Source organism: Lampris incognitus, chromosome 17, assembly GCF_029633865.1.
Source record: "Lampris incognitus isolate fLamInc1 chromosome 17, fLamInc1.hap2, whole genome shotgun sequence".
NCBI lineage: Eukaryota > Metazoa > Chordata > Actinopteri > Lampriformes > Lampridae > Lampris > Lampris incognitus.
This window is the reverse complement of record NC_079227.1, coordinates 6,909,204-7,031,703: the sequence shown is the minus strand read 5'-3', so window position 1 is coordinate 7,031,703 and position 122,500 is coordinate 6,909,204. Positions and strand designations below refer to the sequence as shown.

The window sequence follows — 122,500 nt, the reverse complement described above, 5'->3', positions numbered from 1 at the left end:
ACACAGTTGTGCAGCTCCTTCTAAGTCTACTACACACACACACACACACACAGTAGTGCAGCTCCTTCTACGTGTACTACACACACACACACACAGTAGTGCAGCTCCTTCTACGTGTACTACACACATACACACACACACAGTAGTGCAGGTCCTATGTGTACCACACAGACACACATACACACACACAGTAATGCAGCTCCTTCTACATGTACTACACACACACATGCGCGCACACATGCACACAGTAGTGCAGCTCCTATGTGTACTACACACACACACACACACACAGTAGTGCAGCTCCTTCTACGTGTACTACACAAACACACACACACACAGTAGTGCAGCTCCTTCTACATGTACACGCTCAAACACACACACTCACACACACACACAGCATTGTTGAATTTGTATGCATCACCCCCCATCACTGTCTCTTGATGTCAATCCCTCACCGCCACTCCCCCCTGTGTGTGTGTTACTATGAGAAGGAGATTAAGAGTGTGCGTGTGTGTGTGTGTGTGTGTGTAAATGTCAAAGGAGCCTTACCATCCTTGTGCGAGTGTGTTACCATGAGAAGGGGATTAATTGTGTGTGTGTGTGTGTATGTGTGTAAACGTCGAAGAAGGAGCCTTACCATCTATTTTTCAGTGCCGCCGAGTCTCCTGCTTGTCACGGGAGGCCGCCCGTCGCAGACTTCCTGCTGTCAGTCAGTACTGAACAGCCTGAGCCCAGAAAGCTGCGAGTCCCGTCAGAACCGAGCCCCGGGACGCTGCCAGGCACGTACAGCACACAGCGAGGAGGACACAAAGTCACAGTTCACACGAAACTAGATCAATAGATACTGCTGCGTGTCACGGGGAAAAGTCCTTGGACCAGCAGGAGTCAGGGGAGAACGGGGGGGGGGGAGGGGAAGAGAGGGGGGAGAAGGAGGGGGGGGAGAGAGAAATGGATGAAAAACCGCGTGGTTAGCTACCGTGTGGTCCTCCTCTGAAAAGCGGAGGCCTTGTCTTCACATCGGAGGCAGCCATCTTGACACCTCCGGAACCTCCTCTTTACTTGGCAGCTTAGGGGCAATGTTTGAAGTCGTGGGGGGGGGGGCGGGCTTCCGGGTGGCGTAGCGGCCTATTCCGTTGCCCTAACCAACGCGAGGATCGCCGGTTCGAATCCCCGCGTTACCTCCGGTTTGGTCGGGCGTCCTGTGGGTGGGAGGCCGGATGTGCGCATGCGTCCTGGTCCGGCGCCGTGTAGAGAGTCCGGCCGGCCTTAGAGCTCTGCGACACGCGCCGTGATTGGCCGAGAACCTGTCACGTGCTCGACGGGCGCCACTGGCTCTGCGACACGCGCCGTGATTGGCCGAGAACCTGTCACGTGCTCGACGGGCGCCAAGTGCTCTCCGACACGCGCCGTGATTGGCTTAGAACCTGTCGTGTGTTTGACGTGCGCCACGTTGCCTACCAACGTCCGGCTCCGTCGTCGTGACGCTCAGCGGGGGTTTTTCCCGCGTCTTCCGCCCGTTTCTCGCCGAGTTGTAGCCGCGGAGGGTGAAATGGCGCGTTGCTCGGCCGGGACAAGGCCGTGTGATGCGCTGACTTCCACAGGATGCGCGAAGGAGGATCGGCAGGCCGGGCCGGTTCCCCCACAGCTTATCCCTGAGCCGTGCTCGGTGAGGTCATTTCAGTGTTCACCATTCTTCGATGAACTAATGTAAACTACTAATAGCTAGGGGCTAACGGGTCAGACACGTTAGCTAGGTTAGCTAGGGGCTAACGTGTCTGACCCGTTGGTCTGACCCTTTAGCCGAGCGGTTAGTGACGTCGCCTTGTGGTGCAGTACACTTAGTATCGAATCCCGCACCGGGCAAGAAAATAACCGGTTACACTAACTTCGCTGGAGCAACCCGGGGGTCTGTACAGTACTGGTGTGTGGAAATCAGTTGTGTAGCACATCCGAGCCGTGTGTAACAGTGTCAGACTGTCATATGGGATGGACTGAGCGACAGGCCTGAACCTGAGCCTGGCAGTGTGTGGGTAGTGCTGAGATAAACTAGACAAGAGCCCCGATACAGACCTGAGGCTGCGCTGGTTAAACCTCCAAACGGCTAGGCCTAAAAGTAAAGGACAGTTAAAAACCAAAACGCAAATGAGGGGGGGGGGGGGTTGTCGCTCTGTCCCCACTGCTTCTCCAGTAATGGCTCACGTCGCCGAGCCGAATTCCTTATTTTATCCCGTCTCTTTATTTTCCCTGAAATGTTTTTTTTTTTAATTGTTGTGAACGTCCCACACATTGGTTCCTACCTGTGAACAGTTTCCACCCGAGCGGTTTAGAATGCGTACCTTTCGTTCCCCGGGGGCGCTGTTCCGGCGTGACACCTCCGAGCCGCGCTTCGGCGAGCGCGTGCGCTCGAGCGCGCTCTGCGTTCTCTTTCCTATTTTCTTCATTTTTGTTTTCCCCGTTTAAAGTTGTATTGTGCTGATACACGCCGTAACGTGAGGCGCTGAGCAACTTATTGGTCTCTCCTCCCTTGTATAAATGATTTGTCATTTTTATTTATTACTCGTGTTTGGCTAATTTGATTAGCCTCGTGCTAGCTTGCGCGGGGCTGGGTTGTAATGGCGTCTCGTTGGTGACGCGATGTTCTGTAGTGTGTCACGTGAGTTTTGTATTATTATTATTATTATGATTATTGTAAACTACTAATAAGACACGTTAGCCCTTAGCTAACGGGTCTGACCCTTTAGCCGAGCGGTTAGTGACGTCGCCTTGTGGTGCAGTACACCCCGTATCGAATCCCTCACTGGGCAAGAAAATAACCGGTTACTTTATTATTATTATTATTATTAATATGTTGGAGTATGGAGAGGTGCAGAGGACAAGATGTGTGGCTGATGCCTGTGTTTGTTTTCCCTTTTCCTGTGAGGGTCTGCTGGCATGAAGTATTTATTTTAGCCCGTGCTTCGTATATTTTTGCACTATAGAAGAAAATGGGTTATGTGGGTAAAATAAATTAATGATTTGTACTCTGATACATGTGTTTTATACTGTGCATTCATTATATTTTATACTGTGTGTGTGTTTATTATACATGTTTATGTTTTTATACTTGGATTTTTGATTTGATATTGATATACTCCGTTTATCCCCGTAGAGAAACAAGACTCTGCATCTACCCCATCCTAGCTGTGTAGCTAGCAGCGGTGGGCAGCCACCGTGCAGCGCCCGGGAACCAACTCCAGTTCGTCTTGCCCTGCCTCAAGTTAGGGGCACAGACCCGTATTAACCCTAGCATGCACGTCTTTCTGATGGTGTGGGGGAAACTGGAGCACCCGGAGAAAACCCACTGCAGACACGGGGAGAACATGCAAACTCCACAGAGAGATGAGCCCAAAGGTTGGACAACCCCGGGGTTCGAACCCAGGACCTTCTTGCTGGGGGGGCAACAGCACTAACCCCTGTGCCACCGTGCCGCCCACTTTGAGTGAGCACGTATGCTCGGAGCTGTGTGGAGACGTGCAGAGGACAAGACGTGAGTGATGCCTGTGGTTTTTTTTTCTTTTTCCTTTGAAGCAAAATAAACCCGACAGATCTCCAACTCCGCTGTGTGTGTGTGTGTGTGTGTGTGTGTGTGTGTGTGTGTGTGTGTGTGTGTGTGTGTGTCTCACTCAACTACACAAGGCAGAGACAGAAAGCAGTTATTAGTCAGTCACACTCACACACACACGTTGATGGATGCCTTACCAGATCTCTTTGCTGAGGCCCTTTTATGGCTGTCATACATAGTTCATTAACCCGGCTGTAGAGCGGAGGCATCTTGTGTGTTTGACACAGGGATACCCTTGTTGACAAATCACATTCCAGATCGCCCACATCAAATTTTCATTATTCACCACGGTAGGAAGATCTCACCTGCTCATCATAAGCAAGGCAAACACAAACACTGACGCTGGCTTTTCCTTTTGCACTGTGACGGGATCTGCTGGGTGGCCTGGCACCAGGGAGGTCACTTTTTTTTTTCTAATTAGTTTTTCTCCATGTCTGAAAATGTTCACTGAGGAGAAACTACCTCCTGTCTTGCCTTCATTTCCCCCGCTCTCTCCTGATAGGGGTGATTACATCAGGAGAGAAGCCGAGATGCATTTCCCTCTGGGCCAAGGTCTGGTGAATTAGGAGATCCATATCCACTGCTGCTCCTCTTAATGGACCAGCAGGTCACAGCCCCTGCAGTGCTGTTTAGGAAGCCCCTGGGAGTGACATCACCAGACAGCCAGGCTCCCAGCATCACCCCGGGCACTCGGCCGACAGAGACGGGGGAGAGACGGCAGAAAAGTCGAAGGCCGTCCCTGAGAAACAAGAATGGCTGTGATAGGAAAGTAATCATTAAGTAATGAACTCTTCTTTACCACCGCCCCCCCGATTATCAAGGGGAGTAGGGAGAAGGTGGTTGGAGGAGTTTTCAAGGTGCCTGAAAAATACTGTGCTCTTAGTCTCATTTTCCTTCTCCCTTTCCATCTCTCCCTTTCCTCTCTCTCTCTCTCTCTCTCTCTCTCTCTCTCTCTCTCTCTCTCTCTCTCTCTATCCGTCTCTGTCTCTGTGTGTGTGTCTCTCTCTCTCTGTCTCTCTCTCTGTGACTCTGTCTCTCTGTCTCTCTCTTTCTCACTCTCTCTCCCTCCCTCTCTCTCTGTGTCTCTGTCTGTGTGTGTGTCTCTCTCTGTCTCTGTGTGTGTCTGTCTCTCGCTCTCTTTCCCTCTCTCTGCCTGTGTGTGTGTCTCTCTCTGTCCCTGTCTCTTTCCTCCCTCTGTCTCTTGCTCTCTTTCCCTCCCCGTCTCTCTCTCTGTCTCTCTCATGATAGGTGATCTGACAGAACATGCCAAGTTGTTAATCCACCTCCAATACTCGTCTTATCACATCAATAACACTCAACAATGGGTCCGTACTGTATGTGAGACCACTGGATCTTGGCCAGAGATTAGGATAACAATATTACCATGTTATTCTGAGGGGTATTCCAGAGGCACAGGGTGTCTCTGGTTTCAGCAGGACGGCTAATGTCGTGCCTACTGACTGACGTTTGCTGCTATCAGGTGGACTAACGTTCTCTCAGACTGTCCTTCACCCCCGTTTGACAGGGACTCGCCGCGCCACCCTCCCCACGGCCGTGGCTGATGCACGTCACCGAAGCTGACAAATGGACTCTAACTCCCAATGGACTGACCCCAGCCAGCACTTAAAGCACCAGGAAACAGATTACTAAAAGGGAAATATTTCTGCCCTCGTGGGGTTATTTATGTATGAGGGACCATTGTGCTCTGGCGTAAAGCCCCTCAAGAAAAACTCAGGTATCTTTTTTAACCTAGGCCTTATTTTCTTATTGATCGGAGTCAAGCTGAGCGATGGGTTGCAGAATCTTTTAATTCGATCCAGTCTTGAGAAAGCTTGGTGTCAGACGACTGCTTCGCATCATGCTGCATTGTAAACCTTCACCAAAATAACACCCATTAACACGGGGGGGAGGGGTTTGGTACGAATGAGAGGACTCTAAAGAGTCTTAACCACTTTATCGATCATGAGGTTATTTAGAGATCAATCCATGTCTTTCTTTCTTTTTTGACCCTTCCCCTGTTTTCTACCAATTGTATCCGGCCAATTACCCCACTCTTCCAAATCGCTGCTCCACCCCCTCTACCGATCCGGGGAGGGCTGCAGACTACCACATGCCTCCTCCGATACACGTGGAATCGCCAGCCGCTTCTTTTCACCTGACAGTGAGGAGTTTCACCAGGCGGACGTAGCACGTGGCAGGATCACGCTACCCCCCCCCCCCCCAAAAAAAAAAAACAGGCTCCCCAACCGATCAAAGGAGGCGCTACTGCAGTGACCAGGACACATACCCACATCCGGCTCCCATCCGCAGACACGGCCAGTTGCCTTTGTGGGGACGCCCGACCAAGCCGGAGGTTAACACGGGGATTTGAACGGCGGTCCCTGTGTTAGTAGTCAATGGACTAGACCGTTACACTATCTGGCTGCCGATCAATCCATTTCTAACCTGCAGCAGAAGTCTCATTCTGTGATCTTGCGAGGAGTGAGTTGTGGCAGGACGACAACAGTGGAAACGTGAGAGAACCGGAGAGAAGCACAAAAAATGTATAAAATAGGTCTAGTGTAGCAGGGATCGCCAGTTCAAATCCCCGTGTTACCTCCTGCTTGGTCGGGTGTCCTACAGACACAATTGGCCATGTCTGTGAGTGGGAAGCCGGATGTGGGTATGTGTCCTGGTCGCTGCACTAGCGCCTCCTCTGGTCGGTCGGGGTGCCTGTTCGGGGGGGGGGGACTGGGGGAATAGCGTGATCCTCCCACGTGCTACGTCCCCCTGGTGAAACTCCTCACTGTCAGGTGAAAAGAAAAAGCTGGCGACTCCACATGAATCGGAGGAGGCATGTGGTAGTCTGCAGCCCTCCCCGGATCAGCAGAGAGGGTGGAGCAGCGACCGGGACGGCTCGGAAGAGTGGGGTAATTGGCCAAGTACAATGGGGGGGGGGGTTAGGTCTATCACTGTGCTGTCAGACTGAACTGGCATTGTTTTTTATTTTTGTTTTTTAATAAAAGGTGTTTTCAGACTCTTCTCAAAACGTTCTGATCCTGTTGGTTCCAAAAAGCGCTCTTTCCTTGGATGTTATTTTGCAAAGGATCACATTGCAACTCGGTGCACAGCAGTCGGTTGACTCCTGCTGGCACAATATTGAATCAATCCAAAAGATTCTGCTGCTCATTGCTCGGTGTGACTTCTAACGATGGGAAAGCTGTTTAAAAACATTACCAATTTTCATTTATGGAATCTCATGAGCAATGGCTTATGGGAGTGAGAGAAACTCGAGCTCAATAGTAAACCAAGGCGAAAGCCCCTGTTAATTATTCTTAATGTACAGGGGGGAACTCGCAGCTCTGGAGTTCTCGTCGGTATGGAACTGCAGCACAGAAGCTGTCTGATAACATCAGAAGCATCTGAGAACCGTTGATGAGTCCTTTATCTTGCAGTGATACTATATATACTTCAGCAGCGTGAGCTGAATATGTGCCCTGATAAAGGATGATTCAAATTATAGCACAACTCAAATACTGCATGTGCTTTCATCTTCGCTGAGATGGTCGGATCACTCCAGGGGACTCGGGCGATATCGTGGCCCAAGTCAGTACCACTTAGTTTAACCACCAATAATAAAAGAGAGAGAATTCCATTAAAGAACATTTTAATGAAAAAGAACCTAATTTTACTGTTCATTATATGGGTGAATACCTCATGGATGGTTTTAATGGTAAAACAGTTTTACAGTATTTGAGAAGGTCTAGATTAGAGTTTGTCAGAGTAGATGCTTATATTGCTGTTCCACGTGACCTCCTGAGTGGCCGGTTTGTGTGGGAGAGAGAGGTGCATCAAGGTGCATGCATCACTGGGTAAATCCCATTTGTAAATCCCATAATTCGGAATTCGCCAAAACACATCCTTGTTTTTATTCCCCAAGTGTAGAGACCAGGCTGTCCATTCAGCCAACGTAAAACTCCTAATGGGCCACTGATCGATGAATTATTCATTTGCACTAGATTGCCCTGGCCTGGTTTTCTTGTGCTGGCATCCACGCGTCTTCCTGCCCACCTTGGCTCCTTCAATAGAGCCAGGCAGAGCCGTCTGAGAACAATAATGACAATAAGTGTGCAGGCTGTGGCTTCCTTCCAGTCCATGTACATAATGGGTTACAACCGTAGGTCCTGTGGCTTTCTTCCAGCCCTATACCACAGTGCTAATGGTGGAAGACTCCTCTGACTTTCCCTGTCTACTGGGCAGGGATTTGAGATACTCCAGATGCCTGCGGGCATCCTCCTGGTTGGCCCTGACATAGTATACTAGGTAGGATATGACCATGGTGAACCAGCCAAACATGGTGACCAGCATGGCCACATCAGTAGTCTTTTGCATCACCACGCACAGATCAATGTTTGGGGCCAACAGGAAAGCCAGCCCTTTGATGCCAATGTCCGGTGGAGTTGACGTCTGGCACACGATACCGGTCAGCGAGGCAGGCTCCAGGTCAACCCGGGGTAAGGCCATCTGCAAGTTACAGTCACAGTGCCACGGATTGTTGGTCAGGTTGGCACGCGACCTCAGGCCCTCAAAGGCCTCGGCGTGGAAGTAGACCAATTTATTGGAGGAGAGGTCCAGGAACTTCAGCGAAGAGCCCAACCCCCTGAAGGCTCCCGGTTCAAGCTGGCTTAACTCATTGTGTGACAAGTCCAACTCGACCAAGAGGGGCAGACTGGCGAAGGCGTTCGCCGGGACAGCAGTCAGGAGGTTGAAATCCAGATAGATGCGTCGGGTGTCATTGGGGATGTCTTGGGGTATCTCGGTCAGCTGCAGATTGCTGCAGCGAACAGTTTTGCCTCCTCTATCGCTCTCGGAGCAGTAGCAGGTCTTGGAGCAGCTGGTGGCAGCATGGTGGAAGCAGAGGGTCATCAGGACCAGACTGTGGAGCAGCAAACACATGACCATTGAGTGGCGCAGAAGCCAGCCCGCCAGCAAGGGCATCATGGGACATGGGCATGCTCCGGGAAATGGGAACACCGGATGGAGGGAGGAGAGGGAAAGGTAAAACCCACGTCAGCCTCCCCGGTAGCTGTGACACCTAAAAAAAAAAAAGAAGAATATTAATGATAAAAAGCACAAAAAGTAAAATTGGTGGAGGGTGGAGGAGAGTTTATCAAAAGAAGGAGAAACACAAAGGTTTCTCCCCAATGTCATATGCAAGTGATGGACCAAACTTGTTGGGCAACCAGTTTAGTTGTAGCTCATGTTGCCAGATTTCAAATCTGTCAAAACTGAACACCATGCATGTGCAAACAGATGTGCATGTACAGGGGTTGTGTTTAGGGCTCAGATGTTCAACCTTGGCACTTCCACATGAAAGCTGCATGAAGTCAACCAGCATAGGGCCTATTTAGATCAGATTAGAATAGATCAGATTAGATTATTAGCCACATGACCAAGGCTTGTGGAATTTGTTTTTGGTACACATTAAAACTCTACAGCACAACGCATAGATGGACAATAGCAGACTCTCCACATATTATCACGAACAACACAACACAAGAGCAGAAACAAACACATTGCGCACAACAATTAGTGGAATGACAGTATGCATGCCAATATTCTGCAGGATCCACTCATGTCATCTCCTTTTGGTAGCCAGCTGCTGTAGCGTGGGTCTTTTAGCCGTTCATATTTGAAATAAAAGAATTGGTGGATTCCCTTAGGCTTGACAACTATTCCCCTTAGGTTTGACAACTATTAAATCAAAATGATTACATTGCCTTTGTGTGCATTAAAAATTACTCTGTATATCTTACACACTTATCTGCCTAACAGACTGGCCTAAATCATAAGGTTGTTAATTTTGACTGCAAAATATTAGTCTACTTTCTTCCCTGTCTTTGAAAACTGCATAAATTAGTGAAATATCTTATTACGCCGGCCTCATATTGCCCTTTAGAAAAGGGCAATATATAGTCTCGTGATTCATCATGATGAATTAAGCTCCAGCTGATATTATCCAGACCCCCCCCCCCCCCACTACCTTTTTCTCCCCAGTTGTACCCGGCCAATTACCCCACTCTTCTGAGCCGTCCTGGTCGCTGCCCCACCCCCTCTGCCGATCCGGGGAGGGCTGCAGACTACCACATGCCTCCTCCCATATATGTGGAGTCACCAGCCCCTTCTTTTCACCTGACAGTGAGGAGTTTCGCCAGGGGGACGTAGTGCGTGGGAGGATCACGCTATTCCCCCCAGTTCCCCCCGAACAGCCGCCCCGACCGACCAGAGGAGGCGCTAGTGCAACAAACCAGGACGCATAACCACATCCGGCCTCCCACCTGCAGACACAGCCAATTGTGTCTGCAGGGACGTCCGACCAAGCCGGAGGCAACACGGGGATTCGAACTGGCACCGCTACCTGGACGTCCCAATATTATCCAAATTCTATTAATTGAAATGGCAAAACCATAAATTCCCCAGTTTTCCTGTTGTTAACTTGCGCTGTATTCAAAACATTACGTGAATGTAAAGACTTTCAAAAGGATGTCTGATGATGAGATGAGCCAGCCAATCAAAAACTCTCTCATGTCCGATACTCGGTGGGGATTGGCGGATGGTCATATCTACTATCATGTTTGGTTGGTAAAAGGAAAAAAGCAGACAGGATTTCAGTTTTAGAGGAAATATATTAGAACTGTTATGTCAATGTAAACAGTGGTCAGGCTACAGTAGACATTCAAATTGTCCAGCCAACCCCACGAACCAAACCCCTATAAACAACTGGAAAACTAGACGTTCTGGCCCAACCCAGATAGCATCCGGGTGTGGGCCACTTCAGGCAATGATGTGGCACTGATGGTCTTCTTGTGGCCCTGACAAAATGGATGTGAGCCTGAAGTGGCCCGCATGTATAATAGCAAATATGGCCCAAATATGCCAAATCACACGTGGGCCTTTTTTGGCAAAGATGCGGTGCTCTGGACAACATGTAATCTGGATGTGACCCTGAAGTGGCCCGTGTGGTAAATGGTGAATATGGCCCAAATATCACAAAACAAATATGGGCCACCTTTGGCAAACATGTGGCTCGTGCGGCGTTTGCTATGGCTCGGTTCTGGCCCAGATCTGGCAAACAGGAGCGGACCGCCCAAGTGGCATCACTCCACTCGGTATGTGGGCCGGATGAAAGTGTCGGGTGTGGGACGGGTCCGGGCCACCGCAAATTTACTATCTGGGGAAACCGGACATTTGGCAACCCTGCTTAAAGCGAGAAACCTGAAAGCTGGTTTCCCTCCTGTTTCACCCTCGACCGGAGGATTAGAAAACAGCAGGGTTGCTGTTCCAGGCAAGTCTAATGGCCAGAGAAGTCCCATCACGCTGGAGAAAGGAAGAACAGCTCAATTGCTTTGGTTTCCTTGCACATCCCTGGGCTGCAGAGCTTGCCTGTTTTAGCACACAGCGGAAGGCATTAGCATAATCTCACAACAGCGAAATGACAAAGAATGCTGTGAGCCGCAGGACCTGGATGTGTTTTATTTAATATCCCAGTTATATTATTATTCACACAACAGCGTGTCAGTGCCCTCCTTTATTTATGTAATTGGTTATTTTCTTGCCCGGTGCGGGATTCGATACGGGGTGTACTGTGCCACAAGGCGACCTCACTGACCGCTCGACCAAAGGGTCGGATCCGTTAGCTAGGGGCTAACGTGTCCTATTAGTAGTTTACATTTATTTATTTGTGTATTTTTTTGCATTTGTGGCCAACTGCCTGACTTCCTGCACAGAGACGTGCAGTTTTATGTAAAATCGGACATTTTCCGTTTTAAATCGCTGCCTTTTCACGAGACTGCTTTTAACGGCTCAGCAGCGCTGACACTACATCACAATACGTACGTGTCAGAGGACACGTTTTTGCGAGACCGAAATACGTGTATATGGACACGTATTAGTTGCCACTGGGGCCGCAATCCCGTCTTCTGGCCGCTGGGGGACGCAAGAAAAAGGGCGGACAGCGTCATGGTGGCAGCGGTCCTGCAACCAACCCAGTAGATGAATGCGGGAGGTGCGGCAAGACGCAGCACACCGATGAGCGGAAGTGTCCTGCAATGAACAGGAAGTGCAACAAGTGTCATAAAAAGGGACATTGGGAGCGTGTACGTCACTCTAAAGCGGTGACAGACGTCACTGAAGAGGTTAAACAGCTGTGCTTTCTGGGAGAAGTTGGCAAAGACAGCAGTCAGGAACATTCGCTCCGCCATCTTTGTTCAATATTTTTGACATTCTATTGCGTCATGACCATGGTCATGACAGACCTAGTAGGCTACAGGGCGCCCCTAGCGGCATCTGTGAGACACGCGTCAGTGAACGCGTATAAGTGACTTGCAGAAGCGTGTCCATACACACGTAAAGAGGAGGCGACCGGTCTGTCATGACAGACCTAGTAGGCTAAAGGGGGCACCTAGCGGCGTCTGTGAGATACGCGTCAGTGAACGCGTATAAGTGACTTGCAAAAGCGTGTCCACACACACGTAAAGAGGAGGCGACCGGTCTGTCATGACAGACCTAGTAGGCTACAGGGCACCCCTAGCGGCATCTGTGAGATACGTGTCAATGAACGCGTATAAGTGACTTGCAGAAGCGTGTCCACACACACGTAAAGAGGAGGCGACCGGTCTGTCATGACAGACCTAGTAGGCTACAGGGCGCCCCTAGCGGCATCTGTGAGATACGCGTCAGTGAACGCGTATAAGTGACTTGCAGAAGCGTGTCCACAGACACGTAAAGAGGGGGCGACCGGTCTGTGCAAATAAGCGAGCGACGCTCGTGGGGACGGCCCGCCGGTGTGTTGTGTCGTTTGCACTTCTTTTAATTTCCCGCGTAAGCCCTCTGGGAATAGCATGCCGGCCTCCCCGCCCCAGCATGCTTCACTGGCAGCCGGTCAGGGCCGCCTCCGATCGCGTTACTAATCCTATTAGGGGAGAAACTCCTCAAGTCAGTGTAGCATCACTGTTAGCCACCCAATCCCTTTGTAGGGGTAAACTACAGGCGATGCTGTGAGCAGCAGGAAGGCCAACACGACACGACAGGATAATGAGCTGTCTCCTCTCTGACAGGAAAGAAGAGAGAAGAGGGGCCCGAACCGACTTCTGCGCTTCTTCAAAATGGCTGAAGTCTGGGCAAGATCCACTTACCGAGATTAAAAAATGAAATCGATCTCTAAGTACCTCTTAGTATCACATGACGGGGGGGGGTTGAAGGGCTGGGGGGGGCTGCATCTGTCGGTAAGGGGGGAGGGGAGGGGGGAGGGCATCTAACGGGACGGGGGAGGGCATCTAACGGGACTTGTTGTACAACGGCATCTCGAGAAACGCCGGCCAGGCCGCCCTATAATGAGCCGGCTCAAGGGCAGCAACGCGAGAAGGGAGACAAGTCGAGATAAGCGATAATAATTAAAATATTTAATAATACTGTAAACTGCTAATTAGACACGTTAGCCCCTAGCTAACGGGTCTGATCCTTTAGCCGAGCGGTTAGTGACGTCGCCTTGTGGTGCAGTACACCCCGTGTCGAATCCCGCACCGGGCAAGAAAATAACCGCTTACATTGGTGGCAGCGGTGGGATCCGGAAGTGTGCAGATCCTCAGAAGTCTCTTCGGAGCGCGGGAAGAAAAAAGCGCGAGGGCGCGCTTCCGGGGAGGGTGACGACTGTAAACTACTAATTAGACACGTTAGCCCCTAGCTCACGGGTCTGACCCTTTAGCCGAGCGGTTAGTGATGTCGCCTTGTGGTGCAGTACACCCCGTATCGAATCCCGCACCGGGCAAGAAAATAACCGGTTACAATACAAAAGAAATTACGAAAAAGGTAAAAAAAAACACAATGTTCTGGTCGGAGCGAGTAAGCGGCGGGATCCGGAAGTCTCAGGAAGCGCGCAGATCCCCCCCGGAAGTGTCCCTCGGGGCGCGGGAACAACACAGCGCGAAACCCGCCAACGTGAAACCGAATCAGAGAAAGCCAGCAGGCAGGAAGAGGAGGCCGTGACTCTTCATAAAGATCCAGCCCACCGACTGTAATTCGGCCAGACAAGTTTTACTGTGAATATCAATGTTAGAAGCGGCATTTTTTCATCTTGAGAAGTAGTTTAGTTTTAGTGCCCCCGTCTCGGAGCACAGCCACTCGTCACGAGGTTGAGGGGGCGTGGCCTCTGATGTCGTAAGACTCTTTACGGATAGCTAGCTAGCTTGCTAACTGCCATGATTTTATTTCTTTTTTGGATTTTTTTTCCCCTTTTACTCCCCAATTGTACATTGTACTTGCCCAATTACCCTACTCTTACCCACGTCCGACTTCCCACCCGCAGACACGGCCGGCTGTGTCTGTAGGGACGCCCGACCAAGCCGGAGATAACGCGGGGATTCGAACCGGCGATCCCCGTGTCGGTAGGCAGCGGAATAGACCGCTACGCTATCCGGACGCCCACAACTGGCACGATGTCGCAAAGCAACTATTCGAAAATGGACCAGCTGACAGGCTGATGACGCAATTAATTGACCATCCAATCAAATCAGCGTATTGGATGACGTCATTTATCACCGGAAGCTAATTGGTTTTCTGAATCTGTTTAACAACCAGGAAAGGGGTTTCTCGGGGGGGGGGGGTTCGGTCATATTTTCACAATAACAGCAGATCTAATATTTTGGGTAACTTCACATTAACAAACCCTCGGTAAAGAAAACAAAAGTACCGTAGCGAATTCGGGGGACAACGCAACCACAGGAACTGCCGCGGCCGGGAGGCGAACCCGTATCGCCCGCACCGCAGGAGACATCGCTAACCGCTCGACTAAAGGGTCAGGGCCGCGAGCCAGCGGCCAGCGTGTCTTCTTATCCATGCACGTTACAATACAATGCACCTGGAAAACTGATGTTCATTGAACCGGATCTTTAAAGCCCTGCCTGTTGCTCTGCAGCTCCCCATCAACCAAAACAAACAAACCAAAAGAAAGAAAGAAAGAAGCATTTCAGCCTCGGCTTACTGTCATGTGACAACTGAAAATGGCGCTGCAGACACCCGGGGGAAATAAAACAACAACAACAACAACATGGGGCTCGCTAAATTCAACGGCTAATGCTGCGTCTCCGTTAAGGCAGTGCCTTTCCCATCACCCAGCACAACGGGCTGACATTTTGCAGGGGATGCAGTGGGGGGGGGGATGGAGGCGAGGTGGGGGGATGAGGGACAGGGGGGGAAATTGGACACAGGAACACAGAGCCGCGATAGAATGGGGGATATCAGCAGGATCTGAGGGGGGGGAGAGAGAGAGAGAGAGAGAGAGAGAGAGAGAGAGAGAGAGAGAGAGAGAGAGAGAGAGAGAGAGAGAGAGAGAGAGAGAGGTACCATTACAACGCCAGATACAGTGAGAGGGAGCATAAAGGGGCACTAATGAGGCATCGAGGAAAGGGGGGAAACGTCAGTCAGTGGTGAGGTAATTAGGGCAGCCTTGAATGAACGTGGGGGGGGGGTTGGAGGAGCAGGTGAGGTACGCGCCGACAGGGAGACAAGGTTTTGAACGCGAACTAGGGCTGGACAGCCGAGGTCAGCACGGACGAGCCTATCGAGGGACGTGATGTTGTTGTGAGTCTTTAAGCTTATGTTGAGGATGCTGACGGAGACGCCACCCGGCTGGCAGGTGATGCTGCTCGTTTCAAGAGCGTGCACTTGTTTCATGCAGGTCAGACTCTCTATGAGGAATTTTCACCTAATAGGGGGAGAAATCATCTTAAAAGATTTTGAACTCAAATTGCAGAAAATATCGTGAAACAAGTCTGCTTTCCTGAAGCATGCGGTATTTCCTACCAGCCAGGTCAGAACATTTTAACAGTGAAATAAGTGTAACCAGTTATGTTCTTGCCCGGTGCGGGATTCGATACGGGGTATACTGAGCCACAAGGCGACATCACTAACCGCTCGGCTAAAGGGTCAGACCCGTTATCTAGCGACTAACGTGTCTTATTAGTAGTTTACAGTCGTCACCCTCCCCGGAAGCGCGCCCTCGCGCTTTGTTCTTCCCGCGCTCCGAAGAGACTTCTGAGGATCTGCACACTTCCGGATCCCACCGCTGCCACCAATGTAACCGGTTATTTTCTTGCCCGGTGCGGGATTCGATACGGGTTGTACCGCACCACAAGGCGACGTCACTAACCGTTCGGTTAAATGGTCAGACCCGTTAGCTAGGGACTAACGTGTCTTATTAGTAGTTTACATAAGCATCATGAGCCTTAAAACAAGATAAAACCCTGAGACAAACTTTTTTTGTGCAGTGCAACAAGTCGTCTCAGTCTAACTGGAGAGAAGCAGCATCTCCCCTACATAATAACCCCACTCCCAAGATATTTTCTCACACTTTTGCAACCAAAGAACGCCTTGCAAAAAAGCAAAAAACTACACAAGCGGAACAGAAAAAACCAAACATCTAGGGCAGTGTTTCTCAACCCAGTCCTCAAGGAGCCCCACTATCCTGCAGATTTTCATTGTAACCCTGCATAGGTAGCCCTGCTTGTACTTACTCGACCAATCATCTCGCAGCACTTAATTATGCAAGGTGTGCAACATCTGACAAAATTAATTGCTGACTGGTTGAATAACTACAAACAGGTCAGGGTTGCAAAGAAAATATGCAGGATAGGGGGGGGGTCCTTGAGGACTGGGTTGAGAAACACTGCTCTAGGCTGTAAATGAGTTGGCACCGGAATCAGGTGCGGCGGCCTACCCTGTCAGAGTTCGTGAAGCCATTTGCCCCCTGCTGTTATGAGCAACCCATCACCTGTACCTGTTGTAAATGAAAGCAGGTGATGGGTTGCAGGAGGGCTGCAGACTACCACACGCCTCCCTCTGATACGCGTGGAGTCACCAGCCGCTTCTGTTCACCTGACAGTGAGGAGTTTCACCGGGAGGACGTAGCGCATGGGAGAATCAGGCTACCCCCCCCCCCCGAACAGGCGCCCCTACGGACCAGAGGAGGCGAACCAGGACACATCCGGCTGCCCACACGCAGACACGGCCAACTGTGTCCGTAGGGGCGCCCGACCAAGCCGGAGGCAACACAGGGATTCGAACCCGCGATCCCCGTGTTGGTAGGCGACGGAATCGCATCCAGATGTGGGCCACTTCAGGCACTGATGGCCTTCTTCTGGCCCTGACAAAATGGATGTGACCCTGAAGTGGCCCCGTGTGGTAAACGGTGAATATGGCCCACATAGCGCAAAACAAATATGGGCCACCTTTGGCAAATATGTGGCACATTGCTGTGGCTTGGTTCTGGCCCAGATCTGACAAACCGGAGCGGACCGCCCAAGTGCCGTCACTCCACGCGGGACTTTTATCACAACCTGGCAGTCCAAGCCTCCGTCTACGACGGCGTGAAGGCCCTGTGACAGCTGCACGTGTCCTCTGAGATATCTCGTGCCGTCAGACCAGCTCGCTTTTGTTTTCTCCTGCAGAAATCCGGACTTGGCGGTGCCGCGTGTGAGGCGGTGCGGCAGGAACAGGCGCCCGGATCCGGCATGACGGGCTTTATAAGCACAAGAGCAGTTTATGGATTATGTTAATGTTGTACGCCACATTTCCCTCCGGCTCCTTGGCTGACATTAAAATAATCACTGCGTGTGTGGAGTCAACACTAGCTACGGGTGTGTGTATTGTCTGGAGCGTGCGAGTGCGCGCGCGCACGCACTGAAATGAGACTGAATGGCTCCCGGCTTGTTCCGCTGCATGTGGACTGGGAGCTTTGTTTTCACGCCGTGTTCACCTAGAAACGCGTTTCGCGGCTCGCCCCTCACGCCGGGGAGGATAACGCGGAGGCAGCGCTAGAAAACACCGTCGCAACAACAACTTCGGGGAATCTCACACAATAACCACGTATAATCAGGAAATCCGCTTGCATGTGCAAAAAAAAACACCACGTTTCACCATCCGACCGAGGTTCCGTCACGTGGAGCTGTTCGTTAACGCGAAGAAAAATAGTAAAACTAAAACTAGTTTGCAAATAATACTCCCTCGCCTCATTTCCACAGCTGTCACAATCATTAATTAGTCGACACGGGGTTTTTTTTTCTATCGCGAGATCCCAATATCCGAGTTATCATCCCGATACAATGCAACCGCAAATGGTGACGGGAAGCTCGGAGAGGAGTGGACCGAACCGAACCGGACGCGGACCTCCACACCTCGGCTCTTAACGCGTCCCTATAAGCTCATTTGGGGGCTTTTAAGAGCAGCTCCTCTCTGCAGGCTGCAGGAGCTTCGTGCATCAGAGCCTTTCGCAGGCTGACGTTGTCCCCCCCCCCCCGAAGACCGTTTCTGCGTCTTGCTGAAGTGGTCCGGGAGTTCGGGACAGTAAAGAAAGACTCGTTTAAGGATCGCACAATATCTGAGTTATCATCCCGATACAATGCAACCGAAAGACAACAAATGGTGACGGGAAGCTCGGAGAGGAGTGGACCGGACCGGACCGGACGCGGACCTCCACACCTCGGCTCTTAACGCGTCCCTATAAGCTCATTTGGGGGCTTTTAAGAGCAGCTCCTCTCTGCGGGCTGCAGGAGCTTCGTGCATCAGAGCCTTTCGCAGGCTGACGTTGTCCCCCCCGAAGTGGTCCGGGAGTTCGGGACAGTAAAGAAAGACTCGTTTAAGGATCGCACACACCGCCGCCGCCGCCGAGCCTATCACAACAGTTATTGATTATCGATCAGCCGCGCGACCTCTTCGGTCAATCACTCGTCTGACTTGATCAATAACTCGTCGCGGAAATTTCTCATCGATGCAACGATCCAATCAACTTTTTGAACTTAATGTTGGCTTGTGAGCGATCGGAAAGAGAGGAAAGAGAGGAGAAAGGATGGACCTTGTCGTCGTCGCATGGTGAGAAATGAAAGAGCCGCCGCTGTTCTTATGTCTGAACGCGCGTCGCCGGGAGAAATTCCGCTCGCGTGACAACTAACTGACAGGCGACGAAGATGACGATGAAGATGACGAAGGTGAAGGTGAAGACGGGGACCGATATATACTACCTTGTTGAGTTCGCCTTTCGACCGGTGCTGCTCCCTGCAGGATTGTGGTCTAACGCAGCCCCTCTCTCGGTGGCGTCGAGCGACCGCGTTTCCATCCCAACAGAAGTGGTGGGAAGAAGAGCGGAAGTTGCTGCGCGGACGCGTCGTCTCCTTCTCCCCCAAAACGCGTCAAAACACGTGTCGTGTCGGAGGAAACGCGTGCGCCTCGGTCTCGCACTTACATCTTGCTCCCTCTCCCTCGCGTGACGCGCCGAGGCGGGCCGCTGGCTCTGAAGGGGGTGTAGTTTTGGGGGGGAAGCTGGATCAGGGGCTCGTCCGGAAGACGGCTCGGCAGCGAACGTTCCGCTCCGCCTCCATCAGGTCCGGCGGCTGCCCGCTCCCGAATCCGGCCGAGCGCTCCTCCGACGCGGCTTGTCGCTTTCCACGCAACCGGGGAAGCGGGCGACCTCCATGGAGTCACGGCGAGCGACGGAAACCGGCGAGTCCGCGGAGCTCCCAGACCATCGTCCCGTTCGTGCGACACACACCCCCCACCCCTCCCAAGACGCCGAGTTTCAACCGCACACGGTCGGTCGGTCGGGCGCGCCGGGGGATTTATACGCGCGGGCAGACTGGATCAGCTGATGCTGCCCTGGGGAGTTGCGAGGGCTGACGGAAGGGCGTCAACGCGCATTTGGGAATGGGATCAATCCGAAACGGTAACGCACCAACCACGCAGGCAGCAGGCAGGCAGCAGGCACCGGCTGCCAGTGGAGTCAACCAAGGAGTGGCCCCGCAGGCGCCCGTGACGCGCGCGCGCACGCGCGCACCGTCCGTCTCCCTATTCTCGTAGGGGATTTTATTTCAAATTCAAAATCCTAATCCGAACCCTGAGTTGAACCAAAAAAAAATAGAGGTAGCCCAAATTCAACCCCTAATTTGAACCCCGAGCCTAAACATAGTGCCTAGTTTGAACCCTTCCGCTGTCTGGCGGGTCAGAAAGGCCCGTGACAGCAGAGAGAAGGCTCTAGATCAGTGGTTCTCAAACCTTTTTGGGGTCCTGGACCCCCCCCCCTGCGTATTTTTGATCTACCCTGAGGACCCCCTCCACCTGATCTTGGGGGAGGGGGGTTGCAATTTGATAGAAACAGTAGAAACTGCATTTTAAATTGCATTATAGCATTTATTCCCTCTTTGGGGCAAAAATAAGAGCTTTCAGTTGTAACTTAGATATAGTTAACAAAACAGAATTCTTATGCAGTAACTTTCAGATATATGTAACAAAACAGAATATGTATTCAGTAACTTTCAGATATATGTAACAACACAGAATATGTATGCAGTAACTTTCAGATATATGTAACAACACAGAATATGTATTCAGTAACTTTCAGATATATGTAACAAAACAGAATATGTATTCAGTAACTTTCAGATATATGTAACAACAGAATTCTTATGCAGTAACTTTTAACAATGCAAACGGGAGCGAGATCTCTTATTAAAATACAATAAATTACACTTGTGAAACAGATGTAATTAGGGAAAAAAGTCCCGTTACCCTTTATAGTTTAGGTAGATAAAGGTCTCAGTCACATTTGAGTAAAATAATCCTATTTCTATAAATGTCAGAGGATCTTTTCTTTAAAAGATATTTTATTTTCACGGACCCCTTGCAATTACACCGCGGACCACTAGGGGTCCGCGGACCCCCGGTTGAGAAACACTGCTCTAGATGATGTTTTTTTTTCCTCCAACCTGAAATGTGACGACCTTCCCTAGAGCGACCCCAACATTAGAGAAAGTGACACGTGGTCTTTGCTCAATATGAAAGCCGTTCACCACTGGGGTCATTTTGGCCCTCAGACATGTGTGGGTCATGTGTGACCCCATGGAAACGAGCGGTGTCCGCTGATTAAATGCCGCCTTCCTGCACGGTGAAGAGGGAAGAGCCACACAGTTTGCGATGAACGACAGGTTGTCTCTTCGTGCAAAATAGATTTGGGGTTTAAAATTATATCACGTTGCTTTGATTTAGAGGTCCAATGAAGGCGGGTCATGAATGGCCCTTAAGACGAGGGCGGCATACACAATACGAGGCCTAAGCCAAACCATAACCCCCAATATAACTGCAGCAGTTCACCCCTGGCCCAGAAATAACCCCTTTCCTCATGGGGACGGAGGAGATGTGCCCACAGCTTGTTTTAGACTGTACCGCCCTTGCGGTGGTCCCCACAAGGGCGGTCAAACGAAAACACGCGCGCGCACACCAATCAAAACACCGACACGCCGTGTGGTCGAGCGCAGCAGCCGTGTTTGTTTTTCAAGCGGTTATTTTGGCAGGGTGTCGGCTGCCAGTTTAGAGGATCTTTTGCCTTTTTCTGCCCCCCTTTCCTGCCTGCTGCCAGCTGATAAGGAAGCCCGGTCCGATCCCGAATAACCGACGCGGGCAGCGGCCGGAGAGAGCTGGCCGAGCCGGCCGCGAGACATTAATGCAGTTAAAACCAATACGGCAGTGTACTCCACCCAAACTTCCTCCCTGGCGGTGCTCGGGGAACATCACCCCTAATAACGTGGACAGCGCGTGGCGCCATGCAGCCGCCTCTTTGTCTGTTTTCTTTTTCTATAACGTCTTACTGTTTCTTTTCCTGAAAATGTGACCCCGTGTGGGGGGGGGGGCGGTATGGTCGTCTCGCATCAACCCCATAATGACACGGGGGAGGCCCCACATTTCGATGCTCTCCACGTCGGGTAAGAAGGAGGTCAGACGGGAGGGGAGCGCATGATGAACAAATGGCGGAAAAGGGGATTACTTTGCTCGGTGCGCCGCCGTGGGCGGCCGGACGGATGCGCTACGCACCATAAGCCGGGCTTCTGTCTGCGTAAGTATACCATCCATCCGTTAGCCAAACCGCTTATCCTGCTCTCGGGGTCGCAGGGGATGCCGGAGCCTATCCCAGCAGTCGTCGGGCAGCAGGTGGGGGGGGACGTCCTGGACAGGCCGCCAGGCCATCACGGGGCCAACCTGTGATGATAGGTGACATTCGCGTATAGCTAAAAGTAGATCCCAGTTTTGCTCGGGCTGTTCGTTTGCTAATTTCCCTTTGTCGAGTTTCTTGGCCTCCACCGATGTGGGTGGGGTAGAGAGGCCTCTACCTGCAACCTTGAGCGTGGCTTTGCCCGAGATGAAGGCCCGGAGTGCCGAGGTTGTTCCTTTTTCTTGGGGGCTTTTTTTAAACATGTCTCTGGACTGTAGGAGGACACCGGAGCACCCGGAGGAAACCCCACGCAGACACGGGGAGAACATGCAAACGCCACACAGAGCACAACCGGGGACGAGCCCCGAGGTTGGACTACCCCGGGGCTCGTACCCGAGACCTTCTTGCTGTCAAATCAGGATGGATTCCAACCAGGGCGACATTCCGAATCCCTGAGAGCAGGAGAAGTGGCTTGGATAATGGGTGGAATGGGTGGATAAATCACCGTTTGCACACCGCCTGCCCTGATGAACAGACATTGATTGAATCAAAACGTCAGGTCGGGGGCTCCCGGGCGATGCCCTCTACCCTCCATCCCTCCTGGTGTCCTGCAGCGGCAGCAGCCGGCACCGTGTGGGCACCGTGTGGGCCTTTCTATGGAGAACTCATGTGAAACTGCACACATACGCATGCCGAGGCACTCGACACTCAGCGTGAGTCAGTCAGTGCGATGAGATGCTCTGAGGCACACGTCAGGGATGTGGCCAAACACATACAGTATCAGTATGTTAACACTAGAACCTTCTTAAACTGAAGGCTGTAGGTTTTAGACTCTATATTCTGTCAAGATAAATACCCAACTGAGATAACGCATTGCATGTGTTGCATATATGCAACAGTGGTCAGCGCGGTCGCTTCGCGGCAGTGGGAGTCCTGGGTTCGAGCCCCGGGGTAGTCCAACCTTGGGGGTCATCCCGGGTCGTCCTCTGTGTGGAGTTTGCATGTTCTCCCCGTGTCTGCGTGGGTTTCCTCCGGGTGCTCCGGTTTCCTCCCACAGTCCAAAGACATGGAGGTCAGGTGAATCAGCCGTACTAAATTGCCCCTAAGTGTGAATGTGTGTGTGTGTGTGTGTGTGTGTGTGTGTGTGTGTGTGGGCCCTGTGATGGACTGGCGGCCTGTCCAGGGTGTCTCCCCGCCTGCCGCCCAACGATTGCTGCGATAGGCTCCAGCATCCCGGCGACCCTGAGAGCAGGATAAGCAGCTTGGATGATGAATGGGTGGATGGGCTATAGGCCAGATAATGTGTTATCATGAATGGCGCCATGTTGCTTGCAGCCCTGTCAAAAAATACTACTGCATGCTACAATTAGAAAGTGACAGTGATTTATTGCTCGCTAATGTGATCTAAATACCACCGGCCTCGTGATGCCGTGAGAACCACCAACCAAGTGACGCCATGGATTGTTTATCTGGAACGTTAAAGTCGTCCCGGCGGCCTTGTAACACATGACAGAGAAGCCTGACCCTGTCCCCACTTGCCCTTTCACAGTAATTAATGATTGTTAATAAGTCATTGTTTCACTCCGGGCACATTTAACAAAAGATGAACAGGGAGGGGTGCACACTGCAAAGGTCACGCTCCCGCATCCCGACCTCTGTGCTGGAACACTGCTGGTCAGTACGTCAAAACATGAGCTGGGAATTGTGTCCTTCGATGGCCTTTACGTCCACACACACACACACACACACTTGCTTGCTTGCTTGCTGGTTGTCCACCGTGCCTGATGATGACCATCTTCTCCTATTTGTGGGTCCTTTGGTGGCTGAATAGTCCGATCCTGGATGCACAGTTGCGGTTGCAGACCGGGCATGTAAAAGTGGTGCTGGAGGGGGCAGGGGGTAGCTTTGTGAGCATGCCTCTTCGCACGCTTTGCTACACGGTCTTGTGTGCGCCGGTTTTCCGTGTACTTCGCTCCCTCTGAGATGTGAGAGCGCCAGGCTGTGCGGCAGAAAGCACGTTCCTCCAAAGAAGAGGGGTTGATCTGACATCTTCTCAGTGTGGTCTTCGAACCGCTTCTTCTGCCCACCAGCACTGCGTTGACCAAGGCGTAGTTGGCCAAAAGACAGATTACCTCTGTCTTTTGGGTGTTGATGATCAGTCCCATTCTCCTGTATGCAGTTACAACTGCCGACAGAGTGTTTTGGAGGGCTTCTGGTGTGTGAACTACCAGGGCTCAATCGTCGGCATACTGTTGCTCAATAATGGTCTCAGAGGTCAACTTGGTGGTTGCCTGAAACCTCCTGATGTTGATTAGGTTTCCATCGAGCCTGAAGTCAACGGTAACTCCAGCCTGCTTCTCCAGCCTCCTTCGTAACAGTGTTGTAACAGAGACTAAGAAGATATTGAACAGGACTGGGGCTAGCTAGCACACAGCCTTGTCTGACTCCAGTCTGCACACCAAAGGGCTCAGAACTGCGGTTCCCCACTACCACTCGGGCCATCATTCCTGAGTGAAACTGTCCAAGAATGGTAAGACACTTGGGTGGACATGCAAATTTCTTCAGGACTTGCCACAGCAGGGCCCGGTTAACTGTATCAAATGCCTTTGAGAGGTCTATGAATGCTATGTATAGATCCTTGTGCTGTTCTCTACATTTCTCCTGGAGCTGGCGTGTCACAAAGATCATGTCAACGGTCCCTCTATCCTTTCGGAAGCCGCATTGTGACTCTGGTATGACCCGTTCGGCTATTGCGAACACACACACACACACACACACGCACACACACACACACACACACACACACACACACGACATACTAGATGTCAGGTAGTGGGTAGGTTTAGGGACACCTTAAGAACTTGAAATTGACTGAGTTGATTTCTTTTGGGGCAGCACGGTGGCGCAGTGGTTAGCAGAACTGCCGGTCTGCATGGGCTAGCAGTTAGCTTAGCCTGCCCCGCTTCCGCATCCTGTCAGACCGCCCTCGGTGTTTCCTCTTTTGGGCGCAGCTCCAGGCAGGGCCGTGGTCCCTGGGCCCACAGGACGCAGCAGACCAAGCTCGCCCAGCCGATCCAGCGCCAGCTCGCCCAGCCGTCAAACGAAGACACAAACTTAGACGCAGACGTGGACAAAGACACTGCATGGACAGGACGGTACTGGGTGAGGCCACCGCAAACGTAAGTTCGCGCCGCCATCTCCAGCATCTCACTGATGCTGTTCTTATCCAGCTACACACTGGACAGCCACACGTGTAGTTCCCAATTGAGAGCAACGGTTATGTGACGATTAATGCACCAATTACAAAAGCATAGTCCTCTCTGTTGTGTGTGCATGCACGTGTGTATGTTTGTGCATGTGTGTGTGTGTGGGCAGATACTTGTGCATGCGAGCACGCTAAGTGTCTGTTTGCGTTTGTTCATTAACCCATGAGCATGCATGGACAAGGTGTGAGCGAGTGTATGCACATGTGGACGTGCACAGTGTGTGCCTTGGGTTCGGCTGCTACCAGCTTATCATCTGACTGGGTTGTAAAACACACACACACACACACACACACACACACAAGTTGCTAAGCCCTTTTGTTATCGTGCAAAACTTGCGGTAAGGTCAGATGAGTGGGCACCCTAGCAAGGGGAAAAATACTAGATAAGCATGGCCGAATGGTGGAGCATGTTACTGCATGTGGCTCCTGCTGAACCAGACTTCATGCTGGCGCTTTGCAGAGGATCTTTTGCAGCTTCAACGTTACATTCTGTACTGTATCATCAAATGACAGGCTACGTGCACTTAACATGACTGCAACAGATAAATGAGCACTCTGCATCCTTCGGCGTAACAGCGAAATGCTATCAGCTGAAGGCCGCCGCAGCACCGTGACCACCCGCTCGTGGGTGGTCACGGTGAATGTTCCTCTTTACCACTAAATAGCTTTTAACCAGTGATGGAGAAAGAGGAGAGAGATAGTGGCGCAAGAGAAACGAAGGGAACGACAGAGATAGGAACCAAATGAAATGGTAGTGCAACACACACACACACACACACACACACACACACACTGATAAGAGAAGCTGGGGGAGGGAGTTAATGTAAAATATTGATCTTTCTTCTTAATGCTTTGGCAAAATTGCTCTTTACTTTCATGGAGATGAAGTACATTAGAATAAAATTGAATTGAGAAGACAGAGAGGGGGAGAAAGTAACAGAGAGCGAAATGTAAAGGAGAGAGAGAGAGAAAGAGAGAGCTCCCCAGAACCTCAGGAAGAAAACAAACACAGCACATTTGTTAAGCAGCCCGCCCAGAACTCAGTCATGACCCAATCAATATAAGATTAAATTGTTGCTCTTTATTGACCAGATGATTATCTCTGCCAAATTTGTCTCAGAGTCCCAGTTTGACGGAACAGCCTCTTTAAGACATGTGGACTTCCTTACTTGTCATTAAGCTATTCTAATTTTAGTGAAATGAAAGATATATAACTTTGTTAAAAGAAACACTCCTTGTCAAGAAAGTGGCGGGCGGTCTCCTTCGAGACTGCTGGCCGGAGAGATGCAGTTGGCGAACGCATACAGTGCGAGGGTGGGTGTTTGAATTAAAATAGGGATCGATTGGCCACTAAATTGGGAGAAAAAAGGGAAAAATCAGAAATAAATTAAAAAAAAAAAAAGAAACACTCAACAGTGGGGAAAGTGCTCAACAAATAAGGAGCAAAATAATCCAGTCTGTCAAGTAAATTCTCTACGAGACAGTACAAGCCTGTTTCATGCCATAAGCAATCATCAGCTGTCAATAAAGCTACTCGGGTGATATATATATATATATATGTGTGTGTGTGTAACCGGTTATTTTCTTGCCCGGTGCGGGATTCGATACGGGGTGTACTGCACCACAAGGCGACATCACTAACCGCTCGGCTAAAGGGTCAGACCCGTTAGCTAGGGGCTAACGTGTCTTATTAGTAGTTTACATCACTAACCGCTCGGCTAAAGGGTCAGACCCGTTAGCTAGGGGCTAACGTGTCTTATTAGTAGTTTACATCACTAACCGCTCGGCTAAAGGGTCAGACCCGTTAGCTAGGGGCTAACGTGTCTTATTAGTAGTTTACATCACTAACCGCTCGGCTAAAGGGTCAGGCCCGTTAGCTAGGGGCTAACGTGTCTTATTAGTAGTTTACATCACTAACCGCTCGACTAAAGGGTCCGACCCGTTAGCTAGGGGCTAACGTGTCTTATTAGTAGTTTACATCACTAACCGCTCGGCTAAAGGGCCAGACCCGTTAGCTAGGGGCTAACGTGTCTTATTAGTAGTTTACATCACTAACCGCTCGACTAAAGGGTCAGACCCGTTAGCTAGGGGCTAACGTGTCTTATTATTAGTTTACATCACTAACCGCTCGGCTAAAGGGTCAGACCCGTTAGCTAGGGGCTAACGTGTCTTAGTAGTTTATATCACTAACCGCTCGGCTAAAGGGTCAGACCCGTTAGCTAGGGGCTAACGTGTCTTAGTAGTTTATATCACTAACCGCTCGGCTAAAGGGTCAGACCCGTTAGCTAGGGGCTAACGTGTCTTAGTAGTAGTTTACATCACTAACCGCTCGGCTAAAGGGTAACGGGTCTCAGTAGTAGTTTACAGTATGTTTAATTTATTTGAAAATTATGAATCACTTAACGCTAGCATTCGTGAAAAAAATGACCGCTGCCTTTGTTAAAGACTGCCGCCATTTCCCCCACACGGTTCCGGTGTGGGAAGATGGCGGCGCCAATTCACATTTGGGCGGGCTCTCTCAGTCCCGTCCGCTGCAGTGTCTTTGTTCACGTCTGCGTCTAAGCTCGTCTTCGTTTGATGGCTGGGAGAGCGGGGCGGGCTAAGCTAACTGCTAGCCCATGCAGACCACGCCGAGGGCGGTCTTGCGGCGGCCTCACCTGGCTTTGACTGTGGTGTTTCTGGTGTCGTCGTGAGGAGTGCGGGGAGGTGTGTCGATGGTGTCTGGCTGGGAGAGCTTGGGCTGCCTCGTCCGGTGGGTCCGGGGACCACGGCCCCCTGCCTGGAGCTGCGCCCGAGGAGGAAACGCCGAGGGTAGTGTGACAGGAAGCGGAAGCGGAAGCGGGCTAAGCTAACTGCTAGCCCATGCAGACTGGCGGTTCCGACAGTCATCCTGGCTGGCGTTCGTTCTCCTGGGACAGTGAGTTTCTTGTTTAGTTCGGACATATGTGTTAGTTTGATGTGTGTTCTGGTAGTTTTTGGATTTTTGCCTTTTTTCTCCCAATTTAGTGACCAATCGATCCCTATTCAAACACCCACCCTCGTACTGCGCATGCGTTCGCCAACTGCATCTCTCCGACCGGCAGTGCACTTCCGTGACAAGGCGACTCCGGGCCGAACCGCTACTTTTTCCGACACACCCAGAGACGCATTCATGTGACGAACACAAGGCGACTCCGCCCCCCTACCGAAGACAGCGTTGCCAATATCGCTGCTTCATCGAGTCCGGCCGTAGTCGGATCTGACGAGACCGGGGCGCGAACCTTCGCTCCCCAGTGGGGGGCTGCATCCACTCAAAGCCGACGCTTAGACCGCTACACCACCGCGGACTCATTTGGATGTGTTTTTGTCTTTGTGGTGTTGTACTGCTGTGGGCTGGGGGGGAAACGGCATTTTGTTTCATTTCCTGTACGCAAGGGCATGAAGTGAGATGACAAAAGTTCCTGATTCCTGATTCATGCGAAATGAGTTTGAATTCTCGGAGACAATTCTGTTGTATTTCTGCAAGGTGACAAGCGAGACACAATGACACCGGACTGCTCTACCACCGCAATCAAATGACTCCTCTTCACCCCAACTCCGAACCACACTAAACATTAATTAATATAAATAAGTAATAAGAATACTGATAATACTACTACTACTAATAATAATAACACAGTACAGATACTGGTTAGGACAGTGTTTCTCAACCCAGTCCTCAAGGACCCCCTATCCTGCATGTTTTCTTTGCAACCCTGAATAGGTACCTGTTTGTAGTTATTCAACCAATCAGCAATGAATTTTATCAGACGTTGCACACCTTGCATAATTAAGTGCTGCGAGATGATTGGTCGAGTAAGTACAAGCAGGGCTACCTATGCAGGGTTACAATGAGAATCTGCAGGATAGGGGGGTTCCTTGAGGACTGGGTTGAGAAACACTGGGTTAGGAGGTCTGGTGGTGGGATGTTTAGTTAAAGCAGGGCTTAGGAGACACCAATTAGGGTTACGTCATCGGTGCCATGACCCAGATTTGCGGATTCCAGGTCTGAGCAGAGGAGAAAGGGGAACAGAACCCAACTGTCAATACCACCATATCCTTTGTTTTGGTTGTTTGTTTCTTTATGGGAAGTGCTTGTGTGGCCTGGTGTACTTTTCATTGTGTTGTGCAGGAAAGACAGGTCAACTTCTCTCATGCATGGGATCTGTATTCTGTCGCATATAAACAAAACAGGATAGGTTTCAGGAAACTTCAGATCAGCTCCTGCTGTGGCCTACGCAGGAATTGGGACCCACATTAGACATGAGACACATTAGGAATGGATAAAATACATTACAGGGGCAGACAACAATGAACACATACCTCTTTCTACATGTCCAAAGCGGGGAAGAGACAGAGGTCAGGGGGAACATACGTTTTGGGCTACTAGCAGGAAATGGGGTCACAACAGGGAGGGGCTACTATAAGCGTTTCCTGATGATATAATAAAATAAAATAACAATGTTAGCAATGAAAATAATAATACTAATAATAATCATGTGGTGATACTTTGCGTAATTATACAACAAATTTTGGTTATGATATTTTTAACCATGCTACACTTGTTACCGATTATTGATTGACTGTATGTGAGATATTGGGATTTGGCAGATTCACTGCACTGAGTGATATTTTTGTTTTTATTGATATTCCTCTAATTATTATTTTGTACTACAGAAATACTTTTAAGTGCTGGTTTGCACATTCCTATTGACTTTTTGTTTCTCTTTATAGAAAGTGGTAAAAGAGAGTAGAGTGCATGAGAGACAAAACTGAGATGATGGGAGGGAGATATAGAGGAGTGAGGCATGTAAAGAGGCCCAGAGACAGACAGTTAGCAGCAAGCTAAAGCTTCTACAGTATAAATGGCTGATGCGTACACATATAACTCCTGTGAAATTGCACAAGTTTAATGACAACATTCCTGATACCTGTATTAAGTGTAGTAAGGCAAGGGGGACGCTGTTTCACTGTATATGGGAATGTGTGGAAGTGAAAACCTTCTGGCAAGATGTTGTTGATATGATTGATCAAATTTTGTCAAAGAAATGACCGTTGAGTCCAAAGCTTTTTATACTTGGTTTATATCCTACCACCCCACATTTACATAGCAATGAGTTCAGATTTACAGATATGTGTATATTACAAGCAAAACGTGTAATTGCCCTTAATTGGAGAAGTGTTGATGGACCAAGAATTGGTATGTGGGTGAAAGAAATGGCTTCAAACATGTCAATGGAAAAGATAATGTATATTGTTAGACGTAAACAGAGTGTTTTTGATCAAATCTGGGGACTGTTTCTGTACTTCTTAAGACGTAATACTAATGCTTCAGCCAGAACGAGCTCTGGGGGAGCAGAACAACTCTACCTGGTTGTTTATATGCGTAAAAGCAACTGGAAAAAAACCCCACACCCTCTAATCAGCCTGTGAAAGAAATTATTGCTATTATTATTTTATTTTATGAATTTAATTTGTATCTTTATTATCTTTAACCCTGCTTTGAATTGTATTACCTGTTATAGGGACGGGGTTATGGGGGGTAGGGTAGGGTGAAAATGTTTGCTGTACTGTGCTATTACTTAATAAGACACGTTAGCCCCTAGCTAACGGGTCTGATCCTTTAGCCGAGCGGTTAGTGATGTAAACTACTACTAAGACACGTTAGCCCCTAGCTAACGGGTCTGATCCTTTAGCCGAGCGGTTAGTGATGTAAACTACTACTAAGACACGTTAGCCCCTAGCTAACGGGTCTGATCCTTTAGCCGAGCGGTTAGTGATGTAAACTACTACTAAGACACGTTAGCCCCTAGCTAACTGACGGCGTAGTACACATCAGCCTCAAGGTCCTGGGCAAAGAGTATGCCAATGTACCGGCCTTTGTTGTTCCTGAACCAGAGTACAGGTCCATGGCTCGGCAGTCTGTGGGGACTACCGTCATACGAGCCTCCGGGGAACACCTTCCAAGGCACTTATGGTCAACGATCTCACCAAAGGATCAAAGACAGCCATCCAGAATGGTACGCAGCGCTGCTGGAGGTGGGCAAGACTGGACCTGGTGGTCCTGAAGGCAGAGTGGGCCCTGTTCAGTATGTTGGCAGCAAAGTCTGGGCCCCTGCTGGTAAAGAGATGGAGAGATGGATGAGAGAGGACATGCGGGTGGCTAGTGTGACAGAAGAAGATGCGGAGGACAGGAGGAAATGGAAATGGATGATCTGCTGTGGCGACCCGTAACGGGAGCAGCCAAAAGTAGTAGTACTAGTAGTAGTACTAGTAGTAGTAGTACTAGTAGTACTAGTAGTAGTAGTATATACACATGGCTCCCCAGCACATGCCTACTGCATGGGTTGCAATTATGCCTGAAATAAACAGAGATCAAAAACAGAGAACAAACAGGCCAAGCAGTTGAATAGAGAAGGGTACAACACCTGGTGGGAATGATGTCTTAGTAAAGGTTTTGTTTGACCAAAAACATGATTTTACACACTTAGTCATCGTCAAGGGTTTGATTTTGACGTTGGTAGGGACATAAAAGGGTTCCACAGGGGCCCTTGGAAGTTGAGGCTTTTTGCATTTATGGTAGACTTTTATTTATATATACACACACACACACACACGGTGGTAGAAGGTCCTGGGTTCGAGCCCTGGGGGTAGTCCAACCTTGGTGGGTCGTCCCGGGTCGTCCTCTGTGTGGAGTTTGCGTGTTCTCTCCGTGTCTGGGTGAGTTTCCTCCGGCCGCTCCGGTTTCCTCCCACAATCCAAGGACATGTAAGTCACGTGAATTGGCCCTAGGTATGAATGTGTGTGTGTGTGTGTCGGCCCGTCCAGGGTGTCTCCCCACCTGCCGCCAAATGACTGCTGGAATAGGCGCCAGCATCCCCCGTGACCCTGAGAGCAGGCTAAGTGGTCAAGATAATGGATGGATGGATGGATGGTTACCTATCCTGACATTTTGTGGTCTGTGAGTGAGAAAGTCCATAATCCGTGAACAGAGTTAGGCGGTTATTCCCAGGTTGCTGAGTTTGTGTACCGGTTTACGGGGGATTATCGTATTGAAAGTGGAGCTGAAGTCAGTAAAAAGCATCCTGACATATGTGTTTGGACGCTCCAGGTGGGACAGGGCTGCATGAAGTGTAATTGAGACTGCATCCTCCGTAGAGCTGTTCCCCTGATAGGCAAATTGGTGGCTGTCCAGATCATTGGGGATGATGTCCTTGATGTGAGAGAGCATAATCCTCTCAAAGCACTTCATAATAACTGGGGTCAGGGCAGCCGGGCGATAGTCATTGAGGCAGTTGACTGCTGTCTTTCTTGGGTACAGGTATAATGGTGGTGGATCTAAGGCAGGTGGCGACTACAGCCTGTTGTAAGGGGAGGTTGAAGATGTCGGTGAACACCCCTGTTAGTTGTCCAAAGGAGCTGAATCAAGTGCAACTGGACTTGGTATATATCCGTGAGGACGTTTCGCCTCTCATCCAAGAGGCTTCCTCAGTTCGTGCCTTTCTGACTAGACCAAGCTAGTCTGACTGGCTGGTGATGAGACTCAGTATTAATACTGAGTATTAATGTATTAATACTCAGTATTAATGTAATACAGTCCAGCTGCACTTGATTCAGCTCCTTTGGATAACCATGACCTGGATGAATGAGAACATTCACAGACCCTGTTAGTTGGTCAGTGCATGTCTGACCTGCCACGTGGGAGATATCGATTCTCCTCAGAGCGGATTTCACCTGATGGTGCTGTAGGACGAGTGCATGCTCCTCCTTGGGCAGGGTCACTTGGACCCTCACTCCGCTGTTCTGCGTTTTAAAGTGTGCAAAGCACTGGTTAAGCGTGTGGGGGAGTGCGCTGTCAAAGGTGACGTGTGGGGTTCTGCACTTGTCATCTGTTATGTTTTTAATACCTCTCCACATGCTCCGGGGGCTGCTGTTGTGTGAAGTGCCCCTCAATGTGCTGCTTGTACCTGCGTCAGCAGAGCTGACGTCCCCAGCGACACAGGGAGCAGGGAGGGGGAGAAAACAGGCCCGAATTCGCTACAATACTGACCAAAATCTCTACTCCTGTACTGTCACCATGTGTGTCTGGTGTGTGGTGTGTGTCTGTGTGAGAGTCTATAAACGGCCAAACTTAAAGCACTTGGAGGCCTTGATTCTTTTTGGAGGTTATTGGGGATGATCAGGGGCACCTATAAAAAATAGCAGAAAATTAAAAATATGCATAATTAATTATGCATAAATATGCAAAATATGCATTTTTCTAAAAATGGCTAAAAAAAACACCTTTCTCGGCATTTTCAGATGATTCTGAGCATCTTTGATTTTTTCACCTATATAAAAAGAATTTTCTGGGACTTAGAGATGTTTTGGCATTATGCAAAATAAATGCATTTTTGCAAAAATGCACTTATGAGCCTCATTTTTTTTGGAGGTGGTAGGTATTGTTCCAGAGAGGACCAGAAAAATAGCAGAAAATTAAAATAATCATGCATAATTATGCAAAATATGCATTTTCTAAAAATGGCTAAAACCCACTTTTCTCGGCATTTCACATGATTCTGAGCATCTTTAATTTTTTCACCTATAACTTTTTTTTCCTCGGACTTAGAAATGTTTTGGCATTATGCAAAATAAATGCATTTTTGCAAAAATGCACTTATGAGCCTCATTTTTTTTTGGAGGTGGTAGGTATTGTTCCAGAGAGGACCAGAAAAATAGCAGAAAATTAAAATAATTATGCATAATTATGCAAAATATGCATTTTCTAAAAATGGCTAAAAACCACTTTTCTCAGCATTTCAGATGATTCCGAGCATTTGGGGGGAGGGAGTTGCAGTGGGGGGGGTGGTTAGGGGCAGGGGGAAGGCGGTTAGCTGGCAGGATGAAGAGGAGGGAGATTTAGACGGGTGGATCACCAAACCGCTACATTGTAGCGGGGTTCTTCTAGTCTTTCCATAAAGTCCCAGTCAAAACAGGTGTGTGGTCGTTTCACTAACAAGTGACAGTGCAATGAACGTCAATGCCATTTTTCTTTTTTTGCAGTTGGATGGCATCGATGGAGAAGTTCGAAACAGACATCTCGAGGTTTGTTTGTGATCAACCTTAAAGACAAGGTCCAAACTTTTCCTCAGTATTCAGTAATGAATGACGTCACCGGTTATTTTCTTGCCCGGTGCGGGATTCGACAGGGGGTGTACTGCACCACAAGGCGACGTCACTGACCGCTCGGCTAAAGGGTCAGACCCGTTAGCTAGGGGGCTAACGTGTCTTATCACTAGTTTACACTAACATATGGAACAGTGGCAATGTCTTTCTGAAAGAGGGATCTGATCCTTCTCTTCCGGGTTGAAGGGCTGGATAACGCTCATATTTTCCCTACAACAGTCTCCTTCATGGCGTCATTTAAAGATAACCGACAAGGGGAAAGAAGCGGGTGAGCGTCACCCTTAAACAACACAATCAATAATGGCATCCATTAAAACAAGCGAATTATATGATAACAGACGGAAATTCAGAATAACTCATTAGAAGACCCCCTTTTGAATTAAATAGCTGTTTCACGAATAAAATCTGACCAATTTATTTCCCCCAAAAACGACGGGGTAAGAAAAGGGTGGCGTTTGAACAAATATCGAATGCTGATTGGACCACACATAACACGGGGGCGGGAGTAAGAGCGGATATACGTCGCGGTTGGTTCCGTTCGAAGGGGGGAACTCAACGTCTGATTGGCTGATTCCGTTAGCGGGAGGGAGGGACTTAAATTTGAGTTTTCAAACCGGGAGAAGTCGGAGTGGCGATACGGTAGCGGAGAGTGGAAGGCTTGCTGGAATTAACTAGTTCCTCGTAAACCGCCAAAAGTGACATTTTAACGTCCCCAAATTTTCATTTTTTTGTGTTATCGGGGTTTTGTAAAAAAAAACAACGGAAGAATGGCTTTACCGCTGAAGGTACCGTCTCTTGATTTATCAACGTTATCCCAACTGGCGCCGGGAAGCTATGTGGTTAGCTAGCTAGCTAGCATATTAACGGCGTAGTGTGAACGCGTGTAGCGCGCAACAAAAGAAAGCCGCACGTTAATGGCGGCGTTGTAACTTTAGACGACCATTTCAGTCTCCTCCGTTGAGCGAATACTCTCATCTAACCCCGCTACCTATCTACCGTCGTGCAGCCTGTTAATGGACGGGCCACATTGCCGACGACTCACACACACACACAGCGTAGCTTTTCCCTCGTACCGCAACCACGGCCACCGCATTTTGGTTGAAAGCAGACTTTTTGCTTCCGTTGGACCCCCCCCCCCCAACCAGCCTCCTCTCCCCATTTTTCTTCTTAAAAGAATACCATAGACCAGTGTTTCTCAACCGGGGGTCCGCGGACCCCTAGTGGTGCGTGGTGTAATTGCAAGGGGTCCGTGAAAATAAAATCTCTTTAAAAAAAAAAGATCCTATGACATTTATAGAAATAGGATTATTTTACTCAAATGTGACTGAGACCTTTATCTACCTAAACTATAAAGGGTAACGGGACTTTTTTCTCTAATTACAAGAGATCTCGCTCCCGTTTGCATTGTTAAAAGTTACTGCATAAAAATTCTGTTGTTACATATATCTTTAAGTTACTGAATACATATTCTGTTTTGTTACATATATCTGAAAGTTACTGAATACATATTCTGTTTTGTTACATATATTTGAAAGTTACTGCATAAGAATTCTGTTTTGTTAACTATATCTAAGTTACAACTGAAAGCTCTTATTTTTGCCCCAAAGAGTGAATAAATGCTATAATGCAATTTAAAATGCAGTTTCTACTGTTTCTATCAAATTGCAACCCCCCTCCCCCAAGATCAGGTGGAGGGGTCCTCAGGGTAGATCAAAAATACGCAGGGGGCCCAGGACCCCAAAAAGGTTGAGAACCACTGTTATAGTATATACCGTATGTTATAGTATATACCATATATATGTTATAGTATACACCAAGTCCAGGTGAACCTGGATGAATGAGAACATTCACAGACATTTCTGTTATAGATTTTTGGCCTTTTGCCAGCGTTTAATCACTTTGTCTCTTACTTCAGTATTATTGATCCTTTGTCTTCAGTTTCTGATGGAGTTCACACCGGGCTAGTGGCCTTTACACGGGGCTTTTTATGCCCATTAATGAGACCGTTACTTTAGTATGTTACGGGTGCACACTAATGATGTCAAATTGTGTTAACCTGAGTTTGTTTTGGGAATAATTTGTCATTTGTGTCAACTTTGAGCTTTCAGAGCACAAGGGGTTGAATACTTTTGCAAGGCACTGTAAATCCCTCAAAGACGCTATTAAGAGTTTTGAATTGACACATTTTGAACCCAGGACTCAAAGCTGATAACAAATTACAGCTTGGCAGTGTCTGGGGAAGTAGCTCTGCAGCTCCTGGCAGGCGTAGCACAAACGGACTGGCTGCTGAAGTCTTACTGCAGTTTACAAGAATGTGTGCTGACTAGAACCTGTGTCCAACGTTTGTATTTCAAAAGAGCTTGCCAGATAACAAACTGGTGGAGAAAATGAGTAAGGATCCAAATAGGCTATCGATAGAAAGGATCTACCAGAAGAAAACCCAGCTGGAGCACATTCTGCTCAGACCGGATTCCTACGTTGGATCAGTGGAGCCAGTCACACAGGTAAGGCCTTGGACCACCAAGTCTGTATGTCTGAATATGAACAGAATAGCTATGTAAAATTAAATTTTGTGTACGTAAAATCTCTAGTTGCTGATATTTATTTTTGTCTTGGCTATCTTTGTAGTTTTGGTTATTTTCAGCTGTTAACTTAAAATTGCTTGCCGATTATACATACCTTGTTTTTAATCCATTTTCTAAATCTCCATTACTGTGACGACTCGGTTTCCTTACAGAAATTTAACCTAATCAAACTGTAACAAAAGACAAGGTTAGGCTGGGTCACCTAAACCTTTTGCAGAATAATTCATTTCTTATTTCAGTTTTGAGTGACCGATGTCCCTTGGAAGAAAATGAAATGAACCGTTTGCTTTCAACATTTATGGGTTGACATTTTATAACCACTCGGCTATCTCCTCTCTACAGCAAATGTGGGTGTACGATGAAGAAGTGGGACTGAACTGCAGGGATGTGACATTCGTACCAGGCCTTTACAAGATCTTTGATGAGATCCTTGGTAAGTTAAAAGCAAAAGGTGCACTCTCACTCAAGAAACCCACAGAGACTCCTTAAAAATGCCCTTTATTGAGCAGTAATGGTTTATGTCCGAGCCTTGACTCGTGCCGCATCGCAATGGCTTTTTGCTGTGCCAAGCAAAGTGCGAGTGAATTGTGATGAATTCCGCTAGAAATTTTGAAAACGCCGCTTATTTTGCTCTGTCCTCCACGACGTCCCCGAACACCTAATCAGATGTGCACTGAATCCAGCAGCGACCACAGCTCTCATTGGGCTGTGTCTGAAAGGGCCATAATAAAAGGAATCTAAAAGAGGTGTCAAGACGGGAACATTTTAACCTTGTGTCTTTGGTGCCTTAACTCAGATTTTTACACTCTCCTTGTTCACGAAGAACAATTGTAATTGTTATGGCTGAGCTATGAGCCTCACCAGATTCTCAACATGTGGTTTTCTCACTACAGTGAACGCTGCTGACAACAAGCAGAGGGATAAGAGCATGTCCTGCATTAAGGTCAACATTGATGCGTGAGTATGACATCACTGTGCAACCTTTGTTTCAGGGTCGAGAGTTTTGTTTGTAGTGAATTGGAGGGTAGAGGCAGGAGAAGACAGGAAAACAAAGACGCCTGGCTTGAGTGGATCTGGGACATTGTGCCACAAGAACACCCCACCATGCACCTGTTTGAACCCCGTTTCCACATCCATGCCACCTCGATTCACACCTGCATTATGAACACTTGCAGTAAATAATGATCATGCATATTTTTTGTTTTGTTGTGTTGTCATTTTACAGTGAAAACAACGTTATCAGTGTGTGGAACAATGGGAAAGGTATCCCCGTGGTGGAGCACAAGGTGGAGAAGGTGTATGTGCCTGCCCTCATCTTTGGACAGCTCCTCACCTCCAGTAACTACGATGATGATCAGAAGAAAGTTACTGGTAAGAGTGATGCAGGAACCTCTGTCAAATCTGGGCATGGCTGTTTCTTGGTCAGAGCTTGCTGAGCTTAAGTACTTAGAGAAATCGGTGTTTAAATACACTTTAGAGGATTTGTTGAGAACCTGCTGTAGTCTTGATGCATGCTCATTAATCCAGGTAAGGAAATCACAAAGTCGAATCGGTTCATCTGGACACAACGTTTATTGGTGACTTCCTCACTGTCAACTGACTGCAGGTATCCCCACCCTTATAAACGGCACAGTTGCATTATGACCGAACCAATGATCAGTTTCATATGCGAATTGCCGTGACCATTGACTAGAATTACAATGGCCATGTGTACTATTCAAAGGATTGAGGAATAATTGGAATCACAGCATTGTAAAATGGCGACAGATGTACCCCCCCCCCCCCAGTCCAGGGATGGTCGTTCCCTCTTCACATAGATGGCCTCCTTGACTCCCCGTTCAAACTGACATTTGTCCTTATCGAGGATGTACATATTGTCATCCTTGAAAGAGTGGCCACTGGCCTGTAGATGGTATAGACTGTGGAGTTCTGGCCTGACGTGTTAGCTCTTGTGTGTTGTGCCATCCTCTTGGCCAGCGTTTGTTTGGCTTCCCCGATGTACAAGTCACGGCAATCCTGCTGGCATTTAACAGCGTACACTGTATTGCTGTGTTTGTGGCAGGGGAGCTGGTGTCCTGTCTTGGATCGGCTGGCGCGCTCTTTGGATGTCTTGTTGGCTTTGACAGATGCCCAGTTAGAATAACCACACTTAACCAGGGCCTGTTTAATGTGGGATTTTTCCACTTTCCTGGCCGCTTTGTTGCTGGGGACGTTTTCAGTTCGGTGGTACAGCATCCCGATGGCTCCTAGTTTGTGCTCCAGTGGATGATGAGTCAAACCTTAAAGTGATACTGACATCAAAATCTGAAAATTCCTATTGATAGGCTATATTCCGAGTTAGAATGTGACCACGGAGAAATTCAGTGGTCAAAACAGCGCCTCTGCAGCCACTCAAGAGAGATCTGTGATTGACTGTCGATGGTGTCCAATGACAAATAGTGCCGATGGATACGTAGACACCAGTCAATTTGCATATAGGGTTACACAGCCCTCTATACTACGTATGAGAGCTGTGGATAACTGGATCCATGTCAAAACTTCATATCCATGTACCTGTGTGTTATTGTTTGTAACGGATTTTGAGTTATAAAGTCAAAATACTCATCGAATTGTGATATTAATTGACGTTTATCGGTCCGTTATCATGTCGGTGGACATGAGCGGTAGCACAGTGACATTTGACATGGAGTAGCCAATAGCTTTGAATTCATAAAAACACACCTATTTTCGGTTATAATTCAAACTCCCAATGTTAAAAAATGTGTTCAGAAAGGGCATGTCAGTCTCTCTTTAAGTACTGATCAGTATGTGTTGGTTTACGGAAAACATCAACAATCAAATGTCCCCCATCACCAATTGCAATTTCACAGTCTAAGAAGGCTAACCTGTAATTTTTCACATCCTCCTGGTGAACTTGATGTGGTTGTCCAGAGTTAATGTGGTTGGTGAAATGTGGTACGCCCTAAGATGATTTTTTAGGGGCCCCTCCCCAATTGTACCTGACCAATCGCCCTGCTCTCAGAGCCGTCCTGGTCACTGCTCCACTATCAGGGGAGGGCTGCAGACTACCACGTGTCTCCTCCGATCCATGTGGAGTCGCCAGCAACTTCTTTTCACCTGACAGTGAGGGGTTTTGCCAGGGGGATGTAGCGCGTGGGAGGCAGTGTTGTAGTCGAGTCACTAAACCTCGAGGTCGAGTCTCGAGTCCCCAGTGTTCGAGTCCAAGTCCGAGTCACCAAAGAAAAGTCGAGGTCGAGTCCCCATTACCTGAGTCCGAGTCGAGTCCCTATTACCCTAGTCCGAGTCATCAAGGTTGAGTCTGAGTCGAGTTCCAAGATGGCTCCAGTGATCCACTCGGGCACAGTCAAAGATCTGACATACAAATAAAAAAGGTCTACATTAAACAAAACCAGTGGTGGCATCCACATTAGCTTTCTTCAATTAGTCCATTTAGCGAGTAATAGCCTACAATTTTTATTTGCATTGTAAAGTTGTGCACATTTTATCAACATTATTTGTGGATGCATATAGGCTAGACTTCTTCCTTCTCCGCACTTGGAGAATATTCATGGCGGAGATCTGCAATGTGCGGATTTGTTATTGCTAGTTAAGATTAATGCTAACACGGTAGTTCAGAGTGGTGTTTTTTCCGTTAAGTGTATGCTACTTGGTAATTAGCTAAATGATAAATAAGAAAAATCAGTTTTAATCTCCCTATAACACGAAGACGCTGCGTGTTACTTACCAATTCATTAGTGAGATCGATGGCACGCTCGTACGGAAAGCGAACCGTACTGTGACTTTTCTGTGCAATGCTGCATTAGCATTCTAACAGTAACGTTACTTAACTTACCTATACAATCTCACTTGGTTCTAGTGATATGATATACCCGCCACACCACCTAACCGAACATCTTGGACCAGTGGTTGAGTTACTTCAGAGGCTATTGTTACCGTAGCTAGATAGCTAGCTAGCTAACGTTAACTGATCACCAACCATATCATCAACTGACTGCATATCACTTACTTTTCTGGGTGCATCCTTGACAGATGTCTGTTGAAGTTTGAGGTTGTCCCGGTCTTCTCCTCAATAGTTCGTTTACATATCGAACATCTAGCGGTGATCTTGCTGGAATTTGTTGTAAAATCTGTGTAAGCAAAGCGCACAATTCGGGGGGTCTCTTTAGGCATCTTCGCGCTACTGAACATGACGGTATGCACGCCACGTGAATCCGCATGTAGGTGGAACACACGTGCCTGCCCTTACGCGAAATTGAATAATGTTACAGTATTAATATAGCTATCAATATATTTTAATAGGGCCTATTATTTAAAAAAAATCTAACAAAAACAGTCTTTATCAATTAAAAAGTCAGAGTCCGGGTCTCCAACTTCCGAGTCCGAATGCAGTAAATTCACGAGTCCAAGTCCGAGTCATCAGTGCTCAAGTCCAAGTCGAGTCACGAGTCATGAAAATCAGGACTCGAATCGGACTCGAGTCCGAGTCCTGGACTCGAGTACTACAGCACTGGTGGGAGGATCATGCTATTCCCCCGAATTCCCCCCCCCCTCCGAACCGGCGCCTGACCAACCAGAGGAGGCGCTAGTGTAGTGATCAGGACAAATACCCACATTCAGCTTCCCACCCGCAGACACGGCTGATTGTGTCTGTAGGGATGCCTGACCAAGCTGGAGGTAACACGGGGATTGAACTGGCGATCCCCATGCTGGTAGGCAATGGAATAGACCGCTATGCTACATGGACGCCCCTGAGATTTAATTTTAACCCAGGTGTCATCCACAAATCTGAACCAATGGCTAGGTGGTGTCCCTGGATAGGACATCACAGCCCTCTATTTCACCTCCTCCATATCCAAGTTGGCCATTATAGGTGAAACTGGGGAACCCCTAGCACACCCATGCTTCTGCTCCCTCGTACTGCCCCTTGTATGTGAATTACATAGACTGACAGCTTCGGGAGCAGACACACTTGGTCACTGTTGAGGGTGGTCCTATTGCTAAGGGTGGGGTCGTTCTGTAATTTCATAGAGACTACCTCCACTGCTTCATCAACAGGAACGCACGTGAAGAGAGACTTAACATCATAAGAGACCGTTGTTTCCTCCTTCTCCATGATGACGCCCCTCATCTTATCCACAAAGTCCATAGTGTTCTGAATGTGATGTTCATTACCGCCTACCAACGGGTTAAGAATAGATGCCAGAGACTTAGAGATGGTATCGGTCACTGAGTTAATCATACAAACAATAGGCCCTAATGGCACATCCTGTTTATGTATCTTAGGTAAACCATACAGACTAGGTGTAGCTTCCCCTGGGTATAATCTATGGTATAAAATTCTGTCAATAGCATTGTCCTGTTCTATCAGCTTCAGATAATCTCTCACCTCACCTTTTTCTTGTAACCACTGCCTGGATCTGGTTTCAGGGGCTCATAAGTATTTATGTCACTAACTAACGTCATAGCTTTCATAATGTGCACATCCTTGATAGGGAGGAACGCTGGTTTGAACAGGGAGTCAATGAGGGCATCTATGTGAAGAAGGAAGGACCATCCCTGAACCGAGGGGGTCTAAGAGTATATCTGTCACCGTCTTACAATTCTTTGATTGCCACTATTCCCAAATCCTCTGTGAATAGTACACACGGCCATTGTAATGCTGGTTAATGGTCACGCCAATTTGCATATGAAACTGATTGCTTTTTTTGGTCATTATGCCACTGTATTGTTTATAAAGGTGGGGATACCTGCAGTCAGTTGAGACTGAAGAAGTCGCTTAAATGAGTGATGAAACGTTTCTTCCAGTTAATGTGTCCAGATGAACTGATTCAACTTTGTACGAACCTGCTGTAGTGTTGGGGCTGAGAGGTACTTTTCTTGGGAAAATTAACAGCATTTTTGTCTTACTGCATGAATCTTCAGGTGGCCGTAATGGATATGGTGCCAAACTCTGCAACATTTTCAGTACCAAGTTTACTGTTCAGACTGCCTGCAAGGAGTCCAAGAAGTCATTCAGTCAGGTGGGTGGTGGAGTCTAAAGCCCAGTTGTTTCTGTGCAGTTACCTTCCTCTGTAAGGTTTCACTGTGTCTAATGCCATTCTCCTCTTCCTCACAGACGTGGTACAATAACATGGGCAGGGCGGGAGAGTCGAAGATCAAGCCCTTTGATGGAGAAGAGTTCACCTGCATCACCTTCCAGCCTGACCTGGCCAAATTCAAGATGAGTGCTCTGGACCAGGACACTCTGGCCCTCATGACCCGACGGGCTTATGACATCGCCGGCTCCACCAAGGGGGTCCGGGTGTTCCTCAATGGCAAGAGGCTGCCTGTAAGTTCTCTCTTTTGCTCTTTCTAACTCTAGCTATGTTTTTTATGAAGCAAATTTATGAGTAAGGGAATAAAAGTAATTTGTGTTGGTTTTTGTTTATCTCTCTCAACCTCTTTTCTCCAAGTACGAAGAATAATGTTGGTTATTTCTAGCTTTCAGAAACTGGTATTTGTATTAAAATGTATGAAAAAGATAAATATATTGATGGTCTTTTCTAGACACACAACCACACACCTTTTGGAGACATAGACCTACCAAGTTCTAACTGAAGAATAAACTTCAGTTATGGAGTGGTATGGCACAGTTGACCAACATTACCATAGTTGGCTAACCTCACAGCGAACGAAATTTTTATTAAATAGTCCAATAAATTATGACACTTGGAAGCTAAAATTGGACAAGAGCCCTGTCTCACTGTCCACCATGCGTACTGCTTGATTTGAGTGACTGACACTACCACTACTACTACTACTGCTACTGCTACTACTTTTGGCTGCTCCCCTTAGGGATCACCACAGCAAATCATCCATTTCCATCTCTTCCTGTCAGCTGTGTCTTCCTCTGTCACGCAAGGCACCTGTATGTCCTCCCTCACCACATCCATAAACCTCCTCTCTGGCCTTCCTCCTTTTCTCTTCCTTGGTACCTCCATATTCAGCGTCCTACACAGCATCTCTCCTCCACACATGTCCAAAACATCTCAATCTTGCCTCTTGCTTTGTCTCCAAACCGTCCAGCCTCAGCTGTCTTTATACATGCTCAATAATCCAGGTAAGAAAATCAAAGAAAGTTGTATCAGTTCATCGGGACACGACGTTTATTGACAGATACATTTCATCACTCATCTAAGTGACCTCTTCAGTCTAAACTGACCGCAGGTACCCCCACCCTTAGAAACAATACAGTTGCATAACGACCGAAACCAACGATCGGGTTTCATATGTGGCTAGGCACAGATTACAATGCTGTGGTTGCAAACATTTCCAAATCCTCTGTGATTAGTACACATGGCCATTGAGACTCTCGTTAATCATCACACCTAATTGCATATGAAACTGATCGTTTGTTTCGGTTGTTATGCAACTGTATTGTTTATAAGGGTGAGGATACCTGCAGGGTGGTGCGTACCTCCGCCTCTCCAGGCTCTCGTTACCCGGCTCCCTACTCTCACTACAGATCACAATGTCATCCACGAACATCATAATCCAGAGATTCCTGCCGGATCTCGTCTGTCAACCTGTCCATCACCAATGCAAACAAGGGTTCAGAGCCGATCCTTGATGTAATCCCACCTCCACCTTGAACCCATCAGTCATTCCAACCACAAACCTCACCACTGTCACACTGCGCTCATAGATATCCTGCACCACTCTTGCATACTTCTCTGCCATTCTTGATTTCCTCATACGATACCATACCCTCTTTTGGCACCCTGTCATATGCTTTCTCTAAATCCACAAAGACACAATGTAACTCCTTCTGACCTTCTCTATACTTCCCCATCAACAATCTCAAAGCAAACATCACATCTGTAGTGCTCTTTCGTGGCATGAAACCATACTGCTGCTCACTAATCATCACCTCTCCTCTTAATCTAGCTTCTACTACTCTTTCCCATATCTTCATGCTGTGGATGATCAACTTTATACCTCTGTAGTTACTACAGTTCTGCATGTCACCCTTATTGTTGAAAATCGGTACCAGTATGCTTCTTCTCCACTCATCAGACATCCTCTCACTTGCCAAGATTGTGTTAAACAATCTAGTTAAAAACTCCACTGCCATCTCTCCTAAACACCTCCATAGGTATTGGGGAGGGACTGATAAACCCTATATAAAAGATGATGTTGTTTCTGGGCTTCATTTGGTAAATACTAGGTTCTAGCTTCCAACACTCACTGCGTCGGCATGGAGAGGGTTGACATTATTATCAAATATAACCAAGACAGCCCGTCCCGTCTGTGTTCTCCAGGTTACAGGTTTCCGCAGCTACGTTGACATGTATGTGAAAGACAAGGTAGACGAGCTGGGCGGGCCCCTCACCGTGGTCCATGAGGTGGTCAATGACCGCTGGGAGGTCTGCCTCACCATGAGCGAGAAGGGCTTCCAGCAAGTCAGCTTTGTCAATGGCATCGCCACCACCAAGGTGAAAAACGTCATAACCCCTCCTTTTGTGTGTGTGTGTGTGTGTGTGTGTGTGTGTGTGTGTGTGTGTGTGTGTGTGTGTGTGTGTGTGTGTGTGTGTATTTGGTGTTCCCTTCTGGATGCAAAGATGCCTTATAAATAAACCCATTACATGCTTGCAGTGATGCGCTGAACCCAGAAAAACAATGCTCAGGTACTTTTATCAATAATAATGTAAAAATGGGCCAGTAATGTTGCTGATGAAATTGGCCAATAGATTTAAGATGGTTCACACAAAGTTGAATCAGTTCATCACGGTTGCATGTGGTGTCCTCTATGCTGACAGCCGATAGGATGTCAGGACACGGGATCATTTATAAAATAGTTGTCCCTAATAAGTTTCTGTACGAGTTCTCACACTGGACTATGGCACATAATTATTACGTAAAATCCAGTGTATAGCTTCTGAAGTAAACAAATTAATATAAATGGGGTGTCGAGGTGGTGTGGCGGTCTGTTCCGTTGCCTACCGAGTCCCCGTGTTGCCTCCAGCTTGGTTGGGTGTACCTGCAGACACACTTGGCCGTGTCTACGGGTGGGAAGCTGGATGTGGATATGTGTCCTGGTCGCTGCACTAGTGCCGCCTCTGGTCGGTTGGGGCGCCTGGGAGGGGCAATAGCGTGATCCTCCCACGCGCAACGCCCCCCTGGCGAAACTCCTCACTGTCTGGTGAAAAGAAGCAGCTGGCGACTCCACGTGTATTGGAGGAGGCATGTGGTAGTCTGCAGCCCTCCCCAGATTGACGGGGTGGAGCAAGCGACCGGGACGGCTCGGGAGAGTGAGGTAATTGGCCAAGTACAATTGGGGAGAAAAGGGGTGGGGGGGATCAAATTTTTTTAGAAATATAAATGATGTTTGTAATGACTTGATGAAGGCAAGATGTATTTACGGTCTCTGTAACAGACACAGGCAGGACTTTTGCGACCAAGTTGCAAAAGAACTTAAAGGCTCTGTAACTGGACCTACAGAAGGCAAGCCTACTCACTGAGGATGCAGTTTCATTTTAGTATGTTTGAATATGAATTTCATATCTCTGAGCAGCCATAATGAATCCTGGGAATGATTGAATTAGCTGGCCCTGTTCGTTTGGCCAGCTGAGTACGAGTCTGGTAGGTGTCCCAAGGCCTGTTTTGTTGTTTCTTGTGTTGGAGATTTATGTGAACTGTGGACCTGCAGGGAGGGAGGCACACCGACTTCGTAGCAGACCAGGTGGTGTCCAAGCTCATCGAGGTAGTGAAGAAGAAGAACAAGGCAGGAGTGGTTGTCAAACCATTTCAGGTACAAACACTACTTAAAGTATTTAAGTATTTTACTTTAATTTATGGTGTGGTTGTTGTAAAGTTTTGCTAGCTCTGGAAGGGTGTTGGTGTTGGTGGGGGGCGGGGGGTAAGAATAGTTTTCAGAGAGGACCTGGCAGGGTTGGTGTCAGTAGGGACAATGAGGTTTCACACAAACGGCATGAAACTACTGAACAACAGGTTACAGCAGATGGTGCAACAGTCTTGTGCTGATAAGTCCAATAAAATTGGAAAACTTTGGAGAAAATATTGGGTCACTCCGGATAGAATTTAAATAGCAGTAGACCCACTGTAAAATTTTTATATTTTTTGTGAAGAGTAATTTGAGTGGTACAGCTTGTTTGGGTTGTATTGGTTAAACACAATTGGCATGATTCATACTGAAGATCAACCAAAATCGTCAAATGAGGACAATATGTCAAGGTCTGGGGGTGACGGGGGTATATAGTAAACGATGCCCCTCAGTCAGCAGGCTGCATAAATAAACCAGGCTTCTCGTCCCTTTCCATCCAGGTGAAGAACCACATGTGGCTGTTTGTCAACTGCCTGATTGAAAATCCCACATTTGACTCCCAGACCAAAGAGAACATGACCCTGCAGCAGAAGAGCTTCGGTTCCACCTGTCCCCTCAGTGACAAGTTCATCAAGCAGGTGCGAACTAAACACAAACCCATGTGAATGTCCATCAGCACTGCATCCAGATACTCGTATCGCCCCAAGATGAGAGTTTGATTGTGTTTCAACTGTAAGATGGAGCAACCTCTTTTTCATAGCATGTGCATGTTACCCAGAACACAGCAGATGGGAAGTTAACACACCAAACCTAACCAGCCCACATTTTCAAAATGAGAACAGAAATAGCATAAAAATACACCCATCTGGTAGAAGCAGTTATCTTAGAGACACCCACATAATTGAATCGATTACATCAAAAACACTCTCTTCCTCCTTGTGCTTCTCCCTCAGGCCATTTCCTGTGGCATTGTGGAGAGCATCATGAACTGGGTGAAGTTCAAGGCCCAGTCACAGCTTAACAAGAAGTGCTCAGCTGTCAAACACACAAAGATCAAAGGGGTGCCCAAGTTGGATGATGCCAACGATGCAGGTAACTGTTGTTGTTGTGGTGGTTTGGTTCTGCTCTATGCACTCGGACCTCACCTCACCAGCCAATCACATTGACCTTTCTCAGGAGAAATTGTCTAGCCTCCCTCTAAGGATTTCAAAAAGGCAAACTTTATCCAAAAAGTAGCTGCTGGTTGTTAACGGCTCTGGTCATTCACATCTTGACTATATAGCCCCCTTCTGATTGGTCTCCCATGTTATGATTGGATTGAAACCTTTTTTTTTTTTAAATTGATCTCAGAGAAAGGCCAGAACCTTTGTCCTGAGAAAAATGACTGTGGTCGGTTCACAGGATTGGGTTTGACCCTTGTTAGAGGTCAAATGAATTGGCACACATGTGACCTGATGTCCCTTGATGACTGTGTCCTCCGGCAGGTGGCAAGAATTCTGCAAGCTGTACGCTGATTCTGACGGAGGGAGACTCAGCCAAGACGCTAGCCGTGTCTGGGCTGGGTGTTGTGGGCCGAGACCGCTACGGGGTCTTCCCTCTCAGGGGAAAAATGCTCAATGTCCGGGAAGCCTCCCATAAACAGGTCAGCTGACCACGCTCTTAGGTGGAAGCTTCCTTGTTTGGTATAAGTGTATTCTGAGATTTTTGTCCCCTGTCACAACAATTGCTGGCAGTTTGACATGGTTTCCTCCTCTTAACTCGCAGATAATGGAGAACGCGGAGATCAATAACCTCATCAAGATCCTCGGTCTTCAATACAGGAAGAACTACGGTGACCCAGAGTCCCTCAAGACCCTCCGCTACGGCAAGCTGATGATCATGACAGATCAGGTCTGCTCCACAGCCTTAATCCACAAACTAGTGATTTTAACCTAAACTGAGTTATTTCTTCAAATAGTTGTTTCATCCAAAACCATTTTATTTATTCTTAAACCTAGTTATTGTACATCCTAATTAAAATTATTCACCATAAACGGAATTATTTATTCCTTTACGAAGTTTTCCTCTTGCTGTGGTTACATAGATACATGGATATCAGTTTGCTTTGAGGATGACTGACTGACATTAATAAAACTAAAAACAGCTTGTTCATAACCTTTCGTTTATAACCGTTAAAGGACCAGGATGGCTCCCACATCAAAGGGCTGCTGATCAACTTCATCCATCACAACTGGCCTTCTCTGCTCCACCACAACTTCCTGGAAGAGTTCATCACCCCCATCATTAAGGTACTTAGTCGCCTTAAACTCAAAATGCATTTCTCAGGTTGGGAAGTTGTCCCCGCGCATGTGTCAGAACATAATTTTGGCTGGTAAATCTGTCTATTGTACCGGCCATAAAGGAAACAACTGTCTTGATTCTAGTGTTTCATGTTTTAGCTGCACAGTTGATGGTATTTACTTATGAATTTGGGGGTTTGTTTAACACTGCGTGAACAAAACTTCACGCAGTGTTAAACATGTTTGAGATTTCCAGCAAGGCAGAAAACTCAACAGCTACAGTGGTCTGTTGTTTGAATATGCGCAAAGGCTGCCATCTGGTGACAGGCCTCTGGAACACTCGAACCTGAACACCTTTTGACAAGGCTACAAACCATACTGTTCATTTGTAATGGATGTGAGGTTTTCAGGTATTCAAATCCTTATCGTCTCCAAAAGAATTTGGGTGTGTAGCAGTTTTACTACACACAGAGCACACACTAAGACCTAGCAGCCACTTCAGGCTTAACATCATGACGGTCAAAGTATGATGCCATTTAAGATTGCACAATACAGAGGAAACACCGGAAAGACAAAGGCTTAAGAAAGATTCTATAATGAAGCAAATATTTGAAATCGGTAATGACAATTCCTTCTTCTTGAAATATATATTCACCACAGCCATTTCCATCCTTTTAGCAAAATCCACCACCATCTGTCCTTCCACATTCTTCTCCTTGACACCACACTTACCCATCACCTCCTCATCACCTCTGTTCCCTTCACCAGCCTGCCTATTGAAGTCCGCTCCAATCACCACTCCTCTGCTTCTTGGGTACACTCTCCACCACTTCATCTAACTCACTCCAGAATTCTTCTTTCTCTTCCATTTCACACCCAACATGCGTGGCATATGCGCAGATAACGTTCATCAACACACCTTCAATTTGGGCAGCACGGTGGCACAGTAGTTAGTGCTGTCGCCTCACAGCAAGAAGGTCTTGGGTTCGAACCCCGGATTGTCCAACCTTAGGGGTCATCCCAGGTTGTCCTCTGTGTGGAGTTTGCATGTTCTCCCCGTGTCTGCGCTGGGTTTTCTCCGGGTGCTCCGGTTTCCCCCACCATTAAAAAGACATGCACGTTAGGGTTTGTACTCCTGTCTGCCCCTGACCAAGGCATGGCAAGATGAACTGGAGTTGGTTCCCGGGTGCTGCACAGCAGCTGCCCACTGCTCCTAGCTACACAGCTAGGATGGGTTAAATGCAGAGCATAATTTCCCAACAGGCATCAATAGAGTATATCAAAATCAAAAATCAATACAGATAGAGCACAAAGGCCATTCAGCATTATTTACGGGGCATGGGTATGCTTTGCTAATGTTTATATTCAGCTTGCCAAAGGCCACTTGAAATAAGGAAACGTCACATCTCTTCGTTTTTCTGTTTTTGGTGTGACAGATGGGTTGTGGTGAGGTCGTGGTGAGGTCAAACGCTTTCTCCTTTTCCACGAGGTCTGACATTTAGTCAGATCTTGTCTGGAGCAGAGAACAGTTTGTTGCATGGCAACTGCCTCCATGAGACATAGGCAACCATCTACCACACAGTGTCAAGCATGCAGGTTTTCTTCCCAACAAATCGCAACACCAGGTGGCTCATTATTAGCACACTGTAAATCAAAGATGATGGAGTGGATGTTGGAAGTGAGCTGATGTAGTGATTGAAAGGAAAGCTACATATTCATTGCACTCCATAGCAAATGGTTGCTTATGTCGAGTCCTCAGGAGCTAGACGTATGCCTGCTGGCCTAAAATTGAATTGCACCAAAAGTTTCTACACACAAAACTCAAAACAGGATCAGTGTCTCTCCAAATTTCCAGTCCTTTACTAACGTCGCCGTGAAGTGGTGAAAAAAATAAATAAAAGTAAGGGTGAGTGGAACACTCACTTTTAGAAAACAAAAATATCCTTGTTTTCATTTCTTCTCTCTCCCTGCAGGCAACTCACAAGAAAACCCAGGTGTCTTTCTACAGCATCCCCGAGTTCACAGAGTGGAAAGAAAACCAGCCCAACTTCAAATCTTGGAAAATCAAATACTACAAAGGTTTGTCTCAAACCCCTGTGTGGTAGTAACACAGAACAAGTAAGCCTCTAGTTCATACCTGCCCTATCATAGCCCTGCTGTGCTGCGGGAGTGTTTTTTTAAAGGAGTAGTTCTGTCTAAACTGGTTTTTGTCCATTCAGGTCTGGGTACCAGCACATCGCAGGAAGCCAAGGAGTATTTTTCAGACATGCAGAGACATCGTATTCCATTTAAGTACTCTGGACCTGAGGACGATGAGGCAATCACCCTGGTGAGACATCTTTTCGCCCACCTTATCCCAACCTGTCTCTGCCTCATGTGTTTTGTTTTTTTTCCTTAAGTCCGTGAATGACAACTTGATTCTTGTTTAGTGTTATTTAATTATTTTTATTTTTATGACCAGGCCTTTAGCAAGAAGAAGGTGGATGAGCGTAAAGAGTGGCTGACCAACTTCATGATAAACAGGCGCCAACGCAGGGAATTCAACCTACCAGAGGTAGGTCTTCAAGAACCCTAAACAACCTCCAAGCCTTCTTGAAGGTAAAAAAAGGGCTTTGATTTTTGAGTCCTTGTTTCTCACCTTGTCGGTCTCCCTGTGCAGGAGTATCTGTATGGTCAGTCCATCAAGGCTCTTTCCTACAACGATTTTGTCAATAAGGAGCTGGTGCTCTTCTCCAACTCGGACAACGAGAGATCGATCCCCTGTCTGGTGGACGGTGAGTGATTCCTTTCAGAAACACCATAGGGAGAAGTCCCACCACTTGATAGGATAACATAGAAGGTGGTTTTATATTAACACTAGTTCTATGTTGTACAGGCTCTGCCCTCTAACGGTCTTCGTTATTGGTTTGCCCCATTGACAAAGATCTTTGTACTCACCACCCAATCAGGTGGTAGAACCCACATAGCGCCCACCCCCTATAAAGCCCTTGCGTCTCCGCTGCTTGTCTCCCTTTTTCACTCCTGAGCCACCTAAACAACAGATCTTGTATGCGAGTTTCTTGTCACCCTCCGGTGTCGAGGCATTATTATGATGACTTTTTTTTTGTAACATTTATTTGGGAAGGGACCATGTCCATTAATCAACATTAGAACAAATGTAAATGTATCTGAGTTAGCTAAGAGGCTAGTTTCCATCGGCAGTCCCTTTGCCTGATGTTGTTAGGCCTCCTAGGATAATAAAATGGTACAAATAATAAAAACATGTTCAGTAAGTAGAGAGCATTCGACAGTGTGACATATTAAAAAAAAAACAACATAGTTAATATACAAGAAAAACAAGAAAATATATACAGAATATACAAATGTAGAAAAAGATAATATAGAAAATAATATATATATCAAAAAGCAGACATAAAACAGCTAATGTGCAATACAGTTAACATGTTAATGGTGTGTGCGAATAGCTTGTTGGTTCCTAATAAGCCGTTTCTTGACATTACACTTAAATGAATAATAGGATGGGGACTCTAATTGATTGTGGTCCTGAGTTCCATTGATGTGATGCTCTAAAGGAGAAGACGGCCTGGCTAAATGTAGTTCTCCTGAGTGGGATTGTGCAGTTCCCTCTAGCTGCACCGCTAGTAGCTGTTTGTGCTAGATTTGAAGTTGATGAAGCTGGACAGAAGAGGAGGAGCTAAACCATGCATGATCTTATAAACTAGGCAGACATTTTTGTATTTGATGAGATTCTCCCAACGAAGTAGATTATACTTTTCTTTTCTTTTTTTTTTAGAATATGGCAATGATTGAAAACTTAATGGCTTCCTGTCTACAGTTTTGAGTGCTTGTTTGTATAATGATTCCAGTAGTTTTAATGCTGTAGAGTGTGTGTTAGACCAGCTTATCAGACAATAGGTGATGTAGGAAACAACCACTGAGTGGTATATCTTTGCTGCCTCAGTTGGTAGGAAGTCTCTGGTAAACCTGAAATTTGCCAAACTAAACTTCACTTTATTGCTGACCCTTTTTATGTGGGTTTTGAAGCCAAGGTTTGAATCTACACTACCGTTCAAAAGTTTGGGATCACCCAAACAATTTCGTGTTTTCCATGAAAAGTCACACTTATTCACCACCATATGTTGTGAAATGAATAGAAAATAGAGTCAAGACATTGACAAGGTTAGAAATAATGATTTGTATTTGAAATAAGATTTTTTTTACATCAAACTTTGCTTTCGTCAAAGAATCCTCCATTTGCAGCAATTACAGCATTGCAGACCTTTGGCATTCTAGCTGTTAATTTGTTGAGGTAATCTGGAGAAATTGCACCCCACGCTTCCAGAAGCAGCTCCCACAAGTTGGATTGGTTGGATGGGCACTTCTTTGAGCAGATTGAGTTTCTGGAGCATCACATTTGTGGGGTCAATTAAACGCTCAAAATGGCCAGAAAAAGAGAACTTTCATCTGAAACTCGACAGTCTATTCTTGTTCTTAGAAATGAAGGCTATTCCATGCGAGAAATTGCTAAGAAATTGAAGATTTCCTACACCGGTGTGTACTACTCCCTTCAGAGGACAGCACAAACAGGCTCTAACAGGTACTATTTAATGAAGATGCCAGTTGGGGACCTGTGAGGCGTCTGTTTCTCAAACTAGAGACTCTAATGTACTTATCTTCTTGCTCAGTTGTGCAACGCGGCCTCCCACTTCTTTTTCTACTCTGGTTAGAGCCTTAGAATTTCTCGCATGGAATAGCCTTCATTTCTAAGAACAAGAATAGACTGTCGAGTTTCAGATGAAAGTTCTCTTTTTCTGGCCATTTTGAGCGTTTAATTGACCCCACAAATGTGATGCTCCAGAAACTCAATCTGCTCAAAGAAGTGCCCATCCAACCAATCCAACTTGTGGGAGCTGCTTCTGGAAGCGTGGGGTGCAATTTCTCCAGATTACCTCAACAAATTAACAGCTAGAATGCCAAAGGTCTGCAATGCTGTAATTGCTGCAAATGGAGGATTCTTTGACGAAAGCAAAGTTTGATGTAAAAAAAAATCTTATTTCAAATACAAATCATTATTTCTAACCTTGTCAATGTCTTGACTCTATTTTCTATTCATTTCACAACATATGGTGGTGAATAAGTGTGACTTTTCATGGAAAACACAAAATTGTTTGGGTGATCCCAAACTTTTGAACGGTAGTGTATGTGTACTCCTAAGTATTTGTATTCTGTGACAACTTGTAGTCTCTCTCCCTGGATGAGAATATCTTGCTCTACATTTATGCTGTTGCGTTTTGAGAAAAACATACAAACTGTTTACAGCACATTCAATTACAGGCAGCATTGGTTAAACAGGATGTGACCCTTTAACATAACATCTGTTAATTTGATCGCTATCGCTTCTGTAGTTTTCCCATGAGAAGAAAATAACCATTATCAGCATACAATAAGATGTTACATTTTCCACACACAGAAGGTAGATCAAGTACATGTTGAATAGGATTGGACTCAGTATAGAGCCCTGTGGGACACCAGTTCGTAGATCTAGAGAATTAGATGTATTATTATCGATTTTGACAAGCTGGGAGCGAGATGAGAGGTAGGATCTGATAAGGTTGGAAAAGTCTGTGAAAAGATTGAAATTGAGTAGTATAAATAGGATGTTATGATTAACGGTATCAAATGCTTCCCGTAGATAAGGAACACTGCCCCTACAGCCTCACTTTTGTCCATTGACGCCGTTGCTTTTTCTATGAAATGGCATGTAGCCGTTTTTGTCGAGTGATTAGCCCCGAATCCAAATTGCATTGGGTACAGTGGGAAGGAGCTATTGTTGAGATGGTCAGTAATTTGTTCAGCAACTAGTTTTTCGAATACCTTTGATACTATGGGTGAAATACTGATGGGCCTGTAGTTAGTGGTCAGACGAGGGTCACTACCTTTCAGTATAGGGGTTATAACAGCAGACTTCCATGAGTTGGGAAACCTTGCTTGACCCAATGAGATATTAATGATATGCATTAGTGGGTTAGCTATTGAGGAGTTGATGTCTTCAGCATGAGTGTTCATACCATAGATTTCCTCAGCCCCTGAAGATTTGAGAGATGTGATTACTTTTGCAACCTTCGTCTCAGACATCCAAAGGAGTTGAATCAAGTGCAACTGGACTTGGTATATATCCGTGAAGACGTTTCGCCTCTCATCCAAGAGGCTTCCTCAGTTCTTGCCTTTCTGACTAGACCAAGCTAGTCTGACTGGCTGGTGATGAGACTCAGAATTTAATTTAAATTCTGAGTCTCATCACCAGCCAGTCAGACTAGCTTGGCTGGTGATGAGACTTGGTATATATCCATCTTCACGGATATATACCAAGTCCAGTTGCACTTGATTCAACTCCTTTGGATAACCATGACCTGGATGAATGAGAACATTCACAGACATGTTCGTCTCAGACACTGGTCTTAACGCTAGTGCTGGCTCACAAGTACCGATAATCCATGCATTGCTTTGTTGAACTGTGAAACTTTGGGCTATGGTAGTCACTGACTCAACAAAGTATTAATTTAGGGCCTGTGCCACATTAACTGGGCTCTGTAGGATTGTCTCACTGACCTTCAGGTCAACTCAAAGGCGGTTGAATCAGTTCATCTGGATACGTTTATTGACAAGATAAGTTTGTAAAAAGAACTGAATGGTATTTAAAATTTTCTCAAATTCGTTCAACATTTTGGATGAAAAGATGGCTAATTTCTGTGTGTGTGTGCCAGGTTTGAAGCCAGGCCAGAGGAAAGTGCTGTTCTGTTGCTTCAAGAGGAATGACAAGCGGGAGGTGAAGGTGGCCCAGCTGGCAGGTTCTGTGGCTGAGATGTCAGCCTACCACCATGGAGAGGTGAGTTTCCTATTGAGAAACTGAAAAGATTTGGACCTTGTCTATACTGGTTTTACACAGTTGCTGCCCTTTATGGTGTTCATATAGAAATTCTTTCCTTTTTACTGCCTTAGGTTGTATTCTGTTCTTTACCTTGGTCTTCATGATGTTCATGATGATACTTTAAAGCATTTTAAAAAAAAATTATGCTGTTTGTTTGGCTAGGACTTTATAAGAGAAGTCTTATATTTCTATGGGTCTATCCATATCTTCCTCTGTTCCCATGCCACACGCTCTGTTGTTCACCAGTCGTTTCACCAAAATCTGTGACTTGTGCATTTCAGGTCTCTCTGATGATGACCATCATAGCCTTGGCCCAGAACTTTGTCGGAAGCAACAACGTGAACCTGCTGCAGCCTCTGGGTCAGTTTGGAACAAGGCTTCATGGCGGCAAAGACTCAGCCAGCCCTCGATACATCTTCACCATGCTCAGGTTCTTTAATGTTACATTTGATTTAACAACAAATAATGGTCATCATATGAGGAGCTGCGGTTGGTTAAATTCAGGTTCCTATACCCAACCACCCTCACCTCCTATTCCACAGTCCCCTGGCTCGGCTCCTCTTCCCTGCCGTCGACGACAACCTGCTGAAGTACAACTATGATGACAACCAGCGCGTGGAGCCTGAGTGGTACATCCCCATCATCCCCACTCTGCTGGTGAACGGGGCTGAGGGCATCGGCACCGGCTGGGCCAGCAAGATCCCAAACTACGACGTCAGAGAGATTGTCAACAACCTCCACCGCCTGCTCAATGGGGAGGAGCCACTGCCCATGGTAAGGAGAGGGGAGGGCTGCAAGTTAACCATTCGGGACATTTTCTTTTATTTAATATTGTTTGTTGACACAGTAGAGAGCACTGAAGATATATAGCTAGGTTGTTGGGTGTGGGAATGTGTAGGAAGAACTAATTTTATTCTTATTAGCTTTACCTGTGACAAGAGAGAGGTGAATGTCTTCACTTTGTGTTTTCCTATGTCAACCATCAAAGCTGTGAGGCTTTTGCTTGGACATGAAACTCACCTGAGAAACCTGCTTCAACGATGCATTGAGGGCTTTTGACTGAATTTGGTTTGGAAGATGACAAACGGTGACTAGAGAACTAATACGAGGGGCTTACTATAGATAATCTTTGTTTTGCTCCTCCCGCTAGCTTCCCAGCTACAAAGGCTTCAAGGGGACCATTGAGCAGGTGATGGCAAACCAGTTCATGAACAGCGGAGAGGTGGCCATCATCAATTCCACCACCATCGAGATCTCTGAGCTGCCAGTCAAGAGCTGGACGCAGGTTGATCAGCAGCTTTTTCCCAACTTATTTTGTCTTTATTTGTTTCATTTGCGCATTTTGAAGTTGCAAATAAGAAAAGCTGAATGAAACTGCCATTGCTTGTTTGAGGTGAAAAAGTTGAATTATTTTTAACTGATTTAAAAAAAAAAAGGTACATAAAGCAGCATACAAATAACAAATTGCTCAGTTCTGTTTTTTTTTTGTTTTTTTTTTCTCCACCCAGGATGAATGAAAATGCAAATTGGTTTATAATAATATAAACAAAATAAAATCCCACAGGGCTTGAGCAAAATATTTCAGTACCATTGCTAAAACCCAACTTGGCTGGGTTATGTCTGCAACACATCCATATTGATCTTATGTTGGTTTGAGTGTAAATTGGACCAAACAGTGTTCCCATGGCAAAACTGTTAAAAAATTATTTTATTCCACCCTTCTTTTTCTGTTTTCCATCCTACCTTCCACGCAGACCTACAAGGAGAATGTGTTGGAGGCCATGCTGAACGGTACAGAGAAGGTGCCCTCCCTGATCACAGACTATAAGGAATACCACACCGACACCACGGTGCGGTTTGTGGTCAAGATGACGGAGGAGAAGTTGAGGGAGGCGGAGGCTGCCGGCCTGCACAAAGTCTTCAAGCTTCAGAACCCGCTCACCTGCAACTCGATGGTAATGACTGTGGATCATGGCTATAAATTTACTATTCGTGTTTGTGTTGTAGCTCAGCTCCTCTTTTATGCAGCTGAATCTTCCAGTCTATTGTGAGGGGAAAGTGTAAAAATGTTTTTGTGGACTTTGAGATAGCCAGTTTGAAACACAAGCCCTTCTCCTTAAGCAAGTCCTCTGTTTATATCCTGCCCTAACATTGTCCATTGACACACACACACACACACACACACACACACCACTTTACCCCAACACAACATGGGTTCATACTCAGCCTCTACACACAGTCTGACTTCTTGTAAAGCTCAAATGAGCTTTATGAAGTTTGATTAAAATGGGCACCTTAAATGTAAAAAAAAAGAAAAGAAAAAAGTTTGTTCCTTTATTTGTTTTGCTTCTAGTTTTCTCAGCAGGTATGTTTCTTTTGTTGTTTGATTTCCTAAGCGACGCTCAACCTCCGACTCCATTTGCCATCGTTCTAGGTTCTGTTTGACCATGTGGGCAGCCTGAAGAAGTACGAGTCTGTGCAGGACATCCTGAAGGACTTCTTCGAGCTGAGAATGAAGTACTACGTGCTGAGGAAGGAGTGGCTGACTGGCATGCTGGGCGCAGAGAGCTCCAAGCTCACCAATCAGGCCCGCTTCATCCTGGAGAAGATCCAGGGGACTCTGGTCATCGGTGGGTGGCCCACTCCGGTTAAACCCTGACGACCTAGTCAAAGGCGTCTGTGGTAGAATTGAAGAGAAATGTGAACTAGTTGGAGCTTTGGTTTTTGTTTTGTTTTTTAGCCCCTTTTTGGTTTGTTTGCACAAAAGCGTCACGTCTGCAAGGTTAATTGCCTGTAATCCTGATTTAAGTTTCCATTACTGCACAATTTTATTCTGTGACAGAAGTCAGTAAAGTGGTTGGTGTGAATACCGCACAGTAGACACCTGCTATTTCAGATATTTTTGTGAAGCTTGGGTTTTTGAGCTCTTTAGGAAGATGCCCATCATTCTTTGATTTCATAACTCGCCAGTCGACGTGATTGTTACCTACACGATTAGATTAGGGATGCATGATGATATCGACATGACATCGATATCAGCCGATTTAAAAACTCAGGAAGTGAATTATCTGAAGGTATGAACATTTCTGCCAGTGTACCTGGTCGATAAGGTGACGCATTAACTATGCGCATGCAATGACACTAAATGTTTGTTGTTGTTTTTTTAAAGTAAATTTATTTCTAGTTTTTCCCGTTATCCCACCCAATTAACCCAATGGCATATGGCTGGAACTCTTGTCGAATAACTCCCCTGGCTCACGTTTCCACAGGAAGCAGATAGTCGTAACACCAGCTTCCTTCATACTCGTGTCGGCTACTCTCGCTATTTTACACGCTGAAGCCTCGCATGGATTGCATTACCTTCAGGCTGCGAAGGAGACGTAGAGAGAATGCTTTCGATTGCTTGGCTGCAGGCGCCCGGATGGGCCAGAGGGGTCGCTGGAGAACGACGAGTCCCCGAACACTACACCCACTATCCCTCGGGTAAGGGTGGCCTAATGAATGCCTTGCCCCGTGGACGCTCTGGCCGTGACCGGTTACGGCGAGTCTGGGATACGAACCTCCCAGCCACATGACGAGTGGATTGCAAGAACGGCGGTTTATTCCGCTCGGCCGTCAGAGCAACCCGACACTAAATGTTTATCATGACCACCAGGCAGCAAGGAGCTCCGAGATGTCAGCTGTATGGAAGTATTTCACAGTATCTGAACAGATAACAAAATTGCTATTTGCAATGCTTGTTAAAGCACCAGTGATGCGAGGAGGGGTAAAACCACACTCCTTTAACGCTACCAAATGAGGTGTCCGGGTAGCGTAGCGGTCTATTCTGTTGCCTACCAACACGGGGATCACTGATTTGAATCCCTGTGTTACCGTCTGGCTTGGTCGGGTGTCCCTACAGACGCAATTGGCCGTGTCTGTGGATGGGAAGCTGGATGTGGGTATGTGTCCTGGTTGCTGCACTAGCGGCTCCTCTGGTCGGTTGTGGCACCTGTTAAGGGGGGAGGGAGAACTGGGGTGAATAGCGTGATCCTCCCATGCACTGCGTCCCCCTGGCAAAACTCCTCTCTGTCAGGTGAAAAGAAGCGGCTGATGACTCCACATGTATCGGAGGAAGCATGTGGTAGTCTGCAGCCCTCCCCGGATCGGCAGAGGGGGTGGAACAGCGGCCAGGAGAGTGGGGTAATTGTTCGGATACAACTGGGGGGGGGGGGGACCACTAACATAATTATGCATCTTAAGAGCCATCATCCTGAACACCACAAAAAGTTTCTGAAAAGTAGGCAAGAAAAAACAGCGCCAGCAAAAACCTGTTGGAGGAAATTCATTGAGTAAACCTACTTTAATTACAATAGAAAATTAATATTAGTGCAGATGCCAGAGTGAGGCACAGTAAAAGGCTTTTTTTTCCTCTTTTTTTTTAAAATAATAACTTTCAGTAAGAACGATAATTTGGTTCACTGCATGAATCCATAAATGCAGCCTCAGAATACAAGTTGATGCTTTTTGACTGGTGTATTCCTCCAGAGAACAAACCAAAGAAGGAGCTGATCCGCATGCTGCAGCAGATGGGCTACGACTCGGACCCGGTTAAAGCCTGGAAGCAGGCCCAGGAGAAGGTAGGGGAGCCGTGCACAATCGATGGGAACATACTAGAGAATGGTCTGTTCCCAGCTGAACGAATAACACGCACCATTTGCCCCCCCCCCCCCCCCCCCCCCCACTGTCAGAATGAGGAGGAGATGGGAGATGATGGAGAGGAGGAGGGGGAGAAGGAGGAAGACACCAGCGGACCGGACTACAACTACCTGCTGAATATGCCCATGTGGTTCCTGACCAAAGAGAAGAAGGAGGAGTTGTGCAAACAGCGGGATGCCAAGGTCTGATCCTCATCCATTTTTAAAGGCTTTATATGTGAGACTACATGAAACTTAAAATGCCAGCAGATTTTTGATTTGTTGTTCATATCGCTGAATAGTGTCATGATACCAACATTTTTATTTCGATACTGATACCGTTATGAAGTCATGAACCTCGATACTTTCCGATGGTCGTTTTGGGTAGGAGTGAAATCCTGGTCGCTCTAGTGTTAGAGACAAATTCCTATCAGCCAGATCAAATAGCTGTTCTCATGATAAAACTCCAGTACTGCGGCACGTTTTCAGTACCGGTTCACCGTGCAACACTATCACTGGATGGTGAAGGTCAGGGCTGGAGTAGAATTACACGTATGATGCTAAAGTAAAACTGACCGGCAACGCTGGAATGTTACCGATCCTCTGATGGCCTGTTCTCCCACTGCCGAGATGAACCAAGTCAGCTGAGTCCCCTCAACATGTTGACTCATTTTTCTGCTTGTCTTTTAAGTTAATTTTCACACTGACTCATGTCACTTTGCTGAACGAGAACTCTGTTTTTGATTACATTTTTTGACCCAACTGCTTCTCTGTAGATGACAGAGCTAAACACCTTGAAGAGGAAGACCCCGGGAGACCTGTGGAAGGAAGACCTCAGCATGTTCACTGAGGAGCTTGAGGTAAAGTCATCACGTTATACCGGCTACCTCGGGAGTTACTGAAAAGTGGATGTGTTTTTGGTAATCGGACCGTTTCTACACTTTGAGAAGTTGGGGGTTTGTTCAAAATGCCAGGGAAAAGTGTGAAAGAAATCTTTCTCCTGATTCAAACACGTCCTCATGTAGTAGAAGAATGGCCGTCAGTTGGCAAACTTGTCATTTTTGTTGTCAAGAATGATATTTAGCTGGGGGCACCCCGGTGGCTCACATGGTAGAGCGTGTACTGCATAAGGCTTAGTCCTTACCACAGCGGCCTGGGTTCGAACCTGGCCTGAGCCCTTTGCTGCATGTCATCCCCCTCTCTGTTTCCTGTCTCTCTCGATTATCGCTGTCAAATTATGGTGGAAAATGCCAAAAAAAGTAATCTTTAAGAAGAGAATAATATCTAGCTTTAGAGGGATGTGGTCTGGATGACTCATCATGCTTTTCAGTCAGCATGGATCATTTTGATCGCCAGACAGTATCATCAAATCATGTCAGATTTGTCTTGTCTGGCAGTATTGAATGTAAAACTGCGCGGTAACAATGGTTACACTCAAGGTTACCATCAGGGCCATTGCACCCCTACCCCACTTTCAAACTTGCCTGTCTATCTCTGACCGTCTCCTCTACAGCGTGTTGAGGAGCGAGAGAGGGAGAGCGCCGCCATGCCTGCAGTAAAGGGCGGTAAAGGCGGCAAGGGCAAGGCGGTGAAGCTGAAGCAGGAGTACCTGCCCACACCGCAGGGCCGCCGCGTCATCCCCCGGGTCACCAGTGCCATGAAGGCTGAGGCCAACCGCAAGGCCGACCTCAAGAAAGGAGATGGCAAGAGGGGCAAGAAAGTCAAGGTCAGTCCTCGCCTGGTGTCCACATGCACAAGACCACAAAATTGTAGCTCGGGTACCGTTTCAGATTGTTTTGGTTGGTGCTGAGATTTTTATTGTTCATAATGATTCATTTTATTTGAGACTCACAGCATCTTGTGGGTTGTTTTTAACCACCAGTGGATCTTATGAGTAAATTGAATTATCTATAGTATTGACAGCATATCAGCTCTGTAGATCTTTTTTAATGTTGAAAATAAAATCGTGCTGAATATTACTTTATTCAGGATTAGTGCCTTGCTGTTGCAGCGAGAATATGAAATGCTGACAGTTTGTTTATCTTGTGGCCTAAAACTGGCTGACTTTTCCTTTTGAGCCTGAATCTTTCCGCCTGATGTTTAGGGTGAGGAAATAGCGAGGAAAATAGAGTTTGATGAAAATGGAGAGAATGTGGAGCAGGCGGAGGAAATGAGCTTGGCTGTCCGACTAAGCAAGAAGACCAAGGTCCCGGCCAAGGAGAAAGGTGAGGATGACTATTCTCTAACAGATGAAGATATGCAGTCTTAATCCAGGTCAGCATTGTTGGGTTTAGTCAGTTTAGCTCTTTAGAATTCCAAAACCCAAAAGTAGTTTGAGACATGGGTGCCAACAACTCTTTTCCATGGGGAAAAATAAACGTGTTTGATTCCCTCATTATAAGGTATTTATAGGTATGTATTCAACAGAAGCTTGCAAGATTTGGATGTTTTGTTCTGTGAAACAAAGATAAGTAAACCTTATTGTGTGAATTTAGGGAGGATGCTAACAAATGGCTGACACCGACTTGTTTTCCTACATCTGTATTGATATATATATATATATACACACACACACACACACACACACACACACACACACACACACACACACACATACACTACCGTTCAAAAGTTTGGGATCACCCAAACAATTTCGTGTTTTCCATGAAAAGTCACACTTATTCACCATCATATGTTGTGAAATGAATAGAAAATAGAGTCAAGACATTGACAAGGTTAGAAATAATGATTTTTATTTGAAATAAGATTTTTTTTACATCAAACTTTGCTTTCGTTAAAGAATCCTCCATTTGCAGCAATTACAGCATTGCAGACCTTTGGCATTCTAGCTGTTAATTTGTTGAGGTAATCTGGAGAAATTGCACCCCACGCTTCCAGAAGCAGCTCCCACAAGTTGGATTGGTTGGATGGGCACTTCTTTGAGCAGATTGAGTTTCTGGAGCATCACATTTGTGGGGTCAATTAAACGCTCAAAATGGCCAGAAAAAGAGAACTTTCATCTGAAACTCGACAGTCTATTCTTGTTCTTAGAAATGAAGGCTATTCCATGCGAGAAATTGCTAAGAAATTGAAGATTTCCTACACCGGTGTGTACTACTCCCTTCAGAGGACAGCACAAACAGGCTCTAACAGGTACTATTTAATGAAGATGCCAGTTGGGGACCTGTGAGGCGTCTGTTTCTCAAACTAGAGACTCTAATGTACTTATCTTCTTGCTCAGTTGTGCAACGCGGCCTCCCACTTCTTTTTCTACTCTGGTTAGAGCCTGTTTGTGCTGTCCTCTGAAGGGAGTAGTACACACCGGTGTAGGAAATCTTCAATTTCTTAGCAATTTCTCGCATGGAATAGCCTTCATTTCTAAGAACAAGAATAGACTGTCGAGTTTCAGATGAAAGTTCTCTTTTTCTGGCCATTTTGAGCGTTTAATTGACCCCACAAATGTGATGCTCCAGAAACTCAATCTGCTCAAAGAAGTGCCCATCCAACCAATCCAACTTGTGGGAGCTGCTTCTGGAAGCGTGGGGTGCAATTTCTCCAGATTACCTCAACAAATTAACAGCTAGAATGCCAAAGGTCTGCAATGCTGTAATTGCTGCAAATGGAGGATTCTTTGACGAAAGCAAAGTTTGATGTAAAAAAAATCTTATTTCAAATACAAATCATTATTTCTAACCTTGTCAATGTCTTGACTCTATTTTCTATTCATTTCACAACATATGGTGGTGAATAAGTGTGACTTTTCATGGAAAACACAAAATTGTTTGGGTGATCCCAAACTTTTGAACGGTAGTGTACATACTTGACCTGCTCCAATAAAGACGTTGTTCCCCCCCACCGCCACAATTAACTGCAACAATGGCATTGTACTGCAGGTTCAAAGTCGGGCAAACAGGCCACCCTCCAGTTCAAACCACTGGGCAAGAAGCCCAAGAAGAACCAATGGTCTGATGAGGAGTCTGGGACCGACAGTGACCAGGAAGACATCACGGAGGTAGAGGAGGCGGTACCCCCCAGAGAGAAAGTCGAACGCAAAACAAAACGTGAGACTGCCATCCATGTTTCCATCCAGATGTCAGAAGGCACATTTGAGCAAACAATTTAAAAAGTTGCAATAATTCCGTAATTTGTTTTAAAGTAAATGAACGATGGTGCTGCGAGCTGGGCTCAACAAGGCTGCGTTCAAGGTGAAACCATGGGGTTCACAAGGAAATTCAAAAGTTCAGTTTTTGTGTTTGTGCTGTTAATGGTACCGGCATCTTTTCCACCTCTAACAAAGTTCAGACTTGCCTATGACATTCAGTTGTGTTGTTTTTGGTTGTTAATTCATAATTGTGTGTTTTCCCTTGTTTAAAATGTATATTGAGATGGCTTTATGGAAATGTAGCTCATCTGTGTCAGGTTGTTAAATTCCCACAAGCCACTGAAGCTTCATGTTAACGTAGGTCTTTGAATGCGAAGCATTTTTAAAAGTCACTTAAAATAGGTAAAAGTAAACCACGTTAACCCCAACAAGGACACACCAAGCCAAAAACAATAAAAGCTGCAAATAATATGGAGTTAGTCATTTTCATCCCTCTAATAAACTAGTTGTAAAGTAGAGTTAATGTATAAAACATTATGTACAAGGTACTAAGAATAACATGAGCATTATAACTGACGGGGTAGAAATAAATGGTATTTGTGTTGAGCGTGATATAAATCCACCTCACTTTGTGCTTTACTGTCTTTAAGCTCCACAGTGACAGTCTAAATGAATAGGACGAACGTGTCCGTGCACGTGAGTCTTGCTGGGGTAAAAAAAAAAAAACATCCCATAGCAATTGCCCACACTAAACATGGCTGTTGTCAACTGCCAGTTTTGGACAGGGACACTGGGAACTGATGCGGAGGAAACGCTGGCGTGACAGCGTGCTAACATGCAGCCGGTGGCGCTTCTGTTCTGCTTTTTAAGTTGCTGTGAAGTACATGTCCAGCAGCGAGGATGACCTGGAAGACTGCTGGAAGAGAAGTGCTCCGACAAAGAAGACGCTCATCAGCGACGACGACGATGACACCAGCTTCGCTCCTGGGCTCAGCGACGTGGACTCCCCGCCCGCAAAAGCTCCCAAGCCCAAGTGAGTCTGAGTGCTGGCTGCGCTTTCAGAAAGTTGTTCTTGTGGTTGTAGTGTCTAGTGCAGCGTCACGTTTTCTTTTTTCTTCCTTTTTCCTGGGAAGACCTTTTTCCTTCACCTGTTAATTTGTAGTGGTTTCTTTGCAGTCAACCTTCAGTCAGACTTTCTTGTCAATCTTCTCATTTCAGGAAGAAAGTGGCGCCGAAAGAAACGACAAAAACCTCAGGAGCCAAAAGCAAGTCCAGCTGTAAGTAGCCTAATTTTTCTGGGATGCCCTCATGTGTTGAACCTCTGGAAACAAGTCTTGATCAGAAGATTCTCTCTCTCTCTCTCTCTCTCTCTCTCTCTCTCTCTCTCTCTCTCTCTCTCTCTCTCTCTTTCTCTCTCTCTCTCTCTCTCTGTGTGTGTGTGTGTGTGTGTGTGTGTGTGTGTGTTACAGCCCAGTCAGAAGATGGGCTCGTATCAGCCAAGGCCAAAGACCCTCCGGCTAAGAAGCCTGCCGCTGCCAGGAAGCCATCTGCACCCAAGAAGAAGGCTGCAGGTACCGGAAAGTGGTCATAACTGTCACCTCTTATCTTACGGACGTATGGCTGTGTGTCAATTATTTACGTCACAGAACATTTGTCAGTAAGCCCCATCGCTCTGATGACCACCGGCTAAGGGAGCGAGTGGTTCAGTGGGGAAGAAGCTCTGGAGAGCAACCATGATCGAAATCTCGAGGGCAGTCGAGGTCATGAATGAATTTATTCAGATAAATGGAAAAGATTTGAGAGGAAGTCTTGAGTGGATTTACTTGAACCACGGACACGTTCCCGGCCTTAGACAGATCAGATCTAATCTGTAACTCGTTAACTGCAGCAAAGTACATGTTCATAGTTTTCAGAAGAAATATCTGGGAGGAATCACGTAAGCCCAGAGGTTTAACTACAGTAGGATAAGTCCTTTTAAAGACCTGTACCTTTTAAACCCTTCAACAACCAGAACGTGACCAAATTTGTCTGGTATAAAATCTTATGCCCTATTGCCCTGTATACACCGTGACAGAAGTGGCAGTAGGGCATTAATAAATGATAAAGTTAGTAAATTTGCCTTTATTGAATTGAAAAAAAATCGATCTTATTTTGTCAAGAGTAATAGATATAGAAATGTTCACGGGCACACATGGTTTCCTGGTTATTCAGCTGCGTGTAGAATTATGTTTGTTTTTCTGCTAATTGATTCTAATTAGACTAATCTGATTCAACATTAACAAATTAAACAGTTAAGACTGAGATAAGTCGGTGTGCTGTATATGACACTTGAGGTTGTGGGCGGCACGGTGGCGCAGTGGTTATCATGGTCGTCTCACAGCAAGAAGGTCCTGGGTTCGAGCCCCAGGGCAGTCCAACCTTAGGGGTCGTCCTCTGTGTGGAGTTTGCATATTCTCCCCGTGTCTGTATGGGTTTCCTGCGGGTGCTCCGGTTTCCTCCCACAGTCCAAAGACATGTAGGTCAGGTGAATCGGCCGTGCTAAATTGTCCCTAGGTGTGTATGTTGGCCCTGTGATGGTGTGGCGGCCTGTCCAGGGTGTCTCCCCGCCTGCTGCCCAGTGACTGCTGGGATAGGCTCCAGCATCCCCGTGACGCTGAGTTAAGGATAAGCGGTCTGGATAATGGATGGATGGGTTGTGGGAAACATGTTTGTGACACAAACCAACTATAACACATAAATTACTAAAGCCAGTGTAACCTTTATCAGCATGTTTTCTTAAAAATGCAGTAGCATGGTAAAACAGTGTACATATATATATATATATATATAAAAATATTAAATATGAAGGTTGGCATGTGAAGGCAAAGTCGTACTGTGAGTATATATTCATTTTGGCGTTTCTCATCTTTCTCTGTTGCTCTCATAGACACAAAACAGCCGTCCATCCTGGACGCCCTTTCCAAATCCAAACCTGCCTCCAAAACCGCCGCAAAGACTGCGATGTCATTGGAGTCAAGCGAATCAGAGGGCGGAGCCAAAGCTTCCACCACCAAGGTCCCAGCGAGCAGGGTGAAGCCCCTCCTCAAACGGAAGCCAGTGGAGGACAGCGGAGACTCAGACAGCAGCTCTGGAGACCTCAGATCCCGCATCATGAGAAAAACCGACGCCAAGGTCAGCTGTCCGTCTGCAGTAAAACTTCTGAAAGATTTCACCCTGATGAGCACCGTACAGCACTTCTACTTTTATCTACCCCACATCATTTTTCAAGTTTCTGTTCTATATATCTGCTTGTTTAATCTCTTATAAGTCGATGGCTTCTAACTAAACCAGTATGGGCTTCACTTTCCTGTCGGCAGGCTCTCTGGTCTGAGAGCGCCTCACTTTGTTTCGTATGGCATCAGTGTAACTGTTAAAATTCAATTCTTTTGGTGGGATGTCACATATATTAGTTGGCAGGTGGTGTTCTGGTCACACATCAGTTTCCCGCCAGGAAACGCAGTATAATTGTATCATAACCACAACGGTCATTGAAGTCACACTAATAGCCCTTTTTTCCCCCCTTCTTTCTTTCTTTCTTTCTTCCCGCCCTGTCCTGGTAGAAGACCAAGAAATGGGACAAGGATGACAGCTTCCAGGTTTCAGACCAGGAAGATGCGGCGCCTGTTGCTGTGGCACCCAGACAAAAACCCTCCCGGGCCAAGAAACCGGTCGTATACGCCCTGGACTCTGACTCCGACTCCGACTTCTAATTTAAAGTGACCGACCTCAGCTGCCCATGTTTGTAAATGGCAAGACCCTGTGCGAGTTTTCCTGTGCTCAGTGTGTCACAGTCGAGCCCAGCTTTGCAGATGTAAGTTGTATCGCTACTGCACGTACACTCACTAAACCACCGTGTTATGGTTTAGTGTGTGCTCATTTAAAAAGTGATAATGCAATTAAAATTAATTGCAAGACGTTGTTGTGTTATTTTAGCTTCTAAAAAGTGATTGGAACCTAGAATTTTAAATTGGATAATTTGTCTGGGCAGTTTATTTTTCAGCTTCTTTTTTAAAACAACTGGTGTTTTATACTCAAGTTTTGCCCTGTAAATATTTTTGTGTTCTTTTACTTGTTGTATTGTAAAATAAATGTTTTTGTACCGTTTGTGCCGTGTGTGCAAATGTTTTCTTAACGTTTTGCTTCCTGAAAAAAAATCAGAGATTAAGATAGGCAATATCAAGCTGAACACAAAAATAACTTCAGAGCTGGTGCATCACGTAGTCATTTGGAGAAAGATTAAAACAAGTATCTCGGGGTCTCGTTCACGAGTGAGGGTAGGATGGAGCGGGAGATTGACAGGTGGATTGGTGCAGCATCAGCAGTAATGTGGATGTTGTACCGGACCGTTGTGGTGAAGAGGGAGCTGAGCCAGAAGGCAAAACTCTCAATTTACCAGTCAATCTTCGTTCCAACCCTCACCTATGGTCATGAGCTTTGGGTAGTGACCGAAAGGGTGAGATCGTGGATACAAGCGGCTGAAATGAGTTTCCTCCGTAGGGAGTCTGGGCTCAGCCTTAGGGATAGGGCGAGGAGCTCGGACATCCGGAGGGAGCTCGGAGTAGAGCCACTGCTTCGCGTCGAAAAGAGCCAGTTGAGGTGGTTCGGGCATCTGATTAGGATGCCTCCTGGGCGCCTTCCTGTTAAACTACACTGCTCAAAAAAATAAAGGGAACACATAAGCAATGCAATGTAGCTCCAAGTCAATCACACTTTTGAGATATCAACCTGTCCAGTTAGGAAGCAACACTGATTTGTGAATCAATTTCACCTGTTGGTAAATTGTCTAATTTCCACCAGGTGGAAATTAGACAATTTGCAAGACAACCCCTATAAAAGGAATGGATTTGCAGGTGGTGGCCACAGACCATTTGCCTGTCCTCATCTTTTCTGGCCGATCTTTGGTTAGTTTTTCATTTTGCTAGGGCCCTCACCACTAGAGGTGGCATGAGGCGGTATCTGCAACCTACAGAAGTTGCTCAGGTAGTGCAGCTCATCCAGGATGGCACATCAATGCGTGCTGTGGCAAGAAGATTTGATGTGTCTCCCAGCACAGTGTCCAGAGCATGGACGAGGTACCAGGAGACAGGCCAGTACACCAGGAGACGTGGAGGGGGCCGCAGGAGGACCGCTATCTGGTCCTTTGTGCAAGGAGGAACAGGAGGAGCACTGCCGGAGCCCTACAAAACGACCTTCAACAGGCCACTAATGTGCAGGTTTCTGCTCAAACAGTGAGAAACAGAATGCATGAGGATGGTATGAGGGCCCGACGTCCACAATTGGGGCCTGTGCTCACAGCCCAACACCGTGCACCCCGATTGACCTTTGCCAGAGAACATCTTGGTTGGCAGATTGGCCATTGGCGCCCTGTGCTCTTCACAGATGAGAGCAGGTTCACACTGAACACATGTGACAGACGTGAGAGAGTCTGGAGATGCTGTGGAGAACGTTCTGCTGCCTGCAACATCCTCCAGCATGACCGGTTTGGCGGTGGGTCAGTGATGGTCTGGGGAGGCATATCCTTGGAGGGCCGCACAGACCTCTACGTGCTAGCCAGAGGTACCATGACTGCCATTAGGTACCGGGATGAGATCCTCAGACCCATTGTCAGACCATATGCTGGTGCAGTGGGCCCTGGGTTCCTGCTCATGCATGACAATGCTCGTCCTCATGTGGCCAGAGTGTGTCAGCAGTTCCTGTATGTCGAGGGCATTGATGCTATGGACTGGCCTGCACGTTCCCCAGACCTGAATCCAGTCGAGCACCTCTGGGACATCATGTCTCGTACCATCCGCCAACGCGATGTCGCACCACAGACTGTCCAGGAGTTGACTGATGCCCTGATCCAGGTCTGGGAGGAGATCCCTCAGGAGACCATCCGTCGTCTCATCAGGAGCATGCCCAGACGTTGTAGGGAGTGCATACAGGCACGTGGAGGCCACACACACTACTGAGCCTCATTTTGAATCGTCTTGAAGAATTTCCACAGAAGTTGGATCAGCCTATGTTCTCATTTTCCACTTTGATTTTGAATATGATTCTGAATCCAGACCTTAATGGGCTAATGATTTTGATTTCCATTGATCATTCTTAGGTTATTTTGCTCTAAACACATTCCTCTGTCTAATAAATAAAGATTTTCAGCTGAAATATTTCATTCATCGAGGTCTATATTGTGTTTTTAGGTGTTCCCTTTATTTTTTTGAGCAGTGTAGAATAAACACGACGTTTATTATCTTTTGAGAAACTTTATTTCTCTCTACGCACCGGCCATCACACCAGCCAGCTGCACTCACAACCAGTAAAAAACATTTCCCTCCAAGACCGTCCGGTCCGCCACGCATGCGTCCCCAGTATCCACAAAAGCCATGCTGTGAACATTTACCGTACTGAACATAATATAGTGAGAATACATGTTAACACTTCCTTTGGAGGTTTTCCAGGCACGTCCAACTTGGGGGAGACCCTGGGGTAGACCCAGAACTGGCTGGAGGTACTGACTACATGTCCAATCTGGCCTGGGAACACCTTGGGATCCCCCAGGAGGAGCTGGAGGGCGTTGCTGGGAAGAGGGATGTCTGGAGTGCCCTACTTAGCTTGCTGCCACCGCGACCCGACCCCGGAGAAGCGGCCGATGATGAATGAATGAATTAAAACAACTTTTATTGAATTCAACATGTTTCATCGCGTAACGATGCTGACACATGTCAGTTCAACTGAGCTTGAAACGTTTTGCAGCTGGTTTTCGTTTGTACTCGGCATCTGGTGCTTCTTGTGTCGGTGTCCGCCAGCATTGACGGATTCCAGTTGTCCTGATACCTCTTTTCCATGGTCGCAATGTCCTGGTGAAACCTTTCACCATGTTCATCACTGACTGCACCAGTGTCAGCAGGGATGTCCGAGTGTGAATGCAGAAAGTGAATTTTCAATGACATGTTGCCCTTCATGGTTTCGTGTGCTTTGTCGTCAAGCAGCTCAGTATAGTTTGGTGCTCTGTAGTCGCCAAGAAAATTCTCAACAACATCCTTAAACGCCTTCCATGCTGTTTTCTCTGGCCCCGCTAGCAGATCCTCTAACTTCTTGTCATTGATGACCTGTCTGATCTGTGGGCCAACAAAAACGCCTTCCTTCATCTTGGCCTCGGCTATCCTTGGAAACATCTGTCTCAAACAGTGAAATCCATCACCTTCTTTGTTCACTGCTTTCACAACTTTTCATCAATCCGAGTTTTATATGAAGAGGAGGCAGACATATCTTTGTTGGGTGGGGACTGGACAAGTGGTTTATGCGCCACCCTTTCCTGCTCTGGAGCAAAATGCTTACGAAGCGGCCAGTTCTTTTTAATGTGATGCGAGTCTTTAGCACGGTTATCCCGTTCACACAGGACACAACAGTACTTTGTGTATCCGAGCTGCATTCCTAGTAGCAGTTCCAGTACTTCTAGATCACCGTAGAGGTTCCAGTCGTAACTGTTGCACTGCATGTGTTTCAACAACAGGTCCATGTTACCGCAGGTTTCTTTCATGTGTGCTGCATAGCCAATGGGTACCGAAGGGTGGATGTTGCCATTGTGTAACAGGACAGCTTTCAGATTTAACTTGGACGGATCTATAAAAAGACACCCTTGTTGTGGGTCAAGGACACAACCCAAAGCAATGAACAATCCACCGATGTCAGTGCAGAAACCGGTTGTCAACCTGCGCAAAGAAGTTTGTCAAATGTTCTTGACGGTTCTGAAGGACAGACATTTTTGTACCTGGTGACAGCAAACCCCATCCTTGAAATCTTGAACCAAGTAGTTCTGCTTTAGCTTTTGGCACATCTAAGTCCCTGACTAGGTCATTTAATTCTGGCTGTGTCATCAGATGAGGAAACCAGGCATCTGGTTCATGCGTTGTGGCATCTTCGTCTGCCTCATCTAGGCTCCGTGTCTCTGGTGGCTTCGCTACTGGCGAACTGTCATCATGCGGCACTGGTCTCATGGCTGAAGGCAGACTGGGGTATTCAGTAGAGTTCTTGTTTTTAGCAGAGGAGCCAGACAGAAGTAACAGTCCGTCACGTGATCCTTCTGTTCTCGCCATATCATTGAGACTTGAAATGGCACTGACTTCCGAGTACCCCTGAGCCAACCTCTCAGGTTGACTGCACATGTTGCACTACACATATGAGGAGCCCGGTGTTTTTCTTGGTCACCAATTTTACATTCGAAGTAGAGCTCATAGGCTTTCTTATAAAAAAAATAACCCCCCCCCCTTTTCTCCCAAATTGTATTTGGCCAATCACCCTACTCTTCCGAGCAATCCCGGTCTCTGCCCCACCCCCTCTGCCGATCCGGGGAGGGCTGCAGACTACCGCATGCCTCCTCCCATACATGTGGGGTCACCAGCCGCTTCTTTTCACCTGACAGTGAGGAGTTTCGCCAGAGGGACGTAGCACGTGGGAGGATCACGCTGTTCCCCCCCTCCCGCCCGACCAGAGGAGGCGCTAGTGCAGGGACCAGGACACATATCCACACCCGACTTCCCACCCGCAGACACATGGACACACTCATCCCCCCCCCCCATTTTCTCCCCAGTTGTATCTGGCCAATTACCCCGCTCTTTTTGAGTCGCCCCGGGCGCTGTTCCACCCCCTCTCTGCCGATCTGGGGGAGGGGGGGGCGCACTGACCGACCAGAGGAGGCGCTAGTGCAGCGACCAGGACAAATACTTCCCACCCGCAGACACGGCCAATTGTGTTTGTAGGGACCAAGCCGGAGGCAACACAGGGATTCGACCCGGCGATCCCGTGTTGGTAGGCAACGGAATAGACCGCCACGCACACATGGACACGTTCTTCCACGTTCTGACTCGGCCAACTCGATCATTTCCGGGCAGCGCCGGAAGTGACACGGACAACCGGCAACAACGGCGAAGCGGTGGCGTCTTTCCACGCGGCCTCTTCAAGATCGACCCAAACTCACGTTCAGCGACGTTGGTGGCGTTACCCAAGAATCATGCCGTACGTCAGTTACCAAAAAGGAGAAGGGCTTCAAACTTTACATTTCAAGCTACAGCCACAGTTACCAAGGTAAGACCCGGACGTGTAATGTTAGCACCTAGCATGTTTTTGTAATAGCTAGCGTAGCGGCAAGTTACTGCTAACATCGAGTTTCTGCGTGTCAGTCCCTGTTGCAGCTTTCTAACGTCGTTGTCGATCTCAGCTTCCAACAAGGGTTCAGCAGGAGAACTGGGTTCTGCAGATCCACGAGGAAAACCCGGAAGCCTCACAGTTTGAGCGCGAGGCAAAGTCAGCCTGCAGGTTCTGCGCAGACTGGTTCACGGGACAGGGTCTTGTTGGTCAGACCAGTAACGTTTCTGTGAATGCTGCCACGTTAGGTATACTATATCTCGTGTGATACCTCATGCGTAACCCTGCTGTGTACAAATGGGTAAGAGTGATGGGATGCGTTTTGTCCCGAGTTCTGCCACTTCTTTTACACACGTTCTGTGCCCCGTTGTCTTAAACGAGTGAAGTGAGATTAGCAATGAGTTGGATACAATTGTAACCGGTTGTTTTCTTGCCCGGTGCGGGATTCGATACGGGGTGTACCGCACTACAAGGCGACGTCACTAACCGCTCGGCTAAAGGGTCAGACCCGTTAGCTAGCTAGGGGCTAACGTGTCTTATTAGTAGTTTACACAAGTTGTCATTTACACACTACTGCATATCAGCTGTGTTTTTTTAGTTAATTTTTTCCCTTTCATATAATCAGGTCATACATCACATTTTTCTCACTGTACTCATGTATTCTCATTTATAACAAAAGATCACTAATTTATTGTTTAGTATAAAAAGAATATTGTAGTGTTTTTTTCCACTTTAGTTTTCATTATTTTACAACAAACAAACCCTAAAATGAAACACAGAAAAGTAAAAATTAAAGATAATTTTGTTTGTGAGTTACAGTCTTAGTAGTCCCTCCATTCTTAGTTTCCATATCGGGCTCGGTTGTCCTTCCTGTGGTCTCCCTCGCCATTGTGGTTTCTGAGTAATTTCCAAAAGAATGTTTAATGTTTCACCACACTTTTAAGAGTACAACATTATTTTAGCTTCTGAAAAATGACTGGATGGCAACTAACCCACATTCTTAAGTTGTCCGGGCACTTCATTTTTGAGCACCTGTTGTCTTAAAACACGTTTGGTGTTTTATGTCCACAAGTTCTGCCCTGTAAATATTTCTGTGCTTATCTTTTGTATTCCTTTGCGTGACACATTTTTTTGTGCGCGTTCAGAATTCATGATTCGTGGAACGTGCACCTTGTCGGAGGGCGAATGACTTCTGATGTCGCTCTAGAGACACCCATGTCTGGACTTGCAGAGGCCGCTCAACAGGAACGGGAAAGATCTCTCTCCCTGTGAGGGGTTTTGAAGGAGTCAGCGCAGATTATTTGGAAAGCAGTGCTGAGACTGGAACTGGTATGTTCTGCTTGATCAGACACGGTAAGCTAAACTTTACATCGATCACCTGTCAGCATTTCTGTGTAATGTTTATTTGGAAAAAATTTTTTTTCATTTTGAAAATTTTTGCTGCAAAAAAAAAATGGATGCAGTGAAAATGGTTCAAGTCCTGCTGGTTGTGTTTTTTCTTATATGCAATTATGGTTTGCAGTACTGATGTATTTACGTCACGTTGGTTATCGAGTATATGTAAACGGGCTTAGTGGAATATGAATATGGTTTGAGGCAGGACACCGTTGACTCCCTGCACTTTTTTCATCCCTGAAGTCTTTATCAGTTGTTATCAGTGGCTTGAAGGACATTAAACTTTACACTTTCAAAGTAAGTTAACCAAATCAAAACCTCCCAGTAACACGGATCCTTTTTAAAATGCAGTCTGTTTCAGAAGGATGTGCAACGTGCAGAATAGGAGGCGTTGCCTTTCAACAGACGTCTTTTATTAGGTTGATACTGCAAAAATGTCACCTCAACCCTGACATGACATTTTTACATTCGGTAACACTTTAGTATGGGGAAGGTAGTCACTATTAATTAGGTGCTTATTAGCATGCAAATTAGCAACATATTGGCTCTTAATTGGTCATTATTACGTACTCATTAATGCCTTATTCTGCATGGCCTTATTATACAACCAGTAAGCCATTAACTATGAGTTTTCCCTCTATGACCTCAGAAGTATTGCTTATTAGTAGTACCATCTCAATATGCTTTGCTTAGTATGGCCTTTATAAGGTGGTAGTACCACAAGAAGAGTTATTCTCCCTTACTAACACTTAATGAATATGCTCTGTTCTTACATAACAAAACACAAAACTACAAGTGTTCATAGTGTTAAATTACTGTAAATTAAGTTTTTGTTACTTAGCATATGTTCCCCATACTAAAGTGACATCTTGATCATTACTAATTCACTAGTAATTACGTTTTTTATGTTCCCCATACTAAAGTGTTACCTTACATTCAAATTGAAAAATCGCCCAAGCAAATAAAATAACCTGTCAGTGCAGTATGATATGTAAACATGGCACGACTTCTTGAAACAGAAATAAATATTCTGTAACCATGATCTTGCATTCTTATTGAGATATAAATAATTCTTGAAAAAAATATAAATCTGTGAATTTTAAGACTAAGGGTTGTTCAGACACGCCATTTTTTTGCAGCGTAATTTCTCTGACAAGCTCAAAGCACACTTTTGTGTGTCCACTTGGTTTCTATTGATGCAGACTCTGTGAGCCAGCTGTTTGGCGTTCTGGCTGCAGCCGCTCATAATGGACAGCCTTGCTGCCATTTCAGAGTCCAAAGTCAAAGTGTCTTTACTGTCCCTTACAGGGAAATTAGTTTGCAGCCAGTACAAACACCAAGGCAGAACTGACGACAGGACATAGTGGGCAAGGAGAACCAAAGGAGTTCAAGTATACAGACCGAGGAAACGACCGATCTGCAGACAGCAGATGCATACTATCTACCATTTAACAATGGGATGGCAGTGGGGACATTTGGGAAGTTCTATCAAGCGCTCGGCCCTGAGCAGTAGCCGCCCTCGCCCTCATTACCGAAACCCTAACGCCAACGCTCTGTTGGGCATTGAGAACCGGTTCCACGTTAAAACCGGTTCCAAAATTTCGATTCCAATGGAATCATTAAGAAATTCTAATTTCGATTCTGCTCATTGGTTCCTAAAGAAATTAAACTCACGCTAGTTTCACTTACAATGCCAGGACCTGTCTATCCATCTGCGCTGGTGCGCCTGTAGTCATGCAAGCTGAATGCATGCACGTCTTCCCGTCTCCTAAGCTACATGTTGCGAATTCGGGGGGCAGCCAGGAACCGCCGCAGCTGGGGCACGAACCCGGGTCTCCCACACCATGGGCAACTACGTTAACCAGTCAGCTAACCCAGTGTTTCTCAACCGGGGGTCCGCGGACCCCTAGTGGTCCGTGGTGTAATTGCAAGGGGTCTGTGAAAATAGAATATCTTTAAAAAAAAGATCCTATGACATTTATAGAAATAGGATTATTTTACTCAAATGTGACTGAGACCTTTATCTACCTAAACTATAAAGGGTAACAGGACTTTTTTCTCTAATTACATCTGTTTCACAAGTGTAATCTATTGTATTTTAATAAGAGATCTCGCTCCCGTTTGCATTGTTAAAAGTTACTGCATCAAAATTCTGTGTTGTTACATATATCTGAAAGTTACTGCATACATATTCTGTTTAATTACATATATCTGAAAGTTACTGAATACATATTCTGTTTTGTTACACATATCTGAAAGTTACTGAATACATATTCTGTTTTGTTACATATATCTGAAAGTTACTGAATACATATTCTGTTTTGTTACATATATCTGAAAGTTACTGAATACATATTCTGTTTTGTTACATATATCTGAAAGTTACTGCATAAGAATTCTGTTTTGTTAACTATATCTAAGTTACAACTGAAAGCTCTTATTTTTGCCCAAAAGAGTGAATAAATGCTATAATGCAATTTAAAATGCAGTTTCTACTGTTTCTATCAAATTGCAACCCCCCTCCCCCAAGATCAGGTGGAGGGGTCCTCAGGGTAGATCAAAAATACGCAGGGGGTCCAGGACCCCAAAAAGGTTGAGAACCACTGGACTAGAGGGTCTGACCCGTTAGCCAAGGGCTAGCGAGTCTACACATCCGTGGTTGTCACACTACCCCCCCTCCTTCGGGAAGTGCGTGCGCGCACACCGGTGCTCTTTCTGTCGTGGACGACGCTAAGTCTGGGTAGAGCTGTGCACCATCATGGGCAGCAGCGAGCGTTCAAAGGCGTGGCTTTATTTTGTTCGAAAAAATGACGTGTCAGCACAGTGCAACACCTGTGCCAAACTTATTTCGTGCAAGGGACGATGCACTACTGACATGACAAGACACCTTCACCAGCATGGTATCCAAACCAACCAGTGTACCGTGTTTGACATGTTGCACAGGTGTCCCTCTCCCTCACATGCCTCGTCCTCCTCAGTCAACCCTCGGCCGAGAGTCAGCAACTCGTCGCAATCAGGTAAGTGAAAATTAAATTATGTTTTGTCTTGTTCTCTTTTTTTTTAATTTTTCATTTTCTGAATATTCCAAATTCGAATATATAACTGAATTGTTTAAAAAACAGACGTTCGAGTTTGCACACTAGTATTCATTTGTGAGAAAAAAAGAAGCCCTACAGCGGCTGCCTTCCTCACGAATTCTCTCGAGAGCCTTGGCCGCTGCACCGAATAGGCCGCATGACGGACAGGAGTCACACAACATTACTCACTGGTTGAAAATGAAATTTAGGTCGAGCTGAAACGAGCGAATGATTTAATAACAACCGTGTGGTAAAGATGGCAGCGAGTTCACAACCCAGCTCGGCCGCAGAGAGATTTTCACTCCGAACAATCACCCTTTACAGCCAAGTTGACGGTGTGTGCCACACATGGTATGTTCACTGTGTCGAGATGTCTGATGTAATTGGCAGCATTGTCTGTTGTAATGGCAGTCACTGATTCCCTTTTTATGACGTAGACGTTCAAGATGTCTTGAATGCATTCACCTACGTTCTCTGCAGTGTGGCTTTTCCTAAGCTCCTTTGTTTGGATGACGTAGGCATGCATTTTCCAATTGTCTGAAATCCAGTGGCCGTTGCTGTGACGTAGGATGTGGTAAGAGCCACATCTTTGTCTTTTTGAGTAGTCCCCCCCCCCTTTCTCCCCAGTTGTATCCGGCCAATTACCCCACTCTTCTGAGCCTTTACGGTTACTGCTCTACCCCCTCCGCCGATCCGGGGAGGGCTGCAGACTACCCCACGCCTCCTCCGATACATGTGGAGTCAGCAGCTGCTTTTCTTTTCACCTGACAGTGAGGAGTTTCGCCAGGGGGCGTTGTTTGTTGTTGTTCGTCCGTCGCAGCGACGAGGACCATCTAGTCATCCTGTAGGTGTTGTTTCCCGTGGGTGTGAAGATAACTGGTTAGTCCAATCTGCGCCCTGAATGTTCTTTGGCAGTGTGGGCATGGGATAGTAGGAGTAGCTGGGGGTTGCTGGCACGGTCTTTCCTGGCCTGCTGGCAGCTCTCTGCTACAGCAATCCTGGTGGCCTCACATGTGTTTGCACCATTTTGGGACAGCTGCGTGCCACTCTCCTCTGTTCAGAGCTTTCTGTTCCCATGTGTTGTAGTTGAGGGTGAAGGCCTTTAACGAAACCTTCAAGGTGTCTTTGAAGCACCTTTTTTTTGCCACCTTGGGAGTGCTTGCCTTGTTTGAGTTTGCCATATAACAGTTTCTTTGGAAGCCGGTGGTCTGGTATGCAAAATACATGGCCCCCCCAACGAAGCTGTGCACGAGGATGGTGTGTATACTCGGCAGTCTTGAGCGAGTGAGGACCTCTATGTCAGAGATCTTGTCATACCACTTTATGCCAAGAAGTTTTTTGAGGCGTGTGGTGTGAAAGTGGTTTGGTGTTTCTGCACGGCGTTTGTAAACTGTCCATGTTTCACAGCCCTAAAGCAGTGTGGTGAGAACTATGACCCGATACACTTTAATTTTTGTCTCCTGGGTGATGCCTGTCCTGTTCCACACATTCTTGTGGAGTCTGCCAAAAGCAGTACTTGCTTTAGCATGTCAGGTGCTGACCTCTTCATCAGTAGAAGGGAGGATCACGCTATTCCCCCCAGTCCCCCCTCCCCGAACAGGCACCCCGACCGACCAGAGGAGGCACTAGTGCAGCGACCAGGGCACACACCCACAACTGGCTTCCCACCCACAGACATGGCCAATTGTGTCTGTAGGGATGCCCGACCAAGCCGGAGAAAACAAGGGGATTCGAACTGGCAGGCAACGGAGTAGACCGCTATGCTACCCGGACACTCCCGTGCGTGTAGATTTTTATGATTCTATTGGTGATTGTTCCACGGCTAGGGATATGGTACCTTGGTTCCGATTCCTGGCAGAACTCTAAAACCCAGCCCATCAACTCTACTGATCGGCCTAATATCCTTGCATAAGAACGAAGTAAGTTTCTTCGTGCAAGCCTCTCGTGCTGCGGATAGCGAGCTTGTAGCGGGCGGTGTAAATTGAGTCGAGACGTGGCCATTTGGGTGAAGTTCTGGACATCCGGCCATGCTCATTTGGGTGCATGTTTTCGAGATGTGCCCTCAGGTTACTAGTGGTAGAAGGGTAAGCTAACTGTAGCTTACATAGTTTGCATACGACTTTGTCTCGAGGTTCCACAATTTTTCTGTTTTCTGACCAAAATGCGAAGTATTTCCAAACGGGGCTTTTTAGATTGTTCGGAGTGAAAGTCACTCTTTCTCTCTGTGGCCGAGTTGGGTTGTGAACTATCTGCCATCTTTACCACACGGTTGTTGTTAAATTATTCGCACGTTTCAGCTTGACCTAAATTCCTTTTTCAACCAGTGAACGTGATGTACCCCATCTAGCCACAACCAAGTGACGTTGTGTGATTCCTGTCCATCATACAGCGTGTTCAGCGCAGCGGCGAGGCTCTCGTGAGAATTTGCGAGGCTGACAGCCACGGTGGTGCTGCTTTTGTTTTTTCACAAACGAACATTAATTTTCGCACTCAAATGTCTATTCTTTTTAACAATTCGTTTATATATTCGAATTTGGAATATTCACTGACAGCTCTAAAGCAGGCTGGCACAGACCCGGGCCCATCACTTATTAAATGGGACCCCTTTTTTATTTTCATTTTTGGCCCTCTCAGAGCATTTTTCCAGCCAGTCTGAGGAGTTCCTCTTTGAAGAGCAAGACAGAGGGATTTCCTCAGGCACATCGGATGCCTCAGGGCTGAACTTGTTTGTTCAGCTCACCTTTTAGATATGTCAGAGATGGCACCTGTTGCGTGCATTTGGTCCCAGAGAAGCATAAATGTGTATGGTTTATGGGTGTGTTAGAGCTTGTATAACAGTTCAGCCAGCCTGTCCACATCAAGTAACGGCTTGTTAGTGAACTGTGGATTATTACTGTTTATTCATATGTGCACGTTGCATTTGTCTGTATTTGACATCAAATTTAGTTGAGGAATTTAATTGTGAATCTCAACTAAATGAGCATACTAAAGGATGATATGAATGTGATTTATCTTGTGTAATTTGCAATGGGTGTGCTGTGATTTCAAGTCATTTCTTCAGTGATTTAACACTTGACTGCATATAGGATGTTTAATGCAACGTTTCATTTTCTTAGGTTGTTTGAGGCCGAAGGAATGTGAGGCCCCCCGGCACTTCATGAAAAAAAAAGAACTTGTTGACCTGCAGATTCAATTTACTTTGTAATCTCAGTTTGAGATGATGAGTTTGAGTACGGTTATGTGACATCTTCAGGTGACCCAGGAAGTGGATTAAATGTGTCCTGAAAGTACCGCCAAGAGCATTTGTCCTTAAACAGACGAGTCGCCCTTTTCTGGATTCGCCCTTCCGTCACGAGCAATCCACAAGGACATCACGAGCCGGGTGCCATCATGGGTGAGTGGAACTTCCTCAGCAAATTCTTTGAAAACCTTCAGGCTCACTCGCCGATGCTGGGCCGCTTCTGGCTCCTCCTCATGCTGGTCTTCAGGATCCTGATTCTGGGCACAGTAGCCAGCAACCTGTTTGAGGACGAGCAAAGGGAGTTTGCCTGTAACACCCTCCAGCCAGGCTGCAAGCAGGTGTGCTACGACATGGCCTTCCCTATCTCCCAATACCGCTTCTGGGTGTTCCACATCGTTGCCATCTCCACGCCGTCCCTGCTCTTCATGATGTATGCAGTGCACCACTCAAACAAGAAGAAAGGTGGATCCAGGCAAAGTCAACTGAGTAGTCGCGACTACAGAGAGGAGGTGTACCTGAAGCGGCTGTACATCGTGAACGTGGGCTTCCGCTTGGTGGCAGAGGTGGGCATCCTGGTGGGTCAGTGGTGGTTGTACGGCTTCAGGGTGGAGGCCCAGTTTCCCTGCAGTCACTTTCCCTGCCCTTACACTGTGGATTGCTTCACTTCCCGCCCCACCGAGAAAACCATTTTCCTTCGCTTCTACTTCATCATAGGACTGGTGTCAGCCATTTCCAGCTTCGCCGAGCTTTGCTATGCCTCAAAGAAGTGGTTCTGCCCGAAATGGGGGCAGCCACCACCACAGCGCTCGTGCATCTACCCGAACATCCACAACATCAACCAGCAGGAAGCGAATCAGGAGAAGCCCTGTGGGTTGACCCCATTGGAAAGAATGAGCAGCGGCGGGAGGCTGAAGGGAGTGTCTACAAGGAGCAGCGTAACCAGGAAGGTCTCCAGTGTTGGACGCAAGAGCGCCAAGTACCCAAGCAATGGGATGCTCATGGTGTGAAAGGGACTCGATTCAGTCATTTTAATTTTAATATTGCATGCTTGTTATAAATAATAATAAGCTATTGTTTGATTTCAATTTAGGGGGGGTATTTTGGAAATAAAGATGTGTCTAGTCTTGTGGTGGATTTTGTTGTCCGTGAGGAGCACCATTTCCATGCTTTCTTAGCTCTGAAATTGACTACCAGAGGTTTTGATTTAGAACACATTTTACAATACTCCTTCAAACTCTTTCTACATCCCGACAGCTATGAAGTAGGTACATACACTGAGAAAAACACCCAGTCTCTGTGGCCACCCTAGGCACTGTAAATGGAGTCTCGCAATTTGCCCTGTACCCACTCCTTATCAGCCAATCAGGAGATTTTTTTGTAAGCCGACATCTCCATCGGTCTCCTCTCTCTTTCATCAGTTTGTGTGTTCATGCAGCCCTTAGACAGAAGTGAGGGGGCAGATTCAGAATACCCTCACATTTGCTTGCCCCCAAATTCAATAACATCTCTTTTTCACAATTTTATTTATGGGATCAAATGGAGCCATTTGAACAAGCCAATCAGAATTGTTCCTTGGAGTGATGTCACAAGTTCACGTTCAACTATTATCATATGTATTGGAATACAAGGAAATTCGTATGCTCTGGCTGTCTCTGCCTTAACACAAAAGACACAAGGACAAAGGACACAAGGACCCACCATCCCAAAAAAGCAAAAAACATTTTAGACCTACATAGACTATGTACACAGAAGTCATACATTATATACACAGTATAGAAAAGTACACGACAACACAACAATGTAAGATGCATATGGGTGCGTCAGCTGTTCAGCAACGTGACTGCTTGTGGAAAGAAACTATTACTGAGATGTTTGGTGTGTAACTTGATGCTCTGGTAATGCTTTTTAGATGGAAGGAGCAAGAACAGACATGAGCAGGGTGGCTGGTGACCTTAATGATATTTTCTGCTTTCCTTTTGCAGCGAGTGGTGTACATTTTATGAAGTTGTGGTGGTTCCATCCCAGTGATTTTTGCTGCTGTCTTTACAGTCCTTTGAAGCGGTCTGCAGTCCTGAGCAGTCAGGTTGCCAAACCACACTGTGATACAGCCTGTCAACACACTCTCCATGGTACTGCGATAAAAGTTCATAAGAGTTTTGGTACTCATCCCAAAACTCTTGAGACACCTCAGGAAATACACTCTCTGCTGTTCCTTGTTCAGGATGCAATTGGTGTTGAGAGACTATGTGAGGATGTCTGTGATGTGTAAACTGAGAAATATAAAACTGTCCACAGTATAAAACTGTCCACAATTTAATTAATGGAAAGAGCAATGTGATTTTCTCTGATCTTTCTAAAGTCAACAATAATTTCTTGTCTTATATTGATATTTAGAGAGAGGTTGTTATCATGGCACCATATGGTTAAATCTTCAACTTCCCTCATATAGGCCCTCTCATCACTGTCACTTATTAGTTCAATCACTGTGGTGTCGTCCACAAATTTAATGATGCTGTTGTCTTATTTGGCAACACAGTTGTGTGTAAACAGACTGTACAATAGTGGGCTGAGACAGCAGCCCTGAGGTATGCCGGTCCGAAGAACGAATGTAGATGAGGATGTTTTACCTATTTTCACAGTCTGGGAACCGCCTGTCAGGAAATAAAATAGCCAATTACAGACAGAGTTGCCCAGACCAAGACCTCTGAGTTTCATCTCCAGTTTGGATAGTACTAAAAAGAATAGTATTAAAAGCAGAACTGTAATCAATAAACAATATTCTGACATAGGTTGTTTTATTTGCAAGGTGTACTAAACCAGTATGCATAGCAAGTGAGATAGCATCATGTACAGATCTGTTGGAACAGTAGGCAAACTGTAATGGGCCAAGGGTAACAGGAATGTTACATTTTATATGCTATTACCAATCTTTCCAGGCACTTCATAATAACAGAGGCCAAAGCAACAAGTCGGTAATAATTAAGGCAAGACGCAGGTGTTTTCTTAGGTACAGGCACAATGGTGGTTTTCTTATAACACATTGGAACCACACACAGTGACAAGGAGAGGTTAAAAATGTCAGTAAAAACCCAAGATAGCTGAGTGTAATATGCTTTGATGACATGGGAAGGGATGCCATCTGGGCCAGCAGCTTTATGAGCCTTAACCCTTTTAAAAGTTTTACTCACATCAGCCTCTGTCACCTGACCACCACCTCTACATCACTCCACTCCTCAGCCACTGGGTCCACAACTTCCTTCGCAAAAGACCACAGGCTATAAGAATAGGCAAAGTAACATCATCAACCATCATCACCAACACCGGAGTCCCTCAGGGCTGTGTCCGCTGTCCCTTTTTCTGCACCCTAGACAAACAACTGCATCAGCCCTTCACCCATCACCACTTACTACAAATACTCTGATGATACTGCCATACTGGGACTACTTAAAGATAATAACTTGATCAGAGCCTATCGTCACTCCATTTCTCATTTTACACAATGGTGCATGGACAACTACCTCCAAACTGAATGTGGACAAGACAGAAGAACTGGTCACTAAAACACCAAACACACCCCTCACTGGACTGAACCTCAACTCCATCCACGACAGTAGAACAGGTTAACAACTTCAAATATCTTGGACTCACTTTAGAAAGTAACCTCAAAGGGCGTCTGGGGAGCGTGGCGGTCTATTCCGTTGCCTACCAACATGGGGATCGCCGGTTCGAATCCATGTGTTACCTCCGGCTTGGTCGGGAGTCCCTACAGACACGATTGGCCGTGTTTGCGGGTGGGAAGCCGGTTATGGGTATGAGTCCTGGTTGCTGCACTAGCACCTCCTCTGGTCGGTTGGGGCACCTGTTCAGGGGGGAGGGAGAACTGGGGGGAATAGCGTGATCCTCCCACGCGCTACATCCCCCTGGCAAAACTTCTCACTGTCAGGTAAAAAGAAGTGGCTGGCAACTCCACCTATATCGGAGGAAACGTGGTAGTCTGCAGCCCTCCCCAGCTCGACAGAGGGGGCGGAACAGCGATTGGGATGGCTCGGATCAGAAAAGTGGGGTAATTGGCCGGATACAGTTGGGGAGAAATTTAAAAAAACAAAAACGAAAAAGTAAACTCGTTTGATCAAGCCATCACTGATATCCATACGTGATCCCAGCAGACTCCACATCAAGCTCAAGCACTAAGCACTGAGCGCAAGCTCAGAGCACTTTCTGTTGCCCCCCACCTCCTGTTGTTGCTTTACAAAACTATAATCCAACCCATCCTGCTGTACTGTTCCCCCTGCTTCTATACCATTCTGATCATCGCCAACAAAAAAACCCAAAAACAAAACAAAACCTAACAGGAGCTCACATGCTGCCTCCAAGATCATCCACTGTCCTACACCCAACATCTGACATGAATGACAGCTGTCACACGCCTTGCACTCAGAATAGTGAATGACACCAATCACCCCTTAATTCATATTTCACACTTCTGACCTCAGGCTGCAGATTCAGGACTCTGAAACGGAGAAGAGCTCGCTTCGGCAGAAGTTATGTCCCTTTTGCCACGGCAGGTCTAAACAAACTGCCTCGTGACCTAGCATAGAGCCAGATTTACTTGAGTTGAGTGAATGTTATGAGTTCATGAATGTTATGTGTTTATGTATCTGTAAGTATATCTGTACATTGCGGTATGGTTAGCTGTATGTTCCTGTGCATGTAATGGCTTTGAGAACAAATTTCCTGTGGGACAATAAAGACTATATAGCTATCTATCGCTCCAGCTCGACTTCATTGAGTAGGCACCGTGTTGCTGTGACTGGGTCCGAATTGTGAGCTTCAAAGCGGGTATAAAAGTTTTAAAGCTCATCCGGGAGAGAAGCAGAGGTGTTGTTAGCCACATTGTGTTCAGATTTATAGTCCGTAACCCCCTGCAGCCCTGTCCACATGCACCGTGAGTCACAGCCACTGTAGTCATTTTCCAGTTTGTCCCTATATTGTCTTTTAGCTGCTTTGATGGCTCTCCTTAAGTCATACTTGGATTTCTTGTAGCATTCCTTGTCCCCTGATTTAAAAGGAGTGGTACACTCCCTCAACCTCAGGCAAACGTCTCTGTTAATCCAGGGATTCTGGTTGGAGCAGATAGTCTGTGCTGGGATACAGTTATCCCAAGAGAATCTAACATAGCCGGTGACTGATTCAGCATACTCATCCAAACTCAAGGCTGAATCCTTGAAGATTGATTTAAAACATCCCTGAAGTTTGGATTCGTGTTCTGTAGTCCAGTACTGTATTGTCCTCACAGTGTGCTGCACACACTTCGCTTTCTGCTTGTAGGCAGGAAGCAAGAGAATTGACAGGTGGTCAGATTTCCCAAAGTGAGGTCATGGGATAGACCTGTAAGCTGCCTTGACAGTGGAGTAACAGTGTTCAAGTCTTGTTGCCTCTGGTTGGGCCGGTGAAATTTTGGTATAATTTTGGTGCATAGATTTCAGGCTACAGTGGTTAAAGTCCCCTGCCACAATTGAAATGACCCCCGGGGGGCAAGTTCTCCTGCCTGCTAATGGCTCCATACAGTTTTGCCAGTGTCACTGTGGCAGTAGTTTGCGGCGGTATATAGCCAACAGTTAACAACACGCAGGGGAATTCGCTTGGGAGATAGAATGGTCTGCACCTTATTGTTAGTTGTTCCAAACCTGGCGAAGAGGACTGAGAGACCATTTCCACGCCAGCGCACCATGAATTGTTAATGAAGAAGCATACATCACCTCCCTCTGTCTTGCCAGTACATGTCAAAACTGTCCATGTGGTGCACAGAAAACCCCTCAGGTTGTATAGCCCTATCAGGTGTATTAGGGCTCAGCCAAGTCTCTATAAAGCAGAACACACAACAGTCCTTCATGTCCCATTGAGAGCTCATTTGGCATTGAAATTCATCCAGCTTGTTGTCAAGGGACTGGACATCAGACGGCAGTATGCTGGGAATAGGGGGCCGGGTAGGATGCCATTGTAGCCTCACCAGGGCGCCACCTTGTTTACCCTGCCTCCAGTAGTGCTGTCTGTGGCAATTACTCCATGTCAGTACCTGTTTGTTATAGGTAATCTCTCTCTCTCTCTCAGCAAGTCCTGCAGCTTCCAGTTGTTGGGAACGTCTAATCTTATGTCCAGCAGAGTCTGGCGATCATAGGTAAATGTGTGAGATGCTTTTTGTGCAACAAATGTGAAATTTAACAGGAAAACAAACAACAAAGCAAGAGCAGCTCATAGCTAGCCGCCATAGTACAGCGCCATCTTCAATCTCATAACACCGGGAACAATCAACCCAGATTTTGCATAAGGCCGCCCATGCCGAGAGCAAGGTAGCCTGTGGCTGAGCAGTCATTGTTTCTGTCCAAGGGAGGGGGTGGGAGCAGCAGTACTGCCCGCCAATCAGAACAGAGGGCTATGTTAATGACATGCCAGACAGCCTGTTCCATTAGAAGTAGGTGTGGAGCTCAGGAAACTAATAATAATAATGGATTACATTTATATAGCACTTTATCTAGACACCCAAAGCGCTTCACAGTGAGGGGGGGAAACTCACCTCAACCACCACCAATGTGTAGCACCAACCTGGGTGAGACGCGGTAGCCATTTCACGCCAGAATGCTCACCACACCTCAGCTTGAGGTGGAGAGGGGATTAGGTGAGCAGATGGAGAGAGTCAGGTTGGGAATTTTGCCAGGACACCGGGGAACCCCCTACCTACTCTTGCAATACATGCCATGGGATCTTTAATGACCGTAGTGAGTCAGGGCCTTGGTTTAATGTCTCATCCGAAGGACGGCGTCTCCTACAGCACAGTGTCCCCGTCACCGCACTGGGGCATTGAGATTTGATATTTATTGTTTTTATTAGGACCAGAAGGAAGATTGCCTCCTACTGGTCCACAAACACCACTTCCAGCAGCGACTCAGTTTTCCCGGAGGTCTTCCATCCACGTGCTAGCCAAGCCCACACCTGCTTAGCTTCCGCCATTCAGCAGAGCCAGGGTACATGTTGGTATGGCTGCTGAACTAAACTAAAGGGAAAAAAACAATCACAGTTGTGTTTCATTGACATACAGTCGTTATAGTTACACCACCTTGTCAAAAGTAGGAAAATGCCCCCCCCCCATAAAGTGTTTTGTGGCTGAATGATGGAAAGTATAGAAAAGTTGTTTGAATTGATCCACTGAAGGGATTTTTTTCCAACGAGGCTGATTGCGGAGACGAGGAAGACCTGTTTGGTGTGATGTGTTATGGAAAATGTAAGGGGCCAAAAACAGGAAAGGGGAGAGAACAGACAGTTTTACCTCCCTCCCTAAGTAAGTCCCGGTCTTTGCGATGGTAATAATGAGTAGATAAGAGAGTGACAGAGTGAAGGAAGTGGAACGGAAGTTTGTTTTTGGGGACGTGTATGTTGGTACACAGTGCCAGTCGAACCCCCCAGCCCCTCCAGTGAGACACAAGTTGACAGATGGAGTAGACTGAGGCGGACTTAGACTTTGATAGACTTGGATATAGGCTCAAGCAGAGAGATTTTAGGCTTAAGTAGAGAGATTCTAGGCTTGAGGTAGAGAGACTGTTGACGGACAGATGGCGCTGTATTAATGCAGAAATTTGGTTGCAGCAGCAGATAAGACCGATTCTCATACTGGGTCTTGTTTATTTTAGTGTCCATCAAACTCTTGCCAAATTCAGTGATGTGATTATTTAAAGAATGTGACAAACACACGATTGAGGTGTTGAATGATTCTAGAAATATTTGACATCTGTCATAAAGGTCAGACAAATACAGACGGGTGTAAACTGCTGAATTTGGCACAAAGATTCTTAAATTATTTAAAATACACAGCTGTGGGGTCACCACAGCAGATCATCCATTTCCATCTCTTCCTGTCCTCTGCATCTTCCTCTGTCACACCAGCCACCTGCATGTCCTCCTTCACCACATCCATAAACCTCCTCTTTGGCCTTCCTCTTCTCCTCTTCCCTGGCAGCTCCATATTCAGCATCCTTCTCCCATTATACCCAGCATCTCTCCTCCACACATGTCCAAACCATCTCAATCTTGTCTCTCTTGCTTTGTCTCCAAACCGTCCAACCTGAGCTGTCCCTCTAATGTACTGGTTCCTAATCCTGTCCTTCTTCATCACTGCCAGTGAAAATCTTATAATCTTCATCTCTGCCACCTCCAGCTCCACCTCCTGTCTTTTCATCAGTGCCACTGTCTCCAAACCATACAACATAGCTGGTCTCACAACCATCTTGTAAACCTTCCCTTTAACTCTTGCTGGTACCCTTCTGTCACACATCACTCCTGACACTCTTCTCCACCCACTCCACCCTGCCTGCACTCTCTTCTTCACCTCTCTTCCACACTCCCTGTTACTTTGGACAGTTGACCCCAAGTATTTAAACACATAATTATAGGTCAAGGTCAAGTGTCTGCATTCACTGATGAGCACGAATGGCTTCAGCTTAAAGTGAGGAAACACGATAAGTTTATTTATTTATTTTGACAGAACGTTTTCAGACATCTTTGATCTTATATTTGTTCTACAACTGCAGAATGCGTTACCGTCCATTACACCTCCCGCTGTACTGTTTCAGACTGATGGAAAAAGGCTCATCAGTACATCTCATGGTCATGTTAAATGCAAACTCAATCAATCGATGGTTAGAAAATTTATATCGCACGTTTTGCACATTAAAATGCAAGACCATGTGCTTTACATTGTTAGAGTCCAGAGGTGATACCGAGGTAAAATGAAAACAAACCAAGATAAAGTAAATGTTACAAAGAGGAAATAAAAAGATAACCCTTAAATAAAAGTGTGAAGAAGATAGAAAAGGAAAAAAGTAAATACAAGGACTTGTCTGAACCCATAACTGATCGACAGCAAATTGAACAGCTGTTAAGAAAATGGGTTGGTTTTCTTAAGTAAACACATGATTCAAAAATGTTTTTATAACCAGGCATTTAAAAGCTGTTGATGTTTCTTTCCTCAATTTCCGTGGGAGACTATTCCTCAGATTAGGACCATGTACGTGACAAAAACCTCAGCATCCAAAGGCAGGTCCAGCTGTAAGTAACCTGATTTTTCTAGGATGCCCTCGTGTGTTGAATCTCTGGAAGGTCTTGATCAGGAGCTCTGTGTCAACCTTGACCAACAGGAGTTTGTTTGTGTGTGTGTGTGTGTGTGTGTGTGTGTGTGTGTGTGTGTGTGTGTGTGTGTGTGTGTGTGTGTGTGTGTGTGTGTGTGTGTTTTCTCCTGGATAGCCACCTTGCCGTGGTGGAATACCAACGATCCCAAGAGCTAGTATGCTGTCCAGAGCTTAGCTTCTGGTAGGGCCACCCAAGGCAGATAGGTCAAGGAGGAGGTTCCAGATGAAGCGCGATCCAACAAAGACCTCAACAGTGGAACTGGCGGAAGATGTCTCCAGGTCACAACGACAGTGAAGGCGGATGAAAGCTGCAACAGAGGGTGGTCCCCAATTGTCTTGGTTCTCCATGCCATTGGACTCTGGCCACCCCCTGCCAAGGACCATGTGGTGGCTGCAGGCACATCAGCCACTCCACATAAAACCGTCTCATGCACAGGCGTCCTTCCGCAAGGGAACCAACCCATAAACATCCCGGGTCAAAGCTGGTGTATTTCGATGTCAGTGTTCACTTTGGAGGAGAGAAGGCTGTCAAGATATGGTAACCGTTCCACGTTTTCGAGTCTGGTGTTGTCTACAGAGATGGATGGGGGCACAGCAGGCACATTTCTGTTGGGTTGCGGTTGGTAGAGGATATGCGTCCTTTTTTATGTTAATGGCCAGGCCAGGCAAAGGCATCTAGTATAGTCTATAGTTCCTCTTCTACGAGGGACACTAAGGTGTTGTCATTGGCGTACTGCAGCTCTATGGTGGATCTGGTGGTGGTTTCACTTTTAGCCCTGAATCTGTTAATGCTCAGAAGATTCTCACCAGTTCTGTACATGATTTCAACTCCCTGAGGCAGATGGGGACCCATGAGGTGGAGGATGGTGGCAATGACACAGCCTTGTTTAACTCCTGTGTGGACCTTGAAGGACTCTGTCTCGTTTCCATAACTGCTGAGTGTTCTAGCTGACATGTTGTCATGTAGTAGTTGTAGTACTCTGATATATTTATCAGGACAGCCTATTTTTGACAGAGCTAGCCAGAGGGCCTGGCAGTTTACGGAATCAAAGGCTTTGGTTAAGTCTATGAAGGCCATGTACAATGGTTGATTCTGTTCCAGGGCTTTTCTTGAACTTGGCGAGTGGTAAAAATCCTGTCAATGGTGCCTCTGTTAGGACAAAAACTGCTCTGAGATTCTGGCAGTCTGTTGGCCAAGACCCTAGCCAGAGCTTTCCCTGTGGTGGAAAGCAGGGAAATCCCACGGCAGTTTCCGTGCTCAGCTTGTCCCCTCTCTTAAATGTAGAGACAGTGAGTGCGTCCCTAAGTTCCGCAGGTATTTCATCTCTTTCCCATATTTTAAGTAGCATGGCATGTATATGTCTTGAGGACTGTAGGTCCCCCTGCCCTCAGTACTTCTGTTGGTATTCCACCAGGACCAGCAGCCTTGTTGATTTTCATCTTCCTGATGGCATCCTGGACTTCTCATAGACTAGGTGGTGCCGCCATGTCCTCCTCTTTGGGTTGTTGAAAGAGCTATTGGAGAGCATCCATCTCAGGTCTAGAGTCGTGGTTTAAAAGGTCCTGGTAGTGCTCTTTCCACCTCTCTTTGACACCTTTTTTCAACGGCATCCATTTCTATTCTATAGATCTGCTTGTTTAATCTCTTATAAATTGATGGCTTTTAACAAAACCAGGATGGGCTTCACTTTCCTGTTGGCAGGCTCTCTGGTCTGAGCAATCCTCAAATTGTTTCATATGGCATCAGTGTAATGTTGAAATGAAATTCTTTTGGTGGGATGTTGCTTATATTAGTTGGCAAAGAGGGCCCCGGTCGCACTACTCAGTTTCCTACCAAGAAACAGTGCGATTGTATGATAACTACTATAACAATCATTGAAGTCGAGCTAATAACTTTTTTTTCCCTGTCCTGGTAGAAGACCAAGAAATGGGAAGGGGGTGACAGCTTCCAGGTTTCAGACCAGGGAGCTGCAGCTCCTGTTGCCGTGGCACCCAGAGAAAAACCCTCCCAGGCCAAGAATCCGGTCACATACATTCTGGACTCTGACTCCGGTGAAGACTTCTGATTTAAAGTGGTTCTCCTGACTTCACTTTCTAAGGACACTGAGGAGAGCTAATTTGTCCCAGCTGCTGCTGGTGTCCTTCTATCACTGCCCCATAAAAATCATCCTCACCTATGGCATCTTAGTGTGGTATGCCAGCTGCACTGTGGCTGATAAGAAAGTGCTGCAGAGAGTGATTAAGTCAGCACAGAAAACCATTGGCACACAGCTACCTTCGCTCGAGGACGTATACAGATCCTGCTGCCTACATTGGACCACAAACATAATCAAGGACTCATCGCACCCAGGCAACCACCTTTTCACTCTGCTGCCATCCGGGAGGCGCTATAGGTCTTTCAAGACCCGTACTTCCAGACTTTTGAACAGTTTCTACCCAAGTGCCATTAAAGAACTGAACTCTGGTAACAAACTCTAATATCGTGAAACTGTGCAATAACACCTGTACATTTGGCAGCACGGTGGCGCAGTGGTTAGAGCTATCGCCTCACAGCAAGAAGGTCCTAGGTTCAAAACCTGGGGTTGTCCAACCTTGGGGGGAGGTCATCCTAGGTCCTTTCTGTGTGGAATTTGCATGTTTTCCCCGTGGGTGGGTTTTCTCCGGGTGCTCCGGTTTCCCCCACCATCAAAAGGACACGCATGTTAGGGTTAATACTCCTGTCTGTGCCCCTTAGCAAGGCATGGCAAGATGAACCGCGGTTGGTCCCCGGGTGCTGCACGGCGGCTGCCCACCGCTCCTAGCTACACAGCTAGGATGGGTTAAATGCAGAGGAAGAATTTCCCCACAGGGATCAATAAAGTATTAAGATTAAATTAAAATAAAAAATTTGGCATGTGCAAAAAATGCTGACTCAGGTTAGTGCGACACACAGACTGTTTATCTAGTGTAACGGATATTACACTTATTTTTACACTTACGCATATATCATATGTTGATTGTGCTGCAAATTGTGTGTCTTGTTTGTATTTTGACTATTTGTATATATTTTATTTTTTCAGATTTCGTACCACTGGGGAGTTGCACTTAATTTGGTTCGCTGTCCAGCGACAAATAAAGGCATTCATTCATTCATCCATCCATCCATCCATCCATCCATCCATCCATTCATCCACCCATCCATTATCTGAACCGCTTATCCTGCTCTCAGGGCCGTGGGGATGCTGGAGCCTATCCCAGCAGTCATTGGGTGGCAGGCGGGGAGACACCCTGGACAGGCTGCCAGGCCATCACACACACATTCACACCTAGGGACAATTTAGTACGGCCGAGTCACCTGACCTACATGTCTTTGGACTGTGGGAGGAAACCGGAGCCCCCGGAGGAAACCCACACAGACACGGGGAGAACATGCAAACTCCACACAGAGGACGACCCGGGATGACCCACCAAGGTCGGACTACCCCGGGGCTCAAACCCAGGACCTTCTTGATGTGAGGCGACTGTGCTAACCACTGCGCCAACCATCCATCCATCCATTCAGCTCCCGATGTTTGTAAATGTAGTGTGGCGAGACCCTGTGCCGGTGTTCCTGTGCTCAGTGTGACACAACTGAGCCCGGCTTCGCACAGCAGAGTTGAAGTGTAGCTACTCCAGGTACACGTGACGGCTGCAGTGTGGTTTAGTGTGTGGTCATTTAAAAGGGGAGAACACAATTAAGATTCATTGCAAGACATTGTGTTATTTTAGCTTCTGAGAAGTGACTGGATGGCAACAAACCTACATTTTTCAGTGGGATCGGTTGTCCGGGCAGTTCACTTTTGTGCACCTGTTGTCTTAAAACACGTTTGGTGTTTTATGTCCAAGTTCTGCCCTGTAAATATTTCTGTGGTCGTCTTTTGTATCCCTTTACATACTACATGTTCTTGTAGAGTGTGTGTCGCGTGTGCGTTCAGAATGAATGATTTGTGGAAAGTGCACCTTGTTGGAGGTTGGAGCGACTTCTGGTGTCGCTCTGGAGACACCCGTGTCTGGACATGTAGAGGCCGCTCGACAGGAGCAGGAAAGGGCTCTTCCCGCGAGGCGTGTTGAAGGAGGAGTCTCGACAGCAGCACTGGATTTCTGAAAAACAGTGCTGAGACTGGAACCGGTTTGCTCTGGGGGCCTGGACGCAGTAAGTTAAACTTTACAACTTGTCAGCGTTTCTGTGCAATGTTTGCTTGAAATATTTGAGTATTTTTCCATTGGAATATTTTTACTGCAAGTGTGAAGGTCCTGCTGTTGTTTGTTTGCCTCTATGCGTGGTTTGCAGTCCTGCTGTGTTTACTTCGTGTTGGTTATAGAGTCTGCATAAATGGGTTTGGTAGCATATGAATGTGGTTTGAGGCAGGACGCCCGTTGTCTCCCTGCACCTCTTTCCTCCCTGTGGTCTTCATCGCTTGTCGTCAGCGGCTTGAAGAAAATTAAAATTCATAGTTTCCACTTAAGTTAACCAAATTAAAACCTGTGAGTAACACTGGTCCTTTTTGAAATGCAGCTTGTGTTTCAGAAGGACGTGCAGAGTGTGTAACAGCATGTGTGGTGTTGTCTTTCAACAGAGGGCTCTTATTGAACCGTCTCTGCAGAAAAGCCACCTCAAAACTGACATTTTGGACATTCCAGTTAGAAAATCCCCCCAGCAAATGAAATAACCTGTCACTGCAATGCGATATTTAAACGTCCTCTAATCATGAGCTTGCATTGTTCTTGTGATGTAAATAATCCCCGAGACAAAATAAATCTGTGAATTTTAGACTGTCAGACTCATTCAGATACCACATTTTTTCCCACAATGTAATCTGTTTCATGCACCAAAGCACACTGTAGTGGCGTGACCACCCGGTTTCTAGTGCTGCAGACTTTTCCTCTGTGAGCCGGCTGCTTGGCCTTCTGGCTGTAGCTGCTAAGTTCTTTCAAGTGCTCATCTAGGGCTCAGCCTTTAGTACTCATCTAGGGCTCAGCCTTTAGTCCTCATCTAGTGCTCATCTAGGGCTCAGCCTTTAGTCCTCATCTAGTGCTCATCTAGAGCTCAGCCTTTAGTCCTCATGTAGTGCTCATCTAGAGCTCAGCCTTTAGTCCTCATCTAGTGCTCATCTAGAGCTCAGCCTTTAGTCCTCATCTAGTGCTCATCTAGAGCTCAGCCTTTAGTCCTCATCTAGTGCTCATCTAGAGCTCAGCCTTTAGTCCTCATCTAGTGCTCATCTAGGGCTCAGCCTTTAGTCCTCATCTAGTGCTCATCTAGAGCTCAGCCTTTAGTCCTCATGTAGTGCTCATCTAGAGCTCAGCCTTTAGTCCTCATCTAGTGCTCATCTAGAGCTCAGCCTTTAGTCCTCATCTAGTGCTCATCTAGAGCTCAGCCTTTAGTCCTCATCTAGTGCTCATCTAGGGTTCAGCCTTTAGTCCTCATCTAGTGCTCATCTCGAGCTCAGCCTTTAGTCCTCATCTAGTGCTCATCTAGGGCTCAGCCTTTAGTCCTCATCTAGTGCTCATCTAGGGCTCAGCCTTTAGTCCTCATGTAGTGTCATCTAGAGCTCAGCCTTTAGTCCTCATCTAGTGCTCATCTAGAGCTCAGCCTTTAGTCCTCATCTAGTGCTCATCTAGAGCTCAGCCTTTAGTCTTCATGTAGTGCTCATCTAGAGCTCAGCCTTTAGTCCTCATCTAGTGCTCATCTAGAGCTCAGCCTTTAGTCCTCATCTAGTGCTCATCTAGAGCTCAGCCTTTAGTCCTCATCTAGTGCTCATCTAGAGCTCAGCCTTTAGCCATCGCCGCCCTCGTCGTCATTACCGAAACCCTGAACTCAACGCTGCTCAGACTAGAACTGAGGTCAAAGCGGGCTGGCACACACACCCGGGCCCATCACGGTTGAAATGAGACCCTGCTTGCTATTTTAAAAATAATAAAAATATAAATAAAATAATAATAGTAAATAAATTTAAAAATAGTATTTTTTATTTTTGGTCCTCTCATAACATTTCTCCAGTTTGACTGAGGATTTCCTCTTTGAAGGGCAAGAAGAAGGAGAGTGATTTCTGGGTGTGCGTGTGTGTGTCTGTGTGTGTGTTATAGCTTGTCTAGCAGCTCAGCCTGCCTGTCCACTTCAAGTAACAGCTTGTCAGCGCACTATAGATTATAGATGAAATGATCACTACTGTAGATTCACTTGTGCAGGTCGCACTTTGTCTGTTGCTGTGTTTGACACCACAATTAGTTGAGGAATTTAATTATAAATCTCACCTGAAGGAAGGAGCTAAGCAAACTAAAGGATGATGTGGACGTGATTTAAGTTGTCAGTTGCAAAAGCTGTGCTGTGATTTGATGTCATTTCTTCGGTGCGTTAACACCTGACTGCATGTAGGGGGATGTTTAATGTCACTTTTTGTTTACTTTGGTTGTTTCAGGCACCAGGGATGTGCTGCCCCCTGCCACCTCACAAAAACACCAAAAACTCGTCGACCTGCAGATTCAATTCACGTTGTAATCCCAGCCGGAGATGGTGGGTTTGAGGACGGTTATGTGATAGATGACCCAGAAAGTGGATTAAATGTGGCCCTGAAAGAACTGGAAAGAGCATTTGACCTTCAACAGACGAGTCGCCATTTTCTGGGTTTGCCCTTACACCACAAGCCATCCACGAGGACATCACCGGTCTGGTGCCGTCACCATGGGCGAGTGGAACTTCCTCGGCGAATTCTTTGAAAACCTTCAGGTTCACTCGCCGATGCTGGGCCGCTTCTGGCTCCTCCTCATGCTGGTCTTCAGGATCCTGATTCTGGGCACAGTGGCCAGTGACCTGTTTGAGGACGAGCAGCACGAGTTTGCCTGTAACACCCTCCAGCCAGGCTGCAAGCAAGTGTGCTACGACATGGCCTTCCCTATCTCCCAGTACCGCTTCTGGGTGTTCCACATCGTCGCCATCTCAACGCCGTCCCTGCTCTTCATGATGTATGCCATGCACCACTTCAAAAAGAAGAAGGATGGCTCCAGGCAAGGTCAGCTGAACATTCGTGAGTACAGAGAGGAGGTGTACCTGAGGCAGCTGTACATTGTGAACGTGGCTTTCCGCTTGGTGGCAGAGGTGGGCGTCCTGGTGGGCCAGTGGTGGTTGTATGGCTTCGGCGTGGAGGCCCAATTCCCCTGCAGTCGCTTCCCCTGCCCTTACACCGTGGACTGCTTCACTTCCCGCCCCACCGAGAAAACCATTTTCCTTCGTTTCTACTTCATCGTAGGACTGGTGTCGGCCCTTTCCAGCTTCGCTGAGCTTTGCTATGCCTCAAAGAAGTGGTTCTGCGTCAGCTCAAACTCCCACAACATCAAGCAGGAGGAAGCAAACCAGGGGAGGCCTGGTGGGATGACCCCGTTGGAGAGCGTGAGCAGTGGCGGGAGGCTGAAGGGACTGTCCATGAGGAGCAGTGTGACCAGGAAGGTCTCCAGTGTTGGACATAAGAGCGCTAAGTACCCGAGCAGCAGGATGCTGATGGTGTGAAAAGGAATGTTTTCAGATGCTTTGCGGTCCAACCCTGTTTCGGTCATTCTAATAATAATAATAATCATTACATTTATACAGCACTTTTCAAGACACTCAAAGCACTTCACATTGAAGGGGGTAACTCACTTCAGCCACCACTAATGTGTAGCAACACCTGGGTGATGCATGGCAGCCATTTTGCGCCAGAATGCTCACCACACATCAGCTTGAGGTGGAGAGGGAGGAATCATTGAGCCAATTACATGGGGTGATGATTCGGTGGCCAGATGGCGTGAGCCAAGTTGGGAATTTTGCCAGGACACCAGGTAACCCCCCATTCTTTGCAATAAGTACCATGGGATCTTTAATAACCACATACAAAGGACGGCAACTCCTACAGCACAGTGTCCCCGTCACTGCACTGGGATTTGATGTTATTTTTTTATTAAGACCAGAGGGAAGATTGCCCCCTACTGGCCCATCAACACCACTTCCGACAACAACTCAGTTTTCCAGGGAGGTCTCCCATCCAAGTACTAGCCAAGCCCATACCTGCTTAGCTTCCATCATTTGGCAGAGCCTGGGTACATGTTGGTAGGGCTTCCGGCGTGATTTGATAGTTTTGATTTAAATACTATTAATGTTTTTAAAAAATAGGCTACTGTTGCATTGCAATTAAAAGGGAGCGGGATTTGTATTATGGAAATCAAGATGTGTCTAGCCTTGAGGTGGATTTTGTTGTCATTGGGGAGCACCATTTTCATGCTTCCACAGCACTGAAAGTGGCTTCCGGGGATTTTAATTTAGAACACTTTTTACAACACTTCATCACACCAATAGATACAAGCACTCCTTCATTGCCTCAGCCATTTCACTGCTAAACTCCACTAGTAAGAGGTAATACCAGCTCCACCTTGACGAACACTGTTAACACTGCTTACTGTTGCATTGCTTTTCAGTGGCTTTGTTCTCCTCAGTACATGTTGTATTTATTTGCCTCGTGTGTTCTGTGGAGTGTTTGTGTGTTTAAATGTTGCTGCTGCTGCACAACAATTGCCTCTCTGGGGACAAATAAAACCTACTTGACTTGACTTGAAACTCTCGCCACATGCCAACAGCTATCAAGTAATTGCATTAACTAAGCAAATAAAACCCAGTCTCTGTGGCCACCCTAGCTGCTGTAAATGGGGGACCGGTAATTTTCCCTGTACCCACTCCTTATCAGCCAATCAGGAGACTTTTGCAAGTCAGCGTCTCCATTGGTCCCTACTCTCTGTCAATCAGTTTACGTGTCCATACAACCTTTAGGCAGAAGCGAGGGGGTGGATTCAAAATATAGCTAGCTCTCGCTAACTTCCGCCCAGGATTGCTTACCCCGAATTAAAATAACATCCTGTTTCACAGACGTGGACCCAAATACTCCCATTTGAACAAGCCAACCAGAATTGTCCCTTGGAGTGATGTCACACCGGAAACAAACAACCCAGATTTTGCATAAGGACGCCCGTACCGAGAGCAAGGTAGTCTCTAGTTGAGCAAAAAACAAAACAAAACAAAAGTCTCTAGTTGAGCAGCCAATGTTTCTGTCTGAAGGGGCGGTACCAGCAATACTGCCCACCAATCAGAGCAGTGGACTATAGTGTAACGTGCATGGATAAGAAGACACGCTGGCCGCTCGTTGGCGGGTCTGGCCCTTTAGTCGAGCGGTTAGCGATGCCTCCTGCGGTGCGGGCGATACGGGTTCGCGTCCCGGGCGCGGCAGTTCCTGTGGTTGCGTTGTCCCCCGAATACGCTACAATATTAACGATGTACCAAACAGCTTTTTTCATTAGAGGAAGGTGTGGAGCACAGAAAACTAAAGGGGGGGGGGTCAGTTGTTTCATAGACATACAGTATGTTGTGGTCCAGACGCAAGGCGCGTCTCCGCCTGAGTCTACCAGCTGGGCTCAATCAGCGCGCTCGTTGAGAGCGCAGCTACGCACCAGAGGCTCATCGGTGATCGGCGCACCTGAAGCCAATCTGCAGCCAGCTATAAGAGAGGACGCTGAGGCGCAGTCGTTGCCAGATTTTGCCATCTACTACGGTAGTTACCCAGTAGCTCGCTAGACTCTTTGGCTGTGTTTTTCTCCTGCGATTCCTGTGTTGTGATCCCTGACTCTAATTCTGTGTCTCTCTCTCCCGTCCTCCCAGAACCCCCCCGGTGCCGGTGCTTCTCGGGCTCCGTCTCTCTCGCGTCCCTTGTGTTCCTCGGACCCCTCCCTTGTGCTCCCACGCTGCCTCCCGCAGAACCCCTACTACCGGACTTGCGCTTCACCAACACGCACAAACACCCTCCAGTCATTTACATTCCTGCACCACACTCGCCCTGCACACAGACACATAGTCTTTTACACACCCCACATCCAGGACTCTAGTTGCACCATACACATCCCGCATTTCCCTTCCCTGAACCGAAATAAACGTGCCTACGGGCTGGACCCTGCCGGACCCCTGCACTGGTTCCTTTCCGACCCACAACACAGTAGTTATAGTTACACCGCCATATTGTCAAAAATAGATAAATGCCCCCCTTTCAGAGATGTTTTGTGACTGAATGATGGAAAGTATAGTTGTAGAAGTGTTGTTTGAATTGATCCACTGATGGGATTATTTTCCAATGTGCTGGACCAGCAACCCTGCGGTTGTTCCAGATTCATTGTCTTGTCTAAAGGCACTTCAGCAGGGCAGCTGATTGCCGAACCGTTGGTCATTCATGTGAAGGCCAGCGTCTCCTCTGAGGACTCTTGTGTACTGCGTCTTATTTAACAGAGACGACATGAGGCAATGTTTGTGAGATGGTCTGACTGGCAGGAAGTGAGTTAATTCACTGCAAGTCATAACAAAGCTGATTGCGAAGACGACGGAGACCCAATCTGTCTGATGTATCAGACCAAAAGAAGGGGAGAACGGACCGGTTTACCCTCAAGTATCTCCCTGGCCACTGCGGTGGTAATAGGGAAGTGGAACTAAAGTCTGATTTGGGGCAAGTTTATGTTTGCATACTGTGCCAATAGAATCCCCCAGCTCCTCACAGGAGACATTGGTAGATGGATGGACTTAGACTGGCCTAGGTAGAAAGACTTGGATAGATGGAGAGATAAACTTATAGACTTGGATCGACCTAAAAAGTTAGAATGAGATAGACAGGTTTTGATAGATTGACAGACTTGGATAAATAGGCTTATGTTCACTTAAAGAAACTTAGTCCATCCATCCATTATCCAAACCGCTTATCCCGCTCTCAGGGTCGTGGGGATGCTGGAGCCTATCCCAGCAGCCATTGGGCGGCAGGCAGGCAGAGAGACACCCTGGACAGGCCACCAGACCATCACAGAATACGTTTGATTGATTGGTGGATCGATAGAATGTTTTGACTGATTCTCATATTGGGTCTTGTTTAGTGAGCTGTTCATCAAACTTGCCAAATTCAGTGATGCGATTGTTTCAAAGAACACGACAAACGTAGCATTTAGACGTCAATTCCTGAAATAGCTCATAAAGATCGGACAAATACAGACGGGTTGTAACGCTGGGCTGGTGTAGGTGGCGAGAGCTAGCAGCCACGTGGCTAGTTAGCAAGAGCCCCGGGAGCGTGTTTGTGGACCGTAGGATGGTTAGGGCAGAGGCTGCAATTCCGCTATTTGGCAGCAGGGGGGGTGTCCCCAGAATGTCCTACCATCCTACGGTCCACAAACACGCGCCCCGCGTTAGCTGATTAGCTAGCTCAGAGTCGACAGACAGCGAGATGGGGATTCCCACGCTGCTACTTTATTCAGTCATACATAACATCGACCATACGGTGCCGCGTAGACCTGGCATCGTATGGTCGATGTTACCTGTTGTCCTCCTGCGGCCCCCTCCACGTCTCCTGGTGTACTGGCCTGTCTCCTGGTACCTCCTCCATGCTCTGGACACTGTGCTGGGAGACACATCAAATCTTCTTGCCACAGCACGCATTGATGTGCCATCCTGGATGAGCTGCACTACCTGAGCAACTTCTGTAGGTTGCAGATACCGCCTCATGCCCCCTCTAGTGGTGAGGGCACTAGCACAAGGAAAAACTAACCAAAGATCGGCCAGAAAAGATGAGGACAGGCAAATGGTCTGTGGCCACCACCTGCAAATCCATTCCTTTTATAGGGGTTGTCTTGCAAATTGTCTAATTTCCACCTGGTGGAAATTAGACAATTTACCAACAGGTGAAATTGATTCACAAATCAGTGTTGCTTCCTAACTGGACAGGTTGATATCTCAAAAGTGTGATTGACTTGGAGCTACATTGCATTGCTTATGTGTTCCCTTTATTTTTTTGAGCAGTGTATTATTGCCTGTCTTATCACTAAACACGGTTTCCAGGTGTCTGCATTCTCTGACGAACACAAATGACGTCACGTTGATTTCGGCAGCACGTGTTCAGACATCTTTGTTCTTACACTTGTTCTGCAGCAGGTTGGTCCTTAAAGCTTCTCTATAAAATGTGACTGTCACACTGTCCCCTCCAGTCCAAGCTATTTGCTGCTAATTTCAATGGGCCTCCGTCTCTTTATGGCTGCAGCGCCACCTGCCTGTCGTCACCATTGTGCTGGTAAACTATGATCTTCATTCGGTGATCATCATTAGGCGACCGATTATCCATAAGAGAAATATTATCAGCAAAACATTAATGTGTGTACTTTCCCATAGAAATACATGATTTTATATAACTTTCTTCGGTTTGATGCCATTGACTTTGATATATACTATGAGTGTGTGTAATGCAGAGTGCAGAACACCTTACCATCCAGTACAGCTCAGCTGTAGTGTTTCAGACTGATGGAGACTCCTCAGTACGTCTCAGACCTGTTGTGTTAAATGCAAACTCTATCAGCCGAAACCTCACACAGCATATTTCATGTTAAAATACCATGTGCTTTACACTGTTAAAGTCCACAGATGATACCTAGGTAAAATGAAAAACAAACCAAGAACATAGGATAAACGGCACAAACAGGAAATTTAAAAAATAACAGTTAAATAAGGACGAAGAAGATAGAAAAGGGAAAAAAGTAAATACAAGGACTTGTCTGAACCCATAGTTGATCAACAGCAAATGAACAGCTTTTAAGAAAGTGGGTTGGTTTTCTTAAGTGAAATTACTATAAAAAAAACATGATTAAAAATGCTTTTAAGTGGGCATTTAAAAATTGTTTAAGTTTCTTTTCTCAGTTTCAGTGGGACACTGTTCCACAGATTAGGACCGTGTACACGACAGAAACCTCAGAATCCAAGGGCAGGTCCAGCTGTAAGTAACCTGCTTTTTTCTGGGATGCCCTCGTGTGTTGAACCTCTGGAAGGTGTTGATCAGGAGCTCTGTCTCAAACTTGACCAACAGCGTTTTGTGTGTGTGTGCGTGCGTGTGTGCGTGCACGCCTGTGCCCAAGAAGAAGGCTGCAGGTACTGGAAAGGGGTCGTAAGTGTCACCTGTTATCTTATGACCAACAGCCATGTGTCATGTATTTATGTTACAGAGCACTCGTCAGTAAGCCCCTTAGCTCATCCGTATTGCACGGTCAGGCTCATTTTGATGACCAACAGCTAAGGAAGCAAGCGGTTCAGTGGGAAAAAAGTTCTGGAGAGCATCTATGAGCAATATCGCAAGACCAGTCATTGCGGTCGAGGTCATGAATGAATTTATTCAGATAAATGGAAAAGATTTGAATGGAAGTCTAAGAGTGGATTTACTTGAGCCAAGGCCATGCATGTGGATCAGATGCAGGGAAGAGGGCAAACTCCACCTTCAATCAATCACCTTATTGCAGGGGTGGGCAATCTAATCCAGAAAGGGCCAGTGTGGGTGCAGGTTTTTGTTCCAACCAAGCAGTTACACACCTGATCCCACGAATCAACCAGTAGAGTCTTTGCTAAGGAACTTGATTAGGAGACACAGGTGTGTAATTGCTTGGTTGGAACAAAAACCTGCACCCACACTGGCCCTTTCTGGATAAGATTGCCCACCCCCGCCTCAGTGAGTGAGGTTGTATAGTAAAAGCTCAGTCATGTCTTTCGCCTATCTGCAGTTTTTAGTCTTTTAGGTAAGTGTCGGGGTAAACTAGCCTGTGATTCTGATCATTTAAAGCTGGAAACACACCAGAAGACTTAAAATTCCTGACCAACTGGGAAAGGACACTATGAGGTAACACTTGCTGACTGTCTATGGCAGGGGTGGGCAATCTTATCCAGAAAGGGCCAGTATGGGTGAAGGTTTTTGTTCCAGCTAAGCAGTCACACACCTGATCCCACGGATCAACCAGTAGAGTCTTTGCTAAGGAACTTGATTAGGAGACACAGGTGTGTAACTGCTTGGTTGGAACAAAAACCTTCACCCACACTGGCCCTTTCTGGATAAGATTGCCCACCCCTGGTCTATGGTGACCTAAACTGTTTTGCACAGGCAGGTTCAGATTCTCCACCATCATGAAAATCAGTCATCACGGGCAACATGGGGTTATGATCGGCCTTAAAATCTTCTAGTATGTTCCTGGCATTAGACAGACCAGATGTAATCTGATTCATTAGGCACAGCACATTTCATGTTCATATTTTTTTAGAAGAAATTGCTGAAATTGCCTAAGCCCGGAGGTTTAACAATGGCGTGTTGATAGTAGGATAAGTTCCTTTAACGACCTGTATCGTTTATCATAATTAATTATAATAATAATAATAGTAGTAGTAATAAACTTTATTTGTATAGCACCATGCATACATGAAATGCAGCTCAAATTGCTTTACATCGAAGTAATAACAACAGCACAGATGAATAATAAATTAAAACAAAGTATAAAAAGGAAATCCAAATTCATTTAGGGGATAAAACGCTAGATAAAAATGGCATTGGATTATCTAGAAGCCTTCCGCATAGATATGTTTTAAGCTCTTTTTTAAAGATGTCCAAGGCGTTCCACAGTTTTGGTGCATAGAGTAAAAAAGCAGCCTCCCTGCTCTGTTTATGGAAGAAATTGCTGAAATTGCCTAAGCCCGGAGGTTTAACAATGGCGTGTTGATAGTAGGATAAGTTCCTTTAACGACCTGTATCGTTTATCATAATTAATTATAATAATAATAATAGTAGTAGTAATAAACTTTATTTGTATAGCACCATGCATACATGAAATGCAGCTCAAATTGCTTTACATCGAAGTAATAACAACAGCACAGATGAATAATAAATTAAAACAAAGTATAAAAAGGAAATCCAAATTCATTTAGGGGATAAAACGCTAGATAAAAATGGCATTGGATTATCTAGAAGCCTTCCGCATAGATATGTTTTAAGCTCTTTTTTAAAGATGTCCAAAGCGTTCCACAGTTTTGGTGCATAGAGTAAAAAAGCAGCCTCCCTGCTCTGTTTATGGATACTTTAGGCATGATTAAAAGACCAGCATCAGAGGATGTAAGAGCTTTTGTGTTTGACAGGATATAAAGCTTATCAACGTTCAGCATATCTCTCCAACAACCATCACTTTGAACCATTTCAATCTGCTTTCAGAGCCTGTCACTCCACGGAAACTGTACTCTCAAAAGTGGTGAATGACCCTTTGCTTGCTCTGGGTTCCAGTTCCACATCAGAGCTACTGTTACTTGATCTTAGCACAGCCTTTGATACTATTGATCATGGTATACTTTTAGACTGTCTTGAGTATTACCTAGGTATTTCAGGTCTGGCTCTGTCCTGACCGAAGTCTTACCTATCTGATAGGACACAGCGCATGTGTTCCATGGTAACATCAAACATTTTTATGTAACATTAGTTACATAAAAATTATCTGCAGTGAAATATGGTGTACCCCAGGGCTCAGTTCTTGGTCCTTTGCTATTCTACCTTAACAAAAGTAGAATAGCCAAATTATATGGTGCTATGGAATACATTTCCACTGCAACACTGATGATACTCAGCTGTATGTACCTGTAAAGTGAGACAATCAGTGTTCTGTCACCCTCATGTGCCCTGTGTAAGCCAACAGGCAGATAACTCCTCCCCCAATCACCACATTGAAAACAACATTCAGTTCAACTTCGTTTAATGAACTAGAGGTAGGTAAAACTGAGAAACACAATGCAACAAACACAATACAATGAATACATGTAAGCTGTACATAAATAAAATATGCATCAAACATGTTGGAGTCTGGTGTATTATTTCAGATGTATAATACAGACATGATAATACGTAAACATATAGATTAAATCCAATATTGGCTTGAGAAACAACAAACAAGATAAAGGCTAACCGAGGTTAGTATTATAAACATATAAACAAACGTGGCAAAACAAAGTAAGCATTATGAACATAAATCACATGTTGCTTTATGGCCAACAATTCAAGTTTTAGCCAACTTGCATGTCTACACAATATCAGCAATTACAAGAATTTACTTCCATGTAACCAGATATAAAACTGTTGTTCAAACTCAAAATGTCCCAGCACAAGATTAGATATGGATCTAAACTCAAATTAACCTACTGACAATACTCTCAATGGGCTGAAATGTAACAGACGTCGGCGGATACTGTTGCCATGTACAAACGATGTTCCACCATGCTTATGCTTCTGCCTTCTGCCTAAACTTCCTTCCTTCCTCCTTCTGCCTAAACTGTGCAGCCATTGCGAGACTAACTCATTAGGATGACACCATCAGCGAGACCAAGGTCCCTTAAAGAGATGGTGCATATTGAGCTCAACTATACAATTGTCAATCAAATGTTTATCAAAGACCCCAGCCACCCCAACAACGGACTGTTCCAGCTGCTACCGTCAGGCAAGTGGTACCGCAGCCTCAAGTCCCTGACCAGTAGGCTCCGAAACAGTTTGTACCACCAAGAAACCAGGCTTTTGAAAAAAGAACATTAAAGACACTAAAGCCTGGTGCCAGACTGATGGTACTGGCTGTCTGGTACTGGTCTTCAGCAGATATCACACACACACACAGGTAACAAGGCATGCACAGATACGCACGTATATGCAGACAACTACACACACATACATGTGCACATTTATTTGGGCTGGGCCTACACACACACACACACACACACATAGGCCAAGAAAACGGGTCACATATGCCCTGGACTCTGATGAAGAGTCTAATTTTAAGTGGTTCTCCTGACTTCAGCTCCCGATGTCTGTAAGGTTTAAAAGGTCCTGGTAGTGCTCTTTCCACCTCTCTTTGACACCTTTTTTCAACGGCATCCATTTCTATTCTATAGATCTGCTTGTTTAATCTCTTATAAATTGATGGCTTTTAACAAAACCAGGATGGGCTTCACTTTCCTGTTGGCAGGCTCTCTGGTCTGAGCAAGCCTCAGATTGTTTTGTATGGCATCAGTGTAATGTTGAAATGAAATTCTTTTGGTGGGATGTTGCTTATATTAGTTGGCAAGGAGGGCTCCGGTCACGCTACTCAGTTTCCTACCAAGAAACAGTACGATTGTATGATAACTACTATAACGATCACTGAAGTCAAGCTAATAACTTTCTTTTCCTGACCTGGTAGAAGACCAAGAAATGGGATGAGGATGACAGCTTCCAGGTTTCAGACCAGGAAGCTGCGGCTCCTGTTGTCGTAGCATCCAGAGAAAAACCCTCCCGAGCTAAGAATTCGGTCACATACATCCTGGACTCTGACTCCAGTGAAGACTTATGATTTAAAGTGGTTCCCCTGACTTCGGCTCCCGAAGTTTGTAAATTTAGTGTGGCAAGACCCTGTGCTATGACACAATTGAGCCTGGCTTAAAGTGGTGATCTAAGCACCACTTCGAACTACCGGGGAACAAGTCTATCATCAGTGGTTACAAAGTTAGTCAAAATGATCCTTATCAGAATCAAGCCTAAGATCGACAAACATCTTCGTCCTAATCAGAATGGTTTTAGATGAGGACGGTCAACATCTGCACACATTCTTGTATTAAGAAGGCTAATCGAAGGACTTAAAAGCCACAACAAGAGAGCAATAATCCTATTTCTAGACTTTCAAAAGGCATTTGACTTGATACCCGGGAATAATGATGAAAATCCTTAAAGTTTATGACGTACCAGCCAAACTTCACAGCGTTATCAGCAAATTTTGAGAACACCAGAGCGAGAGTCATCACGCTGGATGGAGAAACAAGATTTTTCGAAGTAATCGCAGGTGTACTGCAAAGAGATACCCTAGCCCTGCACAGCTTCGCTACAGTACTCGACTGTGTCATGCGCAAAACCACCAGCGGCAGAGAAGAAGAGCTAGGCTTCCAACTACATAAGCAGAAGAGTCGACGCGTCGCACCAATCACAATTATTGACCTCGACTTTGCCGATGATCTTGCACTCCTCACGGAAAAATTTGAGCATACACAAGAAATACTCACACGCTTAAAACATGAAGCTGGAAAAGTAGGATTGCATTCCAGTGGAAAGAAAACAAAATTGCAAGCGTATAACCAATAAGAACCGGCGATCATAAAAGCTAAAGATGGCACTACAATAAAGGAAGTAAAGAACTTTAAATACCTTGCAGCACTGACTTGAAAGTGCAGAAAAGGACTTTGCTGTAAGGAACTCACATGCCTGGAGTGCATGCCCTAAGTTGAGAAGAATATGGACCTCCACGCTGTCAAGAAAGATAAAAGTGTTTGTGGCAACTGTTGAAAGTTTTACTCTACAGCGCCGAGACCTGGACAGTGACAGTCTCTACAGAAACAGCTAGATGGACGCTATACTAGTGTAAACTACTAATGAGACACATTAGTCCCTAGCTAAGGGGTCTGACCCTTTAGCCGAGCGGTTAGTGATGTCGCCTTGTGGTGCCATGCAGTTCCAGTTTGGAATAATAGATGTGTCCTTTTTAAGGGAAAGTCTTTGTTTTTGGAAGAAGGGTATTTAGTCCATTACACACATCATGGATGACAGAGGCAATCTATTGAATTATAATGAGTTGTGTTTTTCCACTTTTGCTATTCAAGTTCGACCATGTCTCTCTGAAGTTTAAATTGTTTAAGAGTAGTATTGTAGCGAATTCGGGGGGCAGCCACAGGAACTGCCGCAGCCGGGACGCGAACCCGTAGCACCGCTAACCGCTCGACTAAAGGCTCCGACCCGTTTACCCGGGGCCAGCGTGTCTACTTATCCATGCACATTACACTATCCCCCTTCTTCGGGAAAGCGCGTCCGCGCGTATCCCACTTCTGACACCAGTTCCCGTGATTACCCCCCGAATTCGCTACAGTATTACAGTTGCTGAAATGTTAATGCCATTTAGTTTCCTAACAGACATACTAATGTAACCGGTTATTGTCTTGCCCGGTGCGGGATTCGATACGGGGTGTACTGCACCACAAGGCGACATCACTAACCGCTCGGCTAAAGGGTCAGACCCGTTAGCTAGGGGCTAACGTGTCTTATTAGTAGTTTACACTAACATATTGTAACGTGCATGGATAAGAAGACACGCTGGCCGCTGGCTCGCGAGTCTGACACTTTAGTCGAGTGGTTAGCGATGCCTCCTGCGGTGCGGGCGATACGGGTTCGCTTCCCGGCCGCGGCAGTTCCTGTGGTTGCGTTGTCCGCTGGATTCGCTACATTGGTGTCAGAAGTGGAAAATAACCGGTTACATTGGTGGCAGCTGTGGGCTCCGAAAGTGTGCAGATCCTCAGAAGTCTCTTCGCAGCGCGGGAAGAACAAAGCGCGAGGGCGCGCTTCCGGGGAGGGGGACGACTGTAAACTACCAATAAGACACGTTAGCCCCTAGCTAACGGGTCTGACCCTTTAGCCGAGCGGTTAGCGATGTCTCCCGCGGTGCGGGCGATAGGGGTTCGCGTCCCGGCCGCGGCAGTTCCTGTGGTTGCCCCCCGAATTCGCTACAATATGTAACGCATTAATATCTCAGCCGGGTATTTATCTTGGCAGAATATAGAGTCGTTTGAAATCCCGGTCGTTCTTTAAAGGAGGAGTCTTAACATTAGGACCGGATACATGGAAAACAGTGTTGAGACCGAAACCGGTTTTTCTGGGCGTCATGTATCGCGTTTGGATTTGACACCTGTGGGCACCCGTAAGGAGTGACGTCATACCTGGAAATGTTGCGGCAAGGGAATTCGCTCAGTGAAGTGTTGAAATGCGAGTATGCGCCTGTCATTCGTTTTGATTCAATTCAGTGAAGCTTGTGAGGGGCTAATTTCAAGTGTGAGGACGTGAACACAACAACGGCGACGAGGATATAGCGACCATACTCGCTTTACCTGGCGGTGGTGAGGTTTGAACCGTTAACGTGGAGAAATCCGGGGTCCAGAACTTCGCCTGCTTTGGCGAACCGGCCGCGCTCGGTCCGGGGCGGACAAGATGGTCGACGTCGTTCCAGCTCAATGCCGATGGCAAAGGACTGATTTTAACTAAACGACGCTCCGGACGCCATGAAGCAGAGAAGAGGGGCTCTGCTCTTATAAGACGTCTTCCCAACGTTAGCCAACACAGGGGAGGTGACGGATTATGCGGCGGCGGTCCGCGCTTTGAATCACTACTTTGTACCCCAAGTTACTGCTGCGTTTGCTCGGCGAACTTTTCACAAGTCGTCTCAGAACCCTGGTGAGACCGTACAGCAGCTCACTACCCGCCTACAGAGGTTGTAACTTTGGGGGTGATGATAATCAGAGGCGTTTCTAGCCCATTTTTGGGGGTGCCGCAGCACCCCTAAATTGAACCCCAGCACCCCTAAAACTGAAGAGATTTTTTTATTTTTTACTGTATGTCCATGTTTAATAAGCTGAAGAAATGTCAAAACCATATCCAGTATATGGTTTAAACGTAATATTTTAACAACAAAAATACAGCACCCCCCCCATGCTTCGAAAACGGTTTGATCCACCCCACCCCCCCCCCAATTTATCTTGCCTGGTCGGCCAGCACTCTGGGTGCTCAGCACCCCTAAAGCTCTGATCCTAGAATCGCCCCTGAGGGACACTATGCTGAGCAGGTGTACTAAGATGTAGGTGAGAAGGAAGCTGTTGGAGGGAAGGCCTGCAGGTTTAACACTCGCCCGCACACTGCAGCCAGTAGCCTCGCAGTGCGAGAAGGTGGAGGAACAGCTGTCAGCCATGTCGGGCAGGCGGAAACAGACTGTCCATCGTGTTGCACAAAAAGGAGGGAGACGCGTGAAACACTCCAGAGGGAAGCCGACGACCAAAAGCGATCAAAATGAAAGGAGGTGTTACAGATGTGGACGTACAGACCGCCTGGGCAGGGACCCGAGATGCCCCGCATGCGGACAGACGTGTCATAAGTGCAACGGAAGGGACCACTTTTCAGCAGGATGTCGCACCAAGCCTAAAGGTGCAAATCAACATGTGAGTAATGTTGAGGAACAGGGTGACTATGCATTTGTTGTTAAAGAGAATAACACGACTGAGAGACTTACCTTTACTGTGGGGGGAGTAAAACTGCAGATGCTAGTTGATTCAGGGGCGACCAGTAATGTGATGGGTGAAACCACGTGGGAGAGACTAAAATCACAATGTGTAAAGTGTCGTTCATACATTCCCAAGACAGAGAGGAAGCTGTTCTCTTATGGTGCTAGCCAACCACTATCTGTTGAAGGTGCATTCTGGTGTGAGATTGCAGTTGGAAATAAAACGGAGCAGGCAGAGTTCCTTGTGGTTAATGGCATGGGAGAGGCATTGCTAGGAAAGGAGACAGCCATGAGACTTGGAGTTTTGAAAATAGGAGTCGATGTTGCAGCTGTATTGAACATAAAACAGGCACTTGAACAGCAGTATCCAGAGCTATTCCAAGGGGTTGGAAAACTGAACTCCAAACAGGTTAGCTTACACACCAACCCAGACGTGAAGCTTGTCGCCCAGCCTCTTTGGCGCATACCATTCAACCTCAGGGGGGCAGTAGAGGCCAAAATAAAGCAAAATATTGCAGACCCACTGTCACGATTGCTTGGTGAGACAGCACAACGTGAGAGACACAATCCCGGCTCGGACGAGTACGTGACGTTTGTCGCTGTCAGCGCCACGCCAAAGGCAGTCACGACCAGAGAGGTGGAGGAGGCCTCTGCGACCGACCCAGAGCTGATCAAGGTATGAAAGGCAGCTGCAAAGCATATGCAGCCATAGCGAATGAACTGTGCATAGTGGGATATTTGGTCCTCCATGGGACACGTATTGTGCTACCCCGCGTCCTACATGCACGAGCACTGGCTTTAGCACATGAGGGACATATCAAGATAGTGGGGACAAAACAGCACCTGAGAACCAAGGTTTGGTGGCCGGGGATGGATCAAGCGGCTGAAAAACACTGCAAAGACTGCCACGGTTGCCAGATAGTAGCCAGACCCGACCCACCAGAACCAATGAGACCCACACCCCTTCCAGACAGGCCTTGGCAGGATGTGGCCGTAGACTTGCTTGGATCCCTGCCATCCAACCACTCCCTTCTTGTAGTAGTAGTCGTTATTACGAATATGATATCTTGACATCTACAACAACAGAGAAGGTTATTGATAGCCTAGAGTCAATATTTAGCCGTCACGGCTTACCAGTCACCTATAAATCAGATAATGACCCACACTTCAAGTCTGAGCTATTCCGAGAATATTGTGAAAATAACGGCATCACACATCTGAAGACAACAGCTGAAGGGGCTCAGGCCAACAGAGAAGGTCGAGCACCAGAATGCGTCACTAATGAAGAGAATCAGGACTGCTCATTCAGAAGGACTGGACTGGAGAAGGGAGCTGAGAAAATATGTGACTGTGTACAGGAGCATCGACCATACCACGGCAGGGAAGAGTCCGGCGGAATTGCTCTTTAATCGTAAAGTGAGAGGAAAACTGCCAGGCGTCACAGAGTCACGCACAGACATGGAGGTGCGTGGAAGGGAGAAAAAGGGCAAATCTAAACTGTACACAGATGAACGCCCGAGAGCTCAGCGCTCAGAGATGGAAGTCGGCGACACCGTGCTTGTAAGGCCAGACAAAGTGGATAAGTTTACCACTCCCTTTAACGCTACACCACACAAAGTTGTGAGTAAAACAGGGAGTCGTGTGATTGCAGAATCCCCAGCGGGAGCACGGTACGCAAGGAACAGTACTTTCGTAAAAGAAATACAGGACAACTGGACCGCAGGAGACAACCCGTGAGCAGGACGACACACAAGGGGTTGAGGACATCACAGTGGACTCTGATAAGGACACAGTGACCCCCGCCAACACCCACTGGAACCAGCGTGGCAGCCATGCCTAATGCAGGCAGGCCTCAGCGGGCCAAACGAGCGCCTCAGAGACTGTCTGACTATGACCTGGCTTGAATTTAAAGTAAGGGCACGGGTGACGTGAGGGTTGAGGACTTTTTAGTTTTATTGTCAGACACAGGTTTGTAAGATGTCTGTAGATTTTCAAGGAAAGAAGGGACGTCACGTATTGCGTTTGGATTTGACACCTGTGGGCACCCGTGAGGAGTGATGTCATACCCGGAAGGTTGCGGCGAGAGGATTCGCTCAGTAACGTGTTGAAATGCGAGTGTGCGTCTGTCGTTGGTTTTGATTCAACTCAGTGAATATTGTGGGTGGTCTGATTTCAAGTATGAAGACGTGAACACAACACTGGGAGATTGGACACAATAAGTTAAACGTTACGTTGATCAACTCGTCAGCACTTCCGTGTAATGTTAGTTTGAAATATTTCAGTATGTTTTTCACTGGAATATTTTTACTGTAAAAGAAAAAAAGATGACGTGTAAAGGTCCTGCCGTTCTTTTTATTTTTGCCTTGTATGCAATTATGGTTTGCAGTAATACTTCACGTTGATTATAGAGTATGTATAAATGGGTTTGGTAGCATATGAATGTGGTTTGAGGCAGGACACAGTCGACTTCCCGTACTTCTTTCCTCTCTGTGGTCTTTATCAATAGCTTGAAGAAAATTGAACTTCCGTCCATCCATGAGCCAAACCGCTTATCCTGCTCTCAGGGTCACGGGGAGGCTGGAGCCTATCCCAGCAGTCATTGGGCGGCAGGTGGGGAGACACCCTGGACAGACCGCCAGGCCACCACACAGGGCCCACGCACATTCATACCTGTGGACAATTTAGTACGGCCGATTCACCTGACCTCCATGTCTTTGGACTGTGGGAGGAAGCCGGATTCCCTGGAGGAAACCCACACAGACACGGGGAGAACGTGCAAACTCCACACAGAGGACGACCCGGAACGACCCCCAGTGTTGGACTACCCCGGGGCTCGAACCCAGGACCTTCTTGCTGTGAGGCGACCGTGCTAACCCCTGCGCCACCTTCATACTTCCAAAATAAGTTAACAAAACCAAAACCTTTGAGCGACGCTGATCCTTCTTCAAACGCAGCTTGTGTTTCAGAAGGACGTGCAGAGTGTCTCTTATTGAACCATCCCTGCAGAAATGCCTCCTCAAAACCGAGACGACATTTTGTACATTCAAGCTAGGAAATCCCCCAAGCAAATAAAATGACCCGTCGTTGCAGTGCGATATTTAAACGTTCTCTAATCGCGAGCGTGCGTCGTTCTCGAGATGCAGATGATCCCTGAAACAAGACCTACCACGACTTTCAGCTGCTCCCGTTCGGGGGGTCGCCCCAGCGGATCCCTTTTTCCCCCGAAATTCCTGAAACGAGATAAATCCGGGAATTTCAAGACTTTGACTCATTCAGATATGCCGTTTTTTTGTTTTGTTTGTTGTTTTGTTGTTGTGCAGTGTAATCTGTGTGACGCACTCAAAGCAGACTTTAGTGTTCTCCGCTTGGTTTCTACCGATACAGGCTTTTCCTCTGTGAGCCGGCTGTTTGGCCTCCTGGCTTCAGCCGCTCATTAATGGAGAGCCTTCCTGCCATTAGGGAAGTTCTTTCAAGTGCTCATCAAGCACTCTGCCCTCCAGAGTAAACATCAGCTCCGTTTGGGCCTCCTGATGTCCAGATTAGGACGCGGCAGGAAGTTCCTTTAGCCGTCGCCGCCCTCGCTGTCATTACCGAAACCCTGGACTCGACGCTGCTCAGACCAGAGCTGAGGTCAAAGCGGGCTGGCACACACGGTTTAAGTGGGACCCTGTTTACTATTTTTTATTTTTGGTCCTCTCATAACATTTCTCCAGTTTGGCTGAGGACTTCCTCTTCGAAGGCCGAGAAGAAGGCGAGTGACTCCATAAGGTACAGCAGATGCCTCAGGGCTGACTTCATTGTTCCTTTAGATATGCCAGAAATGGCACCTGTTAGTAGGTGCGTTTGGTCCCAGCGGAGAATGTGTGTGTTTGTGTTTGTGTGAAATCGTTACTGCTGATTCATTTAAGTTGTCTATTGTCTGTATGTCACCTCAGATGTCATTATGAATCTCAACTGAAGGGGGCTGACTTAAGGAGGATATGAATGTGATTTAACTCGTCAGTTGCAAAAGCTGCGCTGTGATTTGATGTCATTTCTTCAGCGCTTTAACTCCTGACTGCGTGCGGGAGGATGTTTAATGCCGCTTCTTGTTTACTTTGCTTGTTTCAGGCAAAAGGAACCGAGGCCCGCCGCCACTTCTTGGGGAAAAAAACCCAAAACAAAAACCTCGTTGACCTGCAGATTCAGTTCACTTAGCGATCTCGGTTGGAGACGATGAGTTTGAGTAGGGTTATGTGGCATCTTCACACGAGCCAGAAAGTGGATTAAATGTGGTCCTGAATATGGCCTAAGTACCGGAAAGAGCATCTGACCTTAGACAGACCTTTTCTGGGTTCGCCCTTCCACTGCGCGAGCAATCCACGTAGAGATCTCTGACCCGGCTCCGTCAACCATGGGCGAGTGGAGCTTCCTCGGCAAATTCTTCGAGAGCCTCGAGGCTCGCTCGCCGATGCTGGGCCGCTTCTGGCTCCTCCTCATGCTGTTCTTCAGGATCCTGATTCTGGGCACGGTGGCCAGCGACCTGTTCGGAGACGAGCAGGAGGAGTTTACCTGCAACACCCTCCAGCCGGGCTGCAAGCAGGTGTGCTACGACATAGCCTCCCCCATCTCCCAGTACCGCTTCTGGGTCTTCCACATCATCGCCATCGCCACGCCGTCCCTGCTCTTCATGATGTATGCAGTGCACCACTCCAACAAGAAGACAGGCGGCTCCAAGCAAAGTCTGCCGAGCAGCCACCAATACAGAGAGGAGGTGTGGTGGAAGCGGCTGTACATCGTGAACGTGGCCTTCCGCTTGGTGGCAGAGGTGGGCGTCCTGGTGGGCCAGTGGTGGCTGTACGGCTTCAAGGTGGAGGCCCAGTTTCGCTGCAGTCGCTTCCCCTGCCCGTACACCGTGGACTGTTTCACCTCCCGCCCTGCCGAGAAAACCATCTTCCTGCGCTTCTACTTCATCATAGGACTGGTGTCGGGTGTTTCCAGCTTCGCCGAGCTTTGCTACGCCTCGAAGAAGTGGTTCTGCTCCAGACGCGGGCCGCCACCACCGGACTACTCCTCCGTCAGCTTGGAGTACACCACCAAGCAGGGGAAAGGGGAGGGGCAGAAGCCTGGTAGGCTGACCCCGTTGAAAAGCGTGAGCAGCAGCAGCAGCAGGAGGCTGAAGTCGGGTTCCACGAGGAGCAGCATGAGCAAGAGGGTCTCCGGCATCGGGCGGAAAAGCGCCAAGTACTCGAGCAGCAGGGCTTTCGTGGTTTGAAAGGGACTCGATTCAGATGCGCGGCGGTCCCACCACGTTTCAGTCATTTTTTTTCTTCTTTTTTTGGATTTCTCCCCAATTGTACCCGGCCAATTGCCCCCACTCTTCCCAGTCGTCCCAGTCCCTGTTCCACCTCCTCTGCCGATCCGGGGAGGGCTGCAGACTACCACATGCCTCCTCCCATACATGTGGAGTCGCCAGCCGCTTCTTTTCCCCTGACAGCGAGGAGTTTCACCAGGGGGATGTAGCACGTGGGAGGATCACGCTATCCCCCCCAGTCCCCCCCCCCAACAGGCGCTCCGACCAGCCAGAGGAGGCGCTAGTGCAGCGACCAGGACACACACCCACATCCGGCTTCCCACCCGCAGCCACGGCCAGTTGTGTCTGTAGGGACTCCCGACCAAGCCGGAGGTAACACGGGGATTCGAACCGGCGATCCTCGTTTCAGTCATTTTAATATTAATACTGTCTGTGTAAAAAATAAAAAGGCTATTGTTGGGTTTCAGTTTAAAGGGGGGGGGTTTATAGAAGACAAGTCCAGCTTTAGGCTGGGTTTTGTTATAAACGAGGAGCACCATTCCCAGGCTTCCCCCAGAACTAAACGTCCACTAGTGATTTGGACTTTCAACACTTTGTATAATACTTCGTCCGACTCTTCCTACATGCCAACAGCTGGCTGTCAAGCAGATGCACTGAGAAGTGGACCCGGTCTCTGCCCCGTGCTGGACCTTGTAAACGGAGACGGAGAATTTCCCCTGCACGCGCTCCTTATCAGCCAATCAGGAGCCTTTTCTTCTTCTTCTTCTTCTTCTTTTTTTTGCAATCCGGTGTCTCCGCTGGTCCCTGCTTTCTCCTTTGCACAGATTTTGTGATGGCGTCAAATAGCCCCATTTGAACGAGCCAATCAGAATGGTCCCCCAGAGTGACGTAACACCAGGAACAATCGACCCAGATTTTGCATGAGGCCGAAAAAAAAATGACTTGAGGCCGCCCATGCCGACAGCAAGGCTGAGCAGCCATATTTCTGTCTAAGGGAGGGGGCGGGACCGTAAATATCACCAGCCAATCAGAGCAGCCGGCTCTGTTAACGACGCGCATAACAGCCCGTTTCATTGGAGGAGGGTGTGGAGCGCGGGAAACTCAAGGGGAAAAAACAACCACAGTTGTGTTTCATAGACATACAGTACTTACCTCATCTTGTCAAAAGTAGGAAGATACCCCCCTCCCCCCTTTCCAAAACGTTTTGTGGCTGAATGATGGAAGGTTTAGTTGTAGAAGATGATAATTAACACATGATAAAGTAATACATAAATAAATAAATCTTATCTATATCGGTACTGTAGAGGATATATGGGTCGGTCCTTATTGCAGCATTTGAATATGAAACATGTGAGAACGGCAGTTGAGGCTGTTGCTGCAGCATGCGGGTCGGTGTTGCTGCAGGAAGTGGAGGAGGTGTGTTGCAGGAAGTGGAGGAGGTGTGTTGCAGCATGCGGGTCGGTGTTGCTGCGGCACGCGGGCCGGTGTTGCTGCAGCATGCGGGTCGGTGTTGCTGCAGGAAGTGGAGGAGGTGTGTTGCAGGAAGTGGAGGAGGTGTTGCTGCAGCATGCGGGTCGGTGTTGCTGCAGGAAGTAGAGGAGGTGTGTTGCAGGAAGGGGAGGAGGTGTGCTGCAGCATGCGGGTCGTTGTTGCTGCAGCATGCGGGTCGGTGTTGCTGCAGTATGCGGGTCGGTGTTGCTGCAGGAAGTGGAGGAGGTGTTTTGCAGGAAGTGGAGGAGGTGTGCTGCAGCATGCGGGTCGGTGTTGCTGCAGGAAGTGAGGAGGTGTGTTGCAGGAAGTGGAGGAGGTGTTGCTGCAGCATGCGGGTCGGTGTTGCTGCAGCATGCGGGTCGTTGTTGCTGCAGCATGCGGGTCGGTGTTGCTGCAGGAAGTGGAGGAGGTGTGTTGCAGGAAGTGGAGGAGGTGTTGCTGCAGCATGCGGGTCGGTGTTGCTGCAGGAAGTGGAGGAGGTGTGTTGCAGGAAGGGGAGGAGGTGTGCTGCAGCATGCGGGTCGTTGTTGCTGCAGCATGGGGGTCGGTGTTGCTGCAGTATGCGGGTCGGTGTTGCTGCAGGAAGTGGAGGAGGTGTGCTGCAGCATGCGGGTCGTTGTTGCTGCAGCATGCGGGTCGGTGTTGCTGCAGGAAGTGGAGGAGGTGTGTTGCAGGAAGTGGAGGAGGTGTTGCTGCAGCATGCGGGTCGGTGTTGCTGCAGCATGCGGGTCGTTGTTGCTGCAGGAAGTGGAGGAGGTGTGTTGCAGGAAGTGGAGGAGGTGTTGCTGCAGGAAGTGGAGGAGGTGTGTTGCAGGAAGTGGAGGAGGTGTGTTGCAGGAAGTGGAGGAGATGTGTTGCAGGAAGTGGAGGAGGTGTGTTGCAGGAAGTGGAGGAGGTGTTGCTGCAGCATGCGGGTCGGTGTTGCTGCAGGAAGTGGAGGAGGTGTGTTGCAGGAAGTGGAGGAGGTGTGCTGCAGGAAGTGGAGGAGGTGTGCTGCGCTGTGTCAGTGACGCAGACGTCTGGTCGCAGCAGCAGATGATCCTGATCCTCACACCGGGCCGCGTTCATCCAACTCTCGCCACTGTTTCAAGAACCTTACAGACGCAGCATCGAGACGTTGGAAGAGTCTAGAAACACGTGCCGTGTTAAACTGCCGCCGAATGTGGCGCAAGAATTATTATTTGAAATACACAACTGTGGTTTGGGTCGGATTGTTAACAACAACAAAAAGTGCTTTGAACCTTTTGTAAGAGAAGCCTTCTCTTTCTCTCTGTCCCTGTATATTTCAGTAACCTGAAGAAGAAAAGAAGCTTTCAGCTGGATGCAGCCGTAGCGTATTGCAGCGCGCTCGGGGGGGGGGGGGGGCGGGGGGGCACCACCGGAACTGCCGCAGCCGGGCGTGTCTGCTTATCCATGCACGTCACAATATGTAGTACAAATATACACACGTGCTTTCTAGGAGGACATCTCTGCTGATGACCTCAACATATCTGAACTACTATGGAGGGGTTAGGTGGTGGTGGTGGTGGTGTAGCAAGTAAGGGTGCACGATATTGAGATTTTTACCGATAACCGATCAATTCCGTTCCGCCCATACTGACCCCCCCCCCGCCGCGGTGTTTGAGTCTCCATCAGGGTAGTTAATCTGTCATCGCTGTGGTGCTTGGTGGTGCGGATGCACACGTGTACAAAACACTGCTTCATCATTATATCATTACCTGTCTTGATTTATCGCTAAACACTCTTTCCAGGTGTCTGCATTCACTGACGAGCACAAATGACGTCACGTTTATTTCGGCAGCACGTGTTCAGACATCTTTCGTTCCTACACTCGTTCTGCAGCAGGTTGGTCCTTAAAGCTTCTCTGTGAACTGTGACTGTCGCACCGTCCCCTCCAGTCCAAGCTATTTGTAGGTCATTCCAAATGGGCCTCCGTCTCTTCATAGGCTGTAGCGCCACCTGCCGGTCCATCTACGCGCGTCGTCACCACCGGCGCATGATTAACACGTCATCATGTTCCTGCGTCACACTGACGAGTTACAACATCTCTACCACTTCCGACAGCACATTTTGAAGCAATTATTGGCCGATACTGATCAACTGATCGATACACCGTGCTGGAAAACTATGAGCTTCCTTCAGAGATCACCAGTAGGCAACCCCATAAGAGAAATATTATCGGCAAAACGTTGATTTATCTACTTTCCCATAGAAATACATACTTTTCTTAACTTTATTGATACTATTCACTTTTGATATATGAATGTATTTCTCGAGAGATCAATAATTATGTTTGTAAAACTTGACTTTTGTTTGCGTGAATGTGTGCTCGGTTATCTTGAGAGGATTCTGGGTGATGTAATCTTCCGTGAACTATTTATTCACATCGTGAAATTCAGGGGAAGCCCGCTAAACCTTGCCCTCGTAGTTGACTTGCTGGAGGTTTCTCCTCACCCGAGCTTGGTTTACAGTGCAAGAGGATGAGTGCTGAGTCTCATCAGCAGCCGGTCAGACCGGCTTGGTCTAGTCAGAAAGGCAGGAACTGAGGAAGCCTCTTGCATGAGAGGCGAACGTCTCACGGATCTATACCAAGTCCAGCTGCACTTGGTTCACCTCCTTTGGATCCAGTGCAAGAGGATGGGGGGTGAGTGGGACGCGGGAGTGTTAAATGAAGAGTTATGGGGAGAGGAATGGGCGGATTGTGGAAGTCTGTGTTTTCAGGACAAATAAAAATCAATTCCCACAGATGACTGAGCTGGAGTGACCGTAACTGACCGTCTTTCCCTCCGAATACAAGTCCCCGTTTGATTTTGGTTGAGAGGCGTTTTAAGAACAGCAGGGGGCAGAATTGGTCCATGAAACGGTGTCTTCTCAACTCGTCGTGTCCTTTCCTCAATAACGTGACTCAGTCAGCAGTTGCCTCATTCCAAAGCCAATATCCAGACTGTCATCTAGACTCAGGGGGGTGGTTTTAGTCTAGATCCCGGTAGACCCATACACGTAGCGAATTCGGGAGGGGCGGGGGCAGCAGGGAAGCGCCGCAGCCGGGACGCGAACCCGGGTCTCCCGCACCACGGGGGCGACTATGCGTTTAACCCAGTCGACTAAAGCGTCCGACCCGGTCTACACATCCGCGGTCGTTACACCACCCCCCCTCCTTCGGGAAGCACGTCCCCCCGCTTCAGCATACCAGCTCCCTCACGCCTGTGGGCGCACGCGCTTCCGATGGCCTCACGGTCTCACCGTCCCACTTCTGACACCAATGAAGCGAACTCAGGGGGCAGCCCGGGAACCGCCGCAGCCGGGACGCGAACCCGGGACTAAAGGGTCCGACCCGTTAGCCAACCGGCTAGCGAGTGTACTCATTTCTGGCCGTTACGCATACATATGTAACGACCACGGATGAATAGACTCGCTAGCTCTTAGCTAACGGGTCGGACCCTTTGGTCATCTGGATGGTGTTGTCGCCCGTGGTGCGGGAGACCCGGGTTCGCGTCCCGGCTGCGGCGGTTCCCGGGCTGCTACACATCAGAACATATTCAGGACCATCCATGCGCAGAATCCTTCAAGCTGTTTGGACCGCTCACACCGAGTCAATGTAACGTCTCACAGAAACCGCGCCGCCTTTTTTAATTGGGCCAAATGAACGGAACCGAACGGCCTTGGCGGTCTTAATGATGAGCGCGCATGAAAAGGAAGGAAAAAAGAATGAGTGTTAGTAAACTGAGGAGGTCTTTTGAAGACTTTAGATTCCAAGTGGCTCATCTGAACACAAAGTCCCCCTAAACATTCTGCAAAGAAGCTTATATTTGACGCACACACACACACAAGACATGCTCCTCCCGGTGCTCCCTGGACGCTGCATATATGCAGATTGCACAGCGCTTTGATCTGCATGGAGAATTCTAGAATCCTAGATGTCTTTTATATAATCACCCCTCCTCTTGACGCAGAGGAGGAGGAGGAGGAGGAGAATAAACCCTTAATGTTTCTCCTGTCCTGCCTGCCTGTCTGCCTGCCTGCCTGCCTGTCTGCCTGTCTGTCTGCCTGCCTGCCTGCCTGCCTGCCTGTCTGTCTGCCTGCCTGCCTGTCTGCCTGCCTGTCTGTCTGCCTGCCTGCCTGTCTGCCTGCCTGCCTGTCTGTCTGCCTGCCTGCCTGCCTGCCTGCCTGCCTGCCTGTCTGCCTGCCTGCCTGCCTGTCATTCTATCTGTCTGTCTGTCTGTCTGTCTGTCTGTCT

The 122,500-nt window shown here is 47.1% G+C and overlaps 4 protein-coding genes across 5 annotated transcripts; 3 read left to right on the top strand and 1 right to left on the bottom strand.

The window, feature by feature from the left end:
- Positions 1-7,236: 7,236 nt before the first annotated feature.
- On the bottom strand, positions 7,237-19,237 carry lrrc3ca (leucine rich repeat containing 3Ca). Of its 2 annotated transcripts, none has more exons than XM_056297458.1 (2): positions 18,649-19,237; positions 7,237-8,675 (listed from the first exon to the last, which is right to left on the bottom strand). In XM_056297458.1, the coding sequence occupies exon 2, from the start codon at positions 8,579-8,581 to the stop codon at positions 7,784-7,786; it is 798 nt and encodes a 265-aa protein (XP_056153433.1). In that variant the 5' UTR covers positions 8,582-8,675; positions 18,649-19,237; the 3' UTR covers positions 7,237-7,783. The 2 variants fall into 2 exon arrangements, with proteins under 2 accessions (XP_056153433.1, XP_056153432.1); XM_056297457.1 differs by having other exon boundaries at positions 18,652-19,237.
- A 5,525-nt stretch (positions 19,238-24,762) lies between these two features.
- On the top strand, positions 24,763-68,605 carry top2a (DNA topoisomerase II alpha). The gene is made up of 36 exons (XM_056297163.1): positions 24,763-24,787; positions 33,934-33,975; positions 36,414-36,560; positions 36,984-37,074; positions 37,535-37,598; positions 37,867-38,012; positions 42,585-42,682; positions 42,778-42,990; positions 44,963-45,136; positions 46,351-46,452; positions 46,986-47,123; positions 47,439-47,577; positions 47,970-48,127; positions 48,250-48,375; positions 48,663-48,773; positions 50,738-50,843; positions 50,984-51,093; positions 51,226-51,318; positions 51,424-51,538; positions 55,529-55,650; positions 55,974-56,122; positions 56,235-56,466; positions 56,843-56,977; positions 57,447-57,647; positions 58,127-58,322; positions 60,220-60,311; positions 60,423-60,572; positions 61,145-61,228; positions 61,882-62,094; positions 62,473-62,593; positions 64,262-64,429; positions 65,341-65,503; positions 65,689-65,747; positions 65,940-66,041; positions 67,397-67,641; positions 68,070-68,605. The coding sequence occupies exons 3-36, from the start codon at positions 36,444-36,446 to the stop codon at positions 68,217-68,219; spliced, it is 4,683 nt and encodes a 1,560-aa protein (XP_056153138.1). The 5' UTR covers positions 24,763-24,787; positions 33,934-33,975; positions 36,414-36,443; the 3' UTR covers positions 68,220-68,605.
- Positions 68,606-81,497: 12,892 nt separating this feature from the next.
- LOC130127881 (uncharacterized) lies at positions 81,498-98,046 on the top strand. The gene is made up of 4 exons (XM_056297597.1): positions 81,498-82,349; positions 92,444-92,579; positions 96,962-97,037; positions 97,149-98,046. The coding sequence occupies exons 1-4, from the start codon at positions 81,498-81,500 to the stop codon at positions 98,044-98,046; spliced, it is 1,962 nt and encodes a 653-aa protein (XP_056153572.1).
- A 17,826-nt stretch (positions 98,047-115,872) lies between these two features.
- LOC130127880 (gap junction delta-3 protein-like) lies at positions 115,873-116,733 on the top strand. The gene has a single exon (XM_056297596.1). The coding sequence runs from the start codon at positions 115,873-115,875 to the stop codon at positions 116,731-116,733; it is 861 nt and encodes a 286-aa protein (XP_056153571.1).
- The last annotated feature ends 5,767 nt before the right edge of the window (positions 116,734-122,500 follow it).

Excerpts from the sequence above, each read along its gene's own strand:
- lrrc3ca (XM_056297458.1), bottom strand. The coding sequence starts at position 8,581 with ATGATGCCCTTGCTGGCGGGCTGGCTTCTGCGCCACTCAATGGTCATG.
- top2a (XM_056297163.1), top strand. The coding sequence starts at position 36,444 with ATGAGTAAGGATCCAAATAGGCTATCGATAGAAAGGATCTACCAGAAG. Across the intron at positions 37,075-37,534 it reads GATCTTTGATGAGATCCTTG|TGAACGCTGCTGACAACAAG; the intron begins GTAAGTTAAAAG and ends TTCTCACTACAG. Across the intron at positions 45,137-46,350 it reads ATGGCATCGCCACCACCAAG|GGAGGGAGGCACACCGACTT; the intron begins GTGAAAAACGTC and ends GTGGACCTGCAG.
- LOC130127881 (XM_056297597.1), top strand. The coding sequence starts at position 81,498 with ATGGGTGAGTGGAACTTCCTCAGCAAATTCTTTGAAAACCTTCAGGCT. Across the intron at positions 92,580-96,961 it reads CATTCTGGACTCTGACTCCG|GCACCAGGGATGTGCTGCCC; the intron begins GTGAAGACTTCT and ends TGGTTGTTTCAG. Across the intron at positions 97,038-97,148 it reads CTGCAGATTCAATTCACGTT|ACGAGTCGCCATTTTCTGGG; the intron begins GTAATCCCAGCC and ends GACCTTCAACAG.
- LOC130127880 (XM_056297596.1), top strand. The coding sequence starts at position 115,873 with ATGGGCGAGTGGAGCTTCCTCGGCAAATTCTTCGAGAGCCTCGAGGCT.